The sequence below is a fragment of the Microcaecilia unicolor genome, chromosome 5 (assembly GCF_901765095.1).
Source record: "Microcaecilia unicolor chromosome 5, aMicUni1.1, whole genome shotgun sequence".
Classification (NCBI taxonomy): Eukaryota; Metazoa; Chordata; class Amphibia; order Gymnophiona; family Siphonopidae; genus Microcaecilia; species Microcaecilia unicolor.
Genome location: NC_044035.1, coordinates 272,564,548 through 272,686,443, shown reverse-complemented (window position 1 = coordinate 272,686,443; position 121,896 = coordinate 272,564,548). Strand labels below are relative to the sequence as shown.

At 42.6% G+C, this 121,896-nt stretch overlaps 1 protein-coding gene across 2 annotated transcripts; it reads right to left on the bottom strand.

Moving 5' to 3' along the window:
* Positions 1 to 914: 914 nt before the first annotated feature.
* SAMSN1 (SAM domain, SH3 domain and nuclear localization signals 1) lies at positions 915 to 60,764 on the bottom strand. 2 transcript variants are annotated; one of them, XM_030205119.1, is made up of 8 exons: positions 60,661 to 60,764; positions 41,302 to 41,373; positions 40,419 to 40,574; positions 34,911 to 35,049; positions 26,118 to 26,248; positions 24,240 to 24,446; positions 17,252 to 17,402; positions 915 to 1,684 (listed from the first exon to the last, which is right to left on the bottom strand). In XM_030205119.1, exons 1-8 carry the CDS (start codon positions 60,715 to 60,717, stop codon positions 1,485 to 1,487), a joined length of 1,113 nt encoding a protein of 370 aa, XP_030060979.1. In that variant the 5' UTR covers positions 60,718 to 60,764; the 3' UTR covers positions 915 to 1,484. The 2 variants fall into 2 exon arrangements, with proteins under 2 accessions (XP_030060979.1, XP_030060980.1); XM_030205120.1 differs by lacking the exon at positions 60,661 to 60,764 and adding an exon at positions 41,677 to 41,681.
* Between the last annotated feature and the right edge of the window lie 61,132 nt (positions 60,765 to 121,896).

Here is a 121,896-nt window from a genome sequence, read left to right as displayed (position 1 = left end):
CCAAAAACCACATCCACAATCTGCCCTGAACCACCCATGACCTTCCCTTTTCCACACACACCCCCTTTTTTTGGAATGCGTGTAAAATTTAGGCACAGATCATGTGCCTAAATTTACATGCTTATAAATTAATTAATTCCAATTAACGCCATAATTGCTTGTTTAAAGGCCAATTATTGGCACTAACCCCCAGATTCTATATGTAGCACTGGAATTTTGGCACAGAGCCATGATGCACGCGCAACAAAATTGCCTAATGAGTTATCAAGTATGAATTAATTGGCCTTAACAACTTTAGACACAGAGAATCAACTCTGAGCGCTACTCTATAAAGGGCGCTCATCCCAGAAGGTCCTTCATAGAATAGTGTTTAGTGCTAATTATTGAGCCCCATTTATGGTCTCCCCTCCCCCCTCCCAGTGCTACTACTGAATTTACGCAGTTTGGTACAGAAACCCAACAGCAACATGAAAAGGGCTGAAAGGGGTGTAAAAATCAACATCATTATATATATATACATTTTGTACAACATTTTTTCAGTAGTTAGAAAAAGAAATTATGGGTCCCTTTTACAAAGGCACACTGAAAAATGGCCTGCGGTAGTGTAGACACGTGTTTTGGGCCTGCATAGAATCATTTTTCAGCGCACCTGTAAAAAATGCCTTTTTAAAAATTTTTGCCGAAAATGGACGTGTGTCAAAATGAAAATTGCCATGCGTCCATTTTGGGTCTGAGGCTTTACCGCCAGCCATTGATCTAGTGGTAAGGTCTCACACGGTAACCGGGCGTTAATGGTCTACGTGCATGAAATGCCAATTACCGCCCGCGCGCCAGAAAATAAAAATATTTTATGGTGCGCGTAGCGGATGTGCGTCAAAAATGAATTTACCTCAAGGGTCATGTGGTAGCCGGGCGGTAACTCAAAATTGACACACAGGCGCACATAGGTGCCTATGCGGCTTAGTAAAAGGGCCCCTATATGCTAGTTTTGGGGTTGTTTGAAGAAAAGTTTGCTGGAAAAATATCTACTGATTTATTTTGCAGCTTGGTATTTTTAAAAATGATTTTTCATATATTGCATAACATAATGAAGAGAAATTCAGTACTTTCTTTTTTGATACCTTTCACTGATACTATTTATGTATAAGATGCCCATACTAAAATGCCTCTCAAGACAGAAGTGTATGAAATTCTCAAAAGGCGAAGGAGGAATGGGGCTCTTCCTTTCCCAAGGCAGAAAGAAATTTCTCCTGATGTATAATCTCACTTTCTGGCTTCTGCCTTGGGGTATGTGGCTACCCTTGATGACTTCTTCAGTTCCGTTCCATGGACAGATTAAGTGGATCAGTAGTTCTTTATCTTCAGTGTTATGTGGTTCTCCCACACCCTTGCACTTCTGCCTAAAAGTTGATTTTTTTTATAGTGCAATGCAGAAGATATGTTGAAGGAGTCCCATTTGCAGTAACTGCTAGAAAAGGTTTGATTCAGTTAGTATCTGTGACAGTGATTCTCTCCACAGCATCACATAGGCTTCCAATCTCTAGATCATCTTTCCCATTGTCTGAATTTTCTGAAGAAATGTAGCAACCAGAATCCCTTGGGCATTCATTTAACTTGGACTTGTTGGAGCCAAGGTCAGGGCTCAAGGTCATGGAAGGAGGATTATCTTCATGGTCTTGTTCAACTGCAAAACAAATACATGAAAAGCCGTGTTAAGATACTTAGGTGATATTAAGGTATGCCATATGTACAGTGACATTTCTGAACATTACTTTCTATGCGCTTTCTGCATATACAAAGTGCTGCCATGTGCGTCAATTCCTAGATAGATGCTTAGGCCAGTCCTGGTTTTTTTTTAAAGCAACTCTATAGGCTTTGACCTGTAGTGTTTTGTTTTTGAATGGGAGAATCAGAGCTATAAATTCCACAATGCCCTGAAACGTGAATTCAGAAACAGAAGAAATGGCTGACAACCTTCTTCCTGAAACTGTGACCTGACAGCTCTAATTTGTATAGCACCTCTCTGGCCTTAATGTTTTGCAGGCATAACATACAGTTCATATTAACAAAATACACTTAGGATTTATTTTTTATCTGCCTCAGAAAGATTAGTCTAAATCAGTTCTTCTCAAACCAGTCCTCGGGACACACCGCTCATGTTTTATAGGAAATCCACCTTGCATATGTATGAGATAGATTTGCATGCACTGCCTCCTTGGTATGGAAATCTATCTCATGCATATTGATTGTGGTTATCCTGAAAACCTGACTGGCTGGGTGTGTCCTGAGGACTGGCTTGAGAACCACTGGCCTAAATGATCATGCTGCATTTTGAGTCAGTACCACCCAGTTTACAGAGATGGTATAAGGAAGTCGCTTAGGTGAGTGATCCCTCCAGAATTGTGATAACCACCATGCTTATAGCTATGGCATCTGAGCACAGACTTTAGAATTGTAATGCTTGAATTAGACATATATTTCTATGTTACTTTCACGGGTAAGACATGCCATATCACAATTAACAGTGTTGCCTTCCTGAATTCATTGCCCTGGTCATTCCATCCTTTATCTGACAATATTCTGAAGAACAAGATGTCCTAGATTGAGTCATCTTACTGCTTGGATGTTTTTACCTATTATTGTTTTATATTTTCGTTATAGTTCTTGTACTGTAGTTTGCTTTAAAAGTTTGATGTAAGCCACATTGAACCCAAACCTGTTTGGGATAACGTGGGGTACAAATGCCATAAATTAATTAATAATAATAATAATAGATAGGAGACAGAAACCTAGAACTAGGATCCTATCTTGCGATGATTTGTAGTCAAGTTGACAACCTTGGAGCTGTGTGGTAAGAAATTGTCTGAGAAGTTTCTGCTGTTATGCTATGATACATCATGGGGGTGGGGTGGGGTCATTCAATAAATGGTGTCCAAAGTTAGGTGCTGGGATTATCCACATTAAAGTAGTATTCTGCAAAGGGTGCTCTGTGTGGAACGACCTTTACAGAATACTAGCTTAGCACACATCTTGGTTGAGATTTTATATATGGCACCTAAAAAATCAGCGCAGAAATCAGTGCAGACTAAGCATATTCTATAAGCGGCGCCTAGATTAGGTGCGGTAAATAGAATAAGCTTAGTTCATATCTTAGCGCCTAAAACTACGCGCATCCATTTACACCAACCAAAAGATGCCGTAAATCCCAGCACATAGATTTAGGCACACTGAACCATATTCTATTACACCCGTAAATTTTGGAACACCCATTTCCCTTCTCATAACCACACCCCATTTTGCCTGCAAGCATTAGAAGTTTGGTGCACTAATTTATGCTTAGCAAGTTGTGTGTGCAAATTCTAATTATTGCCAATTAGTGCTCATCATTGCTTGTTAATTGCTGTTATCAGCACTTATTAAGCTTGTTAAGCTACGCATGTTGTTATAGAATCCGCTTGGATTTTGGCATGGATCTGTAGGCATGCTATATAGAATCTGGGGGTTTGTGCCTAATTATGGGTATTTATGCCTGCCAAAGGTTGCTGTAAATGCTGGCGACGGTGTCCAACTTATGGTAGTAAGGCATGTAAATAACATCATGCCTAACTTCTGGGAACACCCCTGACTTGCTCATGCCCCTCCCATGGCCACATCCCCTTTGGGGTTGCGTGGTATGACATTTAGGCACACGTTATAGAATTGGGCTTAGGGCAGATGCGCGTCTTAACTCCAAATTTCTGCCAGTTAACACCAATTATTGATAGCACCTATTTAGCTAATTAGTTTATGTGCATATCTTTGATTGGCACCTGAATTTGCACGCCCAACTTTGCGTGGCATATACAGAATCTGGGGGCATGGCATGTGCCTTGCAAAACAAAGAAGCAAGAATGTTGCACTCATTCTACACCTGAACCAGCTTGCTATACACACTGTAACTTAGATCAGTTCCTTATCTCTTGCCTAACTTTACAAAGAACTTGCCTTGAGTTTAGCCAACCATCAAATTATCCCAACTGACTCTGTGCCATGCATCTTGTTCACATCATATATCTGCTCTTGGTCCCTCAGCTATATGATAAGCCTTATTGTAGAAAATCTTTAGCATCGTATCTATGTTAGCTGAATGTTCTAATGCATGCATATTAGATATATCATTAGTATTATGCTAACATTGTCTTATATATCTGGTATTTGAATTCCAGTGCTGTTAAATGTGTATGTTTTTTATACTGTTTCATGGTAGTTCTATTATTAGGTTTCGATTTACTGTTTTCAAGTTTACTTCGTTTATTGTGTTTATGTTTATTCCTGGTTATTTTACTATTGTTATACAGTTATCAAAATTATAAGTTTTATGTTAAACTGTACCTGCTGTACACCGCCTTGGGTGAATCTCTTTATAAAGGCTGTTAATAAATCCCAATAAATCAATAATTTCAGATCAGGAGCATAAAGGATCTTTTTACTGTTGTCATGAATGTTGCACTTTAAACCTTATCATGGCTCTCCCCCTCTATCCCAAACAATTGAATAAACTGAAGCTGACAATTGTTCAGTGTTTTATATATTTGAAGAAAAACTTCCTGATAATTATGAGATATTAATGGATTAGGTTAATCGTTTGTGGATGCCTAGAACTCTTTTCCTGATTACTGGATTCAGAAAGACTCAAATCTCCTGGAGCATAATGCTGCTAGCTAGTGTATATATCAGTTTGTGCAGTACCATGTGTGCCGCCTGCAGAGCTGTGACCTAAAAAAACATTAATGCTGTGTTTCTTCTCACAGAGAAGGCAAGAATGTGTGTGTGTGCATGTGACAAGTGTAAGACATGGGAGGAGGAGGCAGGGGAGTGGAGTAAGGAAGCCTGTGCAGTTCTTGGAGCTTTCTATTTCAGTCGGATTCTATAGAATGTAACTGACAAATTATGGTAGTGAAATGAATATCAGTTTTATTAATGCAGCTCCTAACTACTGAAAATGAGACTGTAAAATTGAATCTCAAACCCAGAAGACAGATCTTCTGTTAGTTGATCAGTTTTATCTACCTGCTTCAAAAATGATTTTGTGGCTTGAGAAAAAGGGACCTTCATGATCTTTATAATTTGAAGTTAATCTTTTGGCTTAATTTGTAGTACAGGGACACTAGATGTGGTTCAATAATCACAGGAATAAGTTTTAAAATGTTACATAAATGATGGCATATGAATGTTATGTGAAGTCAACATTCAAAACAATGTGCCATTATATCTATCCTTATGCTGTGCCTAATTACCAGGTGGGATAGCCTCAGTCACAATACCTGAAAGCTACTGACTTTCAGATTCTTTTCCAAAATTGAGTTATAAATGCGTACATATGATGCATAGAACATAATCTTTTCACTTTAAAAAGACTGCCTTTAAAGCACAAGTCCCACAATGGAGCCACTTATTGAACCCTTCAACTGTTCCTCCAAGGGTTATCATATGCTTTTTACTTTATTCTCCATTCTTGGTCCTCATCCATAAAATATGGAGGTTGACTAGTCCACTGGCAAATCTGTATAACTTTGCTGAGTATGGATTAGCCTCTGGAGCAATAATTCCCAAACCTGTCCTGTAGGAACCCCAGCCAGCCACGTTCTTAGGATATCCACAATGAATATTTATGAGATCGATTTGCTTGCATTGTCTCCTTGATATACAAATTTATCTCATGCATATTCATTGTGGATAGCCTGAAAACCTGACTGGCTGGGGTTCTCTCAGGACAGGCTTGGGACCCACTGCTCTAGATAAATTGCAGTTTTTACTAATTGTGGGCAGAGTTATATTTACTGCTCTGAGCAGCTTACATCTGTCTATGCCCTGTTTAAAGACTGAAGGTCATTTAATTTTGCTTTTGATTTCATGCTCTTTCTGAATAGGGATTCTCTGTGTTTATCCAATATGGTTTTGAATTTGGTCACTTTTTGTCCCCACAACCCCCCCCCCCCCCACCTCCAGAGAGGATATTCCAGGCATCCACCATCCTCTCCATGAAAATGTATATCCTAATCTTACTTCTAAATCTACCACTCTGCAATCTCAATTCATGTCTTCTTCTTCTACCATTTTCCCATTGCAAGATGTTTGTTTCTTTATCAACAGAAGAAAAGTAATAGTCTTTTTTTAGCAGTACATAGCAGTTTCAATTTATAGCAAGAATTGCATAGGTTTGGCAAGTACATGCCACATGATGAAGGGCTGAACTGGCAATAATATAAGATGGCATTTGCTTTCATTTTGTATGCATTGGACATCAAAAAAACAATAATAAGATCAATGTAGAATTGTTCTTTATGGCGGACACAAGCAAAGGAACAGAGTAGGCCATGGACCAACCAACATTTTGCCAGATGCTGCATCAGCAACTAGAAAGCTTAGGGGTCCGTTAGCTCACACTAACAGACATTAGCATGTGCTAAGTGCCCCATGGCTCATAGGTATAAAATAGGATTCACGACATTTAGCGCACACTAATGTCCGTTAGCATATGCTAAGCTTTAGTAAAAGGGCCCCAAATAAAAGGATGTTCAGCTGCCACTGGTAGTTAACATATCTGGAAGGCAGTAATTGGACATCACAAGCTAGGGCTAGTCAAACTCAATCCTCAAGGGCTGCAACCCATTCAGATATTCAGGGTTTCCACAATGAACATCAATGAGATCATGTATTTGCATGTACTGCCTCCTTGCATGCAAATAAATCTCACATGTATTCACTGTGGAAATCCTGAAAACCCAACTGGGTTGTGACTCTCAAAGTCAAAGTCTTCTCACCCCTGTCACAAGCCACTTATCATAAGAGGCAGGGATGTCAGCTTACTCCTATATAATAATAGCAGGGAACTGGAAGGGTATAACAGTACATGGACCGCCTTACACATGCCTGTTTCTTATACCCTAAGGACTCGCTGCTTTCTCCTGTCTTAGATGGGATGCTGGTTGTATAGACCTTTTTGGTCTGACCAAGTTTGGCAATTGTTATAACTGAAAATTCTTTGCTATTCAAGAGTTCTAAGCCAGAATGTTATCAAATAAAAATTAAAGGTTTTATTGATCCCTCCAATGTTATTAGCCAAATTACTTTGAAAGAATGGGGTAGGTGATGCATTCTGACCCCCATTTTATTTCATGAAGCTAAGCTTGTAAGAAGTTAACCCATCGCAACATTCTTTTTCACTTCCTGTTTGATTTCTGGGTAAGAATATTTTTATCTGCAGCATGAGAAACTGAGACAGATCGATTTTAGATATTTAGCAGTTTATGAAATTAAAGAATTGAGACTGTCCAAACTGTAGCTATACTAGCAGTAGCCATGGAAGGTAAAATTATTATTAGTCACAGTTATGACAATTTTAGCTCTGCTTAGATTACCATGAGGAGCATTTTCGATGTGACGTCTGCTGTCCATAGATTCTGTTTGCTATATAGTTTGAGTAGCATATTTGCAGGTTTTTATATTGCTTTACAATATCTGGCAGTGGAGGGATTTTGTGTTGCTGTTACTGAGGTGACACTAGACTTTGAATATATGTTTGTTTTGTAGGATGACAAGTGAGAAATCTGGGAATGATTTGTTGCATACAGCTCTTTGATATGGGATAGGCAAATTCATACTAAACTTATAGTTAAACAATGAAATCTATAAGTGTGCTTTGTTCAGCTGTGAATTTTAGTGTTTGGTGTGTCACGTACATTAATATTGTCTGTCACATGTGTCACTACAGAAGAAAGCTGAGCGGGAGTCCTTTACCTACAGTCCTGCCAGTGGGGGGTGCAATTTCAATATCACATTTTCAATAGTGAGGGGCAGGCAAACTCTGCAGGACTCCTGTCCCTAGCAATTGAAAACACAATATTGAAGCACTATCCCCTACTGGCAGCAATAGAGTTGGAGGACTCCCGCTCAGCTTAGAGGGAACAGTGGTCCTGAGTTAGGAGTCACCACCCAAGAAAAAGATCTTGGAATAATTGTGGATAATTTATTGAAATTTTCAACCCTATCTGGCTGATAAAAAAAGCAAGTAGAGTGTTAGGTATTATCTGAAAAGAGATGGAGAACAAAACTAAGATATCATTGTGTCTCTGTATTTATTTGTCGCATTTGTATCCCACATTTTCCCACCTCTTTGCAGGCTCAATGTGACATAGTACCGTAAACGGTGTTAACCGATTCCGGTGTGAACAAATATAAGGTGTGACCAATATCAAGGTGATATTATAGTAGAATGAGGTACGTGTATGGTAAAGACAATTGGGGAGAGCTTAGAGAGGGAGAGGAAGAGTTAGGATATGTCCATTATTGTCTTTGGTTACGTTGTGTCGCAAGAAAGAGGATCTAGGGCCTTGCTGTCACACCAAACCTCCTCCATTTAAAAGAGTAACACCTCTTTGTAGAATCTTTCCTAGAAGCAAGGAAGACTCGGGTGACACCCTCTGAAAGACCCAAGGAGGCGAATTCTAAGCTCTCAACATCCAGGCCGTGAGAGCCAGAGACTGGAGGTTGGGACGTAGAAGTGATCCCTCGTTCTGAGTGATGAGGGTTGGAAAACACTCCAATCTTCACGGTTCTTCGGAGGACAACTCCAGAAAAAAAGGAACCAAATCTGACGCGGCCAGAAGGGTGCAATTAGGATCATGGTTCCGCAGTCTTGCTTGAGTTTCAGCAAAGTCTTTCCTACTAGAGGTATGGGAGGATACACATACAGAAGGCCTGTCCCCAAATGCAGGAGAAAGGCATCTGATGCTAGTCTGTCATGGGCCTGAAGCCTGGAACAGAACTGAGGGACCTTGTGATTGATCTGAGTGGCAAAAAGATCCACCGAGGGGGTGCCCCACGCTCGGAAGATAGGTCTCTGGTGCATCTGCACCATGCATACTTTGTGTAGTTCTGGTCACCCCATCTCAAAATGGATATAGTGCAATTAGAAAAGGTTCAGAGAAGGGTAACAGAGATGGAGCATCTCCCTTATGAAGCAAGGATAAGCAGGATAGGGCTTTTCAGCTTAGAGAAAAGATGACGGGATATGAAAGGAGTGGAACAGATAAATAGAAAATAGTTGTTTAATTTGTCAAACAACACAAAAACAAGAGGGCAATCCATGAAACTAATGACCAGCAGGTTGAAAACAAATCATAGAAAGTTTGTTTTTTTGTTGTTGTTTTTTTCGCAGCACATAATTAAGCTGTAGAATCTGTTGCCAGAGGATGTGGTCTGGGTGTCCAACACAGCGGCAGTTTAAAGAGGATTGCCACACCAAGGGGTGTGAATAGCTTGTGCAAGAAACCAAAAGGAAAAGCAAGATGTACCAATTAGTCTTAGAAACTTTATTGAGTAGAACCAAAGGGGAAGGGGAATTCTATAAATGGCACTCAAAAATCAGCACTGAAAAAAATCATCGCTAAGCAGTATTCTATAAAGGGTGCTCCGGGATGAATGCCCTTTACAGAACAGCACCTAGAGTCGATTCCGACACCAAAAGTTGAGCACCAGTATTTACGCCAACTGAAACCTGGTGCAAATGCTGGCACCCAACTCATGCCATTTCTGCATGTAAATGGCACCATTTTATAACACCATATGCAACTTTTTGGCACGCCCCAACCCGCCAATGCCTCTGCCCTAGCCACACCCCTTTTGAGTTGCACGCTATCAGGCTTATTTTCGAAAGAGAAGGGCGCCCATCTTTTGACACAGATCGGAAGATGGGCATCCTTCTCCCAGGGTCGCCCGAATCGGCATAATCGAAAGCCGATTTTGGGCATCCTCAACTGCTTTCCATCGCGGGGATGACAAAAGTTCACGGGAGCGTGTCGGAAGCATAGTGAAGGCGGGACTGGGGCGTGCTTAACACATGGGCATCCTCGGCTGATAATGGAAAAAAGAAGGATGTCCCTGTCGAGCACTTGGCTGACTTGGTCCATTTTTTCTTGCAACCAAGTCTCAAAAAGGTGCCCGAACTGACCAGATGACCACCGGAAGGAATCGGGGATGACCTCACCTTACTCCCCCAGTGGTCACTAACCCCCTCCCACCCCCCAAAAAGTTTTTAAACATGTTTAAAATATTTTTTTGCCAGCCTCTATGCCAGCCTCAAATGTCATACCTAGCTCCCTGACAGCAGTATGCAGGTCCCTGGAGCAGTTTTAGTGGGTGCAGTGCACTTCAGGCAGGCGGACCCAGGCCCATCCCCCCTTCCTCATACACTTGTGGTGGTAAATGTGAGCCCTTCAAAACCCACCACAAACCCACTGTACCCACATGTAGGTGCCTCCCTTCACCCCTTAGGGCTATGGTAGTGTTGTACAGTTGTGGGGAGTGGGTTTTGGGGGGCTCAGCACTGAAGGTAAGGGAGCTATGCACCTGAGAGCAATTTGTGAAGTCCACTGCAGTGCCCCCTAGGGTGCCCGGTTGGTGTCCTGGCATGTGAGGGGGACCAGTGCACTTTGAATGCTGGCTCCTCCCACGACCAGATGGCTTGGATTTGGTCATTTCTGAGATGGGCGTCCTCGGTTTCCATTATTGCTGATGAGATGGGTGTCCTCGGTTTCCATTATTGCTGAAAACCGGGGATGACCATCTCTAAGGATGACCATCTCTAAGCTCGACCTAAATGTTGAGATTTGTGCGTCCCCGACTGTATTATCGAAATGAAAGATGGACGCCCATCTTGTTTTGATAATACAGGTTTCCCCGCCCCTTTGCGAGGACGTCCTGCGAGGTTGCCCTCAGGAAAACTTGGGCACCCCGTTCGATTATGCCCCTCCACGGGATTTAAGTGCCTGGTGTTATAGCAGGCAGGCAGATGCACACGCAAAACCAAATAAGAGCCAATTAATTTCAGTGATTTATTGTTAAACATAATTAATTGATACTTAATGGCTTGTTAATCAATTTGTTTGCATGCATATCTTGGATTCGTGTTGAAATTTTGGCACAATAAATAGAATCCAGGGGAAAGTCCAGAAATGCAGTTTCTAATACCATTTCTCTAGTAAGAAAAATAGAAAAAAGATATCATAAATACTTAAACTCAGCACTAAAGTTGTGTAAGGTCTTTAAAACACAACCCACAACCAAGACAACAACAACCCCATAACCCACAAATCATACAGCACTCACATACACACAATGCCCACTCTAAAGAACATCCACAACAACCCACCCACAATACACCAACCCTATGTACAACCTATTAACAACTCACCAAACCAAAGACACAATAACCAACCAAAAGGAAAAATCTCCGGAAATGAACACCACCAACAAAAAGAGGAAAACAACAACAACAAACTCAACCACCGAAAAAACAGACAACTAATAAAAATAAACACATTGAACCTCCCCACAGAACCACACCGCTCAATCCAATTGGGATACATCAATGCAAGATCAGCAGTAAGCAACTCAGTAGATATACTAGACTGGATCACCACAGATATTTTAGACCTTCTATTTATCACAGAAACCTGGTTCCACAGCCCCACAGACCCCGCCATCCTAGAAACATGCCCACCAGAATACAAAATCACCCACTGGACAAGAATTGGAAAAAGAGGGGGCGGAATAGCCATAATTTACAAACCCGAATTTACCATCACAACCACGGGTGAATCTACCTCACCACAACTTGAAATTGCCTCGACAAGAATTAATCATCCAAACCTAATAGGACACCTCAATGCAATCCTATTCTACAGACCACCGGGAAAATGGCAAGACTCCCAAACACAACTCATGGACTTCATCTCGAATACATGTGTATCTGCCTCAAACATCCTTATAATAGGAGACATCAACCTACACCTTGAAGACGACACCTCAACAGGCACACGAGAATGCAAAGAATTCTTAAAACTATGGGACCTGCACGCACCCTACACGCAACTAACACACAAAAAAGGACACACACTAGACATCATAACACACAAATTTGACCCGGACCCAACTATCATACTTACTGACACAAGATGGATACCCACACTATGGTCAGACCACCATAAAGCAAATGTCTCTCTCTACTGGCGAAAAACACACATAAACACAATCAATAAACATGAGCGAACAACATACACCACGAGAGGAAAAGTAGACCCCACAACATTCTGGCAACAGATCTACCAGAACTAATGGACAACAAATGCTGACACCATCCAATTCCTCCAAGAATGGGACGATTTATGTACAACAATATTAGACAAAATCGCCCCAATCCAAACCAGAACATCACACAGGAAAAAAGCAAACCCATGGTTCACCGAAGAGCTGAAAAAACTTAAAACACAAGTCAGGAAACTAGAACGCGCATGGAACAAAAAGAGAGATGAACAAACACTAAATGCCTGGAAACTACTTCGGAGGAAATACAAATACACCAGAAAACAGACTAAAAGATCACATTACAAAACAATAATAGGACCAAACTGCAAAGACACACATAAACTCTTCTACCTTGTGAACAAACTGTTAGACACCACACCAGTTACAAACAACAGCAAAGACATACCAGATGTTGACAACCTTGCGAAATACTTCAAAGAGAAAATCATACAATTACGACTTAAAATACCCGCCAGCCCTATTGAATACGCCACACTTCTAGACTGTCTAGACTCAGAAGCCGGAACATACCCAGCAGACAGAACCTGGACCAAATTCAAACTACTATCAGAAGACCTCATCTCGGAAACACTTAAAAGATATGCCAAATCCCACTGCAAACTAGACATATGCCCAAACAACCTTATGAAATCAGCTCCTCAACAATTCATAATAGACCTAATGAACCACGTAAACATCATGCTACAAAATGGGCTTTTCCCTAAAGAAAAAGGAAAAATTTTACTCACCCCAATACCCAAAGACACAAAGAAAAGCGCAAGCGAAATAACCAATTACAGACCAGTAGCATCCATACCACTAATAACCAAAATAACCGAAGGAATGGTAACTAAACAACTCACAAATTATCTAAACAAACACTCAGTACTGCATGATGCCCAATCAGGATTCCGGTCGAATCACAGCACAGAAACAGTATTAATTACCCTTATGACCAAATTTAAACAAATGATTGCAACCGGCAAAAATATACTCCTCCTACAATTCGACATGTCAAGTGCCTTTGACATGGTCGACCACGGAATCCTATTACACATACTTGAATACTTTGGCATTGGAGGAAATGTCCTAAACTCGTTCAAGGGGTTCCTAACCCAACGATCATATCAAGTCACATCAAATTCAACCACGTCTGCTGCATGGACACCTGCATGTGGAGTACCACAAGGATCACCCCTCTCACCAACCATTTTCAACCTAATGATGATCCCCTTGGCGAAACTCCTATCAAACCACAACCTCAACCCATATATATATACGCCAATGATATAACAATATACATCCCTTTCAAACAAGACATTAAAGAAATCTTCAATGAAATCAATCAAAGTCTTCACATCATGAACACCTGGGCAGATGCTTTTCGCTTGAAACTAAATGCAGAAAAAACTCAATGCCTGATACTCACTTCCCGGTACAACACGAATGAATTCACCGCTTTAAACACACCAAAACTAAACCTTCCAATCTCAGAAACATTAAAAATCCTTGGAGTCACTATCGACCGCCACCTAACACTCGAAACTCATGCAAACAACACAACCAAAAAGATGTTCTACTGCATGTGGAAACTGAAAAGAATAAGACAATTCTTCCCAAGATCCATCTTTCGCAGCCTAGTGCAATCCCTCGTTCTCAGCCATCTGGATTACTGCAACTCACTATATGCAGGTTGCAAAGAGCAAATACTGAGAAAACTCCAAACAGCCCAGAATACAGCAGCCAGACTCATCTTCGGAAAACCAAAATATGAAAGTGCAAAACCCTTACGAGAAAAGCTACACTGACTCCCACTCAAGGAACGCATTACTTTTAAAGTATGCACATTAGTCCATAAAATCATTCACGGTGAAGCCCCAGCCTACATGTCTGATTTAATAGACTTACCACCCAGAAACACTAAAAGATCATCCCGAACTTTCCTCAACCTCCACTTCCCTAATTGCAAGGGCTTGAAATACAAGGCGCTGCATGCATCAACCTTTTCCTACATGAGCACGCAGTTCTGGAATTCACTGCCGCGCAACCTGAAAACGATCTACGAGCAAACCACCTTCCGCAAACTACTGAAGACCCATCTTTTTGAGAAAATTTACAGAAAGAACCAAAACACATAAAGCCCACACTCACTGTTCTATAATGCATCATTACAGCCACTCTGAATTCTCATCCCCCCTAATCTCACCTTCTCATCCCCCGTAATCTCACCACACTCATACCTTTACTCACAGAAAATGTATACCAAATGCTTTCCTGTCATTATGTATTGCCCCTTTTAGTTTCCCGTTGTTTCCTTCCAATGTATTGCCCCTTTTAGTTTCCCATTGTTTCCTCTCCAATGTTTCAATGATCTTTTCCATTGTTATATTCCTTAATGATACTTGACTTTGTCTCGCATAACTCCCCACAATGTAATCCATAACTGAGTTGTAACAAACTGTATTTCCATCTTTCATAACGTATTGTAAGCCACACTGAACCCGCAAAAAGGTGGGAAAATGTGGGATACAAATGCAATAAATAAATAAATAAAACAACAACCTACAACAGAAAACAAAATAATTAAACTACAGCACTGATAATACCTTGCACTGAACAAATAAATAAGAAACAGTTTAGTATTAACCTAAGCCATAGTGCTTGCTATCATTATTGCAGCTATAAGTGCTGCGTTTTAAACTTATATTACAGTGCTGTTATTCATATGGTAGCATTTTAAGTTTTTTGTAAACTTAGAAATGCATGATAGCAAGCACTATGACTTAGGTTAATATTAAAATGTTTCTTGCTCACTTGAAACACTGATCCCTTGATATTCAGCTATTTAACTGGTCAGAAATGGCATCAGCGTGTGTTTTTGACGCATGCCGAGGCCCCCTTTTACCACAGTGGGTAAAAGGTAGGTCTTTCTTTTTTTTAAAGAAATGGCCTTGCGGCAAGTGAAGCACTTCCTGTGCGGACATTACATAAGTACATAAGTAGTGCCATACTGGGAAAGACCAAAGGTCCATCTAGCCCAGCATCCTGTCACCGACAGTGGCCAATCCAGGTCAAGGGCACCTGGCACGCTCCCCAAACGTAAAAACATTCCAGACAAGTTATACCTAAAAATGCGGAATTTTTCCAAGTCCATTTAATAGCGGGAGTAGCCCTTGTGGCGGTAAAGACTCCCAGGGTAACCCGGTATATAGTAAGGTAAATATATTTTTGTAGCACCGGATATGACGGCGTATGGGGGTACTTCCTTTTTAGCGAGCGGTATGCCCGTGTTGGGCTTACCTCTGCTTTGCAAAATGGGCCCTAGGTGTCCTAATTGCCATCTTGGGAAAGTTTAAAAATCTCAAATTAAACCTCCTCATGTTTTCCCTCTGCTCATATTTTTGAGGACATGGATTACTGAGACCGAGTCAGCACGGCTTTTGTATGGGGAAATCTTGCCTGACCAATTTACTTCAATTCTTTGAAGGAGTAAACAAACATGTGGACAAAGGGGAGCCAGTTGATATTGTATATCTGGATTTTCAAAAGACGTTTGACAAGGTACCTCATGAAAGGCTACAGAGGAAATTAGAGGGTCAGGGGATAGGAGGAAAAGTCCTATTGTGGATTAAAAACTGGTTGAAGGATAGGAAACAGAGAGTGGGGTTAAATGGGCAGTATTCACAATGGAGAAGGGTAGTTAGTGGGGTTCCTCAGGGGTCAGTGCTAGGACCGCTGCTTTTTAATATATTTATAAATGATTTAGAGATGGGAGTAACTAACGAGGTAATTAAATTTGCTGATGACACAAAGTTATTCAAAGTCGTTAACTCGCGACAGGATTGTGAAAAATTACAGAAGGACCTTACGAGACTGGGAGACTGGGCGACTAGATGGCAGATGATGTTTAATGTGAGCAAGTGCAAGGTGATGAATGTGGGGGGAAAAAAGAACCCAAATTATAGCTACGTCATGCAAGGTTCCACGTTGGGAGTTATGGACCAAGAAAGGGATCTCGGTGTCATTGTCGATAATACACTGAAACCTTCTGCTCAGTGTGCTGCTGCGGCTAGGAAAGCGAATAGAATGTTGGGTATTATTAGGAAAGGTATGGAAAACAGGTGTGAGGATGTTATAATGCAGTTATATCGCTCCATTGTGCGACCGCACCTTGAGTATTGTGTTCAATTCTGGTCGCCGCATCTCAAGAAAGATATAGTGGAATTGGAAAAGGTGCAGCGAAGGGTGACTAAAATGATAGCGGGGATGGGACGACTTCCCTATGAAGAAAGACTAAGGAGGCTAGGGCTTTTCAGCTTGGAGAAGAGACGGCTGAGGGGAGACATGATACAGGTATATAAAATAATGAGTGGAGTGGAACAGGTGGATGTGAAGCTTCTGTTCACGCTTTCCAAAAATACTAGGACTAGGGGGCATGCGATGAAACTACAGTGTAGTAAATTTAAAACAAATCGGAGAAAAGTTTTCTTCACCCAACGCGTAATTAAACTCTGGAATTTGTTGCCGGAGAACGTGGTGAAGGCGGTTAGCTTGGTAGAGTTTAAAAAGTGGTTAGACGGTTTCCTAAAGTCCATAAACCGCTACTAAATGGACTTGGGAAAAATCCACAATTCCAGGAATAACATGTATAGAATGTTTGTACGTTTGGGAAGCTTGCCAGGTGCCCTTGGCCTGGATTGGCCGCTGTCATGGACAGGATGCTGGGCTCGATGGACCCTTGGTCTTTTCCCAGTGTGGCATTACTTATGTACTTATGATGTAATGCCAGACAGTCCTGAATGATCGTACTCTGTATTACCTGAGTCTCCTTCAAACTCTCCTCCAACTTATCCACTCTATGGAGTCCTTTTACTAAGGTGCACTAACAGATTTAGCATGTACTATGTGATAAGACGGCCATAGGAATATAATGGGCATCTTATCATTTAGTGTACGCTAATCATTAGCACGCGCTAAATCCATTAGTGCACCTTAGTAAAAAGGACCCATATGTGTTCCAGACACAGAATTCCCCTCTAATGTGAATACTTTACCGGCCAAAGTTATCAAATTCATCTCAACTTGTTTTAAACCCATATCTAGTTCTCATTAAGACAGTATTTACCTTCACAGTCATGCAGGTTTTCTGCAGCAGCCAGTAACCTGGCCCTGTCTTCTGGGTTTGAAATATTCAGTTCTATCAAATGGCTCTCCTTTAGATCCTTCAAATCATCCAACGTCTCATAACCATTTAACAAAAGAGTTGAGGTATATTCCTGCAGATAGAAAATATCCTGGAGGTGAATATTTTCTCATGAATATGTTTTTTTCCATATACTGGGATTCAAATATATAACAATAATTTCTCACTATAGCCTGTCAATCCTCTGTTGTATGATTCTATTCACTTTTTTTCCTCTGGACATGGCAATCATGTGTTAAAGCATACAGCTTGACATAGAACAGCCTGACTGATACCAATGGCGAATCTATGGAGGGCCTGCCCCCCCCAAATTGGCTCTGGGCCCCTGGTTTGGCTTGTGGGGTCCCTAACCCCCACCAGCTGAAGCCTTTGTCCAGCGCTGGTCTCTGACGCCGCATTGCCTGCCCTGCTCTCTCTTCCCCTCATGTCTAGCACGCTCGTTTTAGTGAAACTATCAGCCAAGGTATGTGTGGTGACAGCAGCAGCGGTGGTGCTTCAGCTGGCTGATGTTGGGGACCCCCGCCAGCCAAGGTATGTGCAGTGGCGGCAGAGGATGGGGTGCGGCAGGGTGGCGGCGGGTTGGCAGACCAGTGGACCAAAATGTGCCCCCCCCCCCCCATTTTGGGCTCTGGCTACTCCCTGACTGATATTATACTAATATTGGCCTACTTCACAATATAGAGTTAGAAGAATGCATGGATTAGTGGATGGCACATTTATTTCAACCTGGCTTCAGTGGAGAAACTGTGAAAGGCTCATGGCTGTGTAATCTAGCCACCACCGTTTATGCTTAGCATTACTACAAAGCAGAATAATTCGGAAACTTCTGCCTTTATTTCATTTTGACATGATACTGTTTTCAGCTAGTTTTGCTGATTTAGGGGGCCTTTTACTAAGCTGCGTTAGGCACTAATATGTATACAATGCAGCAAAAAAAGGAGTACCATGGGACGCGCTCAGGCATCATGCGGTAACTTCAAAATCTGTGCCCGCTAACTGCATGCTAAAAAAATCTTTCTTTTTTTTTTGAGGGGGTGTGTCAGGGGCGGAAAGTGGGCATTCCTGTGCTAATCAGTTAGGGGCCCTTTCCCTAAGCTGTGGTAGGGTAACCGCGCAGGTAGCATGCGCCAAATTGGCCCTATTGCCAGGGTAGTGTGGGAGGCAGACGGTACTTCCGAAGTTGGCACGTGCAGTTTTCCATTGAGAAAATAATTCTACTGTGGGGCAGTGGCATAGCAAGGGCTGGGCGGTGGGGGTGGTCCACCCCCGGTGCACGCTGCTGGGGGGGGGGGGGTGTCGGTTCCACTGGCTCCCTGCTCCCTCTGCCCCAAGGGAGCAGGGAACCAGCAGAACCGACACCCCCCCAGCGGCGTCCACACGGCAGGCAAGAATGCACTCGGGGGAGGGGGGCTTGGGTGATGCACTGAAGGGGGAGTTGATGCGCCGAGGGGGGGTGCGCAGCGGCAAACTGCCCCAGGTGGCAGCTGCCCTCGGTATGCCACTGCTGTGGGGTCATTCCTGGCAGTAATCAGCTGCGTGGCCAATGTGCTGCCCAATTACCACACTAGTAGCGCGTAAGCCTTACCGCCTGCTAAGTAGGTGGCAGTGAGGGCTCAGGCAGTAAATAGTCATGCGCTAATTTTGATATTAGTGCACGGCCACTTACTGCCCCATTTTTTTAAAAAGGCCTTTTTCTATCTACGGTAAAAAGTAGCCCATTTTCATGTGCCAATTTCATGTGCCACAACTAGTGCAGGCCACTTTTTACCGCACCTTAGTAAAAAGGCCTCGTAGTGCCAGGGGCATAGCCAGACTTCAGCTTGAGGGGGGGCCAGAGCCCAGGGTGAGGGGGCAAATTTCCCCCCGCACCACCATTTTGACCCCCCCCCCCCCCGTTGACGCCATCTTTGACCCCTCCCCTGACGTCACCAACCCTTTCCCATCATTGTTGCCATCGCCGTCGAGTACCTGTGCTGGCGGGGGTCCCCTATCCCCGCCAGCCGAAGTTCTGTGTCATCACTGAAGACTCTTCAGCCCGTCTCTGGGTCGGCGCGTTGCTGCAGCCTGCAGCAGCTGATTTGATTCTGCAAGCAGGAAGCCGATTCGCTTTGCTTCCTGCTTGCAGGATCAGATCAGCTGCTGCAGGCTGCAGCAACACGCTGGCCCAGAGATGGGCTGAAGACACAGAACTTCGGCTGGCGGGGATTGGGGACCCCCGCCAGCACAGGTACTCGACGGCGATGACGACGGTGATGGGGGAGGGTTGGCGACGCCAGGGGAGGGGTCCAGGGCCAAATCTGAGGGGGCCCATGCCCTCAGGCCCCACATAGCTACGCCACTGCTTAGTGCAGCTAGCATTAGCATGCACTAACTGGTTAGCACATGGATACCGTGTAAGCCTTTACCACCTACAAAATAGGTGTTGGTAAGTGCTCATGAGGTAATTTTAAAAAATGGCCACATGCTAATGATAACATTAATGCAAAGGAATTAATGCAAAAAAAAAAAAGAAAATCAGCTATTTTATGACTATGGTAAAAATGGCCTTAGCATATAGGAAAAACCTGTCTAAGGGCGTACTGAGGCAATTTTTACTGCACCTTTGTAAAAGGAACCCTTAGTTCATTAGTCTACGCTTCTAAACTTGATACCCTCTGTTCTTGTTTGGCATACATGACTGTTGGTATCTCTATATCCCCTTATGTTTCTCTCTTTTCCTATCCTTCACAGGCAACTTATAACCTTAGGGGTCCTTTTACTAAGGTGCACTGAAAAATGGCCTGCGCTGTTCCAGGTGCGTGTATTGGACACGTGCAGGTTTGTTGATTGCAGTATGAAAATAAAGTGGATATGTGTTTTGTAGTATGTACAAACTAATTTTATATATGTTTAACAGTGTGCTCCATTGACTGTAGAGAGGTTTGGATCAACAGTATGTAAAACATGTGAACTAAATAAATAAGGTCCAAAAAAGTTTAGTGAAGCCTTAGGCCTTCAGTTAGTCAGTGAAGACAATTCTAGGGTTGAACAAATACTCTGACCCTTCTAACCTTGTTCCAGTTCTATCTACTTTCAACAGCTATGGGCTTCTCTAAGCAGCTGCCTGAACTTTACAGTATTCATAAAAAGCAGGGAAGGCAAAGAAAAAAAACCCCAAAACAACAACAAGAACAAAAAAAAACCACTCTGCTTCAAGCTAGCAATTTCAGCGGTCAGAAACATGGTTGACAAATGGAAATTATATGGACCTGGTAATGTTAAGGCAAGATCTGGAAGACCATGAAAAATCTTTGCTAAAACTGCATTAAACCAGTCAGATCACACAACCTAAATGACCTGCTGAAAAGTTTAGCTGGCACTGGAGTAGTTGTCCACTGTACAGCATTGCTTACATAACAATAATTTAGATGGCAGAGGCTTTCTACAAAATCTTCACAAAAGTCATCATCTGAAATATGACATAGAAAACCTTGATAATTTTATCCTTTTAGGAACCAAAGGGCCCTTTTACCAAACCTTTGCGTGCTACACATTCTATTTTATACCCATGGGCCATGTAGCACGTAGTACACGCTAATGTCCGTTAGTGCATGCTGAGCTTTGGTAAAAGAGCCTCAATGCAGAAATTGAACTATTCAGCCACAATTACACAAGATACTTTTAGAGATTATCAAAGCTGAAACGAGGTCGCATATTTCAGTAAGTTAGCAATCTGAAACATACCTCAAAATCAACCATGAAGCAATTACAGAAAACAAAGATGAAGGGTTTGCAATGGCCTTCACAATCCTCAGACTATTATTATCTGTGGGGAGATCATAGGCATGCAATACGTGCAAGGAGGCCTAGGACTATTTCTGAGCTAGAAGAGTCCTGCAAGGAAATGAGTAATGGGAAAGTCCGAAAGCCAGTATTTCTGCTAAAGGAGATGTTATGGAGTGGTTGCTTAAAGGGTATTCAACCTTTCGCATGTGCCATTTTTACTCTTTCCTTATTTTGAATCTGTAGAAAACTGCAAATAGTGATTATATATTCACTTTTGCAGAAAAAAATGTTGTGTTTAACATTGTACCATGTCAAGGTTGTGTCAGTTTCTGTTCGCTTAGGGAAGCATTGAAACATGTACAGTGGTTTGACTCTAACTTTGTGCACACAACTGTATAGTGTTTATTTCCTGAGCTAGGGCAATGGTATTAGACGTCCTAGGCAAACTTTAAGCTTTACAGCCCCCATTAAGTTTGAGTCCCTTTGGCCCTGCCAACAACTATGATCACCCCAACACTACTCTCTTTGTTGAAAAAAGTGCCTTTTGGAGCTTCTCTGTGTGATTGTCAGAACCATTGTTTTCCTTTGACTGCGGGTACTCTTTGGCATCCCCCAGAAGCTACTGCCCTAGGCAACTGTTTCGTTCTGCCTAATGGTTGGGCCGGTCCTGTTCATTGCAAGGTTCACGAACCAGTGGTGGCCCCTGCACATTTCTAGAGCAGCCCCCATCGCCTTCTAGTGATTAGTTGTGGGTTGGAGGTTTATTGCATGCTTGAAGGAATTTTCTTTGCCACATGTGGCTGAAGAGAAGTAGTCTTTTACACAGGCAAATGATGGCAATGAGTCAGGAAAAGAGGCATGTCAAGCAGCTTGGACCAGTAATGAAAAAGAGACAGACAGTCACTGAAGAGAAGCAGGGGCAGGTCAGAGAATAAGGGAAAGGGTGGAGGTTAAGGTAGAGATGAAGACCTACATTGCCACTAAGGACACATGATCAGTAGCCAGGGACTTGGGGAGCTGTTATTTAACTAGGTCCCTACTGGGGGGGGGGGGGGGGGGGCATGGGCACTTGAGAGGCTCCTGCTCTTGTGGTGTGAGGAGGTGCTCTGAGAGAGAAGGAGTCAGGGTGGGATCATGGGAGGAAATGCTGAGGAGAGGCTGAGAGACAGAGAGCAAGACTCCTGAGCACAAGGTGGGGAAGCTAGAAGAGGGAGAAAACCTCATAAGGACATGATATCATTGGGATATGCTGTCAGCAGGGTGGTTGGTACATGGCACTGCACAGGAAGTGTTTTATCAGCCCTTGTCTAGCTCTTTTGAAACCACGGCGACCCCTGCTTAAAAACGATTAAAAACCACTTTTCTCTTTAAATTTTTGGTTTCCAGTTCAATAATGTTTATCTTAAATCCTACATATGTGATGTGATCTTTTTACTGTAAAGTTCTAGAGAGATAAAGTTTGAAGTAAAGAAACATATAAATATCAGTTAGCCCTGAGTCTGAAACTGCATTCTGCTAGTTAAAAGAGAAATAAAAAATGCCATGCCATGCTCACTAATGTTTCTATGGCTTCTGAGAAGAAGCGAAAATGTGAATCTTTAAAAACATCCTGGCCCCAGGATAGCAACATATACAGCTTTCTTTGAAATAGATAGCAGTAATTAAAGCTGTTCTAGTGTATTTGTACAAGTGAAGTATTACTTTATCTTTAAAGCTAAAGATTTTTTCTCTTTTTTTTTTTTTGCTGTGATGTTGCTGTTGCAAGCAGTTCTTTCACTGCTGACAGGGAGAGGAAGTGTGCACATTTCTCACAAAAATAGTTAATTATTTAAGAACACATAGTACATGGTGGTAATAAACAAAATATATATAAACAATGGAAAAACAAGACTCCACTTCAGCAAAACTGTGTTTAAAAATATGTATTGCATTTTAAAAAAGAGGAAAAAAGTGTGCTTGTGTGTTGGGGAGGGGATGTGTGAAAAGAGTTTTCATAAGGATAACCACCCTTATAAACTATCTCCAGTTAATGAAGTAAATTTACCTACTGACTGAATCAGACTGTATAGGTGTTTTGTTGTTGTTTTTTTAAAAGAAGAATAGAAAATCGCTAAAGTTTCCAAAACACCTATGAACATCATTATAACTCATGTCCTGTTTAGATGGATATCTAGGAGAGATTGCCCCCATTTTACAAACTTTGGATCACTCGTCCAAAATGTCTTCTACTTGTATTAAAAAAGAAGCATTAGAAAATAATCTGAAAGGAAACAACTTAGAAGTGGCTGGGCAGGTTGCAGGTCAACTGGTATTTTGAAAACGAACCTGAAACCTCAGAGATACAAAGGGAAACACCCTATAAAGGAGTTTACTTTTAAAAAGCTGGCAATAACTGGACTGAGGTAATCCACCTTAAATGATGCACTGCTAAAAAATTAAGGTCCATATTCAATGGCTCTTATCCAGGTGGGAAGCTTCTCCCTGAATAAGTGCCACTCACTGGGTCCACTCATTTTCAGTGGCATTACTTGGATAATATCAAAGAGAAGCACCAGGAGCCTTCAAAATCGGTACACAATTTCTTTATTCATACACCTTGAACATCAAGGAGACCCGACACGGGCTGTGTTTCGGCGCACACTGCCTGCGTCAGGGGTCAATGGAGTAGTAATTTTTAGACAGCAGCTAAGGCTTTCTTCTTTAATGATGACAAATTGGATGGATGATCCGCTTCTTACAAATCTGATATGCTGAATCATTCGGTGAAACTAGAATGGAGTAGTCTCTTCATACTTTGATTACCTGGATAATATCACTGAAAATCTACTGACCAGTCCAATGCTATCTGGATAGTGCTGGGGCAGCCTGGGAGTAGAGCTGTGATATTTAGTGCCGGTATCTGGATAAGTATACGGACAAGTTAGGATAGTAAAATGGCTGGATACTGGTGTGCTCAGATAACGTATGATGGCTGTCTTATACCCAGATATTCAGCATGGATATCTGAGTATGGGCTGAAGCCAAATATTCGGATATACATTTAAATGCTACATTTGGCTATTTGAAGTTTTTTTTTTTCCAAAAGACCTTTCAGAAAATCTAGACTGGGTTCAAACAGAAGGAAACAATTAAAGTGGCAACTCACCTGCAGTTGAAGCCTCTCTACGAGCTCTTCTAGAGTTTTAGGCCTGGGTCTCTTACTCCTCCTGTGTGTCTTGATCTTTCGCGGTGTGGCTTCCTCGTCTGACATAACATCCACATAAATAAACTTGAAATTGCCCACTTTGTTGTTCAGCATGCCTGTCCATGTGCCCATTGGTGTTTTACAGATAATTTCTATAACATCTCCTTTCTAGGAAAGAGCATTAAAAAAACCCTATATTATAGGATCATTCTTACCCCTATGAATAGAAATCAAGGGGTAAATATTCAGCTGGTTGCAGGCATCAATTTTTTGGCCATTGCCGACATTATGCCTGGATATTCAATGCTTTGCCGTGTCCAGGCACTGATACCGAATATCCAGGTTTGTGCAGCCGGCTACCCCATATCTGGTTAAGTGCAATATTCAGCACGTAGGGCCCCTTTTACCAAGCAGTGGTAAAATAGGTCCTGCAGTGGCATCGGCACGTGGGTTTGCTGCGCACTGAGGCACCTTTTTACTACCATCCGATAAAGGGAATTTCCGGGCCGGGATCGGAAATAGCCGTGCGGTAAGTGAAACACTTGCCGCACGGCCATTTCCTTGGGGGGAGCCCTTACCGCCTTGTTAAGGGCTCCCACGCTAACCCGGTGCTGCCAAATTACTGCCAGGTAAGCCCCTGGCACTACAAAAAAAACCCTCCTTGACATGCTGGAAATGGCATGCGTTGGGGTCAAGCACTATTGCCAGGCTCCTGCAGTAGCCCAGTGGTAGTGCCAAATTAGGGCCCCTTAGCCACCTAAGTGAAATCAGACAAAGATAGGACTGTATTTTATGCAGCTCTGTATGTTACTTTATGTGGTTAAATGCTGAATATTGGCATTTATAAGTGCCAGCTCTGCCTTCGGAATGCCTATAAAATAACTGGCTATGAGTTTGGCGGTTAGTGCTTATATTCAGGAGCTTCTGCTGCCCAGTTAAATCATTTTGAATATCAACCCCCAAAAAGCTGGAGAACACAAATCTGGTACTTGGACAGTAAGTTCAGATACAGCTCCTGTTTGCATCTGTTTTTCTTTTGCGCGTGTAATTTTTAGCATCATTTATAAAATTTGGGGGTATGTGGACATTTACACACGTATTCTGTGAAGTAATTTGATGAATATCCTTTTCCATATGTAAAACACTGGGTTTACGTACAGAAAAAACTTCATAAAGTTATCCCATTCAGGCTCATTTTCAAAGCATAAGTTCCATAGTAACATATGTAACTTTGTAAGTCTATCTGCTTTGAAAATGATCCTCATAATGTCCTACTATCTTTTGTTTTGCATATTGCAGTTTTAGGTATTCAAATTCCATACAAACTTTTGACAATTTAGCCCTTAAAAATGGTCAACATTGGGCATAAGTAATGCGAGTAGGAGTACCTCCTACCCCACCATGGCACTATCTAGGTAGTCAGGGAGATCTGGGGGTGGAGAAAAGGCAGAGCTGGAAGATATCCAGGCATCATCGATATTCAAAAATAGCAGTCCTAGTCTGCTCAAATAACTATTGAGTTCCAGCACTCAATAATGGCATTACCCAAATAACTTACGGCAGTCGCCAAAGACCTGGGTATTCTGTGCCAGTAGCCAAATATGACCCAGTGCTAAATATCCGATTCTGAATCAGCCTGCAGTGACCAAAATTTTCAAAAGTGTTGACTACGATGGACTAAATATTGGCCAGATAGTAGCCAAGTCATGCAGAGTAGCTCAAATACAGTTCTAATGACTGTTGACTAAAGCCACTGTTGACCTGGCATAAGTATATTTCAAGTGATCAGATGGTCTTCTTTCCATACAATCTTTATGCCATATGGATGATGATCTTTACCTTGATTTTGAGGGAATCCAAATCGTAAGGGCTTGGAATAAAGTCAGTGTGCACTTTGGCTCGTCCACAGAATGGTCCAGTATATGGGATGTCTTCATCAAATTTCAGACTGTCCCTGTTGCTAGTCCCACCTAATCCAGAAAGCAGATCCAGAATATTTCAGATAATTGCTTACTACATTCATTTCTGCAAAGTTTTATTTATTTATTTAAAATTTTCTATCTTGCTCTATCTTCTCCCCGTCCCCATTCTATGTGTCCTTTAAGAAGCTGCTTTGCAGTTCACAAACCTGAAGTAAAGTTATACATGTAACTAAAACTAATAGCTAAGCTTATGGCATTGGCTTTTATCAATAAAATTATATCTATTCATTATTTCCTTTCTCTTCTGGCCCAGGATCCTAACTTTGCACTACCTGAAGACCAAACTGCACTGCCCTTATGATGTGGAGGGGCATAATCGAACAATCTCTGGGGATGGCGCAAAAAGGAGCGGAGCCAACTGTATTATCGAAACCAGATGGACGCCCATCTTTCGTTTCGATAATACAGTTGGGGCCGGCCAAATCCTTGAATTTGGGTCGACTAAGAGATGTTCGCCCCGAGGACTTGTTCGTTTCTGAGTTTTGGCGATAATGAAAACCGCGGGCGCCCATCTGAGAAATGAACAAATCCAAGGCATTTGGTCATGGGAGGGGCCAGCATTCGTAGTGCACTGGTCCCCCTCACATGCTAGGACACCAACCGGGCACCCTGTCACAGTAGCAGCTAACGAAAACGGAATGCAAATGAGCTACAGGTTATTATAATGAGCTAATTAGGAGATTCACAGCCTTTTTCTGACCCCATGCACCGTGAAAAAAACGGGAGGTCTACACCTCTCATTGGGGCTGCGCGGGACCCATGCAGTGGAGGACACCCACACTGTTGGGATACAGTACTTCTGGATGTTTAGATCTTGCTGATCTGTTATGCTATGACTTACTTGTTCTGGAGTGCTGTATTTTGTGATGCTGTTTTGATAAATGTTCAATAAAGACTTCATACAACTTAAAAAGGTGGAAAAAAAATCCAAGTGCTTGTCAGGGACGTCCTTTTTTTTTTTTTTTTTTTTTTTTAGTGAAAGGAAGCTATTTTTGGTCACAGCTTTTTCAGTAGTGCCAGTGGGATTTGAACCAGCCACCTGTGGATTACAAAAGTGGTGCTCTAACCACTTGGCCACAACTCCACTTACTTGGATGTGCCTCCCTTTTGATTATGCCCCTTCATGTCTCTGTCAGCCAATCACAGACAGCTAAATGCACTTGGATTTTTTCCCACTTTTTTAAGTTGTATGAAGTCTTTATTGAACATTTATCAAAACAGCATCACAAAATACAGCACTCCAGAACAAGTAAGTCATAGCATAACTGATCAGCAAGATCCTTTTTTTTTTTTTTTTTTACGAGCTGGCCGACTGGCTTCCCCTCCTAGGGAAGGAAATCGCGTGCAAATGAGCTAACAGTGAGCAGCTCATTTGCATGCGATTTCCTTCATGCATGCCCTTCCCTTACCGATTCGCTAAGGGATCAGTAAGGGAAGGACTCTTTCATGCAGCTTAGTGCACCTGGCTATAAATCTGCTCCAGGGGCCTGCATACTGCTGTCATGGAGCTGGGAATGATATCTGAGGCTGGCATAGAGGCTGGAAAAATTATTTAAACATTTTTTTAGGGTAGGAGGGGGTTAGTGACAACTGGGGAAGTAAGGGGAGGTCATCCCCGATTCCCTCCGGTGGTCATCTGGTCAGTTTGGGCACTTTTTTGAGGCTTTCGTGAAAAAAAAGGGACCAAGTGTGTGTGGACTAAATGCTCGTCAGGGCCGCCCTTCTTTGTTCCATTATCGGCTGTGGACGCCCATCTCTTAAGCACGCCCCGCTATGCCCCTGTTCCGCCTTCGTAGCGCCTCCAACACACCCCCGGGAACTTTGACCGGCCCGGCGACAAACTGCAGTTGGGGGTGTCCAAAATCAGCTTTCAATTATACCAATTTGGGTGCCCCAGAGAGATGGGCGCCCATCTCCTGATTTGTGTCGAAAGATGGGTGCACATCTCTTTTAAAAATAAGCTGGATAGTCTACTGATAGTTTTGACAATTGATAAGATGGTGACAACTGTGTAGTCCACAATTTCATTAGTTGATCCCTTTTCTACATGGCTCATCAAAGATCAGAAGGAATATTTCATCCTTTTATGCGTGCTATGATTTGCAACAGTCTTACCCAAGGACAAGTTCCCCCTATTTGGAAACAAGCAAATGTTCATCTCTCTTTTAAAAACATATAGGCTGATTCCAACATTAATACAAATTATCAGCCCATATCACATCTGTTTTTCATATCCAAGGTGACAGAAAAGGCAGTAGCAACCCAATTTCTGGATTTTTGGAAAATGTAAAATGCTCTTCATCCCAGGCAGATTGGATTTCATCTTCAAAACAGCATGGAAACTATGTCATTAAGACTTAAATAGGTAATGATGTCCTTCTTAATACCCCTTGATCTAATAGCAGCATTTCCCCCACTCACCGTGACGGCCATTGTCTTGACCTAGTCCTCTCCTCCTCCGGCTCACCCTCCAATTTCCACACTTCTGCTCTCCCTCTCTCCGATCATCACCTGATCACGTTCACACTTCTTCACCACCCCCCCTCCGCCCCGTCCAACTTTAACTACCACCTCCAGGAATCTCCAGGCTATTGACCCCCCCACTCTATCCTCTAGTATCTCTAACCTCCTCCCCTCCATCATGTCCTCCGAGACGGCAGACAAAGCAGTCTCCGCCTACAATGCTGCTCTCTCCTCTGCTTTGGATACCCTCGCTCCATCCACCTCCCGTCCCACGAAGCGTTCTAGTCCCCAGCCTTGGCTGGCCCCTTGCATCCGCTACCTTCGCTCTTGCACCCGATCTGCTGAACGCCTTTGGAGGAAATCTCGTACCCATTCAGATTTCCTTCACTACAAATTCATGCTATCCTCTTTCCATTCCTCCCTATTCCTTGTAAAACAGGACTATTACACCCAATTGACCAATTCTCTCAGCTCCAACCCTTGTCGTCTCTTCACCACCCTTAACTCCCTCCTCAAAGTGCCCCCCGCTCCAACTCCCCCCTCACTCTCTTCTCAATCACTAGCTGACTACTTCCGCGACAAGGTACAAAAAATCAACCTTGAGTTCACTACCAAGCCACCACCTCCTCAGCCTGTAGCCCTATCCAACAACCAACCAACCATTGCCTCTTTCTCCTCCTTTCCTGAGATCACCGAGGATGAAACCTCCCGCCTTCTTTCCTCCTCGAAATGCACCACCTGTTCCTCCGATCCCATCCCCACCAACCTACTTAACACCATCTCCCATACTGTCACCCCCTCCATCTGTCACATCCTTAACCTTTCTCTCTCCACTGCAACTGTCCCTGACACTTTCAAGCACGCCGTAGTCACACCTCTCCTTAAAAAAAACCATCACTTGACCCTACCTGCCCCTCCAATTACTGCCCCATCTCTCTCCTCCCCTTCCTCTCTAAAATACTTGAACGCGCCGTTCACAGTCGCTGCCTTGATTTTCTTTCCTCTCATGCCATCCTAGATCCACTTCAATCCGGCTTTCGCCCTCTACACTCGACAGAGACAGCACTCTCAAGTCTGCAACGACCTGCTCCTCGCCAAATCCAGAGGCCACTATTCCATCCTTATCCTCGATCTGTCCGCTGCATTTGACACTATCAATCATGATCTACTTCTTGCCACATTGTCTTCTTTTGGGTTCCAGGGCACTGTACTCTCCTGGTTCTCCTCTTATCTCTCCCACCGCACCTTCAGAGTACACTCTCATGGATCTTCCTCCACTCCCATCCCACTATCTGTTGGAGTTCCCCAGGGATCTGTCCTTGGACCCCTTCTCTTCTCAATCTACACCTCCTCCCTAGGCTCACTGATCTCATCTCATGGTTTTCAGTATCATCTTTATGCTGATGACACCCAGCTATATCTCTCCACACCAGACATCACCGCGGAGACCCAGGCCAAGGTATTGGCCTGCTTATCCGACATTGCTGCCTGGATGTCCAACCGCCACCTGAAGCTGAACATGTCCAAAACCGAGCTCCTCGTCTTTCCACCTAAACCCACCTCTCCTCTTCCTCCACTCTCCATCTCAGTTGATAACACCCTCATCCTCCCTGTCCCATCTGCACGCAACCTCGGAGTCATCTTCGACTCCTCCCTCTCCTTCTCTGCGCATATCCAGCAGACTGCCAAGACCTGTCGCTTCTTCCTCTTCAACATCAGCAAAATTCGCCCTTTCCTATCTGAGCACACCACACGAACTCTCGTCCACGCTCTCATTACCTCTCGCCTTGATTACTGCAACTTACTCCTCACCGGCCTCCCACTTAGCCATCTATCCCCCCTTCAATCCGTTCAGAACGCTGCCGCACGTCTAATATTCCGCCAGAACCGATATACTCACATCACCCCTCTCCTCAAGTCACTTCACTGGCTTCCGATCAGATACCGCATACAATTCAAGATTCTCCTCCTTACCTACAAATGCACCCGGTCTGCGGCTCCTCACTTCCTCTCCTCCCTCATCTCCCCCTATGTTCCCACCCGTAACCTCCGCTCACAGGACAAATCCCTCCTCTCAGTTCCCTTCTCCACCACTGCCAACTCCAGGCTCCGCTCATTCTGCCTTGCCTCACCCTTTGCCTGGAACAATCTTCCTCAACCCCTACGCCAAGCCCCCTCCCTACCCATTTTCAAATCTCTGCTTAAAACTCACCTCTTCAATGCTGCTTTCGGCACCAAACCTTTGTGAATTATAGTATTCCTATCAGACGGACTCTATACTCTATACTTGTTTTTAGATTGTACACCTGTCTTTTAGATTGTAAGCTCCTTGAGCAGGGACTGTCCTTCTATGTTAAATTGTACAGCGCTGCGTAACCCTGGTAGCGCTTTAGAAATGTCAAGTAGTAGTAGTAGTAATTTCACTTGGTTGACCTGGTATCTGAATGTGGTCTATGGGGAACAGCATTGGATTGGTTCTGCTCACATGTGAATTACCAATCATTTACTGTTTTGTTTGTATTTCAGCATCATGTTCCTTCCCTTGTGGCCTATTCTGTTTAATATTTAGATATCCCTACTAGCAACCCTGGTACAAACCCTAGGGATTATCTCACTGGTAATTGCTGATGAGTCCTATTTATTAATCCCTCTAGTCACCAATTATTTTCTGATATGCCACTACATACCCAGCATACTGGGGGAGGGGAGATTCTTAAAAGTCTCAGGAGTATACAAAATGATGAACCAACTGCCTACACGTTTTCCTGTTTAATTGTGTGTCTGTGTTTTATTTTAACCTGCAGGAGGAGTGGCCTAGTGGTTAGGGTGGTGGACTCTAGTTCTGGGGAACTGAGAAACTGAGTTTAATTCCCCCTTCAGGCACACGCAGCTCCATGTGACTCTGGGCAAGTCACTTAACCCTCCATTGCCCCAGGTACCAATAAGTACCTGTATACAATATGTAAGCCACATTGAGCCCACCATGAGTGGGAAAGCATAGGGTACAAATGTAACAAAAATAAAAAAATTATCTGTTTAATTGTATATTTGTGTTTTATTTTAAGCTGTAAGCCGCTTAGAAAATCTTTTATTTTGTTCAAAAGTTTTGTTCAAAGTTTTCATTACACATAAACAATAATAACAATTGCACTTAAAGAAAAACATATGTTAAAAAAACATATGTTGTATAACAAAAGAAAATAACATTGTACTCAAGTAACAATCAAAAGTATATGCAATAACAGTGAATAATGGTACAATAGTGCTAGAACAAGATGACGAGGATTCTACTTTCTAAACAATTGAATAATCAAGTAAAGGTGACCATACTTTACGAAAATTGACTAGTGATTTAGTTTTTTCAGCTGCTACCCTTTCATATTTCACAACTAAGCACATGTTATTCCACCATAAATTATAATGTAATTTGGACAAATCCTTCCAGCAATGACATACCATCTTAATGGCAACATGCAATAGAATACGTAAAAGCTTGGCTTTATGGTTGTCTGTTGAGGAAGATAAACCAATGTCACCAAGAATAACTGATTTGCAGTATATCAAATATACATGAAGTTGAACTTGAAATTAAAAACATGGGGGCCCTTTTACTAAGCCGCGTAAGTGTTTACGTGTTCCCAATGTGCGCCAAAATAGAGTTACCACCCAACTACCACATTGCTCTTGTGGTAATTTCATTTTTGGCGAGTGTCCGATACGCACATCTGAAAAATATTCTTTATTTTCAGGTGCGCGTAATGGACGCGTGCCAAGTGGCATTTGGTGTGCATAGGTCATTATCTCCTGGTTACCGCATGAGTCTTTGCCACTAGGTCAATGGCTGGTGATAAGGTCTCAGACCCAAAATGGATGTGCGGCAATTTTCATTTTGCCACACGTCCATTTTCGGTAAAAATTTAGAAAAGGCCTTTTTTACAGGCATACTAAAAAATGGATTGACGAGCTCCCAAAACCCATGCCTACACTACCGCAAGCCATTTTTCAGCACGCCTTAGTAAAAGGACCCCATGATTAATTAGTAGAAAGAAGTTGTTAAAAATGTAAAAGACTTTCTAAAGCTGTCAGTATTGGAGGGGCCCATGATGGTATCTACCTGCTGATGCTGTCAATCATGGTCAAGTGCAATCCTGGGGTTGAAATGGGGTAGGAGCAAACCGTAGTTGCTCATGATTTGCTAGTACCATATTTAAAAATGGCACCTGCTATCAGCAATTAAAGACTGCTTCTGACCTATTTGGACTCCAGGATCAGGTAGGTTTAAGTTGGGTAGAGCACAAAGAGATGGAAAGAAAGTCTGGGGGTTGCTTTTTTAATTATCTTGCATGCAAGCTTAATAAATGTTTTAACTTGAAGCGGTTGTAAACTGCTCCTTGCTTAGGGCTGTATATAAAGCATTCTGTTATAAACAGGACATTCTTGGGAAGAGGTCAAAAGGAAAAAGGTCTTGAAATCTGAGGCAATTTACCAAAACTTTCTAGACCTGTGTTTCCCCAAGTCCAGTCCCGGAGTACCCCTTGCCAGACAGGTTTTCAGGATATCCACAATGAATATGAATGAAAGAGATTTGCATATAATGGAGGCAGTGTATGCAAATCAAGTTCATGCATATTCATTGTGGATATCCTGAAAACCTGACTGGCAAGGGGTATTCCTGGACTGGACTTCGGAAACACTGTTCTAGACAGAGTGAAGGCAGTTATTAGGATGGTTATTGGTAATAAAATTGTGTACTACTGTGGTTTTAGTGACATGTTAGCACTGTTAGGGCTCGATTCAGTAAATGGCCCTCAATGCTATTGTATAACGGCCACTCAGTATTGGATAAATAGGTTAAAAACTCTTCAACCGCAGGGTTAAATATAACCATTGAGGGAAAGCCTTTTTCTAAGATGATTGTTGTCTTTAAGCTGTGACTTTTTAACACGGAGGCTGCAATCTGGAATATCTAAGGGTTAAACATGGATTGCACTTGGACCTTTTCAGTGGTTAATCCCCTTGAACAAGTAGGGGATAGACTCTCCCGACTGGTCAAGGACTCTAGCTAGAGGCTCATTTTCAAAGCACTTAGCCTCCCAAAGTGCTTTGAAAATTTTAGGTGTCCTTTTAAAATTTAGGCTCCATTTTGAAAGTGTATAAGCTCAAGACCGCATATATTCAACAGTGGGGTAAGAAAATTCCACCAGGAACTATCTTTATTCTTTTGATTTTATGATTAATATTATAACCTTAAGCTTGCAGTCAAGTAGGCATTATTTTGAATAATTTACTAAACATGTTTCTCAGGGTACAGGATGTGCTGCATGACAAAAATGCTCCTGATGAAGCCAGGATGAAACAGCCATGCTGTAGAGCGTAGCAGCATTTGCTTCAAATAGGTACCTGGGAGAATTTGAATATAATTGAACTTTATTGAAAAAGGAAAAAAATTGTTAAATTGTGCAATTAACTACAGGAGGTTTTTTTTTTATTTTTAGGACTAATGAAGAAGTAAGGTGGGTCATTAGTCCAAGTTTCATTTCAGACGTGACCTGAGCCACTGAAGTCCTTTTTCCTCCATGAATATTTTACCTTTAGAAAATTAGTTACTTGCTAGTTCTATATAGTGATACTCAAAGATGAGTGTAACTCCTGCCACTCAATTTGTGTGCACATCTCTGATATTCTATAGCACTGTGTGCAAATTTTAGGAATGCCCCTGACCTGTTCATTCATCTCCCATGGCTACACCCCCTTTTGGGTTGCATGCTGTGGGATTTAGGCATACGTTGCTATAGAATAGCACATGTCAAGATGTGTGCACAAATTCAGATTAGTGCCAATTAGTGCCAACTAGCATCTGATTTTGGGTGCACATTTGCCCATTTTGGATCAGCACTTAAGGTATCGGCAGTCAATTTTTTGGTGCCATATATTGAATCCGGGTGGTTAGTGGCTAACAATTAGCAACATATGTAATTGTCAGTGAACATATGGTTATGGAAGGAGTGCAAGGGTTTCGTTGATCCGTTAAAGGAGTGTGGTAACAAAAAAAAAGTTAAGAACCCCTGTGTTAAAAGTAAAGTATTGTACACTACCAATAGCCTGCACTAAAGAAAATAAAAAATAATTTTATAAAACAATGAAAGGAAACAAAATGCCTCCCCTCCACAACATCCTTAATACTTACTAGATGAGCTTTGTCCACTGTTAAGGCTATGAAGACTTTCAGTAGATTCGCTGGCTTTCAAAGAAACTTTTTCTGCGTATAGTCCACCGCCAGGATCACTGTCTTGATGGGAGTTTGCATCACCATCATCATGTTTGTTCTGAAACACCAAGGGTAGATTTAAGAAAGGGGACCAGAAGTTAGGTGCAAAACGTTGAGAGCTAAGCAAATATTCTTTAATGGCAAAGTTGGGCTCTGAAACTAGTGTAAGATGGTATTTGAGCGCCTAACTTTAGGCATGAGCATTTATGTCATGTCAAACGCCAGTTTAAATGCTCATGCCTAAATACTGTTAGTATTCTATAAAATTAGGATGTACAGTGGGGGAAATAAGTATTTGATCCCTTGCTGATTTTGTAAGTTTGCCCACTGACAAAGACATGAGCAGCCCATAATTGAAGGGTAGGTTATTGGTAACAGTGAGAGATAGCACATCACAAATTAAATCCGGAAAATCACATTGTGGAAAGTATATGAATTTATTTGCATTCTGCAGAGGGAAATAAGTATTTAATCCCTCTGGCAAACAAGACCTAATACTTGGTGGCAAAACCCTTGTTGGCAAGCACAGCGGTCAGACGTCTTCTGTAGTTGATGATGAGGTTTGCACACATGTCAGGAGGAATTTTGGTCCACTCCTCTTTGCAGATCATCTCTAAATCATTAAGAGTTCTGGGCTGTCGCTTGGCAACTGGCATCTTCAGCTCCCTCCATAAGTTTTCAATGGGATTAAGGTCTGGTGACTGGCTAGGCCACTCCATGACCCTAATGTGCTTCTTCCTGAGCCACTCCTTTGTTGCCTTGGCTGTATGTTTTGGGTCATTGTCGTGCTGGAAGACCCAGCCACGACCCATTTTTAAGGCCCTGGCGGAGGGAAGGAGGTTGTCACTCAGAATTGTACGGTACATGGCCCCATCCATTCTCCCATTGATGCGGTGAAGTAGTCCTGTGCCCTTAGCAGAGAAACACCCCCAAAACATAACATTTCCACCTCCATGCTTGACAGTGGGGATGGTGTTCTTTGGGTCATAGGCAGCATTTCTCTTCCTCCAAACACGGCGAGTTGAGTTCATGCCAAAGAGCTCAATTTTTGTCTCATCTGACCACAGCACCTTCTCCCAATCACTCTCGGCATCATCCAGGTGTTCACTGGCAAACTTCAGACGGGCCGTCACATGTGCCTTCCGGAGCAGGGGGACCTTGCGGGCACTGCAGGATTGCAATCCGTTATGTCGTAATGTGTTACCAATGGTTTTCGTGGTGACAGTGGTCCCAGCTGCCTTGAGATCATTGACAAGTTCCCCCCTTGTAGTTGTAGGCTGATTTCTAACCTTCCTCATGATCAAGGATACCCCACGAGGTGAGATTTTGCGTGGAGCCCCAGATCTTTGTCGATTGACAGTCATTTTGTACTTCTTCCATTTTCTTACTATGGCACCAACAGTTGTCTCCTTCTCGCCCAGCATCTTACTGATGGTTTTGTAGCCCATTCCAGCCTTGTGCAGGTGTATGATCTTGTCCCTGACATCCTTAGACAGCTCCTTGCTCTTGGCCATTTTGTAGAGGTTAGAGTCTGACTGATTCACTGAGTCTGTGGACAGGTGTCTTTCATACAGGTGACCATTGCCGACAGCTGTCTGTCATGCAGGTAACGAGTTGATTTGGAGCATCTACCTGGTCTGTAGGGGCCAGATCTCTTACTGGTTGGTGGGGGATCAAATACTTATTTCCCTCTGCAGAATGCAAATAAATTCATATACTTTCCACAATGTGATTTTCCGGATTTAATTTGTGATGTGCTATCTCTCACTGTTACCAATAACCTACCCTTCAATTATGGGCTGCTCATGTCTTTGTCAGTGGGCAAACTTACAAAATCAGCAAGGGATCAAATACTTATTTCCCCCACTGTAAGTGCCAGGGCCGTGCCTAGGGTCTCCGGCGCCCCCCTGCAGTTGGCCCCGCCGGCGCCCCCCCCCGAAAACGATCGCTACACTACCCGCCCTCTTCTCCCCAGATCCTTTTCCTTTTTGTTTAAATTTACCTCTCCGGCGTGCGGCAGCGTAGCGTTAGTGAAAAGGAGGCGGCGCTCCCCCGCCCCGACGTGTCTTCTTCCCTTCACTCAGTGTCCCGCCTTCTTCTGACGTCATTTCTGACGTCAGAAGAAGGCGGAACCGAGCGAAGGGAAGAGACTGACACGTCGGGGCGGGGGAGCGCCGCCTCCTCACTAACGCTACGCTGCCACGTGCCGGAGAGGTAAATTTAAACAAAAAAAAAAAGGACAAGGATCTGGGGAGAAGAGGGCGAGGTAAGCATGGTGCTGCGGGGCGCCCCCCAGAGGATGGCGCCCTCCTGCCATGCTTACCGTGTCGGCACGGCCCTGGTAAGTGCCTGACATGACCCTGACCCAGCCATGTTGATGCCCCCTTTGCAATTGCATGCTATAGAACTTAGGTGCTAAGGGCCAGATTCTAGATGTGGCGCCTAAAAAATCCACGTGGTAAAGATTTCTGCCTAAGTGTATTCTTAAAGTGGCTCCTAGATTTAGGAACAGTTTATAGAATATGCTTGGGCAGAAATCTTAGCAACTAAAACTATGCGTGTCCATTTAGGCCAATGAAAACATAGCTTAAATTCTTGTGTGTAGATTTATGCACACTGGGCCATATTCTTTAACTGCGCATGTAAATTTTGGAGCACCCATGAAATGCCCATTTCCCCACTATAGCCACACCCCTTTTGAACTGTGTGCATTAGAATTTAGGCGCAGTTCATTATAGAATACGCTTAGCGAGTTGTGTGCATAAATTCTAATTATTGCCAATTAGTGCTCATTCCTTAAGTGCTGCTATCAACGCTGATTAACTTATTAAGCCAATTTAGTTACACTCATTTTTATAGAATATGCCTAGATTTCAGCGTGGATCTCTAGGCGTGATATATAGAATCCAGAGGTAAGTTTATAGAATAGTGCCTAAGTGGAGTTACATATATAACTGCAAATTGGTGCCAATTAATGCCACTTATTAAAGCCAAGTAGCACCCACTTAAACAATTAAATTAGGTGCTATTCTATAACTTGCATGCTAGTTAAAAAATTGTGCTCCTAAGTTTATAGAATTAGGGGGTGAATCTCAAAGTGATGCACACTTAAAGATGCAAGCTACCATTTTCAAGAGAGTTGCATATTGAGCAAAAATATTGATGAAAGATGACCAGTCATAGTGATTGGAATTTAAGATTTGATTATTTACTTTCCAAATCCTTCCCAAGATGGTTTACAGTCTAAGGACCCTAGTTCCTAACTGGTGGTAAACTAGCATGTTTACTGCTATTTTACTGCAGGAAAACTACAATGAGATTCACTGACCCGCAGTAGTTCACTACCACAGGTTAGTGAATCTTGAAGTAATTAGGTTTGCATTGCTGTGGCCAAAACCATTGTACATTCGTGGCTACAGCAGTGCTAAATAGTGGGCCCCAGATAGGGCCTGCTGTCTTTTAAATGGGTAGTCTGCTAAAAAATTAAATACTCCTCCACCTCCCTTGTGGGCAAAGTGTTTAAACGACAACCCCCTTCCTCTCTTCCCAGTCTAGCCGTATTTCCCTCTTCGCTTCTTTGGGTTTAATCCAATAATCTTTTCCGTGATCATCTTGTTGCGTTCTTTTGTATTTCTTGAACAAAGCCTCTTTTGCTCTTATTTTATGCTCTTATTTTTTGTCATTGAATACTTCTACCCATACAATCCAGATTTAGTCTCCTTCAGATCTTTAGTATAATAGAGTCTTTTTCCAAAATACACAGCTCATAACACATTCTCTGCCACAGTTATATCACAGGTAATTCAGAGTCTATTCATATATTCATCTAAGAACCTCAGTGATGTTAATCGCTATCACTTTAAAATACAGCGATTTCAGCAACATCAAAATCTTCACCGGTTCTTTTTTTCTTTTAATGCATTCACCTCTTAACTTTATAAATATATTTTAGCGTTACTTATCTTTTCAATTTATTACATTTGTTGGACCCAGGGGATCATCTGCCCGACATGCACGTTTCGCCCAACATGGGCTGTCTCAAGGACATTCCCCCTGTGTTTCTTATAGCGCCAGCTCAGCAAGCAAAATGGAAAATACTCTTAAATCATTCTTATGGCACACATTGTAGGTTGCAGGTGCCCTAAATTCCCCTTCTAAACCTTAACCACTAATACTCTTCCTTCCTGTCTGCAGAAGCATGCTCTTTTTAAGAATATCTCAGTGTCAGCTGCATCACTTCCTTTTCTGTTAGATACTTTCAGGTCATGTTTGGTCATTTCACCAGACAGAAAGTAATCCAATTATATACACATATACCAGAAGTCCTTCCTCTATGTGTCCTGCATAAACGCATATGTATTCTTTCCCTTTCTTTTTTTATTTATGCATACTACTACATTTTTCAGCACAAAAATTTCCTTGTATATTTAATCAGATACTTTAAAGACCGAACAGCTGGGAATTTGCGTGCATTGTGTTTTGAAGACAGACTACAGTACACTGACATGCTTTATTTAAGCCAATTTTATGTAGAATCACGGAAGCACTGAACATGATAGTAGAGTGTAAGGCCCATATTGTCTGTCCGCTCTCCCTTCCTTCTCATTTCACTTATTCTTTGCCAGTCTTCCTTCATATCTCTTCCTTACTCTCAGACTTTACTTTTAATTTCCTGCCATTACAGACAGGAATGGTGAGTTTTTGGTGAGTTTTGGAGGGCTCACAGTTTCCACCATAAGTGTGACAGGTAGAGTGAGATATGGGCTTTGGTCTCCTTCTCTACAGCGCACTGCACCAACCACTACACTACTCCAGGGACATGCCTGCTGCTCTAATAGAAATGGCTATAACATCTGAAGTTGTCATAGAGGCTTGTAAGTACTATTTTTATTCACATCTTTTGGGGGTAGGAGGGGATTGGTGACCACTGGGAGAGTCAGGGAGGTCATCCCTGATTCCCTCCAGTGGTCATCTGGTTATTTAGGGCACCTTTTTGTGGCTTTGTCATTCTAAAAACAGTCTAGATCAAAATGTTGACGTTTTAGCCAAGACATTTTTGTTTTGTTCCGTTATGGCTGTGAAACGTCCAAATGTTAGGAACACCCTAAGGCCACCCCCGAAACACCCCTAACATTCCCCCTTGTGATTTGGATGCACTGCAGATGAATTGCATACATAAAACGTCTGCAAAATAGGTTTCAAAAATACCGATTTAGACGTTTTGAGAAGAAATTTGTCCAAATGTTGCTCTGTGACACTTTTTGGATGTTTTTCTCTTTTGAAAATTAGCCGCATAGTGTCCAGCAGATGAGGTGTCACCAACATCATTGCTATAAATCTTTGACCTCGTATGAGGAAAAAAAATGTTCCCTTCTCTTCACCAGGATTTAATGCAAATACAAAATTATTCATAAAATAAATACATACCCTGTCTTCTGAAAGTGCCTTGATATACTTTTTGCCCATCTTTTTCTTCATAGTCAGAGAAATGGCCTTCATCTTTTTGCCTAAGCTTCCTGAATTATTTGGTGATTTAATTGTTGCTTGATCTTCTCCATCAGCAGCATTTTCCCCTTCATAGAACTGATATACATGTTAAGTAATAAATGATTATTATATGGAACAACATCACATTGCAAGAGCTCATTTTTCTAGGTAAGATTTTTCCAAACTTCTGTAGTGAGGCTCTATATATTTCACATAATTTCAAACTGCTAGAGAAAATATTTCCCTTTATAGTTCCTTCTTGTGCAAATAATAACATTTCTCTCTGTGATGCTAATTCTGCTTAAGCAATGCATAGGATGGCAACTCCCATCTCACCATCCATGGTAAGGAATCATAGTACAGTTGATATGACAGTCCCTTAACAATGTTACTACTTTATTTACTTATTTGTCATGTTTGTCTGTCTTGATTAGTGTAGTAGTATTAATATTTTAACAATAATAACCTTATGCTATTTATATTGTGTTGGGTACCAGACCCCCCTGCCTCAGAAAGCTTACAGTTTGAGAGTGCCTTAACAAATGGCTGCCTATCTTTTCATTGCATTTTGGTGGAATGAGTTGTCCATGCCATAGCCAAAGTATCTGAATCTTCTCAGGCATCGCAAGTAGCATTTGGACTGCCAAGAGAGCATGCCCATGTCAGTCAGTCCATGCCACCATGGTACTGCCTGCCTTGGCCTTGTGTAGTTTACCATTTAGAGCAAAGGGGGCCATAATAGGAACCTTTGTACTGTAGTTGTATCAAAACTGCAGTGCAATAGCCACAGAGAAAAATAAAGTCAGTAAATAAAGATACAAACCTCAGTTGAATCTTCTGGTTTTGATACTGAGTGGTGCCTGAAGCGATCAAAGGTCCCAAAACTACTCGTTCGCTGTAAACACAAAAAGAAGTTTCAAGATTCAAGCTTTAAGTTTATTAGGGGCTTTCTACCCTACCCATTAGACAGACCAGACATGAAGTCCCAGGAGGTGTTTTGTCTGCCAAGTGCCAAAATTCAAGATGTTACAGAGAGCTTGCCAAGACATTAGGCTTCTTGAGTATTGGCAAGCTCTCTGTAACATCTTGAATTTTGGCACTTGGCAGACAGAACCCCCCCCCCCCCCCAGGACATCATGTCTGGAGTGCAGGTGGATGCCTCTGTACCCCTCAGAAGAGAATCACCGACTACCTCTACCTTTTGCTTTTTAGTCAATACTGGTCATCCATGTTGGCACAAATACTACTAATAGGTACCCCTCCAAATGTATCAAAAGTGACTTCATGGTTCTGGGAGAGAAGGTGAGGCAGACAGGTGCTAAGATGGTGTTCTCGTCAATCCTCCCTGTTGAGGGTAAAGGTCAAGACAGAGAAGCTCACATCTTGGAGATGAATATGTGGCTTCACAGATGGTGTTGTCAAGAGTGTTTTGGCTTCCTAGACCGTGGGATGCTTTTCTAAGGGCTGCTGAGCAGAGATGTTGTCCATCTATCAAAGAAGGGAAGAGGTGTCTTCAGCAGCAGACTGGCTAACCTACTGAAGAAGGTTTTAAACTAGAATCATTAGGGCAGGGTGATCAAAGTCCCTAGGTAAGTAAAAGCCCTCAGGTAAGTAAAGCATTAAATAACTCTATACAAATGGGAAAAAGGGGCAACCTCTGTAAATCAGTATATACTAATGCCCAAAATATGGGGAAATAAGATTTTAGATCTTGAGGCTACGATGGAAGAGGCTGATTTGGATTTAGTGGTGATCACTGCCAGTGGCGTACCAAGGGGGGGGGGGGGGCGGTCCACCACGGGTGCACGCCACTGGGGCGGTGCCGCGCACCTGTCGGCTCCGCTCGTTCCGTGCTCCCTCTGCCCCGGAACAGGTTACTTCCTCTTCCGGGGCAGACGGAGCATGGAACGAGCGAAGCCGACAGGCGCGCGGCACCCCCCCCCCAGCAGGTAAAAATGCACCCGGGGGGTGTCTTTTTGCCAGGGGGAGGGGTGTCCTTTCGCCGGGGGTGGGGGGGTCGCGCTGCACCCGGGGGGGGGGGGGTGCATCGACGATCCGCCCCGGGTGTCAGCCACCCTAGGAACGTCACTGATCACTGCGATCTGGTTCACAAAGAAATATGACTAGGATAGCCGGGCTATAATCTGTTCAGGAAAGACAGGAAGAAAGGGAAGGGAGTGGCATTATATGTTGAAGATAATATTAAGTTGTAGAGGTAGAGGCTACTATGCAACTTTGAAGCAGACTGAACAAGGACCTGAAGAAAATATTAAAGCCACACAATTGCAGGACCTAAAGGGTAAGGAAGAAGCTCTCTGGGTCAATCTAGAAAAAGGGAATCTCTTTGGTGTACTATACTGGCCTCCTTCATAGACAGAAGAAATGGACAGAGATTTAATTGAATACATTCAAAGTATAGTTGTAAAAGGGGAAGTACTTCTAATAGATGATTTTAATATTCTAGATGTTGATTGGGGTATCCCTATTTTGGGATCTTTAGAAGCAGGGGGATCCTGGATTCTCTACAGGGGGAACTACTACTACTGCTACTACTATTTAGCATTTCTATAGCGTTACAAGGCATACGCAGCGCTGCACAAACATAGAAGAAAGACAGTCCCTGCTCAAAGAGCTTACAATCTATTCCAGCAGTTGGTAATGGAATCCACACGGAATGGGGAGAGTGCTTCTGATGTTATAGTAGGTGATCATCTGGCATTCAGTGATCACCAGATGGTGTGGTTTAATATTAAGATAGGTGTGGAGAGGGTTAATTCAAAAGTAAAGGTTCTAGACTTCAAAAAAACAAACTTTGTTCAGATGGGGGATTGCCTCAAGGAATTGTCTGGATGGGAACATCTGGAAGAAGTTGGAAAGCAGTGGACAAAAAAGGTGATGGCGAAAGCTAGAAGGATACTTGGGTGTATAGGGAGAGGAATGGCCAATAGGAAAAAGGAGGTGTTGATGCCCCTGTATAAGACTCTGGTGAGATCTAATTTAGAATATTGTGTACAATTCTGGAGACTGCACCAGAGGGCAGATACTAAAATGGTTAGTGGTCTTTGTCATACAGCATATGGGGACAGACTTAAAGACCTCAATATGTATACTTTGGAAGAAAGATGGGAGACGGGAGATATGATAGAGATATTTAAATACCTATGTGGCATAAATGTACAGGAGGTAAGTCTCTTAATTGAAAGGAAGCTCTGGAATAAGGGGGCATAGTATGAAGGTGAAAGGGGATAAACTCAGAAGTAATCTGAGGAAATACTTCTTCATCGAAAGCCTGGTGAATTCGTGGAACAGCCTCCTGGTGGAAGTGGTGGAGACTAAAACAATCTGAATTCAAGTGTGCTTGGGACAAGTACATAGGATCTCTAAGGGAGTGATAGGGAGAGTAGATGGCATGGATGGGCAGACTGGATAGGCCATATTTATCTGCCTACATTTTTCTATGTCCTATAATATGAAAAAGGTCTATAAAATGCTGAGTGGAATGGAACAGGTAGATGTGAATTACCTGTTTACTCTTGCCAAAAATACAAGGACTAGGGGGCATGCAATGAAACTTCTAAGTAGTAAATTTAAAACAAATCAGAGAAAATATTTCTTCACTTAGTGTGTAATTAACTCAGGAATTCGTTTGCAGAGAATGTGGTAAAAGCAGTTAGCTTAGCAGAGTTTAAAACCGGTTTGGATAATTTCCTAAAAGTCCATAAGCCATTATTATGTTAGACTTGGGAAAATTTACCGCTTATTTCTAGGGTAAAGCATAAAACCTGTTTTACTCTTTTGGCATCTTGCTAGGTACTTGTGACCTGGATTAGTCAATGTTGGAAACAGGATACTGGGCTTGATGGACCTTCGGTTTGTCCTAGTATGGCAACGCTTATGTACTTATGTACATCAAACGTGCCATGGTAAAGAACACAATCACCAAAGAATACATCAGAAGGGTTAGGAACATCTTGGATTGTGAAACACAAAAGATCATGACCATCAATCATGCTATGCACTCCCACAGTGATAACATAGGTGGAAGTGGATTGCTATAAGTTCTACAAACAGTAGAAGAGAAGAAACAAATCTTTCCTGCTTACATTAACAATCGTGAAGAGGATCCACTAAAACTAGCAAATCAACAAGACTTACTTAAGATTAAAGAAGCCAAGCAAATTTACAGACAAGTACAAAATTCATGAGAGAAGTGCCACAATAAAGTGCTTCATGTACAGTATATAAAAGACAATGAAGGAAAAGTCAACAAATCCAAAATTTTGCAGTGGCTGAGGAAGGTAACCCTGAAATCAGAAACCGAAGGATTTAAGGCAGCACAGGAACAAACACTTCAAACAAATGCAATAAAGGCTAAAATTGATAAAACATCCAATGACAGCAAGGGTCACCTGGGCAATGAAGCCAAAGAGACTGTGTATCACCTAGTCACTGGCTGCAAAATGATTGCCCAGACTGACTACAAGGAAAGACACATCAAAATAGTAAACATGATTGGCTGGAATATCTGCTGAAAGTATCTTTTGCCTGAAACCACAAATTGGTGGGACCACAAAATCATGGTAGAAAATTAAGAAGCCAAAACTCTCTGAAACTTTATGATACAGACTGACAAACACTTGCCATAAAATATACCTGAAGACATGGCAATACCAGGAGATAACCATTTGAAGACAAACAGTTCAAGAAGATCACAAAATATCAAGACTTGAAATTTGAAATTGAGTGACTCTGGCAGAAACCTGAAGTTGTGGTACATGTAGTAAGTGGTGCCCTTGGAGCAATATTGAAAGACCTGGAACAACATCTGAACACAATGGGCAATGGCAAACTCACCATGTGTCAACCACAGAAGGATTGCACTGCTTGGAACGGCCTACATCCTGTGTCAATACCTCCAAATATCCTAGACTCTTAGGAAGGACTCGATATTAAGAGTGCCAAACCCAGCCAAAAGCATCCGGCAGGATATTTGAAATTATGATAATAATAATAATAATAATAATAATAATAATAATAATTATTATTATTATTATTATTATAATAGTTGAATGGAAGCCCAGAAATATGGGAATGATTCCTTTTTATTTAAAAAAAAAAGTCTGCTTTTCAGGATACTTAGGACTATTTCTCAATACTTTTGCACTATCTTGGCAACTGCTTTAACAAATTCCTGATTCCCGGGCTTCCCAAACCTGGTCTGGTGACCCCACACCTTGTGGGTTTTCAGGATATCCATGATTAGTATTCATGAGATAAATTTGCATACACTAGTTCTCCTGTTTGTTCCAATTTCATTGTAGATATCCAGAAAACCCAACAGACTATGGGACATCAGGACAGTTGTGGAAGCTCTGTTCTACATGGTTTTCGATTTTATCAATGAATTCTACTGCCACTGTAGAGGAAATCTCTATCCTGAATATGCATCATTTTTGGGAACTAAGAATGGCTGTTGCTTTCTATAATGCGTAATCCTCTATTACATTATATTTGGCATAGATACAGTACTACTACTACTACTACTACTACTAATAGCATTTATATAGCGCTACCAGATGCACGCAGCGCTGAACACTTGACATAGAGAGACAGTCCCTGCTCAAAGAGCTTACAATCTAGGTAAAACGGACAGACAAGACATTACGGGCAAGGGAAATTACAGGGTAAAGAGGAACAGGGAGGAGGAGGGCAAATGAGTAGCAGTTAGGAGCCAAAGGCAATAGTGAAAAGGTGAGCTTTCAGCATAGATTTAAAAACAGGTAGAGATGGAGCTAGACGTATAGGTTCGGGAAGACGGTTCCAGGCATAAGGTGCCGCAAGACAAAAGGAACGAAGTCTGGAGTTAGCGGTGGAGGAGAAGGGGGACGACAAAAGAGATTTGTTCAGAGAGCGGAGTTCACGGGGAGGAATGTAGGCAGAGATGAGAGGTAGTGAGGGGTCATAGAGTGGATGCATTTAAAGGTCAGCAAGAGGAGTTTGAACTGTATACGGAAGCGGACAGGGAGCCAGTGAAGTGACTTGAGGAGAGGGCTAGTGTGGGCAAAACGATTCTGGCGGAAAATAAGTCGAGCTGCAGAATTCTGGACAGATTGGAGAGGAGGAAGATGATTGAGCGGAAGACCAGTGAGAAGTAAATTGCAATAGTCCAAGCGAGAAGTAACAAGAGTGTGAATAAGGGTTTTGGTGGCATGTTCAGAAAGGAAGAAGCGAATTTTGCTAATGTTGAAGATAAAAAAGCGACAGGTTTTGGCGATTTGTTGAATATGAGCAGAGAAGGAGAGAGAGGAGTCGAAGATGACTCCAAGATTATAAGCCGAGGAGACAGGGAGGATATGAGAGCCATTAACAGAGATAGAGAATTGGGGAAGAGGGGAGGAGGGTTTAGGGGGAAAAATGAGAAGTTCAGTACAGTACAGTAGCACTTTTACTCTACTTGTGCTGATCATTGCAGGATAAAATATAAATTGCAACTCTGGGCGTCAAAACAGTCATGACAGCTACTTCTTCTGGATGAACCTCAGGAAAACCCATGAACAGCAGGGATGAATACAAAACCAATAAAATGTACATTCATATGTTTCCATGAATATTATCTCCTGATTAGGTATGTGCAGAAAATTGGGGATAACTGGTTAGATATGGAAACTTACTTTTTGGTTTTGGAAACAGGAGTATATAATTGGAGAAGCAAAGGACAACACCATACACTTCAGCTGTATACAGCCACATGGAAGAATTTCAGCACTATAATCCCTTGTGTCAACTGTATAGAGCTACAGTTGTGACAATCAGCAGCAACCTTGACTAAGAAACACATAGAGCTGTCTTGGAAAAACTGATATTCCCCTTCTCATAAGTAAAAGGATTTCCTGGTGCTTTATGAACAGGAATCTACAAGAATTGTAGCTTTTGAAAAATCATTCTGTCTGTGGGCCGAAATGGACAAATCTGAAATAAATAGCTTGAGCCATCTGAAGCCAACAGCCATGCCCGACCCTCTTTTTCTCCAGGGTTCTGTTTGTCCTGCAGCATTTACTGGCCCTTTTGATGGATCTTATTATCTTTCACAGATAAACACACACTGCTCACACAAGAGTCCGAGTAAGGGAAAGAAAAAGCCAGTTTTAATACTATGATATTAGCTTACTGATTTGATGATCTTCTTGGTTAATGATCTTAGCAGAAGACAGCCAGGGGCATTGTAATGTTTCTCTGTGAGCTTCCTTATTGCAGAACTCTGCATTAATCTAGTGACATATGTCAGATCAGCATGGCAAGGTCACCTTCTTCTTACAAGGAGAATCTCTTTGATATATAATAAAGCTGACAGAAAGTTCTTATTTGCATGATTTATATCATCGGAGATTGACTGCTGTGGTTAATATCGCTACAGTAAGCTTATAAACATTCAGATCCTGAAGTCTCCTAGTATTTAGAACCCAAAACTCCTTTTCTAGGTGAGAGACAGTGACAGCTTTATGGGAGGCAATACACAAGTACACAATATGCAGTCGTAAATGAGTTATGAAATATAGTCTCTTTTCCCCAACTGGTAAATTGCTGATGTTGCAGACTGAATCTAACAAACTGGTGTTGAGAAGAAAAATGTTACCCACCAAGAGCTTCTTTCTACTCTGGTAATTATCATGTATATCATGCTAGGCAGTAGCAGAGCATCCATGCAATGAAATTACAATTACTTTCCAATTTGTACATGTTGGATCAGCTGAAATGGAGGGGGGCATTTTCATCAGCAGTGAAGTCATTGTTGATGGTAGATAACTTCATTCTTTCTAACTGTAACTAGCATGTTCATCAGATAGTCTTTCTGTCTCTCTTTATATGTCTCTGTCTAAACACACTTAAACACACTTCACACACACACATACACACACACTCTACTACTACTACTATTAATTAACATATCTATAGTGCCACTTATACATAGCGAGAGCTTTAGATCAATATTCAAAATATTTACCTAGCTAAAACTGGGTTTAGATAGATAAATCTTGCCTATTGAAAGTCCCTCCTTCCCCCCCCCCCCCCCCCCCAAATTTAACCAGGTAAAAAAGGAGTTGGTTGAGGTGATCCTGGGGAAGGCTTTTTAAATATAACTGTATAGTCTGCATATATTTTAAATTTAGCCACTAAATCAATTTGCATAAATGGCTATCTTAAATCTAAAAAAACAAAATTTGTGTGAGTAAATTTAATTTATTGGTACGTACTGAAGGCCCTAAAGGGCCACAAACCAGTCAGGTGTTGAGGATATACCTAATGAGTATTCATGGGGTAGATTTGCATGCACATTATATTCATTGTATGCAAACCTATCTCGTGCATATTCATTTGAGATATCCTGAAAACTCAATCCATCTGTGGACTGGAGGCAAATTCTACTAATTTAGCCAGATAAGTGGCCCTGAATATCTAGATAAAAATAATTGAATAAAAAATTTAGCTTAGTGGGATTTTCACTATATCTTTGTTTCTAATATAATCATGGCTTGTCCTTAGAATTTCTATCCTTTTAAATAAATATTTATATTTGACTTTGCTTGAATGCTATCTTCTCTTTCTATTGTAATGGGGGCTGTTATTTCCTTTAGATTTTACATGTTAAACAAATCTTGGGCTTGTCATATCTGAAACCTTGCAAATGTAATCCTGGTCCTGCTCAAATCAGTTCAAGATTGCAGCTTAGCTCTTTAAGTTAAGTACCTGGACTACAGAAATACATAGGTCCGATGAGCTGAGCATAGGCCAGGGTCAGAGAAATCTCCAGTAAGTGGGAGGGTATCCACTCTGGTCTCTCAGGAACCCACACTTGAGAAAATAAATCAAGCAGTCATAGCAGATGAACTTCAAATCTCTTTACTGATTCAGTTGAAAAGGGAAAAAACAGTTCATGAAACAGCCCAATGGAACTAATATTTACAGTTCAGAGATAAGGAAAGTCACATCCAGTTAAGCTTTATCATCAATCTATCCCTTCCCAGACCAGTGGTCTCGTATGCTGCTGGGCAAAGTACTGCTGGGAGTAGGGCTTCTCTGCACCCACCCCCCTCCCACCTGGGGTGTCTTTTCCCACCAGGCACTCCTTCCACCTTTCACAATTCCTTGCTCTGGGAAAGAGATACAAAATCTGTTACGCTTAGATACAGTGACCTTCATCCCAGATCTACTACTACTACTAATCATTTCTATAACACTACTAGATGTACACAGTGCTGTACACATTATATACAGGTTTTGATATTGGCATTGAAGGAAGTGAAACTAGGAAATCAAGTACGCTAGCGTTTAACTATAGAAAAGGTGATTACGACAAAATGAGAAAAATGGTGAAAAAAAGACTGAAAGGAGCAGCTCGCAGAGTAAAAAACTTGCATCAGGCGTGGATGCTGTTTAAAAACACCATCCTGGAGGTTCAGGACAAATATATTCCACGTATTAGAAAAAAGGGAAAAAAGACTAAACGTCAGCCAGCGTGGCTAAACAGTAAGATAAAGGAAATCATTAGAGCCAAAAAACAATCCTTCAGAAAGTGGAGAAGAGAACCAACTGAAAGTAACAGGATAGATCATAAGGAATGCCAAGCCAAATGCAAAGCGGAGATAAGGAGGGCAAAAAAGGACTTTGAGAAGAAATTAGCGTTGGAAGCAAAAATACATAGTAAAAATTTTTTTAGATACATTAAAAGCAGGAAACCGGCCAAAGAGTCGGTTGGGCCGCTGGACGAAAATGGTGTTAAAGGGGCGATCAAGGAGGACAAAGCCGTAGCGGAGAAATTAAATGAATTCTTTGCTTCGGTCTTCACCGAGGAGGATTTGGGGGGGGACACCGGTGCCGGAAAGAATATTTGAAGCAGGGGAGTCGGAGAAACTAAACAAATTCTCTGTAACCTTGGAGGATGTAATGGGTCAGTTCAGCAAGCTGAAGAGTAGTAAATCACCGGGACCTGATGGTATTCATCCCAGAGTATTAATAGAACTAAAAAATGAACTTGCGGAGCTACTGTTAGAAATATGCAATCTGTCCCTAAAATCGAGTGTAGTACCGGAAGACTGGAGGGTAGCCAATGTTACTCCGATTTTTAAGAAGGGTTCCAGAGGAGATCCGGGAAATTATAGACCGGTGAGTCTGACGTCGGTGCCGGGCAAGATGGTGGAGGCTATTATTAAGAATAAAATTGCAGAGCATATACAAAAACATGGACTGATGAGACAAAGTCAGCACGGATTTAGTGAAGGGAAGTCTTGCCTCACCAATCTAATGCATTTTTTTGAGGGGGTAAGCAAACATGTGGACAATGGGGAGCCGGTTGATATTGTATATCTGGATTTTCAGAAGGCGTTTGACAAAGTGCCGCACGAAAGACTCCTGAAGAAATTGCAGAGTCATGGAATCGGAGGTAGGGTATTATTATGGATTAAGAACTGGTTGAAAGATAGGAAGCAGAGAGTAGGATTGCGTGGCCAGTATTCTCAGTGGAGGAGGGTAGTTAGTGGGGTCCCGCAGGGGTCTGTGCTGGGTCCGTTGCTTTTTAATGTATTTATAAATGACCTAGAGATGGGAATAACTAGTGAGGTAATTAAATTCGCCGATGACACAAAATTATTCAGGGTCGTCAAGTCGCAGGAGGAATGTGAACGATTACAGGAGGACCTTGCGAGACTGGGAGAATGGGCGTGCAAGTGGCAGATGAAGTTCAATGTTGACAAGTGCAAAGTGATGCATGTGGGTAAGAGGAACCCGAATTATAGCTACGTCTTGCAAGGTTCCGCGTTAGGAGTTACGGATCAAGAAAGGGATCTGGGTGTCGTCGTCGATGATACGCTGAAACCTTCTGCTCAGTGTGCTGCTGCGGCTAGGAAAGCGAATAGAATGTTGGGTGTTATTAGGAAGGGTATGGAGTCCAGGTGTGCGGATGTTATAATGCCGTTGTATCGCTCCATGGTGCGACCGCACCTGGAGTATTGTGTTCAGTACTGGTCTCCGTATCTCAAAAAAGATATAGTAGAATTGGAAAAGGTACAGCGAAGGGCGACGAAAATGATAGTGGGGATGGGACGACTTTCCTATGAAGAGAGGCTGAGAAGGCTAGGGCTTTTCAGCTTGGAGAAGAGACGGCTGAGGGGAGATATGATAGAAGTGTATAAAATAATGAGTGGAATGGATCGGGTGGATGTGAAGTGACTGTTCATGCTATCCAAAAATACTAGGACTAGAGGGCATGAGTTGAAGCTACAGTGTGGTAAATTTAAAACGAATCGGAGAAAATTTTTCTTCACCCAACGTGTAATTAGACTCTGGAATTCGTTGCCGGAGAACGTGGTACGGGCGGTTAGCTTGACGGAGTTTAAAAAGGGGTTAGATAGATTCCTAAAGGACAAGTCCATAGACCGCTATTAAATGGACTTGGAAAAATTCCGCATTTTTAGGTATAACTTGTCTGGAATGTTTTTACGTTTGGGGAGCGTGCCAGGTGCCCTTGACCTGGATTGGCCACTGTCGGTGACAGGATGCTGGGCTAGATGGACCTTTGGTCTTTCCCAGTATGGCACTACTTATGTACTTATGTACTTATGTACTTTCTCTGTCCCTAGGGGGCTCACAATCTAAGTTTTTTTTTTTACATGGGACAATGGAGGGTTAAGTGACTTGCCCAAGATCACAAGGAGCTGCAGTGGAAATTGAACCCAGGTTGCCAGGAGCAAAGTTTGTTTCACTACCCATTAGGCTACTCCTCCACTCCTAGGATCAAAGCCAGCTGCACTAACCATTAGGCTACTCCTCCACTCCTAGGACTTCCCCTTGATGCTCAGAGTCTTTTCGGGGGTTGGGCAACCAAAGACCCTGCTCTAACAGTGCTCAATGGTTTTAGTTCCTGTTTTACCCTGCCCCCCTTGGGCTGGAATTTCTCTATCTCCATCCACCTTAGAGAGCTCTGCTAGCTCTCATCACCATAGTGACCCCCAGGAGATCCTCTCACACCCTGCTCCGAGCAGAGGCATATCTATATCTGGCTATGGGTATAATCAATCTGGCAGTGCCCACTGAACTGACTACTGATTGGGTGGTGTGGAACCCAATCACCTCCTCTGAGGTAAGGATACATCCTGTTCCATCCCTAGAGCTGAGGAATGCCCTCTGCAGGTAGCAGCCACGGAGGAGAGGGAGGCAAGACTGATACAGGTCCCTCTTCCTTTGGAGTATCTGAGGGACCCTTGGATCGAGTAAGGTAGGGCAGGGAATGAGAAGCTGCAGAAATTAATTTGTGCTGACACCTCAAGCACCTGGTATGAGACCTGTGGAGATTATGGTACCCATATGTCCCCCTCCAGGTGATGAGTGTTCTGGAGGCCCAACGAGAGACCTGGGTCAAGGAAGAGATATTCAGCTGGATGAGACTAGATCCAACCTGCACTGACTACACCCCTGAGGACCCCAGTTACAGCAGCAGTAGATGGATTAGCAGATTAGGTGGTCCATCTGGAAGCATTTTGTGGAGGATGTAGACAAGTACCACAACCAGAAATATTATAGTGTCATCTGTACCCTGCTGAGGGGGGCTACAGTTGAAAGGCTTGACCCCAAGTGGTATGGGTGACGGGACTGTGATTGGGAAAAGAGAACTTACTGTTTGATATTAGAGAGACTGTTAATGTTGGGTTTACAGGGATAATGAACAAAGGGCTGGGTTAGCTAAATTGGGGAAGGATATTTATAGACACAATATGTTGTTTGTTTAAAATTTAAATAACCACTGGCTTCTTTACAGGGGAGTGAAGAACCACGAGTGTGTGAATTGAGGAAAGTTGCTAATGAATGTTAAATCAATAAGGAGGTTAAACATAAGAGGATATTCATGATTGTGTTATTGTTGTGGTTGAGGGTTTTCATAGGAGGTTGGGAAGAAAGGGACCTCTGAGGACAGAGGATAAGTGATTTCTCAAAAGGTGAGAAATCATTTTATGTTAAACTCCAGGGAGAATGCAACCCCCTGGGAAATTTCCTGGAGTGTCACTATGGCCAGGATGGCCTGGTGGGTAAGAGGAGCCCATCAGAATGTCCCACTCAAGAGGATGGGAAGAGGGAAAATAAAAGGGATTATGCACGGAGAATTGAGGTTCTCTGTTACCCATTTCCCCGCTGTGACATAGAGGATCTGGTGGGGGGGGGGGGGGGGATCCTGGGCCATGCTAAGGATGATTTATTGAAGAAGGAGAATCTTCTGCCAGAAAGCAGAAGGAATTGCTACAGGGTGATAAGGTAGCAGACCTCGGGGGGGGGGGGGGGGGGGGGGGAGAGAGAGAGAAGCCCAGGCTGTGAGAGTGTGACTCTCTGGGGGAGGAAGAGATGAAGGATTGACCTTCCGGAGGAACTAAAGCAAGGGGAAGTGAAACCTTGCTGGAGTACCCAAGGTTGGCTGTTTGTCTGGGATAGCTTGAGAGAGAGAGAGAGCTCTGCATGGGAAAGATAACTGGGGACTCTGAGTAAGAGACTTGAACTAACATACTGGACACCTAGCTCAGGACTGGGGAGGATTGTTTGTTCTGTGAGTCCATCATTTCACTGAAGAAACTGTCTGATGAGAGTGGAGAAGTATAAATAGTTATTAATTTTGTTCCAGTAAAAAGAAAATATTTGAAAACCTACCCTCAGACTGTGTGGACTTTCATTGGATGCTGTCTGACATGAGCATAAGGGAGAAAATGACCCTCTGGCCTATAGGGATTAACCTAGCCCTGGCCTGTGCCCTATTCCAACCTGACTTATATTTTTGTGAACCCTGGTCAGTGTGCTTACCTAGAAGACTTTAGCCCAAACACTTTAAACTATTTGGAGTGGGACCAGGGTTACACAAGTTAAGCAGACAAACGAGTTCCTTGGAGTATTTATCACATAATGAAGCCTAAATATGCATCAACAGAGTCCTATATAAGAAAGGAAAGCGAGCCTGCAGTACTCCTCTGTGGTTGCTCATAGAGGAAGTGGACAGTAAAAATATCTAAATAGGACATTTTACCTTATGTTTAGATCATGTTCTAAAAGCATGTGTTTAATTTAATATCTGTAGTGTTTTGTTTTGTTACATTTGTACCCTGTGCTTTCCCACTCATGGCAGGCTCAATGCGGCTTACATGGGGCAATGGAGGGTTAAGTGACTTGCCTAGAGTCACAAGGAGCTGCCTGTGCCGGGAATTGAACTCGAACTCAGTTCCTCAGGACCAAAGTCCATCACCCTAACCACTAGGCCACTCCTCCTCCTCTATACAGAAGTGCCCGTCCACTCCTAGGAGGACAGCACATTACTCAAGCAGGACTATTTCATGTACTGTAAACTTTTTTTCACACTGCACTTTAACTTCAGTTGTAAAACATGCTGACATTCCTTTCAGTTGAATTGCTCAATTTGCTTACATCTTCCTCTTCCTCTGTAAAATGGGATATGGCGGATTGTTCCCCATGTGATATGGGAGGGGAAATTTGTATGGTTTTAAAAGTAAATGACTTTATTATTTGGAATAAAAGTGCCTACTCATGATAAACCCCTTAGTAATCTAAGGAGTTCATTTTCGAAAGAGAAAAATGTCCAAAAAGCAGCACAAAACTGCATTTGGACATTTTCCCCCAAAATGTCCAAATTGTTATTTTTGAAACCCATTTTAAGATGTCTTTCTATGTAGTTCATCTGAAGTGCATCCAAATCACAAGGAAGTGTGTTGGAGGAATGTTGGAGGCGGGATATAGGCATTCCTAACACTTGGATGTTTTTTCTGCCATAATGGAACAAAGCATCATTATGGATATACATTGAAATACTGTGCTCAGTGTGTAGTGGCAGCCAAAAATAAAATCCAAACAGCAAAAAAGTACCAGGAGCTTTCGTAAGCGGGGCAAAATCTTTAATTATAGATCATATATCGGTGACCCAAACATAAGCCAAAAATAAAATAAATGAATGTGTTAGGAATTATTAGGAAAGGAGTTTTGTTCCATGTACCCTGATTATTGTACAATATCTGGTCACCGCATCTCAAAGAAGATATAGTGAAATAAGTACAGAGAAAGTTGACCAACATGATACAGGGGATGGAATAACTTCCCTTCAAGGAAAGGCTAAGGAGGTTAGGGATCTTCAGCTTGGAGAAAAGTCCACTGAAGAGAGATAGAGGTCTTTAAAATCATGAGTGGAGTGGAACAGATAATTATGAATCCATTGCTTTCTCTTTCAAGAAGTACAAAGAGTAGGAGACATGCCGAGAAGTTATTAAGTAGTACATTTAAAACAATTAGAGAAAATATATTTTTACTCAATGCATAAACTCTGGATTTTATTGCCAGGGGAAGTGGTGAAAGCAGTTAGGGCCCTGTTTACTAAGCCGCGCTGTTGGCACGCTAACTTTTTAGCGTGCGCTAATGGTAGAGACACCCATTATATTCCTATGGGTGTCTCTAGCATTAGCGCCATGCGCTAAAATGTTTGCGTGCCTACAGCATGACTTAGTAAACAGGGCCCTTAGTGTAGCTGGGTTTAAAAAAGGTTTGGACAAGTTCATTAATCGTTATTAAGGTTCAGTAGACTTGGGGAAAGCCACTGATTATCATTGGGAGGATGCAGTATGAATTCTAGCTAATTTCTGAGATCTTGCCAGGTAGTTGTGACCTGAATTGGTCACTGTTGAAAACAGGATACTGGGCATGATGGACTTTAGGTCTGACCTATTATATCAATTCTTGTGTTCTTTTATCAGGATGATGTTCTTACTTTGGAAGGTAGTGTGTGTTTTTTGCTGGACAGAACATTCTTTATCATGACTGAAAAATTCAATTTTTGCGTTATCTATCCAGATGCTCTTTTGCAAGCCTAAAACAGGCAATAAGATTATTTTCAGACAGCAGAGTTTCTTCCTAATTATCCCCTCGTACAGTTTTCCCCCCCTAATGATTGACACATGAACCTTTACACGAGATGCAGTGAGAGAGGCCTGCAGAGCTTTCAGTGGTATTCTGGGATTATTTGTGATGATGTGGATAATTTTGTGATTTTGGTCTTGCCTCTTGGGGTTATCTTGGCAGGTGACTGCTCCTGTTTAATCTAATCTAATCTGATCTAAACTTTTGTTAACCACCTATTCCAAAGGTCCTAAGCAGTGTGCAAGCCAGTAGCATAGCCAGAGTTTAATTTTTAGATGGGCCTGGAGGTGGACTGGGTGGGCACAGGCCTCGAATTTCCTCTCCACCCACTACCCCCCCCCCCCACGACAGCCCCCTGCACATGGTCAGTTCTGGTCATTTTTACTGACCTGAAGCGCCGTTCTCCCTCCAGCACTGGCAATTCCCATAGCCAGCCTTCTGCCAGCGCGCGTCATCGGAGCCTCTTCTCAGGCGCGTCCCACCTACTCTGCAACTTCCTGTTTTCCACAAAGGTGGGACGCAGGAAGTTGCAGAGTAGGCGGGACGTGCCTGAGAAGAGGCCCCGACGATGCGCGCTGGCAGAAGGCTGGCTATGGGAATCGCCGGTGCTGGAGGGAGAACTGCGCTTCAGGGGCAGTAAAAGTGAGCAGATCATGTGGACGGGGAGAGCGGGCAGAAGAGGCTGGGCGGGCCTGGAGTAAAAGTGGCTGGGCCTGGGCCCATCCAGGCCCACCCGTGGCTACGCCCCTGGTGCAAGCTCAATGAGCCACATCCATTAAACAAATACAAAATCCAAATAACAAAAACTATCAACATAAAGTACTTAAAATGAAGAATCTTCAATTAAACATTTATAAAAAAGAAATGTTTTTAACTTTCTCCGAAAGCTATGACTGTTTTTTTTTTCAAGTAAAGAGAGAGCTTATTCCAGATAATTGCAGATTGAGAAGCACAAGAGCTATTCAAATGTCTCTTGTAAGGAAAATCTCTAGCAGAAGGAAAGTTTAATAAACATCGGTCTCTTGTTTTAAGGGTCCTTAAAATGCAGGCCAGCTAAGTAAGGTGCATAAATTTGTGGGACTGTGATAGACATAAACAAGACAGGAAACCTTGTATATAATTCTTACTTGTATCGGAAGCCAGTGTAATTTGATCATTAAGGGGCCCTTTTACTAAACTGCTGTAAAAATTGTCCTCAGCATGTCTTTCCGCTTGCTAAAGCCATTTTTACTGCAGGGGTAAAATGGCTGATTTTTCTATTTTCTGTATTAATGGCCATGTGGTTAATTTTCCCTGTGGCCATTAGCGTGGAAGACCCTACCACCACCTATTTTGTAGGGAGTAAGGGCTCACGTGGTAATCAGTTAGGGCATGGCAATGTAGCTGTGTTAACCGATTAGCACAGAGCATGCTCACTCTCCGCCCCCAGACCCGCCCCCAGCACTTAACCGGCCAAGGTAACTATATAAATAGGAGTGCATAAAGGTCAGTTCTATCTTTATGTGATATCTTTTTGTGAATATCACACTTAACTGGCCATGGTTTAGCCAGCTCTGTAAACCTGAAAATTCATTGCCAGAGAACGGACATAACCCGGCATTGAATTTCTGAGCATAATAATGGCAGCGGTCAGCAAAATGCAGAATGCCACTGGCTGAATATTAACCCCATACATTTTGTGAATATTCAATGCCACTTGCATATAGGAGGCAATTCTATAAGTGGGCATTTCCTTTTTATGCATCCCAATGCCGCGCAGTGAGAACCTATTCTACATTGGCATCTGGGTGCCAGGATTCTGTCATAGAACAGTGTAATGTGGCATCAGTGCACATCACATTTACATGCCTGCAGTTTAATTGGTGCAATTGTAGTCACGTAAATGCAGCAGGGACATGCGTACAGTATTCTATAGGTTGCATGTGTAAGTGGCAGCACTACCCATTCTTCACCCATGTGTATACCCCCCTAAATATTATGACAATTACATGTGTGCTTACAGAATAGCGCTTAGTCACTTTGCTTTCACCTACATGCATAAGTGTACACTTACCCATGAAAACGCTGGCATTCTGTATGTTTATATGCACACATGCCCCCTAATTCTATAAAAGTTGACAAAAATGGTGCACACAGATTTGGGTGTCCATGCAATTTAATTGAATAATGAGTCAATTAGTGCCAATGATTGGCTTTTTAGCAAGCAATTATTGGCGCTAATTGGAATCAATTAAGATGTATGCATGTAAATTTAGGTGTGTGATCCATGCCTAAATTTTAACTGTGCCCCGAAAAAGGGGGTGTGGGAATGGAAGGGTCAGAGGCGGTTCTGGGCAGATTGTGGGCATGTTTTTTGGTTACGTGTGCAGTTATAGAATGAGAGGGTTCCACACATAAATTTAGGCAGGGGCATTTGCACCACATTTTCATTGGTGCAAACTTACATGCCTAAGTTTATGCACAACCTCCAGGACTTAAGCATTATTCTATAAATATTCTATAAACCGTGCCTAACTTTAGGCACAGCTTATAGAATAGTGCTTAAGCAGGTTTTTTTGGTGCTGATTTTTTAGGCGCGATTTATAGAATTCACCCCATGGTGCATACTTGCAGGTGCCCAGTTACAGAACTGCACTTATAGCTCCCCTGACAATTCTTATAAACCACCCATTAGCCCGTGGCCATTAGCGTGGGAGACCCTACCGCAACCTATTTTGTAGGCAGTAAGGGCAGTGTGGGTGTTCTGCCCAGCTAGACCAAGAACTGGTTCTATTTAGCCACTATGAACTAGATTCTATATTATGGTGCCGGAAAAATCAACACTGAAAAAATTTCCACCTAGGCGTATTCTATAAACTGTGCCTAAATCTAGGTGCAGATTATAGAATATGCCTAGTGGCCAAGCCTGTGCCTAACTCTAGACGCATCCATGTACACTAAGTAAAACTTGGTATAAATACCAGCGCCTAAGTTAGGTGCAGAGCAGGTGTATTCTATAACCCCGCGCATAATTCTTTGGAATGTCTATGACCCACCCATTCCATGCCCTTGTCCACATCCCCTTTTTGGTAGCACACATTAGAATTTATGTGCACCACTTTACAGAATACACACTCTAATGCCAATTAGTATCAATAATTGATTGTTAATTGGCAATTATTGACGCTGATTGGCTTGTTAATGTACTTAAATTGTACGTGCAAATCCAGAATATGACTGAATTTGCGTGCGCAATTTTGGTCACACTAAGAATCTAGGGGTATCTTCATAGCTTAATTTTGGACAGCAAAAAGACTGTTCTAAATTTAACCTGCTTAAGATTATAAACAGCAGTTGAATATCACAACCAGTCTTATCAGCAGTTATATCTTGCCCATACTATATGTACAGCAGTGTTGAATATACATGAACAATGTAAGCACTGTGGTCGGTGTTTTAAAAGAAAGCACTGACCGCAGGGTTTAAATATTGACCCATAAAATTTTTTGAATGCATCAGGTAAGATGTTTATACTCCATAGAGCTCATGCACTCAGAAATCTATGAGCTATTAAACTCGTAAATGTCAGACTGAGTGCGGATGAACAAATATACACACTCTGAGCTAAGCCAATTAATATATTTGGGTTCATTAGGCCTTAATCATGGTTTTTAGCCATAAAAGATATTGATTCTTTTATCCTGAGTGAAATTACTCAATTGATGAAACTTCTTCCCACCAAAAATATGTCTTATATAAATGTCATTGTTAGGCTAGGACATACAAATGTTACCCTTGTTGAATGTGACTCCATGAGGCAATTTTTTAACTTCTGGACTAATCTGCTGTCTCATACTTTTCAATTGCACGCAATGTTTCACAATAAGAATTTCTTCTTGCTAGTAATTTTCCATCTTAGACCAGGGAAATAATCGACTTTAGAACACCAAGCTGAACAGACAGTCACAATGATATTAATAAAGCAGTATGCTAATTATTTATGTTATTTATTTGTTATCTAGAATTTTTTATATCCTAATTTGTCTACCACAGTCAATTCGGATTTTATGCCAGTCTTTTTCAGATATAGCTTTTTTAGGATATGAATTTTATATATTTTATGAATTTTAAGATGATGTACACCACTTTTGTGCGAGCTTGTTATTGGTATTGAGAATGTAGGTTATAAGTTGTTTCAATAAATACTCGAAAGCATCTTTTATTTAAACCATTCTGTAAGTAAATAATCCCTTACCTTTGGCTTTTGGCTTTTTTCCTTTTCTGAAATATTTGAAGGTTTTCTTTTCAGCATGCTTAAATGTGATTTATCCAGACTACAGTGTCCTTATCTGTCTATTACTAAAGCTGAGCCTATGTGCAGAGGAAACCGTTGAATAAAAGGTACAGCCCCAGCTTCCTAATTCTGGTCCGGATGTGACAAGCTATGTTGCAACTCTTATAGAGGGGGGATGTTTCTGTCCCAGAAATTGCAGAAAAACCCCCCAACAACATTTTCTTTTTTGGTTATGGATAAAGTACAGTGATTGCTGTGTTAGTCCACTTTACAAGAAATAAATATATAGCAAAACAAAACAAGGAAAATAAGATATCTTTTCATTTGACTAACAGTGCATTTTTTGATTAACTATCAAAGGCCAGACCCAGTGATGGGCTCTGGTCAGAAAAATTAAGATGGGCCCTTATGACACCATATTTCCAAGGGCGGTGGGGGCTGGGAACAGCAGGGCCGTAGCAAGCTAGAAATGTGCCCTGTGCGACTTATCCACCATCCCGCCCCTCAAACCCCTGACATCCACCCCTGCCCACAAGTCCTTTCAAGGAAGAATTCACCAAGCACATGCACCCACTGACTCTTGATGACCCCCTCCATCTCTCCCCCAGCCTAGCTAACTGATATCCTGGTGGTCTAGAGTGGGGTGGGCAGCAGTGATCCCCACTCGTTATTTATTTATTACATTTGTATCCCACATTTTCCCACCTATTTGCAGGCTCAATGTGGCTTACATAGTACCTTAAACGCATTCGTCAGGTCCGGTTGAGAAACAAATACAAGGTGATGTTGTGGTCGAATAAGGTTCATGTGTTTCAGGCACATAAGTACATAAGTAATGCCACACTGGGAAAAGACCAAGGGTCCATCGAGCCCAGCATCCTGTCCACGACAGTGGCCAATCCAGGCCAAGGGCACCTGGCAAGCTTCCCAAACGTACAAACATTCTATACATGTTATTCCTGGAATTGTGGATTTTTCCCAAGTCCATTTAGTAGTGGTTTATGGGCTTGTCCTTTAGGAACCCGTCTAACCCCTTTTTAAACTCTGCCAAGCTAACCGCCTTCACCATGTTCTCCGGCAACAAATTCCAGAGTTTAATTATGCGTTGGGTGAAGAAAACGTTTTGCTGATTTGTTTTAAATTTACTACACTGTAGTTTCATCGCATACCCCTAGTCCTAGTATTTTTGGAAAGCGTGAGCAGACGCTTCGCATCCACCTGTTCCACTCTACTCGTTATTTTATATACCTCTATCATGTCTCCCCTCAGCCGTCTCTTCTCCAAGCTGAAAAGCCCTAGCCTCCTTAGTCTTTCTTCATAGGGAAGTCGTCCCATCCCCGCTATCATTTTAATCGCCCTTCGCTGCACCTTTTCCAATTCTATTATATCTTTCTTGAGATGTGGCGACCAGAATTGAACACAATACTCAAGGTGCGGTTGCACCATGGAGCGATACAATGGCATTATAACATCCTCACACCTGTTTTCCATACCTTTCCTAATAATACCCAACATTCTATTCGCTTTCCTAGCCGCAGCAGCACACTGAGCAGAAGGTTTCAGTGTATTATCGATGACACCCAGATCCCTTTCTTGGTCCGTAACTCCTAACGTGGAACCCTGCATGACGTAGCTATAATGCCAGCTCTGGATTCAAAATATTGCCACTTAATGGTGACTCTGATACCTTTAAGTGATGTCCACTTCTAGGCACCACTTTATAGAATTGACTTTTATATGTTAAACCCTACTATAGATAACTAGAATAATTTCTTGCCTACGCAAAATTAACTCAACATTATCCTTCAAGAGCACACAATGAAATCATTACATTATTAAAAATTTCATTAATATAGATTTGGAAACCAACCAGGTAAAGTTTTGGACAGTATTGTAAAAATGTGGACAAGGTCTCAAAATGTGTCTGTACTGAGCTTGCAGGACGGGATATTAGTACACAAAGTGCAAGGCTTTCCTCTGCCGTGATAGAAGCACTAGAACTTCAGTGAGCCATTACAGGGCTTATGGTGCACAAGGCCATGGGGTCAGATAGATTCAGTAGGGAATTTTATAAGCTACTGCAATTGCAAATTTGTGATCGGCTAATAGCATAATATGTATCAGCGATAGATGAGAGGCATTTCCCAGTGGAAGCAAACCAAGCCCTGATCTGTGTCATCCCAAAGTGTGGGTGACACCCCAAATCCCATAGTCCTGTAGGCCAATCTCATTGCTGAATATAGATTTGAAGCTGTTAGTAAAAATTATGGCAGATAGATTAATGGCATTTGTCCATAACTTAGTTGGGGAGGCGCAGATTGTCCAGGGTAGAAGTAGGGTCACCAATGTTCGTAAACTATTACTGGCAATGGAGGAAGTGGGAGCCTGAAAAACCCCTACCGTGATTTTCAGTTGTGATGCCCAAAAAGTCTTTGGTCAGGCGATTTGGACTTTTCTGTTTCAGGTGCTCCAGCCTTTACAACGGACCTACAGCAGCCATGTGGGTCAATGGAGTGGTGCCGGACGCGTTTCCTTTAGTTAGAGGCACGAGGTAGGATTGCCCTTTGTCCTCATTATTATTCTTGCTTTACTTGGAGCCTCTGCTATGCTATCTCCAGAGTAAGGTAGAAATTAATAGAATTCAAGTGGGCCAGTGTACACTGTTTAGTGTTTGCAGATGATATTGGGCTATTGTTAACTCATTCAAAGTTCTCCCTCCCAGAAGAGATAGTAGAATTTCAAACATTTGGGGACCTATTGGGATTATGATTGAATCTTCATAAATCAGAAGCACTTCCTATGCAGTAGAAGCTTATAACTAGTTGGGCAGCAAGGAGCTTAAAAGAAGATGACTTCCTTAAAAACTTGGGGGTTAAGGTCCCAATGGACATAGGACATCTGTGGGAGTTTAATGTGAGGTCATTAATACAGAATATGTAGTCCTTGCAGCAATGATGACAGGCATGTCCTCTATCCCTAATGGGGAGGGTTTCTTATACTGCATGATTATTGCAGCTAAGTAGTTATATGTTCTTCAAATACTTCCACTCTGTCTAACGCTAACCTGTAGGGAGATCAGAGAGGTCAATCAGTTAGTAGGGCAGAACTTGTGGCAGGGGAATAAGTTTGAGTGCTAATGATAGAACTGATGAAACCACAAGAGAATGGAGAGATAGACCTTACAGATATCAAAATATATAGTTTGGCTTGTAGCTTATGCCTTCTCTGTGATTGGATAAGGGTTCAAGCCACTCTTCGGTATTTGAAGCTGAGAGGGTGATAGGAAGTCCCTTACAGTTGAGCTATATATTACATTTAAACCCAAGAAAGTTACCCTATGGTGTTAGGCAACACTTTCTATAAATCATGAGAGGAAGGTGTGACATGGGTTAGGTAGTGAACTTGAGATGCTTGTGGATGCATCTCCACTTTATGAATTAGGAGGAATAATGATTTTCTCCCTGGGATGCAGTATCAGGTGCTTTGTGATTGGGAAGCTAAAGGGATCACCAGACTCCAGGATGTGGTGGTTGAAGGTCATGAAAATACTATTCCTAATGCTCAAATGTTTGCCTATTTGCATTTGAAACATTATGTATAAGATCTTAAAACAGTGGACTTGAAGGAAGAAGTAGACCAAAATTTGATTGTTTCTCTGTGTCTGGAATTGAGAATAGGCTGTGAAAGATGTTTTTTTTTTTTAAATTGTGCCTGTCTTTCGCTAGTCCCATTCAGTACATTTGAGAAAGTAGCAGGAGCCTGGTCAAGAGTTACAGCAGGAGATTGAACCTAATGTCTTGGCTAGTAGTCTGAAGGGAATGAAGACTTTGACAGGAAATGTGGAGGGTCATTTTTGATATGACGTCTAAGTCGAACTTTGGATGTTTTGCGCTAAGTGGGGGATTCTTTATATGGCGCCTAAAATAGCTGCACAGAAAACATTTCTCCCTAAGCATATTCTATAAGCAGTACCTAGATTCAGGTGTGGTATAGAATACGCTCAATTGATATTCTAGCTCCTAAAACTATGCATGTCAACATATGCCAATGAAAATATGGCGTGAATCCCAGTGCACTGGGCCATAATCTATAACTTCGGGTGTAAATTTTGGAATACCCATGAAACACCCATTTCTCCACCCATAACCACACCCCTTTTGTCTGCACATTTTAGAAATTAGGCACAGTGCATTACAGAATACGCTTAGGGGGTTGTGTGCACAAATTCTAATAATTCTCTCTCTCTCTCTCTCTCATCTCCCTAATTCTTTCCTTGCTCTTGCAGTCTTATCTCAGGTGACAGCTGGAGGGTGGGCTTAGGGACCTCATCTGCTTCATTTGAAGCTTTATAAACCACATAGTGCAGGGCTGGATTAAGACTATAGAGCCCATAGTTAGGGTATTGAAAGACCAATGTAACACCAATTTTTTAAAAGGGTTCCAGAGGTGATCCAGGAAATTATAGACCAGTGAGCCTGAAATTGGTGCCAGGCAAAATGGTAGAGACTATTATAAAGAACAAAATTACAGAGCATATACATAAGCATGGATTAATGAGACATAGGAGATCATTTTCAAAGCACTTATACTTACAGAGTTCCATAAGTTACTATTGGGCTCATTTTTGAAAGAGATGGACGTCCATCTTTCGACATAAATCAGCACTTGGACGTCCATCTCTCAGAGACATCCAAATCGGTATAACCGAAACCCAATTTTGGGCATCTCTAGCGGAAATCTGTCACGACAATGTCCAAATCTGTGGGGGGCATATCGGAGGTGTGGTGAAGGAGGGACTTGGGCATTCCTAAGACTTGGATGTCTTTAAGCCATAATGGAAAAAAGCAGAGACGTCCAAGACTAAAACTTGGACGTTTTCACCCGGATCTGTTTTTATTATGAATAAGGCACAAAAAAGGTGCCCGAAATGACCAGATGACCACTGGAGGGAATCGGGGATGATCTCCCGTTACTTCCCCAGTGGTCACTAACCCCTTCCACCCTCAAGCAACATCATTAAAAATATTACATGCCAGCCTCTTTGCCAGCTTCAGATGTCATATTCAGGTCCACGACAGCGCATGCAGATCCCTGGAGCAGTTTTAGTGGCTGCAGTGCACTTCAGACAGGTGAACCGAGGCCCATACCCCCCTACCTGTTACATTTGTGGAGGAAACATCGAGCCCTCCAAAACCCACCAGAAACCCTCTGTACCCACATATAGGTGCCCCCCTTCACCCGTAAGGGCTATGGTAGTGGTGTACAGTTGGGGGTAGTGGGTTTTGGGGGGGGGGGTTGGGAGCTCAGCACACAAGGTAAGGGAACTATGTACCTGGGAGCATTTTATGAAGTCCACTGCAGTGCCCCCTAGGGTGCCCAACTGCTGTTCTGGCATGTCAGGGGGACCAGTGTACTAGAAATGCTGGCTCCTCCCACGTCCAATTGGCTTGCATTTGGATGTTTTAGACTTGGACGTCTTTGGTTTCAAAAATCGCCGAAAATCAAAGACGTCCAAATCTAAGGACGTCCTTGGTATTTTCGAAACAAAAGATGGACATCCATCTTTTTTTGAAAATGACCTTTTCCCCGCCTCCAAATGTGGACATTTTACAAAGACATCCAAATTCCAACTTAGACGTTTCTTTCGAAAATGCCCCTCTTTGTAACTTTGTAAGTCTATGTGCTTTGAAAATACACCTCAAAGCCAACATGGATTTAGTCAAGGAAAATCTTGTCTCAAGAATCAAGGTGAGCCAGTCGATATTTTGTATCTGGATTTTCAAAAGGCATTTGGCAAAGTACACCATCAATGACTTTGGAGGAAATTAGAAAGTCATAGAATAGGAGATAATGTCCTATTGTGGATTAAAAACTGGTTAAAAGATAAAAAACAGAGAGTAGGGTTAAATGGTCAGTATTCTTAGTGGAGAAGGGTAGATGGTGCAGTTCCCCAGGGGACTGTGCTGGAACCTCTGCTTTTTAACATGTTTATAAATGATCTAGTGAGGTAATAAAATTTGCTGATGACACAAAGCTATTCAAAGTTGTTAAATCTCAAGAGGATTGAAAAAATTACAAGAGGACCTTATGAGACGGCATCCAAATAGCAGATTACATTTAATCTGAACAAGTGCAAAGTGACACATGTGGAAAAGAGGAATCCAAACTATAGCTACGTAATGCAAGGTTCCACATTAGGAGTCACTGACCAGGAAAAGGATGTAGGTGTCTTTGTTGACGATACGTTGAAACCCTCTACTCAGTGTGTAGTGGTGCCTAAGAAGGCAAATAGAATGTTAGAAATTATTTATGTTTAAACTTTTTTATTATCAAAAGGCACAATACAATGCAACTTGGAGGCTTCATACAACAAAGTTCAGTTTTCCAATCAGCATTGCAATAACATTATATCTGCTTCATTCACTGATTCCCATTTTTCTGTTCCCCCCTCCCCCTCAACCCCCTCCCCTCCTTATATCATTATTGTCCACAATTGTTAAAAGAAAGTCATAACACATTAACAATATAACACAACTTTTGCTTTTGCAAATATACAATTGTTAATCTACCATTGTTATACCGTGATGTAAAGTGATCCGCTTATCACACTAATGTAATTCAAAACCTCTTATTCCTCTATCCCCTTCCCCACACCCTCCTCCCACTCTTCCCTATTAGCCCCCCCCCCACCCCCCTTGACTAACTCAAATTAATATATCCCAATATTGTAGTGATGTGTGGTTCTTTTATAGAGTATTGATGACCAAACTTCGGCCTCTCTGTGTCATTTTTTCCAGGTAGCTACCCCATATTTTAAGAAACCTTATTTTCCTTTTGTATTGTCCTTTAACTTCTTTCGCCTCCCACACTAACAACTGATGCACCCTGTTACGCCAATGCCAGTAAGGTGGTGAACTGGCTACAGTCCAATATTGCATAATACATTTTTTCGCCACCAGACATAACTTTCGATATAATAATGTTTTGTCAGCATTGAGTCTTAAAGGTTCATCCTTCAAATCTAATATCAACTGTCGTGGATTCATGGCTATTCTACTACCCAAAACATGTGACAGGTAAGTAACTATTTGTCTCCAATATCTCTGTAGTACTACACACCCCCATATCGCATGGTATAAAGTATTGTCATGTCTATTACATTTCAAACAGAGCGCTGTCTCTATACCCCCTGATTTATATAGTTGTACCTGCGTAAAATAAGCTCTGTAAATTATTCGATACGCGCATTCCCTGTAATCTGCGCCCCCAATTATTCTTGGTATATTTTTTATCTGCGCAGTAATATCCCATGATTCCAAATTACAACTCATATCTTTTTCCCATCTCTGTCTAATCGTGGCTATCTCCTTCAATGGGGCCAGCTCCCACAACTTCCGATGTATCTGGGATATAGATGGGGCGTTGTCAGATATCTCATCAAAGAATTTTTTGATTTTGTTACCCAGTTTACACTGCAATGCTGTTTTATCTAATGTTTGTATATAATGTTTAAGTTGACAATGCGCGTATACATCACCCCAGACCTGCTCCCTCTGAGCCAATAGTTGTGACAGTGGCAATATGTCCCCTCTCTCTCCCAGTACATCAGCTATACTAGTAACACCTGCCTGTGCCCACCTATCAAATGTTTTATTTTCCAGCCCGGGAACGAAAGACGGATTCCCCCTAATGTTTAAATACTCGGTTACTCTTGAATCTCCCCCCAATAGTTCCCCTAAGAATCTCCACGCTGCTCTAAGTGATATTATCAGAACATTTTGTCTAAGTCTATACGGTATCTCCTTTTTCTGTAAATGTGCTAATGTTATCCCATGATATGGACTATATAACGCTTCCTCCATCTCTAGAGGTGTGTGTTCCTGGGTTTGGTATAGCCAATCTCGTGTTTGGCGCAGGAGGCATGCCATATTATAAAACTTTATATTAGGTATTCCCAGGCCCCCTTGCCTCCATCCCCCCAACATATGTTTCAACTGCATCTTAGCCCGTTTTTTTGCCCAGCAGAATCTAGATATCAATCGATATAAGCGCTTGATATCTTTTTGCAATAACACTATGGGCAGTACCTGTAATGTGTATAGCCATCTTGGCAATATCACCATTTTGATAAGACTAATCCTCCCCATCAAAGATAGTGTTAAACTGCCCCATGAATCCAACTGTTGAGTTGTCTGTTCCAACATGTTTGTAACATTTAAAGTATAAAGCTCCTGCAATTTAGCCGGTAGTTGGATCCCTAAATATGTAAAAAACTTGCACGTACGTTTCAAAGGAAATCCTTCCGGCCAATCGGCCCGAATGTCTAAGTTTATCCCAAGAGCTTCAGATTTGTCTATGTTTAATTTAAAGCCCGAGTAATCTCCATATTCTTGAATTAACTCTAGTAGATTGTACAGGGTCTCCTTCGGTTTTGTAATAACCATCATTAGGTCATCCGCAAACGCGGCAAGCTTAAATTCCTGATTTTTAAGTTGTACCCCAGGAATCGCCGCACAATCATATATGTCTCTAATTAAGGGGTCCAACTGCAGTGCAAAAAGTAGAGGTGAGAGCGGACACCCCTGTCTAGTACCTCTACTAATCTGGATCTCCTCCGATATATTCCCATTCACCATCACCTGTGCTCTAGGTTGGTGATACAATGCCCTGATCGCCTGTACAAATCCACCCTGAAATCCATATCTTTCCAGCACAGAGTACAGGAAGGGCCACTCCACTCTATCAAATGCTTTCTCAGCATCGAAGCTTATCATTAATGCTTGTGCCTGGGAGTGGCCCAAACCTTCTAATGCTGCCAGTATACTCCTCAAATTTTTGGAAACTGATCTACTTTGTACAAACCCCACCTGAGCTGTGTGGATAAGATGAGGTAGCACTCGCCCCAGTCTATTTGCTAGAATTTTTGCAAATAATTTTGCTTCCTGGTTAATTAATGAAATAGGTCTATAGGAGGTTACCAGTTTTTCATCTCTTTTAGGCTTAGGAAACACAACTATCCTAGCCAAATTTAATTGGTCTGGCATCCTACCATTCTCCATCCATTCATTAAACACCTTGACCAGTGTTGGGACCACCGAGTCACCCATCAATTTATAAAATTCTGCTTTATACCCATCCGGGCCCGGGGCCTTACCCATTTTACTTTGCGTTATTACCCATGTCACCTCATCAGCATTAATTTTTGCATTTAATCGAGTACTATCCCCATCTTGTAATTTAGGGGTCTGAACCCCATCTAAAAATAGCTCTCCCGGAAGTCCTTCTTGTTCCGACGCCTTATAAAGGCTTTGGTAATATGTCTGGAACGCTGATCTAATCTCTTTATTAGTGTGGAGATATTTCCCCTCTTTATTTTTAATAGCTGTTACATTTTTAGATGAATATTTAGATGCTATAAGTCTAGCTAGAAATTTGCCTCCTTTATTTCCATGCTTATATAGCTGAAAGCGATAATAGGCTTGAGATTTCACTTCTCTATCATGTATCAGGGAGTTCAAAGTTGTTTGTAGTTCTATCACCTCTTGTCTAATCTGACTACATGGGGTTAGACCATATTGTCTATTCAACTTAATTAGTCTCTTTTCTAGCCGCACAATTTCCCTATCACGGGCACGTTTATATTGTGACACATAACTTATTATCTCCCCTCTTAATACTGCTTTCGCGGCTTCCCAAAAGCTGGTGGAGCTGTCTACCGTACCCTCGTTAAAGTGCCTATATTCAGTCCATTTAGCCCGTAAATATTCCCCAAATCGTGGGTCTTTAAACAAGTAGCTTGGAAATGTCCAACTATTTAATTTCTCTTCCTCCCCTCCTCCTTTCCAGCACATTCTAATCACTGAATGATCCGATATGACACAAGGTTCTATATGTGCCTCAGTAATATCTGTTAATAAAGTGTGGGAAGCTAGCAAATAGTCAATTCTAGCCGAGGTGCCATGTGCTCTAGATTGATGGGTATATTCTTTGTCTAGTGGATGCAGTGTCCTCCATATATCTATGAGCCCGAGTGTTGTGCATAGATCCGGCAGACCTCTGGTACTAATCCGCCTTAAATCAGCCGGGGGATGTGATCTATCCATTATAGGGTCCCAAGTCATATTAAAATCACCTCCCAGCAATAAGGGCAATGGTTCCAGTTGAGTGATCTGCCTAAGCAATCTTTTATAAAATTTTAAATCCAATGTGTTAGGAGCGTAAATACTACCCAAGATTATTTTTTGTCTATTTATTGTGGCAATGCAGAGTACAAACCGGCCTTCTATATCTTTAATCGTTTTATGCACTTGGACAGCTATACCTTTTCTAAAAAGTATTGCCACCCCTCCTTTCCGGCCCAAGGCCGCCGTTGCCACACAGTCCGCAACCCACCACTTAGCCAATTTGGTGTGCTCAGCATCTGACAAGTGCGTTTCTTGTAACAGCGCTATATCTGTTCCAAGACGTTTAAGCTGTCGCAGAATCTTGGAGCGCTTAATAGGGGAGTGTATACCTCCTACATTCCATGAGGCTACCTTAATTGTTTACCCTTCAAAGTCCCGCCAATCTGTATCAGATTCATCTTCTCCTTTTGAGAGAGGCCAGCCCAGCCTCCAGCCTCCCTCTCGTAAATTTCGGTCCTCTACAAGTTGTGAGAATTTCACTTTTAATACAACTTGAGTTAGTCCCCCCCCCTCCCCTTTCCCAACCCCATGTTCTCCCTTTTCCCGTTCCCTCCCAGTTCCCCTTCTCTACCCCTTCTGTTCCCTAAGGAAATGGATCACTTCCGACACCCCTTCTCCTCTCTTAATAATATTCTTCTATATGATTCTTATCTCTTGACATTTCAACATTACAGTTTGTCATTCCTCTTCTAACCATATAGGTCTATATATCAATCGTGCTATCACATCCATTCTATCATATCTTTCTTTACCGCATTTAAGCTTTCTTATCAATTAAATTGTCTATCTTTTCTCTTCAGTATGTCTCATATCAGTTGCTATCTGGGAGATTATTTCCCCTTCTTTATACGATACCTGAAGCATTGATAAACAGTTCACTTTTACTTCTGTCTATGTTTACCAGGTTGACAAGTTATAATGCCTTCTTCAATTATTAAGGTTTACCAAAATAGTCCAGTTTCCAACGACATTTATCATCAACTGTCTTAGTCTCTATGATCTTCTCCTTGACTATTTGATATAGCCTCATCTTTTAATTTACTCTTCCCGCTGAGTTTCCCCAGTGGGACATATCTTAAGGGTCTATATGCAGACTTTTTATGATTTCTTGGTGCGTTTTTTATCCGTAATCAGTCCCCTTACAAATTATTCTCAATCTCAGATTTTATTGCATCGCATCATTTCGCCGCATTATTGTCCATTTTCCATCTGTTGTACAAAAAGTTTTGCTGTTTCCACTGAGTCAAATATTTTTATTCCCGAGTGATGATTAATTCTCAATTTCGCCGGGTATAGCAGCGCAAATTTAGCTTTCCGGTTGACGAGTTCAGAACAGATTGGTGAAAACTTTTTTCTTTGCGCTGCCACTGCTGCTGAGTAATCTTGAAAACATAATACTTTGCGATTTCCACTGTGCAGTTCTTTCCCATTCCTTAAGGCCTGCAAAATCGCGTTTTTATGGGCAAAGTTTAAAATTTTGCAAATGACTACACGTGGTCTACCTTCTGCCGTCTGCTTTGGGCCTAGACGGTGAGCTCGTTCAATTTTCAGCGGGCCCAAAGATTCCGGTAGTTCAAGTTCCTCTGCCAACCATGTTTCCAAGTATCTGCTTAAGTCTCGATCTCCTTGTCCCTCCGCCAGACCCACCATCCGAAGATTATTTCGTCTTGACCTGTTTTCTAAGTCCTCAAGCTTTTCTTCATAAGAGGCAAGTGTTTTTTTCAGCTGGTTTACTTCTGACTCTAAAGTACCAACGCGATCTTCAGTATCACTGGCTCGCTGTTGGTAAGTCACCATTTCTAGCTGAATTTGGTTTACGCTGTTATGCAGCGATTCTAACTTAGTGTCTAGTGAGCTGAGTTTTTTCTCCAAAATAGCTTCCAAAGCTTGCGTGACTTCGCCCACTATCTCGGCGGCCCATGCGGATCCAACCGCTGAAGTTCCCGGGCTCGCCGGCGCCGCCATTTTGTCCTCAGCTTGCCGGTTCTTATCTTTCTCTTTTCTGGTTGATTTGGTCGCCATTAGCTTTTGAATCGATAGTAAGTAAATCCTCTAACGTTTCCCAAAGCTTCCTCTTGCCGATAACAATCAAACAAACGCTTTTAGATTGAGTTTTTCAACTCGATTCTTGAGGAGAAGGCAGGAGCAATTCGACTAGCGTCCGCTCCTGTGCATAGCGTCACGTGATCCCTGTTAGAAATTATTTAAAAAGAAATGGAAAATAAAAATGAGACAGATAACATAAGAGTAGCCATACTGGGTCAGACCAATGGTCCATCTAGCCCAGTATCCTCTTTTCCAAACAGTACCCAGCTAGGTCACAAGTACCAGGCAGAAACCCAAATCATGGCAACACTCCATACTACAAATACCAGGACAAGCAGTTGCTTCCCATGTCTGTCTCAATGGCAGACTGGACTTTTCCTCCAGGAATTTGTCCAAATCTTTTTTTAAACCGAGATACGCTAATCGCTATTTCACACATCCTCCTGCAAAGATTTCCAGGGCTTAACTATTCATTGAGTGAACAAATATTTACTCCTATTTGTTTTAAAAGTATTTCCATGTAACTTTCTTCGAGTGTCCCCTAGTTTTTGTACTTTTGGAACGAGTAAGAAAATCGATTTACTTCTACTCGTTCTACACCACTTATGATTTTGTAGATCTCAATCATATCTCCCCTCATCTGTCTCTTTTTCAAGCTGAAGAGCCCTAACCTCTTTAGCCTTTCCTCATACGAGAGGAGTTCCATCCCCTTTATCATTTTGGTTGCTCTTTTTGAACCTTTTCTAATTCCGCTATATCTTTTTTGAGATACGGCGACCAGAACTGAAATCAGTACTCAAGGTGCAGATGTACCATGGAGCAATACAAAGACTTTATAGTATTTTTGGTCTTATTCACCATCCCTTTCCTAATAATTCCTAGCATCTTATTTGCTTTTTTGGCCACTGCCGCACACTGAGCAGAAGATTTCAGCGTATTATGTACAACGACACCCAGATCTTTTTCTTGAGCGCTGACCCCCAAGGTGGACCCTAGCATCAGGTAACTATGATTCAGATTATTCTTTCCAATGTGCATCACCTTGCATTTGTCCACATTAAATTTCATCTGCCATTTGGATGCCCAGTCTTCCAATTTCCTAAGGTCTTCCTGCAATATTTCACAGTCCTCACGTGTTTTAACAACCTCAAAAAGTTTTGTATCATCTGCAAATTTGATCACCTCACCCGTCATTCCAATTGCCATATAATTTATTAATATGTTAAATAGTACCGTTCCCAGTACTCTCCTCCACTGAAAGAAATGACCATTTAACCCTTCCCTCTGCTGATTTTCACATTTTTGTATTAATGGCCATGTTGACATTAGGCCACTGCCATTAAAAAAGATTACTGCCTCCTATTTTGTAGGTGGTAAGGGCTCGTGCATAATCACGCGCTAATCAGTTAGTGTGTGGCAATGTAGCTACATTACTGATTACCACTCTCTACCCCCCAAACACAAAACCTCCGCAGTAAAAATAAAAATAATTTTTTAGCCCGTGGTGTGTGCTAACTTGGAACTTACCGCAGGATGCCTGATAAGTCCTTTTAAGCATTCACTAGTGCTTACTGTAGATTCATAAAAGGACACTTAGAGGGGCATAATCGAATGTGAACGCCCATCTCCATGGGCGTCTATGTCCGAAAATGGGTATGTGAAGAAGCGGGACAGACCGTATTTTGGAAAAAAATGGGCGTCCATCTTTCGTTTCGAAATGCCATGGATTTGGTCCTTTCTGAGCTGGGCGTTTTTTTTTTTTTTTGCGATAATGGAAAATAAAAACGTCCAGCTCAGAAACGTCCTAATCCAAGCCATTTGGTCGTGGGAGGGACAAATGTACAACACTGCCATAGCTCTTAGGGGTGAAGGGGGCAACTACATGTGGGTACAGTGGGTTTCAGAGGCCTCCCATTTACCACCACAAGTGTTACAGGTGGGGGTGGGGGGGGAGGAGTGGGCCTGGGTCTGCCTACCTGAAGTGCACTGCAGTACCCACTAAAAGTGCTCCAGGGACAGGACTTGTTCCTGCTGCTGTAAAACCTTGGCACACCAGTTGACACCTGAAGACTAATCTCGCTGAAAACGTCCTTTATTTGAATAAGCATCTTTACTCACAGTTAACTGCAGATCAGAGGTTGTGTCCCACTGGCAACGAGTCTCGCTGGTACTGAGATTAGCAGTAGGTCCGAGCTGGCAGAATGGTGTATAATGCCCTCTTTCAGCACCATTCAAGGTAAGAACTATGTTCTCTAATGTGGGTAACACAGGAAAGGGAACTAAAACTGGCTTACAAAAATGGCCACTACCTCATGGACTACCGGAAACAAAACAAGGCACATTCTGACCCAGTAAGCAGAGGGAAAAGCACCATGGGAGTATAGCCTACCAACTACCAACATCGTGAGCATTTAACACAAGCTAGTGGAATCACGTAGCCCAATACCCTACACCCACCACAATGCATTGCTGATGTGACTCTGCAGTGCCCTTAACAGAAAAGGTGTCACACTCACCCAAGACCCACATCAGAACCAGGGAAAGGCTGTCAGGATAGAACACATTCTGCTGACATGGAGGTGGGTACGGAATTTGAGGCTGGCATACAGGCTGGCAAAAAAAGTTTGTAAAGTGGGTTTTTTGGGGGTTTTTGTGGTGGGAGGGGGTTAGTGACCACTGGGGGAGTCAGGGCAGGTGATCCCCGATTTCCTCCAGTGGTCATCTGGTCAGTTGGGGCACTTTTTTGGGACTTGTTCATGAAAAAAAGGGTCCAAAAAAGTGACCCAAAATCGCTGTAAAAACGCCGTTTTTCGATTATCAGCTAAAGACGTTCATCTCACCTCGGCCGATAACCACGCCCCAGTCCCGCCTTCACCATGCCTCTGACACGCCCCGTCAACTTTATTCGTTCCTGTGACGGAGTGCAGTTGAAGACGCCCAAACTCGGCTTTCGATTATACCGATTTGGGCACCCGCGAGAGAAAGACGTCCATCTCCCGATTTAGGTCGGAATATGGGCATTTTTCTCTTTCGATTATAAGGTGGTTATTGTTTTATGAGCAAGCTTGTGATTAAGTATTTTTCATGTGTTTATGAGATGTTGTTTCTGCTATGGGCAGAAACTTTTGGATTCGGGGAGGCAATTAATAAGTCTGAATAGATAACATAATAAAAAATAACAAATACTGATTCTCAATAAATAAAACATCTAATTGTTGTCCTTCCATACTCTATAAGTAGGACAAAAGGGCTACATTGGTGTAAAGTATACATGTATTTAGCAGGTATATACAGTACTTAGAAGCCTTCAACCAACATGAATTTAACTTCCTCAAAATGATAGCAACTTTGTAATTTCCAGTGTATGTCATTGGTGGTTTTATCTGCAGTGTCATTTCTCGCATTTGGGGAACCAGCAGTACCTGATGATGTAAATTGTAATATTCTGTCCTGGGATCCTATCATCCTGCATTTCACATGTGACAAAACAAAAGGACAAATCCTAATGAACCCCACCCCCAGGGGTTTTGAGGGTATAACGAATTATGTTGCTAGGTGGTTAGTGCGGTTGACTGCAAACCTTTTTTTCCCAGGAAATAGAAGAAAGGATTATTTTACTGGAATATGCTTCAGACACACAGGAGGTCTGAATTCACAGAACAGGAGTTACAAGCCCCGGCAATTTAATATGATCCTCCAGTGAATAACCAAGTTGTACTCATGCCAGAGAGAGCTACAAGGAATGGGACATGCAAATTTGTGACCTCCACTGATAGCAAAAATACCACATATGTGGGGGGGGGGGGGGGGGGGGGGGGGGGAATTCTCAAAAGTCACCTAAAGTTAGGCACAAATTCTATAATGGCAATCACATGAGTAACTGCCGTTATAGAATACTAGCGTAAGTCTGCAGTTACTCGTCTAACTTTAGGTTCAAACAGTTACGCTAGTTCAATGGCTGCTGATAGTATTTTGTAACTTAGCACTTAAGTGCTATGCATGCCCCGTCCCATCCATGCCCTTCCCATATCCACACCCCCTAGCAATTGCATGCGAAAGAAATTATGCCCCCCCCCCTGATATTCAGCGTTATTTAACCATTCAGGAACAGCACCTGGCCGGTTAAATAGCACTTAACCAGCTGTCCGTGAATATTAGTTGGGGGATAGTCGCTATCGCCTGCTGAATATTTGCGCCAATATTGTGTGATATAGCTGGCTAGCTGTGAATACTCAGCACATTGCCGGCTAAGTTTGGTGGCCAAAGCAGGCTGCTCAAATAGCAGGCCTATATTTGGCGGAAATAAACTTAACCACCCAGCGCAGCGACATTTAAAGAAAATGCAGATATCTAGCAACACTATCTGGATAGAGTGGGCAGTGTTACCTTTATCTGGTTAGGGCTCATATTCAAATCAGCACCCAGGTAAAGTTAGGACAGCAATTTTTCAGGCCTAATTTTATCTGGATAGTCATCTGGATAGCGGTTTGAGTTTTGCTGCTATCCAGATGCCTCCTCCCCTGTCTCACCCTGGTATTATTTGGATAGTACCAGTAGGATCTGTAATGATTTTCACTGCTAAAAATTGACAGTTGGCCCTAGCCGTACTTATCTGGGTGGCAGGTGGTGCTATCCAGATAGGTACATTTGATTATCGGGTTGACAGGTGTTTAATGAGTTTTCCATTGCTTCTTACCTCCTAATTTTGTTTGATGGTGTGCAGGATCCAATCCCAGTGTAGCTGTATTCAACACTGCTTTTTCTCTCTCTCCCTTCCCCCCCCCCCCCCCCCCCCCCCCAGTGGATCCATTGGGTCTCCAGCTAATTCAAAATCAGGGCTGGGATCTGGCACCCTGAGCTTTTGTTTGTAACCACCTAGAGATTTTTTTCCCCTATTCTCCCCCACCAATGTTTCCAAGTTACCGAGTTTGACTGTAAATTTTGGGACAATCCTGGATTTCTGACCACCTCCATCCTGGTGCATTATGGGACTTGCAGCACCGATTGCAATGGGCAAGATCAGGTCCTATAAATCCCACACTGCTTTGGACTGTAAGTTTATAACCAGGACTGGCCAAAAAGTCTCCAGCCTGGATCTGGGTAACTTGGTACCTTTGTATTTCTATTTTGGTCATTGCAACTGCAGCTCTAGCCTAAAAGCCAAACACCAGGGCTTCTCAAGAGCCATCATGGTTCTGAATCACTAGGTTTCACCCTAGAGCAGGGGTTCTCTGTCCAGTTCTGGAGACACACACAGCCAGTCAGATTTTCAGGATATAAGTACATAAGCATTGTCACACTGGGACAGACAAAAAGGTCCATCAAGCCCAGCATCCTGTTTCCAACAGTCGCCAATACAGGTCACAAATACCTGGCAAGATCCCAAAAATGTTCGATACAATTTAAGCTGCTTATCCCAGAAATAAGCAGTGGATTTTCCCCAAGTCAATTTAATAATAGTTTATGGACTTTTCCTTTAGGAAGCCATCCAAACCTTTTTAAAACTCCGCTAAGCTAACCACCTTTACCATATTCTCTGGCAACAAATTCCAGAGTTTAATTAAATGTTGAATGAAGAAATATTTTCTCCGATTCATATTAAATTTACTACTTTGTACCTTCATTGCATGCCCCCTAGTCCTAGACCATTTGTGAAGGCGTCTGAGCAGAGTCCTGAACTCCAAAAAGTAGGATTCCGCAATGAATATGCAAGAGATAAATCTGCATGCACTCTCTCCATGGTATGCAAATCTCTCTCATGCATATTCATTGTGGATATCCTGAAAACCTGACTGACTGGCCATGTCCTAAGCACTGGGCTGAGAAACCCTGCCCTAAAGTGATGACCACAACTCTTTCCCTCCTCCGAGGCTGGGAACAGTCTCCACAGAATCCCCAGCTCCAGCTGACCTGGGCAGCAACAGACCCAATTTGGGGACCTTTGGCATGGCAGTTCATAGGGGGTTGGCACTCTGTGCTTCGTCCTGATTCAGTGGGTGGAAGAGTGAGAGTCAGAAATGGAACAAAAACAGTCATAGTACAGATATTGATGGCTTAATGTACCCTACAAATGACACTGAATAGTTCACCTCCCGCTTGGTTCCTGTAAATTGACAGAAAATTAAAAAAACTCAATCTTCCACTTAAAAAAGGAAACAAACATTTTGCAAGTTGTAGAAACAGGAACTTCTATGTATGGCAGATTGCTGTGCAGAAGACAATTTTACACTGTAAAACGTCTTGACTTCAAGAAATAATCTTTTAACCATCAGTTTACATTTCATTGCTACTACTCAGCAGTTTGTATTTCCTGTTAAAATCTTTGAGACATTAAAAGGAGTCGGGTTTGAATTTTTTTCAGCATAGTCCAGAGAGAAATATGGATGCTTGAAACCAGCAGTACGTTAAGTGACCCTTCAATAACAGAAGTCCTTAAATTAACATAGGAGCCGGCTGTGTGGGTGCTTGAGTACCCCCAATATTGAAAAAATTAATTGTGTGTGTCCAGAAAGGGGTTATTTCCACGAGGCTTAACACCCCCAATAATTTTGAAAAGTTGGCTCCTATGCTTAAATATCTTTCCTTTTCACTGTGTGACAAATGGTGACTTATGTTATTGTAAGATATAATAAAAATAATTTAAAAATGAAGTCCCTAAATAAACATCAAACTTCTGCATTGCCAAATGGGGAGCGAAGGGAGATCTAGTTATCTAATATGGGAGTGGAGCATCAGTAAAGCCATCGTTCAAAGCTCTCTGATGTCACATGGAGGGGCATTTTTGAACGGGGCGTCCATCTTTGAGGACGTCCCTGCGAAGGGGCCGGGCATCACATATCGAAACAAGATGGGCATGCATCTTTCGTTTCGATAATACAGTCGGGGACGCCCAAATCTCAACATTTAGGTCATCCTAAGAGATGGTTGACCTAAATGTTGAGATGGTCGTCCTTAGAGGTGGGCAACCTCGGTTTTCGCCGATAATGGAAACCGAGGACGCCCATCTCAAAAATGACCAAATGCAAGCCATTTGGTCGTGGGAGGAGCCAGCATTCGCAGTGCACTGGTCCCCCTCACATGCCAGGACACCAACCGGGCACCATAGGGGGCACTGCAGTGGACTTCAGAAATTGCTCCCAGGTGCATAGCTCCCTTACCTTGTGTGCTGAGCCCCCTAACCCCCCCCCCCCCCCGTAAAAGCCACTACCCACAACACTACCATAGCCCTTAAAGGGTAAAGGGGGCACCTAGATGTGGGTACAGTGGGTTTTGGGTGGGTTTTGGAGGGCTCACATTTACCACCACAAGTGTAACAGGTGGGGGGGGGGGGGAATGGGCCTGGGTCCGCCTGCCTGAAGTGCACTGCAGTACCCACTAAAAACTGCTCCAGGGACCTGCATACTGCTGTGATGGAGCTGGGTATGACATTTGAGACTGGCATAGAGGCTGGCAAAAAATGTTTTAAAATTTGTTTTTGGATGGGAGGGGGTTAGTGACCCCTGGGAGAGTAAGGGGAGGTGATCCCCGATTCCTTCCGGTGGTCATCTGGTCAGTTCGGGCACCTTTTCGAGGCTTGGTCATGAAAAAAATTAGACCAAGTAAAGTCGGTCAAATGCTTGTCAGGGACACCCTTCTTTTTTCCATTATCGGCCAAGGACGCCCATCTCTTAACCACACCCCTGTCCCCCCTTCGGTACTGTCGACATGCCCCCGTGAACTTTGGTTGTCCCCGCGACGGAAAGCAGTTGAGGATGCCCAAAATCGGCTTTCGATTATGCCGATTTGGGTGACCCTGAGAGAAGGACGCCCATCTCCCGATTTGTGTCGGAAGATGGGCATCCTTCTCTTTTGATTATGCCGCTGTTAATTTCCCACAGTTACAAGCGTAGAGCAATTATGCGCCTCTTTTATCAAATCGCACTAGCGGTCCCCAGTGCAGCAATGCTGACAAAGCCCATTCTTTGAATGGGCTTCGTTGGCATCGCCATGTGGGAACAGCTAGTGCGGCGTGATAAAAGAGGCCCCAAGTATTTACTATACCTGAATATAATTTGCCTTGAGCTACCAATAAAAAAGTATGGGCTAAATCCCAAAAGGTTAAAGCAGTACTTTGGCTTTCCTATCCTAGAAATAGTTTAGCTCTAAATGTTCTCTGAGGCTGAATAGTACTAAACTAGAATACCAAGTGAACCTCAGTGGACATAACAACTTATTATTAAACATTAAATTTAGACCCGATTTCAGAACCTTCTTCCATTTGCCAGCACCCAGCTGCCCTATGACCCTGCTTGTTTAGGCCATGACTGGGGATGTGCTTTCTCCCCTTTGACTGACAGAGAAGGAGAGAATAGTCTTTGGAGGAAAATCTGATCTCATATAAATACCCAGCTCAGGGGAGGGTCATTATTATTATTTATTTATTACATTTATATACCACATTTTCCCACTGATAGCAGGCTCAAAGTGGCTTACATAAATCTGTAGTGAGGCTACAGTACAAGAAGAACAAATTATACAAATTGAGAATAAGATAGGAAATAACAACTAAACAGCAATAAGCATGAGATAATAACAAGTAATTCGTGTCATTGGATCTTATTAATGGTAAGGGATTTATTTAAATTAGGTTGAACCTGGGGAATAAGCCTTCTTAAACAATACTGATTTCAATAATTTTCTGAAATTTAAGTAGTTCTGGGTAGATTTTACTGATTTGGGTAAGGCATTCCACAGTTGAGTGCCTATGTATGTAAAGTTGGAGGCAAAAATTGATTTGTATTTAAGGCCATTACAGTCTGGGTAGTGCAAGTTCAGGTATGATCGTGATGAACTGGATCTGTTTCTGGGCGGTAGGTCGACCAACTCAAGTATATATTCTGGGACTTCACCGAAGATTATCCTGTGGCATATTACCTTTAGCATAGACACCCAATATAAGAGGATTAGGGAGGATGTGAGAGAGAGAGAGAAAAAGAGGGGGGAGGGGCAGATGGGCTGAAGGCCTTTTTAGAGGTGTAGGCATCATCCACTGCCATGTTTCCTTAACCCACTTTAATTCAATTGCCTAAGATACCTATATATATATATATATATATATATATATAGAGAGAGAGAGAGAGAGAGAGAGAGAGAGATAGATATAAGAGAGAGAGAAGGAAGGAAAAGGAAGGAAGTTTTCCTTTGGGACAGAGCCCAGAGGGGAGGTGGAAGTGTATGATTTGGACAACCAGGTCTAGTGAAAGTATTGGTTGAGAGAATGGCAGTCCTTCTCTCAGCCCTCCACATCATCTTTCCTCCTCGAAACTAACTACCTGTTCTTCTGATCCTATTCCCACCCATCTACTCAACACTATCTCTCCTACTGTCATCCCTTTTATCTGTCATATCCTCAATCTTTCACTGTCCACTGCGACTGTTCCTGATGCCTTCAAACATGCCATAGTCACACCACTCCTTAAAAAACCTTCATTGGACCCTACCTGTCCTTCCAACTATCGCCCCATCTCCCTCCTCCCTTTCCTATCCAAGATACTTGACCGTGCTGTTCACCGCTATTGCCTTGACTTTCTTTCATCTCAAGCTATTCTTGATCCACTTCAATCTGGCTTTCGCCCCCTTCATTCAACTGAAACAGTGCTTGCTAAAGTCTCCAATGATCTGTTCCTGGCCAGATCCAAAGGTCTCTATTCTATCCTCATCCTTCTCGATCTATCTGCTGCTTTTGACACTGTTGATCACAGCCTACTCCTTGATACGCTGTCCTCAATTGAATTTCAGGGCTCTGCTCTTTCCTGGTTTTCTTCTTATCTCTCCCCTCATACCTTTAGTGTATACTCTAGTTGATCCTCCTCTACTTCTATTCCACTGTCAGTTGGTGTACCTCAGGGATCTGTCCTGGGACCTCTTCTTTTCTCCATCTACACTTCTTCCCTTGGTACTCTGATCTCATCCCATGGTTTTCAGTATCATCTTTACGCTGATGACTCCCAGATCTACCTCTTCACACCAGAAATCTCAGCCGAAACCAGGCCAAAGTATCAGCCTGCCTGTCTGACATTGCTGCCTGGATGTCTCAGCGCCATATGAAACTAAACATGACCAAGACTGAGCTTCTTATCTTTCCCCCTAAACCAACCTCTCCTCCTCACCCATTCTCTATTTCTGTGGATAACACTCTCATCCTTCCTGTCTCATCAGCTTCGTAACCTTGGGGTCATCTTCAACTCCTCCCTCTCCTTCTCTGCGCATATTCAGCAGACTGCTAAAACCTGTCATTTCTTTCTCTATAATATCACCAAAATTCGCCCTTTCCTTTCTGAGCACACTACCAGAACACTCATCCACACTCTTATCACCTCTCGCTTAGACTATTGCAACTTGCTTCTCACAGGTCTCCCATTTAGCCATCTCTCTCCTTTTCAATCTGTTCAAAATTCTGCTGCACGACTAATATTCCACCAGTGTCGTTATGCTCATATTAGCCCTCTCCTCAAGTCACTTCACTGGCTTCCTATCCGTTTCTGCTTTCAGTTCAAACTCCTCTTATTGACCTATAAGTGCATTCACTCTGCAGCTCCTCAGTACCTCTCCACTCTCATCGCTCCCTACATTCCTCCCCGGGTACTCTGTTCACTGGGTACGTCTCTATTATCTGCAACCTTCTCCTCCACTGCTAACTCCAGACTCCGTTCCTTTTATCTTGCTGCACCATATGCCTGGAATAGACTTCCTGAGTCGGTACATCAAGCTCCATCTCTGGCCGTCTTCAAATCTAAGCTAAAAGCCCACCTTTTTGATGCTGCTTTTAACTCCTAACCCTTATTCACTTGTTCAGAACCCTTATTTTATCATCCTCATTTTAATATTCCCTTATCTCTTGTTTGTCCTGTTTGTCTGTCCTAAATAGATTGTAAGCTCTGTCAAGCAGGGACTGTCTCTTCATGTTCAAGTGTACAGCGCTGCGTACGTCTGTAGCGCTTTAGAAATGATAAGTAGTAGTAGTAGAAAGAAACTATTCCAAAAGGAACTTGCTTAGATGTTACAAGTATTATTACCAATGCTACCAAATATGCCTGAATGATACTTTTAATGTACATACAGTAGTTGCTCTGAATAATCCAAGTTATAGTAAACCCAGTTTGGTTTGAAACATATATGGTGGACTAGACTGTTTTATTGACTGAGAGAGTTGTGCAGTGAGAGTAGAATATGTGCCAGCCTGCCTCCTAGCTTTTGCAAGTCCTGGTTCTGATCTTGTGTAGCCCATCTGATATTCAAATCTAACCCAGGGTTACATAAAATTGCCCTCCACAATTTCAGTGTGGTATGAAAAACGTTTTAAAAGCCATTAGGTTTATCTACAGCAAACAGTTTAACGTGCTGCAATATCAAAATATCTAGAGGAGAAACATTTCCACTGTATACCTAGAAAAGGAAACCACCACTTACCCATGAACTTGGGAGATCCATATCTGTAAAGGATGCTGGAAACCTTTGGTGGCGCTTATAGCAGGTGTATATTCCTCCCCACCCCCATTTCTGAGAACAAGAAGTCAAAGGGGTAGAACTGCTGGTTCCGGAAAGCTCTTCCAGTAATTCCACAACTGAATTGCTGGTTCTCCATGTATCGAAATAACTCATAAATGGTTCCACCTGCAACTACAAGATCTGTCTAGAGAAGCATATTCAAAGTCCACACTGCTGTCAAGTTCCTGCTTTCTCCTTGTATGATCCTTCCTCAGCTTCTTTTCCTGGGATTTTGTTAACTTCATGCAGGTAGTCACTACTCCTTGTCTTCTTTCTCCTCCTTGGCATCTTGTGCCTGGTCTTTAAATAATGAAAAATGTAATAAAAGATTGGAAGCACAGGTGCAATTACAAGAAAGCATTTGGTTTTATGTTTGGTAGAAATGGAAACATTGCACTGGTTTTGGAGTGCAATGCAAGAGGGATGCATGGTACCACCAGCTGCAAAAACAATAGTTCTGTGCTTTCTAAAAGGAAGCATTTAATATTCTAGTTTTGCATTAATGTATAATAAAATAAAACCTTACTTGCTACTACTATGTTGGGAAATTTCCTGAGGACTGGATCCTGTAAATGCCTTTTAATTTCTGGAAATAAAAAGCTCTTTGGAACCCCAAATCTCTGTCTAAATAGCCTGCTTTTGGGGTCCTTTTACAAAGGCGTGCTGAAAAATGGCTTGCGGTGGTGTAGGTGTGGGTTTTGGGCATGCACCAATCCATTTTTTAGCATGCCTGTAAAAAATGACTGGTTTTTTTTTGCGGAAAATGGACATGAGGCAAAATCAAAATTGTCGTGCATCCATTTTGGGTCTGAGACCTTACCGCCAGTCATTGACCTAGCGGTAAAGAATTGTGGCGGTAATGACCTAGGCGTGTCAAATGCTACTTGGTGTGTGTCCATTATACGCACCCAAAAATAAAAAATATTTTCAGACGTGCATATTGGACGCGCACCAAAAATGAAATTACCACAAGTGCCACATGGTAGTCGGGCAGTAACTCCATTTTGGTGCACATTGGGTGCACGTAGATGCTTACGCGGCTTAGTAAAAGGACCCCTTGTGATTTGGCTAACTTACTAATTATTAGAAAACTAGCCGTGAACAGGTTTGACAATTGTTTCACTGTAATGATTATTTCTGCCACTTTCAATGACATTGCACTTACTCAGCTATTTTTTGTATGAAGACCTTAGGTTCCACTGGGCCCCATCACTGAAGAACATTGGAATTAATTATTAAAACATGAATGTCCTCATTTTATATTGGCACAAAACATAAGAGATCACTTACAGCTCTCAGAGTGTGACCTACTTGGGACATTTCCTGTGTATGTGTCCTTTGTGGGATAAGTAAAATGAGTTTGAATTAGATCCATCTGCCAGCTGTTGTCAGCAGGTGAAATATTCAGCCCTGGCTCTGAGAAAACCTGATTTTTGGCACAAAACAGTTAATCTTAATTTTGTACATCACTTGTCTACATAGAACCAATGGTATACAAGGTTCAAATGACACATCAGTACTTGAAATATCCCACTTGGCACTATATCAGGTACTGTTGTGCAAATCTGTAAATACTGTATTGGAATTTATAGCTGTGTGATTTATTTGATGCAGTGACCTGACGGAAACATTATGGTGCAGGTGTGGGGTGCAGAAATCCTTCTATTTGCCTGTGGTTACTTACTCAGAGGTACCAAGCTGTACTGTATAATATCTAAATTGTTTGGACTGGATTTTTTTTTTGTAGCTTGAACCAGTCTTTCTAGTCTTTTTAGGATTCCCATTGATTCTAACTGGACATAAAGTAGAAAACTGGGCTTCAAATCAGTTACTTAAATTGAATGTTGATAAAACTAAAATGTTTGACTGTATCCTTCCGTTGCAACAAATTTGACTTTAAACAACAAAATAGTTCAATTTGAACCTATATATTTACAGGTTACAAAACAAGATACAATACAGCACAATACAATATACATATTTCTATACTGCAACATCAAATTAAATATACAAAAAAGGAGAACCACTATAAAAGTATAAACACATCAAAAATGCAAATAGTGGATCAATAACACTTCAAATGTACTCCAGAATGTGAAATCTATAATATATAATGATCATACATGAACACAGTCCTTATAGCATTTCTTGAATGTCTTTTTACTTATTTTTTTGTTTTTTATTTTTTGTCTTAAATTTCTTAAAAAAGGAGGAAAAAGACCTCAGCTGGCTGTGACTGTTTTACCTAATCAAAAAAGCAGGTAAACCTGCAATCAGGTAGACATTTGTAATTCATAAACAGCGCACAGTTCTCTGTCATTGGTCTTAAAAAACCTCTATGATTTTTAATTCAAAGTATAAACACGAATTCTTATCAAAGCTTCTCAATGAGAATAAATATATACTGTGCGTGTGGAAAATCTTTTGACTTAACAGCAGGAGCACCTGTTCAGTCAAAAGATTTTGTTTGTCTTGTCTTTGGACCCCTTGCTTCGAGAGATTGCAGGTAACACGGGGTATGGATAAGCTCTCAGGAGTATAAGATCTCCACCTTGCAGATAATCTCTTGGTTCATCTTGTGAAACCTCAGTCCTTTTTAGCAGCTCTGATGGCTTAAAGTCCTTTGCTTTGCCTGCTCTGGCAGTTGTGAAAGACACTTGGGAGGGCTCCCTTACTTTGCAGTGGGCAGTGTCTTCATTTTGTTATTTGGGAATACAGCTAAGAATTTTTTGCTTTATGCAAAAAATATATCTCATATACTAGGGAGTGCCTACTTAGGTGGAGGACATTCACTGGCTTCCGATCAGATACCGCATCCAATTCAAGCTTCTCCTCCTTACTTACAAATGCACTCACTCTGCTGCTCCACCCTACCTCTCTACCCTCATCTCCCCCTACGTTCCTGCCCGTAACCTCCGCTCACATGACAAATCCCTCCTCTCAGTACCCTTCTCCACCATTGCCAATTCCAGGCTCCGCTCATTTTCCATTGCCTCACCCTATGCCTGGAACAGTCTTCCTGAATCCCTACGCCAAGCCCCCTCCCTACCCATCTTCAAATCCTTGCTTAAAGCTCACCTCTTCAATGCTGCATTCGGAACCTAACCTTTCGAACATATAGGTTGCCCTAATCTGTCTGACCTATCTGATTAACTGTACATTTGTCTTTTTAGATTGTAAGCTCTTCGAGCAGGGACTGGCCTTCCATGTTAAATTGTACAGCGCTGCGTAACCCTAGTAGCGCTTTAGAAATGTTAAGTAGTAGTAGTAGTAGTACTCTGGATATTTCTCTGTCCCAGGAGGGCTCACAATCTAAGTTTGTACCTGAGATAATAGAGGGTTAAGTGACTTGCCCAAGATCACAAGGAACTACAATGGGATTTGAAATGGCTACCTCAGGACTGCAAGACCAAGACTGGTGCTCTAACCCTAATACTACTACTATTTAGCATTTCTATAGCGCTACAAGGCGTACGCAGCGCTGCACAAACATAGAAGAAAGACAGTCCCTGCTCAAAGAGCTTACAACCCCTAGGCCACTCCTCCACTCCTTTTTGGAACGAAAAGGTTTGAAGATGACATCTGAATACCCGGGGAGATCAGAGTTCACTTGTTTGGGGCTTCTAGGGCCCTTGTTTTTCCTCTTGTTAGTGTAAGCCATGCCTACACTGTGCTTTTTATGTTTTATGTTATGGTTCGTTGTTGGGGAGAGGGGCTAAGTAGTTCAGTATTGAGGTCTATCTTGTTCTCTTGTTTTGTTAATGCCTGATCTGATACTGTGAGTTTTCTGTTGGTTTCATCAAACACATTTCAAAATGGTGGAGTGGGGGGGGGGGGGGGGGCGTTAGGAAAGGATTGAAACTGTAAATCTTTGAACAATTTCACTGTTTGTTAGTTTGAAATATCAGCAGCTTTGTACTCTGCATGCCAAGACTGGCCTATCCAGTGAGCTTTAGTTGGAGAGGCTTAAGATGGGCCGAGTATAGGAAAATAAAGTGACCCTCTCCAAGGTCACACACACAGTGACAGAAAGGGGCTTGAAGCTCATGTTCCAGGATGTTTCCTGAATCCTAGTCCAGTCCTTTTTACACCACTGGAATAAAACTTTTATATGGAATGTATAGAGAGTTTTGATAAGGGCTAATATTTATTTATTTTAAATCATTTATTGTCCTGCTAATCTAAAATAAGATGTATTGTCCTGGCAAAAGACTCACCTTCGGGCATAGACTCTGAATTGAAAGAAATTATACGTGCAGTTTGAAAGGCTTCTTGCTAAATCTCTTTATTGGGGCATCAGCTTACTGGTTTCTTCGCTGTACTCTGCTTCTAAGTATAAAGTCTTTCCCCTTATTCCTTCCATTACAGCTCTTATGAGAGCGCTATGAAGCACAGTCAGCAATATTTGCCCTACTTTATGACATATCCATATGCTGAAAGATTATGCCTAATAGGAAAAAATGTTTTATTAATTGGAAGGATGTTCTCTTCAAAGGGTTTTTTTTTTATTATCAGTCAAAGAGATTTTAGTGCTAGTTATTTTAAGGGGATTTGGCTATCGGCCTTACATTGACTATTATAACATCAGAAATCAAGGTAGATTGTCCTTAAAAGACAAGCAGATGTAATACACGTTCTCCGAAAACTCTGAAAGACAGCACTGATTTTCCATAATAATTCTACAACTGATCAATAACATATATAATATTTTGTGAAAGTCTTCACAGCCCTTGTATATTGGTTGTGTTTTCTTTTCTTAACACTACAATTCAAAATGCATTAAAGTAGATGTTTGATTCACTGATCTACATAGCATACCCTGAAGTTTCGCCATGCAAGACAATTATAGAAATATTCAAAAAGCAATAATGAATAAAACAAAAGAGAGTCTTGATTGTGTAAGTGTTCACCCCCTTGCACCAATACTTGGTGGAAGCCCCTTTTGCAGCAATAACAGCCATTAAGTGGCCCTTTATAGAAGTGAGCTTAGTGTTGATTTTTTCCTGTGCTGATTTTTATTGAATTTCCCCCTTTGTGCTTAATAGTAGGGCATCAATTATAGAATGAGGGGAATAGTGTACTCTGTTCATACTTGCACATATTTTATACACACAGGGGTGAGAGAGGGCGGGCTTAGGACGTTCCTAACACTTGGACATTTTATAGCCATAATTGAATAAAATGAAAATGTCTATGGCTAAAACTTTGATGTTTTGGTCCAGACCTATATTTAGAATGAATAAGGCACAAAGAGGTGCCCTAACTGACCAGATACCACTGGAGAGAATCAGGGATGACGGCTCTTACTCCCCTAGTGGTCACTCCCCCCTCCCCCCCCCCTAAAATGTGAATAAAAATATTACTCTACAGACTCTCTGACAGCCTCAAATGTTGTAGCCAGGTCTATTAGAGCAGCATGCAGGTCCCTGGAGTAGTCTAGTAGTTGGTGCAGTGCACTGTAGACAGGTGGACCCAGGCCTATGCTTCCCCCTACCTGTTACACTTGTGGTGGAAACTGTGAGCCCTCCAAAGCTCACCAGAAAACCCACTGTATCCATATATAGGTGCCCTCTTCACCCAAAAGGGCTATTGTAGTGGTGTACAGTTGGAGGTAGTGGGTTTTGGAGGGCTCAGCAGACAAGATAAGGGATCAACGGTGAGATGTGTACCTGAGAGCATTTATACGAAGTCCACAGCCGTGCCCCCTAGGATGCCTCACTGCTCTCCTGGGATGTCTTGGGGACCAGTCTACTAAAAATACCGGCCCCTCCTATATCCCAATGGCTTGATTTTCTATGTTTTTCACTTGTATGTTTTTTTTAATGGACCAAAAAGATATACGCATAAAGCACAAAAACATCTTGCATATGGTCATTTTTGAAAAAAAAAAGAGATAATTTGCTGTTTAAGAAATATCTATATTTTCTATTCAAATTTTGAATGTTTAGCGCAAAACATCCAAAGTCCAACTTAGATATCATGCCAAAAATGCTCCTCCACGTCACCAACTAGGCAGAAATAGTTAGACATGGTATTAATTGCCTTGAAAATAGCTCTGTGTAGATGGAAGAAATACAGGGCTCTTTTACTAAGCTGTGCTAAGAAATGGGCTTAGCATGCCCTTACATGAGTCTTTCCCAAACGTTAAGCCCATTTGTTATACAGCCGTGAAAACATCTTTTTTATTTGTTTCATTTATGACTGCATTGTTACCATTAGTGCACAGCTATTAAAAAAAAATGAGCCAGGTGCTTTACTGCCTCCGTTAACCCTGCGGTAACCAGTTAGCACACGCTAACGTGCACGGACTAACTGGTAACCACTTCCACCCCCCACTCTCCACACATTCTCTGTCCCGACACGCTCCCTCAAAAAAAATTGCAAAAGTGCACTACCAATTGTATTTGATATCCTGGAATGGTGTCAGCATAACAGGTCTCTGTAAGCCACATTGAGCCTGCAAATAGGTGGGATAATGAGGGAATCAAATGCAATAAATAATAAATAATAATAATAATCTCATGCAAATGTGAAAAGTAACACAGGAAGCTTTAGCTCGTCCCGTGTTAGGCCATTGTGCTGCATTAGGTGTGCATTGACACCTAATGCAACTTAGTAAAAGGGCCCCACAGTTTGTTGGATGTACAGTTTTGGTGGAATATGGTTTCACTTGTATGTGAAACCTAATAATAGAACTACCGTGAAACAGTATCACACGTATACAGATTTAACAGCACTGGAATTCAAATACCAGAGATATAACACAATGCTAGCATAATACTAATGGTACCACTAATAAGCATGCATTCTTGGTCATTTTTTTTCTTTTGTTAGATTATATGTATTTGACATTTTTCCTTTTTGAAAATAAGCCTCAAAATGACAAAAATACCCCAGAAAAGTAGACCACAAAAGTGAAGGGATGTAGAACACTACAGACGAAGAGTCAGCAAAACGGCTTCTACATCACTCTGGAATTCGTTGCCAGAGAATGTGGTAAAGGCGGTTAGCTTAGCAGAGTTTAAAAAAGGTTTAAAAAAGGAAAAGTCCATAGACTGTTATTAAATGAACTTGGGGAAAATCCACTATTTCTGGGATAAACAGTATAAAATGTTTTGTACATTTTTGGGATCTTGCTGGGTGTTTGTGACCTGGATTGGCCACTGTTGGAAACAGGATGCTGGGCTCGATGGACCTTTGGTCTTTCCCAGTATGGCAATACTTATGTAATTATGTAGAACATTCTACTAACATAAATATGATACTAATGATTTTCTACAATGCAGTTTACCATATAGCTGGTGGACCAAGAACACATAGGATGGGAATAAGATGCGTGGAACAGAGTTACTTGAAAAAGTAACAAGGAAAAAAAAAAGATTACTACAGCTTGGCACCCTGTGTACTTTTATATGAATTTGAGTTAATTTTTAATGTCTATTGAGTTAAATTATACTATCTTTTGTGATAGGTCACTCCCATATGTCTGCTGTTTTATGTTTAGCATTAAATTCATTAGCATTGCATATGTTTTCCAGTAGACATCTAAATGAATGGAAAGTTTATCCAGCTTGGTTCTATCCTTAGTAATGTGTAGGTTCATTTTAGATAGAATGTGGGGAGAGGTATTAAAACATCTAGGCTGGGAGGTGGAAAATGCCTACTGTATTTTACAAAAGCTCCTTACAACACCCATTCTCCTAACATGTGGATCCCTACCTGTACCAGAAACATATATCTACCCACCCTTTGATTTCCGCTCACTCCCCAGCAGAGCAAAAATGCCCCTTTTGCTCCCCCATTTAAAGTAATAACCCTACTTTCAATTTCCTTCAATAAAGCAATAGCCCCTTCACCCTCAATTGTACCTCCACAAGACAAGGCCTCTTCAACCGCTGATCCCACCCCTGGCACTTACTGGTGTTTGCCTCTGTATGGCAGCTTAATTCCCACCTGTAGTACCATGAAAATACTGCTAGAAGTTGTGGGTGCCATTTTGAATCTGAGACTCTGAGGGAGAAGGAATGACTGGGGATCAAGGAGACCCAGTAAGAGCTGGGGGTGGGACTCGGAGGTAGAGAACCTTTTCTTAGGGGCAATCAGGGGTTATTGCTCTATCGATGGAGGGCTCAGAATGGGGGTTTCTTGCTGTCAGGGAGCAAAAAGACAACCTAAAAATACTCAGAGTCACAATTGACCACAACCTCACTCTCGAGAGCCAAGTAAAAACCATAAGAAAGAAAATGTTCTACTCGATGTGGAAACTCAAACGAATAAAACCTTTCTTCCCGAGAGAGACCTTTCGTAAACTAATACAATCAATGGCCCTAAGCCATGCATATTACTGCGATGGAATCTACGCGGGATGTAAAGAACAACTCACAAAAAAACTCCAGACCGCACAAAACATAGCAGCCAGACTGATATATGGTAAAGCACAATTCGAAAGTGCTAAACCCCTACGAGAAAAGCTGCACTGGCTCCCAGTCAAAGAACGGATCATCTTCAAAATCTGCACGTTGGTCCACAAAATCATTTACGGCGTAGTCCCAGGATACATGACAGACCTCATAGATCTACCAACTAGAAACAGTCTCAGATCAGCACGATCATACCTAAACCTACATTATCCAAACTGCAAAGGGCTAAAATACAAAACAACGTATGCATCTAGCTTCTCCTACATAAGCGCATAATTATGGAATGGACTCCCATATGCAGTAAAAACAATACATGACCACCTAAACTTCAGGAAATCATTAAAAACCCACCTCTTCAAAAAATCCTATCCCACCGATCTAACATAAATCCTCACATCCAGCAACACACCATAATCAATTTTCATACTAGACAATTTACTTTCCTCTCTCTCCTCGACCTCATGACGCTTGATTCAATTCTACCTCATTTGACCACAACACAATCTTGTATTTGTTATCAACCAAAATGGCAAACACCTTACGGTACTTTGTAAGCCACATTGAGCCTGCAAATAGGTGGGAATATATGAGGTATAAATGTAACAAATAAATAAATGATTGGGTGGGGGTAGTTTGCCCCCTGCTCTTCAAACAGGTACTTATGTATACCTCAGGATAAGTATAAATACTAACCTATAGATTTTTAAAAAGTTTTGATGTGTATTCCCCTTCTATGACAGGAAATACAAGTTGATATTTTACGGCCAAACCACTCTTTCTGCATGCCTTAACCACGCCTCCTTGCAATTTCTATATAAATAGTAGCTTTCTAAAATACTATTTGCATGTGTAGGGTATCTACACATTTAAATGCCACTATTTATAGGTGGGGATGCTTCTAAAAAAAGGGCCGTAGCATGCTTCCTTTACGTTGCTCTGATCTGCTGTTTATAGTGAATAGTTTAAATTCAGCACCTCTGAAAGTACAAGGTCACTCAAACCAGGAAGCTAATTATTCCTTTATTTCGATTAGACACTTCAAACATTCTCTAACACTTTCAGAAATATTTTCTTCATAAGCATTTCATTAGCAGTTTAAAAATTAATTCAGCAACAGCATAAAGTCCCTAACTCTTACAGTCTATGTTTAGCTTACAGTGATGGCAGTGATAGCTCTAAAATATGCAGAAAACCAAATAGCAATAAGATGTTAACTAACAGGCAGGGCCGACCCTTGTACATCAGCAAATGGTTGCCCATTAATTGATAGGAATCATTTATTTCAAAAGTGATGCTTTCCTGAACTTGGTTGTCCACACTCAGTCTAAAGACTCACATTTTGTCAAGGTCTTTCATTTTGTTTTGTTTTTATAGATATAAAAATCATTTAAGTCAATTAAGTTACCAACCAAACGTTTCATTTTCAGATACCGACTTCTGGAGAAATGACCTGGAATGACATAAAGACAATTACTGAGGTTTAAAATCATCAACTGTAGCACATTAGAAGCTTTATGCTTGTTTTGGATATCTGAAAACTGGCATTTGGACATTCATATTGCATGGACATCTAAATCCCAATTTTAGAAAGAGAGGAATTGTACATCTAATACTGCAGTACGTCCATATGGCAAGGGGGCATGGTCTGGGTTTATTGTGTGCAGGGCCGCTGAGAGGGGGGGCAGGGGGGACAAAATTCCCTGGGCCCGGCACCAGGGTCAGGCCGCCAGCACTGCAGTCCCCGGTCTCACCTGCCTGCCTTCGGCTCCGGTCACCAATGGGCCCCCTGCATTAAAACTGACAGCGCCTCAGCTCCATTTGGAAAGGCAGATGATATTGCCTTTCTTCAGGCCCTCCCTGTGTCCCGCCCTCGCGGAAACCAGAAGTTACATCAGGCGAGGGTGGGACAGTGAAGGAAGGCCCGAAGGGAGGTGATCTGCCTTTCCAAACGCAGCTGAGGCGCTGCCGATTTTAATGCAGGGGGCCTGGTGGCGGACGGAGCAGAGGGCAGGCAGGTGAGACCGGGGACTGCAGCGGGGGGGGGGGGGGGGGGGGGGGGGGGAGGGGGGGGAAGGGGGGGGGCGAGGGTGTCGGCCTTGCCTCAGGCCTGGCTTAGTCTCTCGGCGGCACTGATTGTGTAGGGAGGGCCAAAAATATGTACATCCAGGATCCAGTTCCAATCACAGAAGGAAAAGGTATGTCCAAGTCTAAAAAGATGAACGCTGTTATTGTGAAGTATTCAGAATGTTCATTTAGCTAATCTGTTCAGAGTTCTTAATCTATAGGATATACAGTTAATGATCCCATCAAGGAGAAGATTTGGAGATGATGCTGTTGTGGTTAACTGTTACAGATGCTAGTGCAAATGAAGTGATTAAAACTATTGTGGGGTAGGAAGGTAATGTCCCAGGAGGGAGCAATAATGGTAAAGAGTTGATGGGACATAGTTGTGGAATTGTTAAAACAGGTCTTTCAGGACAAAGGAAAAAGTGATTTCGTTTTGCTTAACCCCAGGGAGAGTGTAACCCCCAGAAGAACTCCTCCTCAGCTGAATTCAGGATTTGGGAGTTACTGGGGGGGGGGGGGGGGGGTCACAAATCCTCTGGAGAGTGAGAGCAGCCCCTATGTCAGTCTGTTGCTGGGGGAGGGGAGAGAAGGGGAGAGTGGGAGGCAGGGGCATAGCCAGACACCCACATTTGGGTGGGCCTGAGCCCAAGATGGGTGGGCAGAATGCAGCCCTGTCCCACAAGTGATTTGGTCTCTCACTGTCTTGCCTGCATGCCATATGGTCTCTCAAACATCCCCCCTACCCAGCATACCTTTTAAATAGCAGATTTTCACCGGCAGCGAGCAGCAACCAATACACACTGCTCATGTTGGCCCCAAAGTCTTCCCTCTGATGCAACTTCCTGTTCCCACATAGGCGGGAATACATCAGAAGGAAGGCTGGTATGCAGGAGGGACAGTTGTTGGGAGTTTTTGGCTGGTGGGGCTTGGGGATCCTTGCCAGTCACATCATAGGTGTGCTGCTACTGGGTGGGCCTGAGCCCAAAGTGGGTGGGCCTGGGCCCACCCAGGCCCATCCTTGGCTACGCCACTGGTGGGAGGAACCCGGGGCAGGAGTTATCAGTGATCCAGCCCAAGAGGGGCAGGATTAGCAGGGAGATAAAAGGGTGTAGCAACTGAGTGACAGGGTCTTTGTTTGCCTAGCCTCCTGCCAAGACCCATGGGCCAAGGCAGGGGTCCCAGGCCTCAGAAACTGACCTGGTAAAATCAAATGGGAACTAACTTCTGCTCTACAGCAGGAGTGACGAAAGAGGATCTGTTCTTCAACCTGAGTCAGAAGCAGGGAAAATGAGATGTCACTGTGCCCAGTGGGAAAGGCAGCCTATGAGGCTGTGCTCAGGCAGAGAAATGCAAGACAGCGCACCCAAGTGTCTGGTTGTAAGAGGACTGAGGACCTAAAGAAAAAAAAGAGAGCGATACAGGGGAGGTCCTGATTGGAGGACATAGAGATCACCTTGAGGTCTGAGACAGGAAGGCCAAATAACTGGCACCTAGTAGAATTAAGTGTGGAAATCTCTTGATAAAACGATTTCTGTGGTTGGGAATATGATCTAGCTTGAATATCAGAACTGTTAAACAATACTATTCATCATGAGAGTTGTAAATACTGTATATACATTTCCCTTTGTAAACATTTAGATTGAGAAGTTCATTACCAGATTTCAGTAAAGTTTATTGGTTCAGTTACCTAGCTGGTGTGGAGTGAATTCTTTCAACTAGAGAGGCCAACATCAGGTAAGAACCCTTCTGGCCTACCAGAGTGTATTCCAGTCCTGGCCTGCCCCCTAAACTATTAAGAGGAGTTATGGACCCCGGCCCATCTCAAGCTCGATGGAGACCTGAGGTAAGACCCCAGAAATATACACCATCCCTGGGCCTGGGTTACAAATACATGTGAGATGGATGTCTATTTTTGACGTTCTGACTTGGACATCCATATTCTAAATTGGATGCCCCTTTCTAAAATGCCGCTTCATCTATCATTGGTTTAGACCCCTGCATGGCACTCCCATTAAGATGTAAAGAGGGTCATTGTTCTAGGCTCCAGACCCCTCCTCACCTTGGAAAACCTGGGTCAGATTCTCTCTTCAGAACTCACTGACCCACAGATGGAGTTCCAACCAGTAAAACAAGTTATTGTAGAAACTGATGCAAACCCACTAAACAGTTAATTTAATTCCTTTGTTTAGTGGGTTTGCATCAGTGTTAAACACTGTGCTGAACTGCTTTTGTGCCTCTGGCTGACAATGAGAGGCAAAATGAGAAAAAAAGAAAACCAACAGGCAAAAATAATTGTTTCCCCACTTTTCCCAGGTTTATCTGGCTCATTTTTCATTAGAAGCATTAGCTGTGGGGAAATGTGCATTCTCATACATTTGTAGTTTAACAGTACAAGAGGAAACTGTGTTTAAACAATTTCTATGTTATGGGATCTTCTCACATGCAAATGGCTATTCACCCAGGTAAAAACTGCTCACCCTGTATGCTGGTAAGAGTACAAGGGTAGCACGGGCATAGCCAGACACCCAATTTTTGGTGGGCCTGGGCCCAAGATGGGTGGGCAGAAGAACCCCGCCCTGTCCCACAGGTGATTTGGTCTCTCCTCTCACCTGCATGCCATATGGTCTCTCAAACATCCCCCCTCTTCCGCATACCTTTTAAATAGCAGATTTTCACCAGCAGCAAGCAGCAACTAATACACACTGCTCATGATGGCATCACAGCCTTCCTACTGATGCAACTTCCTGTTTCTGCATAGGTGGGAATAGGTCAGAGGGAAGGCTGTGGGGCTGGTGCAAGTAATATGTATTAGTTACTGCTTGTACAGGCGAAGATCTGCTATTTACAAGGTATGTAGGAGGGACAGTTGTTGGGAGTTTTCAGCTGGTGGGGCTTGAGAATCCCTGCCAGCCACATCATAGGTATGCTGCTACTGAGTGGGCCTGAGCCCAAAGTGGGCAGGCCTGGGCCCACCCAGGCCCACCCTTGGCTACGCCACTGAAGGGTAGTACCACAACATGTATCCTTTTACTTGTATTCTTGCAGGCAATTAGGCTGGGGTGGGAGGTGGGGGGAGGAAGAGGGGGAACTGTATACATAGGCCTTTTAAACTAAGCTGTGTAAAAATTTTACAGGTAGCTTGTGTTATTGGCCAAATCTAACACAGAGCAATTGCAAAGGCTCTACATGGATTGTTGGGAGTGTGCCCAGAATCTTCCCATAAGTTAATGCAGAGACAGTACATTTACTATACCTATAATGGAGGTGATTCTATAAAGTGGGTACTAACATTGATGCACCAACTATGCCCAGAAATGATTAGAATACCAGTATATACACATTTATGGGTACACATATGCACATAAGTGCAATGTAATCTGCCTGCCTAACTGCAACTCAGGAATGGGTGAACAACAACAAACTCTGCCTGATCCCAAATAAAACAGAAATTGTTTGGGTACCTAAAACAAGTGGGGAAATATCCGACTTCTAAATACCTTTTGGGAAATATGAACTCCCCCTAAAATCACAGGTCAGGAATCCTGGGATACTGCTAGACTCATCACTCACTCTGATCCCACAAATTCAAACAACCTTCAAAAATTGTCTCTGTCACCTATGGCAGCTAGGAAATCTCTCTCCATATATTGAAAAGACGAGTCTGACCACAGTGGTCCATGCCATGATAACATCATGACAAGACTACTGTAGTGCCTTGTACACTGGCCAAACCAAAAAGAGTTTGTATCAGCTCCAACTAATTCAGAATGCTGCAGCACGACTGATAGAAGGCTGCAAGTGGCGTGACCACATCATACCCTTCCTGCAAAAGCTACACTGGCTACCAGTACCTTCAGGACTAAACGTACAACTCTATGTTTGATTTTCAAGGTTCTCAGACAAAATGGGCCAGAGTACTTAAAGAATAAGTTAGCCCTTTGCACACTTTTAAGACCTCTAAGGTTCTCTCAAGGATCATCATTATCTGTACCCTCCTCAAAAGAAATTGTACAATGTGATACTCACCAGCAATCCTTCTCAGGAACAGCCCCCATGCTCCCAGAGTGGCTACGTGTAACCTTCAGGAAGCAGATGAAAGCCTGGCTTTTCTCCTAAGCCTTTAATACATAGGGTGACTGACTATATTCTCATTCTGCATCTGGACTAGCTTATTACACACATTGTAACTTAGACCAGTTTCTTATCTCTTGTTTAACTATAATTTCTAAAATCATTACTCCGTAGAAACGTTTCTCTTCCTCAGGAGCACCTAGAAGGCCTCATGTAACCATTATGAATTATATTTGCTTGGACTGGATCTCAGAACCTGGCCCATGTATGCCAATATTTCATACACATTCATTATGTACAGACTGGCCAGTGTATTAGTGGTGGAAGATATGGACAACAGGGGAGTTGGTGTTGTATTGCAGTTGCAAATTTTTATGGGAACATCTACCAAGAGAATTAGTCTAATTTGGTCAGACTGGCTGGGCTAATTACTTATATTGCACATACCAGCTGCCCATAGCACTGTAGAGAGACAGGTGGAGGGTAATTTGATGTGTAGGGCATTCAAATTTAGATATCAGGAACAGTGTCGTAGCTACGTGGGGCCAGGGGGGCCTGGGCCCCTGTAGATTTGTCCCTGGACCCCCCTGCCGACGACCCTCTCGACCCCTCCTCCCGCTCTCGCTGTCGCCTGCCTTTGCTGGTGAGGGACCCTAACCCCTGCCAGCCGAGGTCCTCTTCTTCCCGCAAAAGGCTTTTCTGTTTCTGACGTCCTGCACGTACAGCATGCAGGATGTCAGAAACAGAAGGGGTTGGGGTCCTCGCCAGCAAAGGTAGGCGATGGCAGGTTGGCGGTGGGAGGGGGGTCGAGAGGGTCGTCGGCAGGGGGGTCAAAGTTGGTGGTGGTGTCAGGGTCGGCAATAGTGGGGGGGGGGGGGGGTCATCAGCGCTGGGGGGGGGGCTAAAATGTGCCCCCTCACCTCGGGCTCTGGACCCCCCCTCCCGCCGAAGTCTGGCTACACCTCTGATCAGGAATATGCATAAATAACCTGAAGAGTGGCATTTTTGTGTATGTGCATACATACAGGGCTAGATTCTGTATATATGGCGCCTAAAAAGCACTATTCTATATGCCGCTCTTAAAGTTAGGCGCGGTTTATAGATTAGCGCTTATGCAATGCAAATGTGCAAATGCCCGTGCCTAAATTTACACATGTTTCCCAGGTATTCTATAATTACATGCGTAACTCAAAACTATGCCTCCTGTTCTGCTCCCATATTCATGGAAACAAAACCACCAAACCAAAGCCTTAATACTGATAATCAGGACTGCTAGCACTTCACAGATCAAAACACATGTAAAAAATAGTTGTTTATTAAGCCTAAATATCCACAAGGTATTGAAAGAAAGCCCTCAGAACATACCACCACTTTTAAGGCAGTATCATTTGTTTTTTGCCCTGTGGGATAGCACCTCTTTCATAGGGCTTTCTCTTATGTGTGTATACTGTATATGTGCTATTACCACAGTCCAAAAGTGCTAACAAAATACTCATCAACAGTGCTCATAAAAAATGTGAACTTATCTTTTAGATGATTCTTTGACTGACAGGGTATGTTGTGATGCAATATGTGAAGGCCCATACCATGGCTCACAAAAGCACACAGTCACAGTCTGACTCAGAAGAGTCATCAGATTCCGAGCAAGCACGTTCCTCCACACCAGAGTCTCACTCGCCTGAAAGAAGGAAGCCTAAGCTAAAGCTCGCCATGGAGGTGAACCACCAGAGTGATCCACACACTCACATGAATATGCACTAGCACTGACTCTTGCTCCAGGAAACCACACCAAGGGAAATGCTTTATTTCAACCACCGACTCTGGCACTGCCCAGGAATTGGGCTTAGACAAAAGTTGAGCAGTTACGCCCAGCAAAACAACCTGTGATTAAGCAAGAGCCACTTGACCAGCCACACTTCAAGCCTGACTTCAGACCAACTCCAGCGTATAGCCAGCCATAGGTATCTGCTGCTGGTGCACTAGAAACTTCAGAAGGAGAAGATTTAACAACATACGTGGCTCGCAAAAAGATGGTGAACATGACTGCCCAAAAAAATAAAACACAGAATCAGGTGGCACGTTTCTACCTTTCTTTCCCTTCAATTGGCTGATATAAATGCATTAAAATAATAAAATGGACATCTATCATCACTTTGTATGCATGCACTATTGCATATAAGAAATCACCATCTACACATATATAGATTCAATCCGATTCTTTTATATTTTTTTATTCTTTTAAATACACATTTGGTTATGGTATGTATGGCATTTTTCAGTCTACCTAAAATTTTTGGTTGCATAATAACTCTATACGTGCAATGATTATACTTAAGAGGATCTCTAAATATAAGGATTTTCTAACAAAAATATGTCTTTAATTGGGATATGCTTTAATACACTTTCTATGGTTTAAATATATATGTCATTTGTACGTATAATGATTATATATATATATGTTATGTTTATTATGTTTTTATTTTTTATCAGACCCCTGAGGCAGGCTCGGTTGAGCGCCAAAACACGGCCCGTGTCGGGTCTTTTACAATAAAAGATTGTACCATTGCTCCAGTTCTTGAGAACTTAGAGAATCAAGTAAGCAGCTAAAGAAAGGAAACTTGGAGATTGTTATCTCAAGTTCACACCCAGTAAAGTGAAGTTCCAATGAATGTGCTGTGGTGGGTATTGTTGGAAAAGAGTGATGAGAAGGAAGGTGTGGAGGGCTTTCAGGATAACACACAGTTTGCATTATCTACAGTGGGGGAAATAAGTATTTGATCCCTTGCTGATTTTGTAAGTTTGCCCACTGACAAAGACATGAGCAGCCCATAATTGAAGGGTAGGTTATTGGTAACAGTGAGAGATAGCACATCACAAATTAAATCCGGAAAATCACATTGTGGAAAGTATATGAATTTATTTGCATTCTGCAGAGGGAAATAAGTATTTGATCCCTCTGGCAAACAAGACCTAATACTTGGTGGCAAAACCCTTGTTGGCAAGCACAGCGGTCAGACGTCTTCTGTAGTTGATGATGAGGTTTGCACACATGTCAGGAGGAATTTTGGTCCACTCCTCTTTGCAGATCATCTCTAAATCATTAAGAGTTCTGGGCTGTCGCTTGGCAACTCGCAGCTTCAGCTCCCTCCATATGTTTTCAATGGGATTAAGGTCTGGTGACTGGCTAGGCCACTCCATGACCCTAATGTGCTTCTTCCTGAGCCACTCCTTTGTTGCCTTGGCTGTATGTTTTGGGTCATTGTCGTGCTGGAAGACCCAGCCACGACCCATTTTTAAGGCCCTGGCGGAGGGAAGGAGGTTGTCACTCAGAATTGTACGGTACATGGCCCCATCCATTCTCCCATTGATGCGGTGAAGTAGTCCTGTGCCCTTAGCAGAGAAACACCCCCAAAACATAACATTTCCACCTCCATGCTTGACAGTGGGGACGGTGTTCTTTGGGTCATAGGCAGCATTTCTCTTCCTCCAAACACGGCGAGTTGAGTTCATGCCAAAGAGCTCAATTTTTGTCTCATCTGACCACAGCACCTTCTCCCAATCACTCTCGGCATCATCCAGGTGTTCACTGGCAAACTTCAGACGGGCCGTCACATGTGCCTTCCGGAGCAGGGGGACCTTGCGGGCACTGCAGGATTGCAATCCGTTATGTCGTAATGTGTTACCAATGGTTTTCGTGGTGACAGTGGTCCCAGCTGCCTTGAGATCATTGACAAGTTCCCCCCTTGTAGTTGTAGGCTGATTTCTAACCTTCCTCATGATCAAGGATACCCCACGAGGTGAGATTTTGCGTGGAGCCCCAGATCTTTGTCGATTGACAGTCATTTTGTACTTCTTCCATTTTCTTACTATGGCACCAACAGTTGTCTCCTTCTCGCCCAGCGTCTTACTGATGGTTTTGTAGCCCATTCCAGCCTTGTGCAGGTGTATGATCTTGTCCCTGACATCCTTAGACAGCTCCTTGCTCTTGGCCATTTTGTAGAGGTTAGAGTCTGACTGATTCACTGAGTCTGTGGACAGGTGTCTTTCATACAGGTGACCATTGCCGACAGCTGTCTGTCATGCAGGTAACGAGTTGATTTGGAGCATCTACCTGGTCTGTAGGGGCCAGATCTCTTACTGGTTGGTGGGGGATCAAATACTTATTTCCCTCTGCAGAATGCAAATAAATTCATATACTTTCCACAATGTGATTTTCCGGATTTAATTTGTGATGTGCTATCTCTCACTGTTACCAATAACCTACCCTTCAATTATGGGCTGCTCATGTCTTTGTCAGTGGGCAAACTTACAAAATCAGCAAGGGATCAAATACTTATTTCCCCCACTGTATATTATAGCCTTGGAGAATAAGTTCCCTCCCTTGCCAGGACCCCAAAAATAAAAATAAAAAGTTGTGTACCCCCAGAATCTACCTCACAGCAAAAGGGGTTCACTAAGGGTACCCTTACATATTTATGCTAGAATCCAAGGTTTAAAATATAAAAAACCACTGTAGGTTTCTTACCTATCAGGTAAAAATGGGTCCCTAAAAAAACAAAAACCCACTTACAGAAGGCTGTCTTTTTCTGCCCAGTTTCACGATTTCTAAGTTCCTCCAGATTTGAGGCCTTATAGGTGCAATCCATCATCTGAGTAATGGTAGTTCTTGCTGTTTAATGCATTCATGTATTTGATAACCTTAGTCTGGAGGCAGTGTTCACAGAACTTGAAGGCGTTGTTTCATTTTTATCACTGCTGCATACATGCACACAGTCGAAAGGCTGTTTGCAGATAAAGCCAATCAAACTCCTTCTCATTTCCTAAAGAGCCAGCACCTATCACAAGCACACAGAACACAGATAATCATACAACAGGTAAAACCATCAAATGAAATTGGGTTAGTCTGAAGAATAATCTTTGTCTAATCCTTCTACAACTACCTGTGCAAGTAGATTAATAAATTGCATGCAGTTTGCAGGAATATGGGGATAGTGACATAAGCTCCTGAACCTATGCATATAAGAATGTTACAACTTCCATAAAAGTCAATCCAGGTAAGAAGTACTTAGCAGAATCCACAATATAGATAGATTTCATGGTACTTAGTCCCAGGGATAAACGGGTTAGGATTAAGGCACAGGCAAACTAAGCATGTTCTGTGTGTGTGTGTGGGGGGGGGGGGTGCTCTTAAATGTATAATTTAATGGCTTCCAAAGCAGTTTCTTACTCTGGTTTTTTCAGAAAGAAAGGGGAGGGGGTTAGGGGAGAGGGTCACCTGAGCCATCTGTGCTTCCTCAATCCTACAGCATTGCCTTCCAGTTCAGAGGAGTTAGCAAGCAGCATTTTTTTTCTTGCTGTTTCTTCTTCTGCAGTCAAAATCGTTTGGAGCCCTGCATGTGGGAACTTCAAAATGTTTTTATATTATGATGGTGGGCCTAACATGGTTGTTTGCCTAGGTCCCAAGAAAGGTTAATCCTGCCCTCATGATAAGGAGTGGATTTCTCAAGTCTGCCTTAATAACAATTTATGGACTTTTTCCATAGGAACCAGTCCAAACCTTTTTAAAATCCAGCAGTTTTGATTTCAACTGCTTTTACCACATTCTCTGGTAATGAAATCGAGAGCTAAATTATGTGGTGAGAGACAAAATATTTTCTCCAATTGTTTAAAGTGGTGAGGTAGCCATGCTAGTCCATTTTAAAAGGTAATAAATAGAAATAAATCAAAACAGAGAAAAGAAAATAAGATGATACCTTTTTTATTGGCCTAAATACATTTTTTGATTAGCTTTCGAAAGGTAATCTACTTCTTCAGATCAGAAATCTAGCCCACCATCATAATAAAAAGAGTTGCTTTTGAAATCTGATCAAAAAAATGTATTTAGTCCCATAAAAAGGTACCATCTTATTTTTTTTCTATGTTTTTGATTTATTTCTATTTATTACCTCCAATTTGTTTTAAATGTACTACAAGGCATGTCCCGTAGTCTTTGTACTTTTTGAAAGAGCAAACATTCAATTTGTATTTACCCATTCCACCCCACTCATGAATTTCTAGACCTTTATCATATCTCTCCTCAGTCATCTCTTCTCCAAGCTGAGGGACCCTTTTACTAAAGGTTTGCCGCACAGCAACCCATAACTACTACTGGCCCAACGTAGCTGCCATGGTAGTCCCGCCTTGAGCGCGTGCCATTTCTGGTGCTATGGAAAATAATTCCATAATTTATATTGTGGCGCTAACCTGGTGGTAATTGGGCAGCATTGCGTGCTGCTCGGTTACCGACAGGTTACCACGGGAGCTGTTACCATCACCATCAATGGGTGGAGGTAAGTGCTCCCCCTGCATGGCCATGCGGCAAGAATAATTTTATTGCATGACCATGTCTTTTATAGGGGCTTTTTACATGCGGCGGTAAAAATGGCCCCCACTGCTACTGCAGGGCCCTTTTTCTGCCTTATTTTCTACTTCTTTCCTAATAATTCCTGACATTCTATTTGCTTTCTTGGTTTCCACTGCAGACCAAACAGAGAATTTCAGTGTATTTTCCACGATGATGCTTAAAGGGCCCTTTTACTACGATACGGTAAGCCAGGGGTTCCCAAACTTTCTCGGTTTGCGGCACTCCCCCGGCCACATGGGTCTCCACGGCACCCCCCCTGGCTACATGGGTCTCCGCACCCCTCCACATGGGTCTCCCTTTCCCTGCAGCCCCCTCCTCTTACACCAGCGCACCTCTGCCTCCCTGCAGTCCCCTCCTCTCACACCAGCACAGCACTACCTTCCTTCCTGCAGTCCCCTTCTCTCACACCAGCACATAGCACTACCTTCTTTCCTACAAGTCCAGGATTGCTGCCGCTTCCTTCTCCTTCCCTCGTCGCCGCTGCACTTACATTTTTGGGCTGTCAACGAGTCACACAGGCAATCCAGGGCCTTCCCAGTCTGCCATGTCTGGCACTCTCTGATGCAATTTCCTGTTGCAAGGGCCGGATGCAGCAGAGGAAAGTCCCCGCATTGTCTGTGTGAATTGCGGGTGGCCTGAAAATGTAAGCTGCAAGCACTGCAGCAGCGGCGGGGGAAGAAGCAGGAAGTGGCAGATGCCGGACCTGCAGGAGGAGAATCTAGGGAGCGATGCGCCACAGCACCCCTGAGAGTTTGCGGCAGTGCACCAGGGTGCCGCGGCACACAGTTTGGGAACCGCTACTGTAAGCTCTAATGCATGCTTAGCGCAGTTCAAAGTGCCTTACAGTGGGGTGCTCTGAGGTGTCCCATGGTAATTTTGTGGGTGTGTGCTCTACCCATGTGCTAAAAAATAAAATTATTTTTTTTAGCACCGAGCGGGTCTGGAGGTGGAGAGTGGGCGTGTTCTGCACTAATTGTTTATTGCAACTACATTGCTGTGCGCTAACCAATTAGCACATGGTTAGTGTGTGAGTCCTTACCACCTACAAAATAGGTGGTGGTAGGGGTTCACACGCTAATGGCCATGAACTAAAGGGAAAATTAGCAAATGGCCATTAATAGGCAAAATAGAAAAATCGGCCATTTTACCCTTAGCACGCAGGAATGATCCATGTAAGAACACGCTAAGGTCACTTTTTACCACTGCTTGGTAAAAGGTCCCCTAAATTTGTTTCCTAGGTGGTGACTCTTAATGTGCAACCTAGAATCATGTAGCTATAGATTGGGCTATTTTCCCCCACGTGCAATGCTATGTACATATCCACATTAACTGCCGGATTCTATATAACATGCCTAGCATTCCGCACCGAAATCTAAGTATAATCCATAATAATGCACGTAACCTAATTGGCTTAACAAGCTAATCAGCATTGATAACAGCACTTAACAAGCAATAATGAGCACTAATTTAGGCACACAAATCCCTAAGCGTATTCTGTAATGAACTGCACCTAAATTCTAATGTGTGCATTTCAAAAGGGGCTTGGCTTGGGGTGGAGAAATGGGCATTTCATGGGTGTTCCAAAATTTCTATGTGTAGTTATAGAATATGGCCCAGTGCACATAAATCTACATGCAGGGATTTACACTACATTTTCATTGGTATAAATGGACATAGGCCCTAGGATATCAACTAAGTATATTCTATATACTGCGCCTAAATTTAGGCATCGCTTATAGATTATGCTTATATGGAAATATTTACCGTGCACATTTTGTAGGAGTTATATATAGAATCTGGCCCTAAATTTCATTTGCTATCTGGTGTGTACACGCAGGCTGCAAAATTACTGTGGGACACCTCAGCGTGTCCTGTGGTAAGTCCTTTCAAGTTGTACTAAGCACGCTAGTGCTTACTGCAGCTTAGTAAAAGGCAATGGCATACCAAGGGTGGGGTGGTCCACCGCGGGTACATGCTGCTGGAGGATACAGAGAGCAGCCGTGCGCCTGTCAGCTCTGTTGGTTCCCTGCTCCCTCTGCCACGGAACAGCTTACTTCCTGTTCCGGGGCAGAGGGAGCAGGGAGCCAGTGGAGCCGACAGGCACGTGGCTGCTCTCTGCGCCCTCCAGCAGCCAAGAATGCACCCGGGGGGGGGGGGGGGGCTTGATGCGCCGGGGAGGGGGGTGTCGTACTGCACCCTCGGTGGATGGACGCTGCTGCACCCGGGGGGGGGGGGTGCGCAGCGGCGATACGCCCCAGGTGGCAGCTGACCTAGGATCGCCACTGGTAAAAGGACCCCAAAGTTTGCAGCTACTGAACAGTGAAGTCCTGAATTAAGCTGTGGTATAACTTCAAATGTTACCACACTTTGTTCTTTGTAATAGTTTCTACCATTTTCCCCAGCAATTAGGGGTGAATTCTATAAATGGTGCCTAAAAAATCAGAGCAAAAAACTGGCCCAGCTTCAGCAGTATTCGATAAGCCATGCCTAAATTTTGGTGCAGTTTATAGAAAAATGCTTAAGTGTAGAGGTCGCTTTACTCATACTACCCCTCTCCTCAAGACCCTTCACTGGCTCCCTATCCGTTTTCGCATCCTGTTCAAACTTCTTCTACTAACCTATAAATGTATTCACTCTGCTGCTCCCCAGTATCTCTCCACACTCGTCCTTCCCTACACCCCTTCCCATGCACTCCGCTCCATGGATAAATCCTTCTTATCTGTTCCCTTCTCCACTACTGCCAACTCCAGACTTCGCGCCTTCTGTCTCGCTGCACCCTACGCCTGGAATAAACTTCCTGAGCCCCTACGTCTTGCCCCATCCTTGGCCACCTTTAAATCTAGACTGAAAGCCCACCTCTTTAACATTGCTTTTGACTCGTAACCACTTGTAACCACTCGCCTCCACCTACCCTCCTCTCTTCCTTCCCGTTCACATTAATTGATTTGATTTGCTTACTTTATTTATTTTTTGTCTATTAGATTGTAAGCTCTTTGAGCAGGGACTGTCTTTCTTCTATGTTTGTGCAGCGCTGCGTATGCCTTGTAGCGCTATAGAAATGCTAAATAGTAGTAGTAGTAGTAGTAAACTTAGGCACCACCATTTGCACCAACGAAAATGTGGTGCACATGCCTGTGCCTATATTTACATGCAGAGCACCCGTGGAGGGGCATAATCGAATGGGGCGCCCAAGTTTTCCTGAGGACGTCCTCGCAAGACGTCCCCGCGAAGGGGCGGGGAAACCCTTATTATCGAAACAAGATGGGCGGCCAGGGACCTGCATACTGCTGTCATGGAGCTGGGTATGATATTTGAGGCTGGCATAGAGGCTGGAAAAAGTATTTAAAATTTTTTTTTAGGGTGGGAGGGGGTTAGTGACTACTGGGGGAGTAAGGGGAGGTCATCTCCGATTCCCTCCAGTGGCCATCTGGTCATTTATAGCACATTTTTGTGGCTTGGTCATAAAAAAAAAGGACCAAGTAAAGTCAGTCAAGTAGGACGCCCATGTGTTAAGCATGCACCAGTCCCGCCTTCGCTATGTTTCTGACACGCCCCCGTGAACTTTGGCCATCCCCGCGACGGAAAGCAGTTGTGGACGCCCATCTCCCGATTTGTGTTTAAAGATGGGTGCCCTTCTCTTTCAAAAATAAGCCTGATAGTCTATAATTATGTGCATAACTCAAAACCATGCCCCAATCCGCTACGAAACACCCATGACCCTCCCATTTCTGGACTGCATGTAAATTTTAGCTGAGGATCCTGTGCCTAAATTTACACATGTAAATCTAATTAGTGAAGATAATTGCTTGTTAAAAAGCCAATTAGCACTAATTGGCCCATTATTCTATTAAATTGTGCACATGTCAGGCATGCATCTAAATTTGCTTGTGCGATTTTTTGACAACTTTTAAAGAATCAGGACATTGTTGTCTTGCTTGCTGGTGGTCTTTAATTTCTTGGATCACCCCTAGAACCCTTTGTTACATTGTCTACCCTACAATCTTCAGGCACTGTAGGTGATTTTAATGAGAGATTACAAATTATGAATAGTAAGATTACAATTTAAGTTTTGAATTTTTCAGTATTCTAGGGTATATGGCATTTAGTTTTACTCATTTGCTACTCTTTGTTCTCCAGATCATCACAGTTAAATACAATTTTCTTCCGTGAAGACCACAGCAAAGCATTAATATACAAGGCAATACTAGAAATGGTGCACTGCAGGTTAGGGAGCACCTATATTGGCAGTTAAACACATGGGGCCCTTTTACTAAGGTACACTGAAAAATGGCCTGCGCCTGCAAAAAAAGGACCTTTTTTTGCTGAAAATGGATGTGCAGCAAAATAAAAATCAGCGCACATCCATTTTGGGCCTGAGACCTTATCGCCACCCATTGACTTAGCAGTAAGGTCTCACGCATTAACCGGGTGGTAATCTTTAGTGCACATACACTGCCGATTACTGCCTGGTTAGCACCACGCAGTAGAAAATAAAAATTATTTTCTGCCACACATTTTGGACGCGTGTCAAAATTAGAATTACCAGCCGGGGTATGCGATAGCCGGGCAGTAGCTCTAATTTGATGTGCATTGTACAAGCATAGGTGCCTACGCGTCTTAGTATATGGCGCTTAAAAAATCAGCACAAAACACATTTCTGCCTAAGCATATTCTATAAGCGGCATCTAGATTTAGGCGTGGTATATAGAATACACTTAGAGGGGCATGATCGAAAGGGAAGCCCAAGTTTTGCTGAGGACGTCCTCGCAAAACATCCTGGTGGAGGGATGGGGAAACCCGTATTATTGAAACAAGATGGATGTCCATCTTTCGTTTCGATAATACGGTCGGGGACGTCCAAATCTTGACATTTAGGGCGTCCTTAGAAATGGTCGCCCCTAGACTTGGTCGGTTCTGATTTTCAGCGATAATGGAAACCAAGGATGCCCATCTCAGAAATGACCAAATGCAAGCCCTTTGGTCGTGGGAGGAGCCAGCATTCGTAGTGCACTGGTCCCCCTGACATGCCAGGACACCAACCGGGCACTCTAGAGGGCACTTCAGAAATTGCTCCCAGGTACATAGCTCCCTTACCTTGTGTGCTGAGCCTTCCAAACCCTCCCAAAACCCACTACCCACAACTGTACACCTCTACCATAGCCCTTAGGGGTGAAGGGGGGCACCTAGATGTGGGTACAGTGGGTTTCTGGTGGGTTTTGGAGGGCTCACATTTACCACCACAAGTATAAAAGGTGGGGGGGATGGGCCTGGGTCCGCCTGCCTGAAGTGTACTGCACCCACTAAAACTGCTCAAGGGACCTGCATACTGCTGTGATGGACCTGAATATGACATTTGAGGCTGGCAGAAAATATTTTTAAAAATGTTTTTTGGAGGTCACGTGGTACCATGGTGGAGAGCAGTCGCTGAAAAGCGGAGCTCCCACACTTCCTTGCATATTTATCAGCAAAATCGGCACCCGAAATGAGTTAAACACAGAGAATACCTCTTTTAATACATCGGAGGGTAGAGAGCACGAGACAAGACCTTTTACTCGACAGCTCGTTGTGGAATGGCCTCAAGAATTCAAAAGAAAGAGAAGGAAAAGGGTAAGGCCCTAGATCCCAACATGGCGGACTCCTCGGTGTGCTCCGCGTGGACCGCCGAGATCACCGCGGAGGTTACGGCGGCAGTGGAAGCAGCTTTAGATAAAAAAACTGCAGGCTTTATATGACCGGGCTGAAGCTGCCCATGAGCGATTAGATGGATTTAATTTAGACCTCGACCACATGCAGCAGCGAATCAGCGACATTGAAGATCGCATGCAGGAGCCTGAGGAGCATAGAGCAGAGCTTCAAAAGAAGGTGCAAGACCTAGAGCACAAGTTAGACGATTTAGAAAATCGAGCAAGGAGGAACAATCTAAGACTTGTTGGGTTACCGGAAAATTTAAAGGATGCAGAACTGGTGGGTTTTCTGGAACGCTGGCTCACGGAGACGCTACGACTAAACAACTTGCAGGATCCACTGCGAATTGAGCGGGCGCACAGGTTGGGGTCTCGCCGGCAATCAAGTGACAAACCCAGAGTGATAATTATGAAACTTTTACAATATGGCCACAAGCAGGCGATTCTGAGAGCTATTTGAGCAGGTCAGCCATTGCAATATGAAGGTCGAAAAATTTTATGTTTCCAGGACTATTCAATCAGTGTGGCGACGGCGAGGCGGGCTTTTGCTCCAATATGTGCGGAGTTATATGAACGCAAAATTAAGTTCTTTTTGATATATCCGGCCAAACTACGGATTTTTTATGATGGCGGGGAACATACTTATGAGACAGTGGAGAAAGCCAAAGATTTTCTGAAAACGCTGCCAATTAAAGCAACGAAATGAAACAGCACATGGCAGTTAACGCCATGACTGGAGGAGGTGGTTAACAAGACTGAATATCAACAAAGGGACCTTATAAGAAATGAAAAGTGGAGCGAGCTATAAAGCTAGATGGAAGATTCGACATACGCTGAGAACGCTGATGGAAATGCAGGAGAGTTTCAGAAAATGTGAGAATAACAGTTGAATAGTAATAGCCTGGTGAAGATGAAGAAATTGGACGGATGGAGTATTCGTGACATGAGACTTAAGAGACGGCGACTTGAGACTCTAGATTAAAGACTGCCTAATAGAAGGCTCTGTCTCACTAACTGCTCAACATTCTTGTCTTGTATTATCCGACTGCTGTACAAGGTACATTGCAATAAGAGTGGTAATATAACTGAGAATATAGTCATAATCGGGGCCTATAATCAAACTAATAAGGGAGGGGGTGGGGTACCTATACGTGACCGGTTCTATAAGAACTACAGGGGGGGAATGGGACTAGGAAAGGGGAAGATGGGGTATTCGGGGGGGGAGGGAGGGAGGAGGGTTTGGGATCAGGGGCAGGGAGGGAGGGGAAAGCTGAAAGGTCAACACAGAGGATCACATTGTGAAGCTATGGATATGAATACGGGGATTGGAGGGAGCCAACTAATAGCTGGGGGCGGGGGTAAGCTGGGATGCTCCCGCCTTCCAGAAAAATTGTGTTTAATGAGAGTTAACATACTGATCTTTCATAGAACCAACTATGGTTAAGATACTATCATGGAATGTGGGGGGAATATCATCACCCATCAAACGATCAAAGATCTTACAAGCGCTGAATAGACACAAGGCACAGATAGTCATGTTACAAGAAACGCATTTGAATGCAGATGAACATAAAAAACTGTGCCGCTGGTGGGTAGGGGACCTAGTTGATAGCCCAACTTCAAACAAAAAAGCGGGGGTAGTCATCCTATTTAGGAAAGAGGTACAGTGTGTGATGCACAGAAAGATTCAGGACTCCCAAGGTAGATATATTATTCAACGTATTACATTAAACAATAGGCCACTGTTACTGGTTAATATATACGCTCCAAACCAGTATGACAAAAAATTTTTTCAGACACTCCTAAAACATGTACAAAGCTTTGACCAGATGCCGATAATAATCGGAGGAGATTTTTAACCAAGTATTTGATCCCCTGGTGGATAGCACTGGCCCCTCCCGGATAAGACCGGTGAATTATTTCAGGGGAGTGCCGTGGGTGTTTTCGGAGCTGGAGCTGTTGGACTCCTGGCGCTTGCTACATCCAGGGGACCGTGATTATACCCATTTATCAAGAGCCCATGGCACTCAGTCACGTATAGATTATCTGTTAATATCACAACGCACGGCGACTCTACTGGAGAAAGCAGAGATTGGTCCCACCCTAGTGTCTGATCATGCAATGATATCGGTGACCTTGAAATGGGAAGCTGAACCAAAGGGACCATATTATTGGAGGTTCCCAAGAGCTTTATATTATGATTCCCAATTTCACATATTTCTGAAAGATAGATGGAGGGAGTATGGGGAATTTAATAGAGAAAGCTATGAATTAGATCCAATACTTTTTTGGGAGGCAGCTAAAGCCGTACTGAGAGGGCATATAATATCATATTCCACCCACAAAAAGAGAATGAGAGAAGCCGAGTTGGCACGATTAGAGAAAAGGGTGCGAATGCTTCGACAACTATACGGTAGAACGCAATCCAATGCCCATAAGAAACTATTGCTGCTGACACAGGTAGAACTCAATCAATTGATTCACTCTCACACACAAAAGTCTTTGATGTATTATAAATACCAGCTGTACCAACATGCTAACAAGCAAGGGAAACTTTTAGCGAGATTGGTTTGCCAGGTGGGGGGGAGGAGATGGGTAACACAAATTCAGGATGAGAAAGGTGTTAGATTTCATACTAATGAGGATATTAATAGAGTATTTGAAGACTTTTACACCCGCTTGTATTCTCAACCAGAGGATGAGGGACTGGAGGCGACTTCATATTTAGGGGGACAGGTACTCCCACAGCTCAAAAGCCATCAACAAGACATTTTAAATGCAGCCATAACGGAGGAGGAAGTCCAATGGTGTATACGGGATAGTCCACTCTATAAATCGCCAGGAGTGGATGGTTTCACCTCAGAGATATACAAAATTTTAATTGAGGATGTTGGGACATGTGTAACAAAGGTCTTTAACAAATATGTAGAAAGAGGTGAACTCCCAAACTCGCTGAAAACGGCGCAAATAATTGTGTTATTGAAGCCGGGAAGAGACCCAACTCAAACAGAATCTTATCGACCTATCTCTTTAATAGCTTATGAAGCTAAACTGTTTGCTAAGATTCTGTCAAATAGACTACCTAGATTTTTGCCCCACTTGGTGTTGGATCCACAGGTGGGGTTTGTGCGAGGCCGCTCAGTAACAAAAAATCTGAGAAAAATTTTGTTAGCATTGGAACACATAACATTGAGTAAAGACCCGTCCATATTGATCAGCTTCGATGCACATAAAGCATTCGATCGAGTGCGATGGGACTTTATGTTTGGAGTATTGGAGGCATATGGGATCAATGGTTTTTTTGGGAAGGCCATTAAATCATTGTATAATGGCCCTATGGCGGAGGTGATGACAAATGGACTGACATCCGGACGATTTGAGGTAGCTAGAGATACTAGACAGGGGTGCCCTTTGTCTCCACTTCTGTTCGTGCTGGTGATAGACCCTCTAATTAGGGATATTTTGGAATCACCAGAGATACAGGGGGTACATATAGGACTCGAGCATTTTAAGATATCTGCCTTTGCGGATGATTTGTTAGTTATCCTCACACAACCTAATATATCCTTGCCAGTGGTCCTAGAGACTTTGAAAGAATTTGGTGACTTTTCAGGTTTTGGCCTTAATCTGGACAAATCTGAGATTCAATTGATAAATTTGACAGAAACAGAGTGGTCTCAGTTAGCATGTCCACTAAAACGCGCAAACAATTCATTTACATACTTAGGGATACAACTGCCGGGGGATCCTTCCAAACTATATCAGATGAATATAGCTAAATTGTTTGAGTTTACAAAGCGCCTCTTAGACAGATGGACTAACTTACCGCTATCCTTGCTAGGCCGCATTTCTTTATTCAATATGATACTCTTCCCGAAGTGGCTGTATTGCTTTCAGGTCTTACCACTATTTCTTTTTTAAAAAGACTGGAGGAAACTGATGAGTATGCTCTCAAAGTTTTTTTGGAATCATAAACGGCCGCAGATAAATTGGCAAAATATGCTGGATTCTTGGGAAAGAGGAGGAGTGGGGGTATTGAATATATTGCGCTACAATAGAGCTTGCTTATTGAGGCATGTGGGGGACTGGCTCAAGGAGACGTCTTATTACACACTGCGAACAGTGGAGGAGAGGTGGGTTAACCCGCTGCATTTACATTATGTGCTGCAGGCCAAACAGTCCTCACTGCCAAAACATATAAAGAGCAGTCTGTTGGTTAGACCACTTAGATTGGTGTGGAGAAAATTGAGCCGCCAATGGGCGTTTGATGCACATCAGAGTGGATTACTACCTATAGTGGGGAATGGAGACTTCCTTCCAGGAATGGATAATTTTAGATTTAAAATTTGGAAGCAAAAAGGGCTTAAAATTATACAAGACCTGGTAGACTCTACTGGTAGGCTGAAAGGGGTGGAGTCATTGGGGATAGGAGAAATATCGTGGATGGATGCCTTCGCATATCAACAGATCTCTCACTATGTAGTAGGGATTCCCAAACAATTCCTTGTTGCGGATGTGCCCAATAAAATAGATCAATTGTATGAAATGCCTACTGAGGAAGCAGTATCAATATCACTCCTTCACAAAAGGCTCTTACAAAATAAGATACATCAAAATATGAGCCATCTCCTACTGAAATGGTCAGCAGACCTTGGGAGGGAGGTGACATCACACATGTTGCTGAGTTGTATACGACAGATCCCTAGACGAATAGATAGCGCAGAATTAAGAGAATGTCAAGGAAGGGTAATTTTTAGGGCCTATACATCTAAATCACGGCTTTTCAAAATGGGAGGGGTGGGAGAACCAACTTGTGGGAGATGTGGAAGTGCGCCCTGTACATATTACCATGCTCTGTGGGAGTGCCGGGAGATCCAACAGTTCTGGACTAAAATATTTGGGTTTTTAGGATACTTGGAACATAAGAGCATTTCACTGAAACCAGAACATGCCCTATTGGGGATGGACGCCATGTTGGGGGCTGGTGCTGTCCACCATAATTTGTTGGTATATAAGGCCTGCTTAGTGGGGAAAAAATGCATACTGGTCAATTGGGTTACACAGGAGCCTCCGACATACTGGCAATGGCGTAATAGATTTCATGCCTTATTGTTGATGGAAGTCCGAGCAGTCGCTTTGCGATTCAAAAAACAAAAAGAATTGTATCTTACTTGGAAAAACTATATACATGCCCTTGTGCCCCGCGCCCATAGCAATATTATTAACAGGTTGGGGGACCCTCGCATTCCTACATGAAACTCTGTAGCATAAAAGGTGGCCTTACATCCCTGTGACTAAGTAACTGATGCTTCAAAAGGGGGGGAGGGGGGGAAGGGGAGGGGAGGGAAGAAGTACAATAAGTTAAACGGGATAATGGACGAGGAGGGGAGGGGGGCATTTCAATTCATGTTGAGAATCACCATCTAATGTTCTGTAGATTTGTTAAGGGATGCGATAGGGAGTTATAATGCGTTGGGAACTAATGGATGCTGTTTTGGATAACTTTATTATCAGATTATATACAAAAGTTTGAAAATTGATGACGATGTTGGTCTATATCAAACGAAATTTGTCCATATTATTTACAACGTTGGATTTGTATGTTTGGAAATGTCATCAATAAAAATTGTTTTAAACTAAAGATGTTTTTTGAGGATTAGTGACCACTAGGCGAGTAAGGGGAGGTGATCCCCGATTCTCTCCGGTGGTCATCTGGTCAGTTCGGGCACCTTTTTGTGCCTTGGTCATAAGAAAAACAGGACCAGGTAAAGTAATCCAAGTGCTCGTCAGGGATGCCCTTTTTTTCCATTATGGTTCAAGGATGCCCATGTGTTAGGCACACCCAAGTCCCACCTTTGCTAAGCCTCCATCACGCCCTCATGAATTTTGGTCATCCCCGCGATGGAAAGCAGCTGGGGAAACCCAAAATCGGCTTTCGATTATACCGATTTGGGCAACCCTGTGAGAAGGACGCCCATCTTCCGATTTGTGTCGAAAGATGGGCATCCTTCTCTTTCGAAAATGAGCCTAATAGTCAATATCCTAGCACCTAAAACTACGCACATCCGTTTACACCAGTGAAATCACCAGGCATAAATCCTGTTGCATAGATTTAGGCGCAGAGGGTCATATTTTATAACAATTGTGTGTAAATGTTGGAACGCCCACAAAATGCCCATTTCCTCACCCATAACCATGCCCCTTTTTTCCAGCACACGTTAAAATTTAGGCACAGTGCATAACAGAATATGCTTAGGGAGTTGTGCACTTAAATTCTAATTATGGACAATTAGTGCTCATTATTGCTTGTTAACACTGATTGGCTTGTTAAGCCAATTAAGGTACACACGTCGTTATAGTACAAGCTTTGATTTTGGCAGGGCCACCGAAAGACTGAGCCAGGCCTGGAGAAAGGCTGCCCCAGGGCCCCGCCCATGAGGTCGCCGCAGCCACTGCTCCACCCTCCACCCCCCCCGAGGTCACCGCTGCCGCTCCCCCTCCACCCCTTCCAGGTCGCCGCTGCCGCTCCCCCCTCCATCCGCCACTGGGCCGGGCCCCCTGCATTGAAATTGCATTCTCATCTCCGTGAAAGAAGCGCTGCAGGCAGCAGAACGCCTCCCTTTGGCACTCCTTTCCTCCTTGAGTCCCGCCCTCGCGGAAGTTACATCAGATGAGGGCGGGACACAGGGAGGGAAGGAGGGCCGAAGGGAGGCGTTCTGCTGCCTGCAGTGCTGCTTTCATGGAGGTGAGACTGCAATTTCAATGCAGGGGGCAGATGGTCGACGACGGAGGGTGGGTGGGACTGCGGCGCCGGGCCCCCCTTGGAGGCCTGGGCCCGGGGAATTTTGTCCCCCTGCCCCCCCTCAGCGGCTATGGATTTTGGCACGGAACATTAGGCGTGCTATATAGAATCCAGGGATAAGTGCTGTTCTGTAGGGTAGCATATATGTACCTTAGCAGGCACCTGCAAAGAGGCATACATATGGGCAGGGCATGGGCTTTTAGAATACTATTACATGCACACATTGAGTGCAGTTAGGATGCCCACCTATGCCTATCATTGATTTAGTGTAAACAGGTGCCCCTTCCTTTTGGGCGTGCCAAACAGGTTTGTGCTAGTACTCTGTAAAGGAATCAGGGTGCCTGATTCCATTATAGAATTGGCACTCCCTGTGCTGCATCAGGGTGCCCAAAAGGAGGCACCACTGTATAGAATTGACCCCACAATCTCTCCACTATAACCTTAAATAGAAACAAAACAAAACAAAGAGAGAGAGACAGAGACAGAGAGAGCGAGAAAAGATACCTTTTTTATTGGACTCACTTGATACAATTTTTGACTAGCTTTTGAATGCAATGCCTTCTTCATCAGATCAGAAATGAGCAGACGTAAATGTCTGCACCAATATTTTTCATGCGCATGTATTTTATAATCACCATGTGTACTTGTACCCTCTGCCCATGCTCTTACCAAATGCCACCCCTGTGCATACTCACTGGCAAAATCTGTGTCATCATGGCATGGAGAGTAGTAGCCTAATGGTTACTGCAGTGGACTGCAAACCTCAAGAACTGGGTTTGATTCCTGCTGCAGCTCCTTGTGGCCCTAGTCAAGTCATTTAACCCTCCATTGTCCCAGATACAAAACATTCTTTTAATAAGCGCTGGCTCTTTTAGGCTAAAAATAGGCGTGTGCTAAACGCTAAAGACGCCAATGTATTCCTATGGGCATCTTTAGCGTTTAGCGTGTTCCTATTTTAAATGCATGCTAAAAACGCCAGCGCGCCTAAGTAAAAGTCCCCCTTAGATTATGAGCCCACTAGGGACAGAGAAAGTATCTATGTATATCAACATGTAAACTGCTTTGGCTGTACCACGGAAAGGTGGTATATCAAATCCATGACCCCTTGTAAAGTCACTTCAGCACTTTAAGATTGAATGCTTTTCAATTGGTCTGCTTGTATTCCCTAAGGGCTCATTAATGTGTGTAAATAATTAAAATGCTCAAAAGTCGGAGTGTACTTTACTGCTTAAAGTATATACCCACGTATAGAATTACCCAAGCTTGCTCTGTACCACACAATCTGTAGGTGTATGTCACACATGCATTTCTGTAGATCTCATGATTTTTTTTTCATTTCCTGCCCCTCTTTCCTTCACCAAGAACTGAATTCCAAGATCCTTTTCCAACATGTTTGTTTATTGACAACCCAACATCTGGTTTACACAACTTGGTCTCTCCTAAGCTACAGCATATGCTCTTCACCTGACCTCCACAATTTATTGCTGCTACTGAAATAGCCCATTCCAACACCCATTCATGCAGCGCCAAAGTGTCTCTATGCTGTCTTAGTGCTATTATCTACTAGGCAAGACTTTTATCCTTTCATTTATGTAACATGGATGAGAGGTTGCAAGCAAATTCTGCTTAATCTTCATAACAAAAAGCCCTAAAACCTCATTGATTAGAAAGCTGTAGAATTCCAAAAAGGAGATTTACTAGTTTGCATGCCCTTATTTATAGTCTCCCCTGTAATCTTGTTTGCTTATTAGTGCCAGTGTTAAACATTGTGATTTATTTTATTTTTATTAATTTAACATATTTATAACCTGCACTACCTACAATTCTAGACGGCATACAAAAGCAACATAAATTAATACATAAAACCATATAAACATAAAACTCAGAAAAAATATACTCTAAAAAAACTTAGATGGTGATGGTGCTTTCAGCTCAGTAGCTGTGATATGTTTTACTATCTGTATTATATTTTTAAAGGTTTATTTATTAGTTTTTCTATTACAGAAGTATAATGAAACAAATTCTTTACAAACTCAAAGAACACTAATCAACCTAAAGGGTCTTTTACTTAGGCACACTGGCATTTTTAGCGTGTGTTAAAAAGAGGCACGCGCTAAAAGCTAAAGATGCCAATACATTTCTATGTATATTTATAACAGTATCTCAAACACTGTCAGGTATATTGAATTCATAGATAGTAATTCCTTCCACAGTCTAACACCAGTGTAAATTTATTAACAACACGTTAATTAGTTATTAAACGGGGATCTTCAGAATTTTTGACAGCATACACCATCCGGGGACAACGTCCCAATGTAGTCATGGCGCTGCACGCAGGTAGATCGATGACAATGTGTGCAGCGCCATGACTACATTGGGACGTTGTTCCCGGATGGTATATGCTGTCAAAAACTCTGAAGATCCCCGTTTAATAACTAATTAATGTTTTGTTAATAAGCTGACACTGGTGTTAGACTGTGGAAGGAATTACTATCAATGAATTCAATATACCTGACAGTGTTTGGGATACTATTATAAATATACACAGAGAAAATCCCCACACTAAAATTGAAAGGTCTCTTGAATTAGATTGAATACATTTCTATGGGCATCTTTAGCGTTTAGTTCGCGCCTATTTTTAATACGTGCTAAAAATGCCAGCGTGACTAAGTAAAAGACCCCCTTAGTGTCAAACTCCCCTCCCCACCCACCCCCTCTCAGTAGATGTAGGTTAGTTTGTCCTGTTAGTAGATAACCCCCCTAATACACTTACATAATTTGGAATTTAAACTCTCCAGTCTCCACTTTCCACTTCCTGAAACTGAATATCCTACCGTGCTTATTTTATGGAACACAGCTTAGTTCCTATGCCTCTGGGTTTCAACCACTGTCCCCTTCATTCTAATACAGATTACCTAAATTTAAACGCCTCCTGCATGCTTAAATTTATAGAATATAACCATCTATGTAAGTCCAGCATGTAACAATTCTCCCTATAAGACAAACATATACAGTCTCACGCTCAAGTAGAGAATGATGGTGTCCAAAAGTGGGAGCATTCAGATGAAAAGGAAATTAAAGAACTAATAATATGCAATACATACAGAAGGAAAATATGTCTATACTACAGTGGTTTTCAGATTATTTTGGCTTACCAAAGGTGCTGATCTATCTGTAGGTCCAAGTTTTATAACACTGTTGAATGGGCTGCTAGCCATACTGCCAGTGCTGGCTTTTGAATCCTGATGTTCTTGTACTGGCTCATACAAGCTGTCCATGGATCCTTTCTAAAAAAAAAAAGAAAAAGAAAAAGCATTTGCATTTATCATGTTTGATATTTTGTTTATGGCTTTGTAAAACTTGTTGAACTCGAGTATGTTTGGGATAATGTGGGGTATAAATGTCTAAATAAATAAATAAAATACATATAGGGTAAAATACTGGAAAGAAAAAAAATAGGGCTACTCCACAAGATAACGTATTTATGTAGCACAACATTTTAGAAAGGATATAGAAATCGGAATTGAGACATCCAGGTTGGGACATCTCAAGTTCTGCTAGTATTTTAGCACAGGACCTGCAGATATAGAGACTGTTTGAATATGGTGAAATGGACATTTAATCACTACTTACCTACAGCAGGAGCATCCATTTTAGTATCATAAATGTCTAAAATATGAATGGGATATAAACATTTGTATTATGAAATAGCAACATAAATATATCAGTCAGAATATAAATGCTTGTCAACCATTTAAAAAATATAAACCTTTATTTTTTCCTGATGCTGTTACAGAGTCTGGTATCACTTTCAGGGGAACATCAACCACTGGGGGATTAAGGGGACAACCTCCCTAATCCCTCCAGTGGAGCACTGTTCAATAATAAGCACGTTTCTGAAACCTAAACAGATACAGCCAGACAACAGTAAAGAAAAATTCTTTATTAACACAAAATATGCTGAAGACCGTTACTTCACATTAAATTAGAATTA

Excerpts from the sequence above, each read along its gene's own strand:
- SAMSN1 (XM_030205119.1), bottom strand. The coding sequence starts at position 60,717 with ATGCTGAAAAGAAAACCTTCAAATATTTCAGAAAAGGAAAAAAGCCAA. Across the intron at positions 24,447-26,117 it reads TGGATTCCCTCAAAATCAAG|AAAGGAGATGTTATAGAAAT; the intron begins GTAAAGATCATC and ends GCTCTTTCCTAG. Across the intron at positions 1,685-17,251 it reads AAACCTGCATGACTGTGAAG|TTGAACAAGACCATGAAGAT; the intron begins GTAAATACTGTC and ends TTTGTTTTGCAG.